At 40.9% G+C, this 121,896-nt stretch overlaps 12 protein-coding genes and 1 long non-coding RNA gene across 17 annotated transcripts in view; 9 read left to right on the top strand and 4 right to left on the bottom strand.

The window, feature by feature from the left end:
• Positions 1–651: 651 nt before the first annotated feature.
• On the top strand, positions 652–4,125 carry LOC148426129 (mpv17-like protein). Its single transcript, XM_088411154.1, has 6 exons — positions 652–950; positions 2,094–2,267; positions 2,336–2,666; positions 3,461–3,531; positions 3,609–3,638; positions 3,723–4,125. Exons 3-6 carry the CDS (start codon positions 2,345–2,347, stop codon positions 3,840–3,842), a joined length of 543 nt encoding a protein of 180 aa, XP_088267280.1. The 5' UTR covers positions 652–950; positions 2,094–2,267; positions 2,336–2,344; the 3' UTR covers positions 3,843–4,125.
• Positions 4,126–4,713: 588 nt separating this feature from the next.
• rpl18 (ribosomal protein L18) lies at positions 4,714–9,220 on the top strand. The gene is made up of 7 exons (XM_088411941.1): positions 4,714–4,791; positions 5,349–5,435; positions 5,690–5,797; positions 7,067–7,165; positions 7,483–7,606; positions 8,298–8,367; positions 9,083–9,220. Exons 1-7 carry the CDS (start codon positions 4,789–4,791, stop codon positions 9,156–9,158), a joined length of 567 nt encoding a protein of 188 aa, XP_088268067.1. The 5' UTR covers positions 4,714–4,788; the 3' UTR covers positions 9,159–9,220.
• A 227-nt stretch (positions 9,221–9,447) lies between these two features.
• On the top strand, positions 9,448–23,387 carry sphk2 (sphingosine kinase 2). 2 transcript variants are annotated; one of them, XM_088409588.1, is made up of 8 exons: positions 9,448–9,594; positions 12,890–14,397; positions 16,897–17,046; positions 17,130–17,224; positions 17,294–17,409; positions 17,907–18,116; positions 18,934–20,452; positions 21,085–23,387. In XM_088409588.1, exons 2-8 carry the CDS (start codon positions 13,917–13,919, stop codon positions 21,145–21,147), a joined length of 2,634 nt encoding a protein of 877 aa, XP_088265714.1. In that variant the 5' UTR covers positions 9,448–9,594; positions 12,890–13,916; the 3' UTR covers positions 21,148–23,387. The 2 variants fall into 2 exon arrangements, with proteins under 2 accessions (XP_088265714.1, XP_088265715.1); XM_088409589.1 differs by lacking the exon at positions 9,448–9,594 and adding an exon at positions 10,552–10,642.
• Positions 23,388–23,948: 561 nt separating this feature from the next.
• Positions 23,949–32,036, top strand: cyth2 (cytohesin 2). The gene is made up of 12 exons (XM_088409590.1): positions 23,949–24,131; positions 25,121–25,271; positions 25,859–25,925; positions 26,017–26,135; positions 26,213–26,293; positions 26,505–26,617; positions 27,156–27,304; positions 27,387–27,498; positions 27,897–27,973; positions 28,684–28,755; positions 29,191–29,345; positions 29,504–32,036. The coding sequence occupies exons 1-12, from the start codon at positions 24,065–24,067 to the stop codon at positions 29,589–29,591; spliced, it is 1,251 nt and encodes a 416-aa protein (XP_088265716.1). The 5' UTR covers positions 23,949–24,064; the 3' UTR covers positions 29,592–32,036.
• Positions 24,615–26,480, bottom strand: LOC148426126 (uncharacterized). Its single transcript, XR_015864994.1, has 3 exons — positions 26,151–26,480; positions 25,795–25,917; positions 24,615–25,248 (listed from the first exon to the last, which is right to left on the bottom strand). It is a non-coding gene; the product is annotated as an uncharacterized LOC148426126 (long non-coding RNA).
• Positions 32,037–32,283: 247 nt separating the features above from the next.
• Positions 32,284–33,878, top strand: cox6b2 (cytochrome c oxidase subunit 6B2). Its single transcript, XM_088410599.1, has 4 exons — positions 32,284–32,383; positions 32,830–32,944; positions 33,065–33,165; positions 33,561–33,878. Exons 2-4 carry the CDS (start codon positions 32,839–32,841, stop codon positions 33,612–33,614), a joined length of 261 nt encoding a protein of 86 aa, XP_088266725.1. The 5' UTR covers positions 32,284–32,383; positions 32,830–32,838; the 3' UTR covers positions 33,615–33,878.
• Positions 33,879–36,565: 2,687 nt separating this feature from the next.
• slc2a3b (solute carrier family 2 member 3b) lies at positions 36,566–47,067 on the top strand. Its single transcript, XM_088410148.1, has 11 exons — positions 36,566–36,655; positions 36,772–36,845; positions 39,557–39,664; positions 40,019–40,179; positions 40,245–40,485; positions 40,870–41,032; positions 41,120–41,307; positions 42,561–42,665; positions 42,740–42,841; positions 43,117–43,320; positions 43,963–47,067. The coding sequence occupies exons 2-11, from the start codon at positions 36,822–36,824 to the stop codon at positions 44,221–44,223; spliced, it is 1,557 nt and encodes a 518-aa protein (XP_088266274.1). The 5' UTR covers positions 36,566–36,655; positions 36,772–36,821; the 3' UTR covers positions 44,224–47,067.
• Positions 47,068–48,584: 1,517 nt separating this feature from the next.
• On the top strand, positions 48,585–85,170 carry ephb6 (eph receptor B6). 2 transcript variants are annotated; one of them, XM_088409958.1, is made up of 19 exons: positions 48,585–48,681; positions 58,649–58,713; positions 64,728–64,994; positions 66,782–66,951; positions 67,660–67,955; positions 76,529–76,684; positions 77,848–78,119; positions 79,050–79,131; positions 79,483–79,607; positions 80,391–80,553; positions 80,763–80,877; positions 80,965–81,020; positions 81,217–81,333; positions 81,416–81,663; positions 82,670–82,888; positions 82,962–83,111; positions 83,181–83,365; positions 83,466–83,624; positions 84,326–85,170. In XM_088409958.1, the coding sequence occupies exons 1-19, from the start codon at positions 48,624–48,626 to the stop codon at positions 84,429–84,431; spliced, it is 3,009 nt and encodes a 1,002-aa protein (XP_088266084.1). In that variant the 5' UTR covers positions 48,585–48,623; the 3' UTR covers positions 84,432–85,170. The 2 variants fall into 2 exon arrangements, with proteins under 2 accessions (XP_088266084.1, XP_088266083.1); XM_088409957.1 differs by having other exon boundaries at positions 48,593–48,681; positions 82,962–83,365.
• Positions 85,171–88,275: 3,105 nt separating this feature from the next.
• On the top strand, positions 88,276–95,311 carry trpv6 (transient receptor potential cation channel, subfamily V, member 6). Its single transcript, XM_088410252.1, has 16 exons — positions 88,276–88,452; positions 89,448–89,545; positions 89,629–89,751; positions 90,553–90,693; positions 90,831–90,929; positions 91,019–91,194; positions 91,641–91,787; positions 91,897–91,976; positions 92,063–92,198; positions 92,294–92,380; positions 92,550–92,626; positions 92,691–92,856; positions 93,496–93,562; positions 93,727–93,995; positions 94,097–94,203; positions 94,921–95,311. Exons 1-16 carry the CDS (start codon positions 88,322–88,324, stop codon positions 95,153–95,155), a joined length of 2,139 nt encoding a protein of 712 aa, XP_088266378.1. The 5' UTR covers positions 88,276–88,321; the 3' UTR covers positions 95,156–95,311.
• Positions 95,275–100,428, bottom strand: LOC148426120 (uncharacterized). The gene is made up of 7 exons (XM_088410253.1): positions 100,104–100,428; positions 99,849–99,941; positions 97,707–97,811; positions 97,181–97,285; positions 96,959–97,110; positions 96,784–96,884; positions 95,275–95,806 (listed from the first exon to the last, which is right to left on the bottom strand). The coding sequence occupies exons 1-7, from the start codon at positions 100,426–100,428 to the stop codon at positions 95,683–95,685; spliced, it is 1,005 nt and encodes a 334-aa protein (XP_088266379.1). The 3' UTR covers positions 95,275–95,682.
• A 283-nt stretch (positions 100,429–100,711) lies between these two features.
• LOC148426119 (gamma-aminobutyric acid receptor-associated protein-like 1) lies at positions 100,712–104,077 on the bottom strand. Of its 2 annotated transcripts, none has more exons than XM_088410256.1 (5): positions 103,879–104,077; positions 102,358–102,463; positions 102,200–102,278; positions 101,317–101,435; positions 100,712–100,859 (listed from the first exon to the last, which is right to left on the bottom strand). In XM_088410256.1, exons 2-5 carry the CDS (start codon positions 102,445–102,447, stop codon positions 100,794–100,796), a joined length of 354 nt encoding a protein of 117 aa, XP_088266382.1. In that variant the 5' UTR covers positions 102,448–102,463; positions 103,879–104,077; the 3' UTR covers positions 100,712–100,793. The 2 variants fall into 2 exon arrangements, with proteins under 2 accessions (XP_088266382.1, XP_088266380.1); XM_088410254.1 differs by having other exon boundaries at positions 102,358–102,447.
• A 356-nt stretch (positions 104,078–104,433) lies between these two features.
• On the bottom strand, positions 104,434–119,397 carry arhgef5 (Rho guanine nucleotide exchange factor 5). Of its 2 annotated transcripts, none has more exons than XM_088411776.1 (15): positions 118,916–119,397; positions 115,151–118,492; positions 113,951–113,993; positions 113,813–113,862; positions 111,061–111,431; positions 109,221–109,381; positions 108,393–108,545; positions 108,183–108,312; positions 107,840–107,914; positions 106,790–106,879; positions 106,561–106,703; positions 106,178–106,321; positions 106,027–106,097; positions 105,049–105,153; positions 104,434–104,972 (listed from the first exon to the last, which is right to left on the bottom strand). In XM_088411776.1, the coding sequence occupies exons 2-15, from the start codon at positions 118,470–118,472 to the stop codon at positions 104,830–104,832; spliced, it is 5,001 nt and encodes a 1,666-aa protein (XP_088267902.1). In that variant the 5' UTR covers positions 118,473–118,492; positions 118,916–119,397; the 3' UTR covers positions 104,434–104,829. The 2 variants fall into 2 exon arrangements, with proteins under 2 accessions (XP_088267902.1, XP_088267903.1); XM_088411777.1 differs by having other exon boundaries at positions 115,835–118,492.
• A 1,846-nt stretch (positions 119,398–121,243) lies between these two features.
• The window catches only part of m6pr (mannose-6-phosphate receptor (cation dependent)), a 5,011-nt gene continuing 4,358 nt past the window's right edge, over positions 121,244–121,896 (top strand). Inside the window, exon 1 of the mRNA XM_088409418.1 lies at positions 121,244–121,533. Coding sequence (XP_088265544.1) covers positions 121,528–121,533 — 6 coding nt within the window. The 5' untranslated portion in view covers positions 121,244–121,527. The remainder of the gene's footprint in view (positions 121,534–121,896) is intronic.

Below are 121,896 nucleotides of genomic sequence, written 5' to 3'. Positions count from 1 at the left end.
GTGGTTGACCTGCCGCTTGGAGGGCCGGTTCTTGCGGGGCTTCTGGAGGGTCCTCATCATGTGACCGGCCGCCGAGGTCACAAACGTGTACAGGTCACGACCCCAGGGAGCCCCTCGCTCCGGCCCGGGTTCCAGCGGCGCCAACGCCGACTCTTGCATATCTTGGACATCATTTACAAGAAAACGCTTATGCTCGGCTTAAATGATGTGTTTATTTCCGTAAATATTTTTAAATGGGGTCTTTGGAGAATTTCCTTTCTAAAAGGGGTTCCTGAACCCCTGATATAACGTATCTTCTTTTATATAGTACTTTCATAACAAAAAATACTGAAAAATACAGATCAAGCTCATCCAGTGCATGAAGCAAAAGCAGCCCCAGAATATTACTGAGCATGTTGTTGCCTTGCTAAATTTCCAGTTCTGAAAATTCCCAAATGAACAATAAGTTAAAAAACGCATACCTGTGCCCTTGTTATGTCTTCTTCCTCCAAACTAGACGGATTTTCCCAACGAACAACGTTGTGCGCCTTTACTCGCCCCGAATCAAGTGACATCAGCGCAAATGCCCCAATTTCCTTTTTCTTCTCCTCGTTAGCCCCGCCCCCCCAGGAAGCTGAATGGAATCCCACCGGCTAAGCGTCATACGTCGAGACGGGCAATTATCCGAGGTGTCAAACCGTGGACACGCGTCCGCCTTTGTGTAACGCACAAAAGGCCGCTTGCCTGGAAAACTGCTGCGCGGTTTTTAATTGAGCCGCTTAAAGCGTTGACCCTCATTAGCACATTCTCACAGGGAAGAGTCTGCCATGTTGCTAGTGCTTTTAATTGCCCTGTATCGTGATGACTCAAACATATCTATGGCAGCGGCGGCGGCAGGTGGAAGCGCGGGACAAAATGGAGGACAATAATGGGCAATTACTTGATTGGAAGAAAACTGACTTGAGTGGAAGGTAAAGTACAACAGATTTTTCTATAAAAGAGACTTTGACCTTTGGGACTGTTTTTGTTTAGATTAAACCGAGGTCCCAGTCAAAAAGGAACACCCATTTGAAGCAATTTATGTGGGGAAAAGACACGCGTTTTGTAAAAGTTTTTCTAAAAGAAAGCGTGATTTTTTTAAGATAAATCCAAAATCTGTTTTTTAAATCAACAAAACAATATATTTGAAAGTTTTTGGTTGCAATTTGATTGAGAAATGACATTTCACGGTGAATCAAAATGATATTCCTTTGAACTCTTGATTAGTCTTGGCATCGATATAAACAGGCTTTTAACGTAATCAAGAGGTATTTTACTTCCGTTTTTCAGATATTACTTTCCACAAATCATATTTCTTCTTCATTTCTGATTCGCTGTTAATAAAGTTTAATAATAATAAGTTAATAATAAGTTAATAAAGTTAATTAAGTGACTGGTCTGATTGTTTTGTTGACGTTCCCTTTAGCACAGCTCCATCTAGTGGATGCATAACGCAACCCCAGCCGCTACTGTAGCTTCTATTCTATGTACCTTATAGTACAGAAAATACAATAGCAACGATAAAAGGCCTACGAATAATAAATATAAATACATTTGATTGACTACGAGAATATTTGAATTTTATTTGGCATAATTAGACACACTTAAAATGGTGACAGATATGTGCAAATTTTTGTGTGATATGTGAAAAAATAGTTAATCTACTTAAAAACTATCATAAAATTACACTATTAATTCGTAGAGACTACATCACATTAATAGTAGGGACATTTTCTCTTCTCTTTTTTTAATCAACACATGAATGTTCTTGCTATTTTGAGTTAGATGGGTCAGCGAGATTTTAATTTTTGGCAAGTCGATTTTATGAACGGTATTGGATTAATTCTATCCCAAATTAAATCTCCTCTGGTATGTATAACTTTTTACTGCTTGGTGGTCTATTTTTAGCATCGCACATGAGCTTTTGAGATGTGAGACAGCTACAGTTCTGTCTCAGCGGGACAAGAATTCTCTTCTGGAAAAGAAATACCAAAATTTCACGTATGAAGTGCAGAAAGTGTGTTTTAAATGACAAAAATGTTCGGCGGGTTGTGTGTTTTTTTCTCTTTCTGTAGCAGGCTGACAACATCTTATCACCGGGGGTTTTTACCAGGGAGAATTTGAACTTTGACCCAGTGAGAAGGGCCTCAAAGATTGATTTCAGCTCCTCCTCGTCCAACGGAGCCAACCAGGAAGAAGAGCCGGCGTCTTTCTTGGCCGAGGAAGTCGGAAGACGGGTCACGTCGGAGGTAAGCTAGCAAGGATTGTGTCATTTTCCGTCTGAGGTTTCACACAACACTTTATCTATATTTGTAAGGTTTCTATCATGAACAGGGCCTGGGCTGCGTTCAGGGCCCATCCGTACGTTAGCAACGTGGTCGGCTACACGGCGCTGTTCGCCTCCGCCGATGTTTTCCAGCAGCGCGTTTTGGCACGGAGGGACGCGTCCAAGGTCTCGGCCGGCGTGGACTGGCGCCAGACGGCCCGAGTGGCCGCCGTGGGCTTTTGTTTCCACGCCAACTTCAACTACCAATGGCTGCGCTGGCTTGAGAGGATGCTTCCGGGGGGCGGGGTCAAGGCTGTGACGGGGAAGGTGCTGGTAGATCAGATGGTGGCCGCGCCGCTCACGATCAGCGCTTTTTATATTGGTGAGTTGTTGACGGAAACGGTCAAAAAAGCGGGATACATCCTGAACTGGTTTCAGCCAATCACAAGGCACACAAAGACAAACAACCAATCAAATGCAATCACACCTAAGGACAATGTAGAGTGTCCAATGCACCATCCATGTTTTTGGAAATGTTAGAGGAAACCAGAGTGCCCCCCCCAAAAAAAAAAAAAAAACAGGCATGGGGAGAGCATGCAAACGCCACAGATTTTATATACACATTACTTGGCACAAAAATCGAAATTTCCCATTGTGAAAATTCGACATTTAAAAACCACACACACATGTAGCGACATCAAAACAAGCACATTTTGGTAGATCAGGAATTATTGTTAAGTTAAATGGAAAAAGTTTTGTGGTTGAGGCCCAGGAAAGGATTTTTCACTTTTTTTTTTTTTTAATTCAGTGGACATTGTACTGCTCCGACTGATGTTCATGCTTTGGCCACCAGGTGGAAGTATAGGTTAGCTTAGCTTATCTTTTGCTTTTTATTCATAGGCCAATGGGGTAATTTTCATTACACAGTGAATTCTACCTAGCAACAAGCTAAACGATGACGAGGAATCAGACTGAGAAATGATGCTTGTTTACACACCCACCATTTTTTTTTTTTTTAAGTTTCGTACACTGAAGAAAATAGCTAAATTAACTCAATTTTATTTTATCGAGTGGTTCCAGAAAATAAAATCATGCATTGTTAATAGATGTAAAGTCAACATAAAAAATGTCAGTTTTCAATCCTAACAATTTATCACTCATGTATCGATTTTATAGGTTTGAGTTTACTAGAAAACAAAGATGATATTCTTCAAGACTGGAGAGAAAAATTCTGGACATCTTACAAGGTAACTGTCAAATTTTGTGTTTTTTTTTTTTTGGTATGGCATTCTAAAATGAAGGTGTTATAATCATGTTTTTTCAGACTGGTGTGGTGTTTTGGTCAACAATGCAGGTGAGATCGCTTTGATTTTTCACTTCCTGTAAAAATGACAAAATTCAAGTTTCAATTTTTTTTTTTTGATCCTCATTATCCCAGGCTGTGAACTTTTCCCTGGTGCCCCCCGTGGCTCGAACCGTGTTCCTCGGAGGCGTGGCCCTCGTTTTCACCATTTTCCTGTGTCATCTGCGACAGCAGAAGGGCCACAAAATTGAATGAATTTCACACCATTTTTGTTATTGATGACCAACTACTGTACAGTATTATCATTTTGCTAACAATTTCATGTCTAGTTCAATTTACTCAGGATCATTTTTTGTCTTAAATACGAGTCCATATGCCAATGAACGTTTAATTGTTATATTACAATGGTAATGTTAATATGATTATAAATATAACTAACATATGAATCAATAGTGCAGCTCCTGGTCAGCTCTTGTTATAAATTACTGCTGTATAAATAAAATTGACATGACTTAATCTTAGAGGGTGAAAATTAAGCAGTTGATGTAAAACAGTGTTTCATGTCTTTAATGGCATTTAAATAAAGAAAACATGGGAAAACCACAGAATAAAAAAGACATCTTTATTGTTCTGTCATTGCAATATAAGTGATTTTCAGTTTAAAAAGATGTTACATTATTATTAACGGATTTTTATGCCGGAAACTCAAATTCTCAAGTCAGTGTTTACTCGTTTATTGCGGGTTTGCATGCCCAAAATAGCCAGAGTAACTGAAATATGCAAAGGTTGAACTTTTTTCAGTTTTTTGTTTGTTTCTTTTGTTGAAAAGAAAATCATGAAAAATACTATTGTTCTGTGTGGTTTGACATAAAAAGTGAAAAAATAACAAGAAAAATAACTACAAAAAGTTTACATTTTGTGATCCTGTTTTTTTTTTTAATTTTGTTCTTTTATTGAAAAAATAAACAAAAATCAATTTTGTGATTTTTTAATTATTTTTTTTTTGACTGATCTGACTTTATAAAGGAGAGGAAAATAGCAAGCAAAGGACGCTTACATGCGCCATTCAAAATTCCACCCGGTTTATCCCAACGGAGACCTACCGGAAGTGTGACTTCTCTTTAACCAATCACAAACGCGAGATTGCAGTGTATGGTTTATCGCGAGATTTACGCTCTTCCTTTTTCCCTTCGATTCCAAGATGGTAGGTAGCACCAGTTTAACATTCATGATATCCCGATTTGACTATCCACGGTCATCCTCTGAATTGCCACCGCGGATCATCTTGATTGTGACGCTGATTTGTTGTGGAGATAGTTTAGGTCGCAATAAAACAACGATTTTGTGGTATATGTGTCTGCCAAGCATATTAGCTTCGGCTCGAAGTGCCGACAGCTAGCCAACTAGCGTAAAACCATGACGTTGCGCACAAGACTCATTCAAAAATGTCTCCCGGTCTAAAATAGGGACCAGTATAATGAAATATAATTGCTTGAATGTCAGCTAGTTTTTCATATCTTAGCGTCGTCGATAAACAAACCATGTTGGTGCTTTCGTGCTAATAGCCGCTAGCTTTTGAGAAGTCAACGTGTTTACCCACCTCTTTAAATGTCATTGGTTCAACTTCAATTTTGCGATAGAAAAGTAAACGTAACTGCATGCTAAATAACCGATCCAAGTTTGTACCTGCACTATAGTTTGGGACTATGAAATGAATGAGTGCCATGTTATTGATGCAATTGTGTTTGATTGCTCCAAAAGGGAGTTGACATCAGACATAACAAGGACCGTAAGGTGCACAGGAAGGAGCCAAAGAGCGAGGATATTTACCTGAGGCTCCTGGTCAAGGTAAGTGCATCACATTTTGCTGGGGGGGGGGGGGGGGAATCTTCTGCAGAAACCAAATGGAATAAAGTTAAGTTTCTCAATGTTGCTCTACCCCTTTCAGATGCTTTTGACACATCACAGGATGTAAATAATCTATACTGTCTCCCACAGTTGAAGTTTATCGTAAAACTACACATAAAACGAGACACATGAAATTTGAGATGGAAATTTTGGCTTGGTTTGTTAATATGTACTAAAGGTGTTTTGCCTTGTAGCTTTACAGGTTCTTGGCTCGCCGCTCCAATGCATCCTTCAACAGGGTTATTCTGAAGAGGCTCTTCATGAGCAGGAGCAACAGACCTCCCATCTCCCTTTCCCGCCTGGTCAGTCTTACCCGTCTCACATCTTGCTAGTTTTTGACAGTTTATGGCTTCAATAAAAACAAATGTGAAGATAGTTGTACCGTAATTCCCCAAATGCACCCTCAATTTTGGGGTCATATTTAGTATTTTCTATGTTACCATATATAAGATGCACCAACACTTTGGCAACAAAGTCAAAACTATAGTAAAAACAAAATAAGTCATCTTTTCTAAACTCTTGATATTTTCTTGTTTACTTAAGATGTATTTTTGTTGCGAGTTACGTGTATCAGCGCAAGTGACATTCATTTTTACACATTTTACCATACATAATGTTATGCAATTTGATCCAGTAACGTTTTTACATAGACATAATGCAGTGTTGTATGTTTTTTTTTTTTTTAATCACTAAGTTAGCAGTTATTCCTCCTAATATGATTGATTTCCTTCCAGAGTGTCCGCCGCGTAAAAGTGCTCTGATTTGTATTGGTATTTTGACATTATGGAATGGTATTGGTATTATGCTTTTGAGAGGCATTTTTTATACATTCTACTTGTGTGGTTGTAAAAATAATTAGGCCTTAAGAAAATAAACAGTATATGTCCACATATTCTTAACTGGCTCTTGACAAGTTGATGGACCCATATGTTTTTACTTTAAGTTCAAATTCCAATGCTTGACTTAGTTGTAATGTTTTTAAGCATATCTTTGCAGAACTACCTTTCAGAAATGCATTATTTATTCATTTTTAAGACAATTTACATGAAGCATAAAAGCATGTACTGTTCAGCTAATATCACATTGGAGCAGTATCTCTATGAGACAGCATTCTGTTCTTTAATGTCAGAATTGTATGTGGAAAAGTTGTATTTGGACATCCTTAATACCTGTTGCAAAAAATCTAAATTTCAGGGTGCTTCTATTGTCATCAGTAGGTTTTGGTAAGTTAATTAAAAGTAAGTAAGTAAAAGTAAATAACTTAAAATAAACGTAATACATGAAGTTCTCCAAAGTGTCACAACAAAAATGGGGAAATACCAATTATCTTTGTTTTAAGTACAAACAACAAAGAATGGTAGTGTTGCCAGGGTTACTGAAATATAAAGTTGGCTGAAATTTAAATAAAGATTTCACTGACGTTAATGTGATTATAGAATGATTTTATATTGGAAGTCACATTTGTTATTAAAAGGTCTCCCCTATCAGTGAGACTTGAGTTAACCCTACGGATTGTCAGATTTCAAAAAAGCTGTCAATTTCTCCGCCGCTGAATTTGTCTCTCATTCCAGATCCGTAAGATGAAGATGCCCGGCCGCGATGACAAAATCGCCGTGGTCGTGGGAAGCATCACTGACGATGTCAGACTCGTGAAAATGCCCAAGCTCAAGGTTAGCACGCTTTTTGCCATTACACTACTTTTTGTGAACGCCCCCCTTTCTGTGACCTTCCGATGTCTGCTACAACCACACGCTTACGTGCAAGGCTTCACACTAGCTGTCCTGAGGGGAAAATGATTGTTAAGCTTCCAGTTTCATCAGCAGGTGGCAGCAGACAGACTGGAAGAAAAACAAAAATATGCATAAGTGGGCACTCTTGAAACTTTTTGTGGCTAAAATACCCAAACACAGAATAGAGATGATGTGTTGGGTGTATTGAATTTTTTTGTTGTTTTTTTTTTGTGCTAACTGACTGGCGTTCCCTCAAGGTGTGCGCCCTGAGGGTGACTGACGGCGCTCGCCGCAGGATTCTGAAGGCCGGAGGTCAAATCATGACCTTTGACCAGCTGGCATTGGCAACACCCAAAGGAAAAGGCACAGTGCTGCTGTCTGGTATGTACCACAGCACACAGCTTTAATACTTCATCCACACCCACTGAAAATGTCATGTTTGCTCATAGCTGCACTTGCTTGACCGTCCCTCCTGCCACGATTTCCTCACGTTGTGTAAATTGTCAGTGCGCAGATGTCAACTGAGTCATGCGGAAATCGTGTACGCGCGCCCCCTTTGTGTTGACCAGACGTAAGCCGCTATCGTTGAATATCCAGATATGGATGTTCTTTTCCATTGCATGACTGATGAAACATTAACCTGCAGCAATTTGGTCGTCATTGTCGGTAGTGAGTCAAGGTTTACTTAAAATTGATTGAACACTTTTGTCAGAAGTCGAGCTATTTTTTTCGTAGCCTTGAATCACAAAGAGCTTCACAAGCCTGCGGTAAACTAAAATCAGGACCATCCCGTTTATTTTTTTCTTGCTGGTCTGATGGAAATTTGTGCACCTGTAAAAATACTTCACAAATTAAAGGCATGCAGGTTGACTCCACCACCGGAGAAGGGGAGCTTTCTCCATAGCCATGATCTTTATCAATGACTGCAATATCAAGTTTTGAATCTACTATCATATCCCTTCACTTGACTACACTAGTCTTCTAGTTGTGCAGTAGTCATAAATAAAAATGAGATTACAAAATGCCTGGTGAGTGATTCAGAGAGAATAACCTCCCTAAATTTGTTTTTCAGGTCCTCGCAAGTCCAGAGAGGTGTACAGGCATTTTGGAAAAGCTCCTGGAACTCCTCACAGCCACACCAAGTATGTGCACACTTGTACATTTATTCTGCTGGACTTCAATAAGAAGTTCATACTGAAGTTGTCGGAAGGAAAATTAGTGTTTATTCCCAAAACATGCTTATGTTAATTGAAGACTAAATTGTGTGTGTGAACAGTTGGTGGTCTTCATGACCTCTGATTAACAACAAGCTGTCAAGCGTTATCAATAGAAAATAAAGACAAAAAACTAGTCAAAATAATCTTTTGCAAAAGAGAAAGATGGGTTCATCTTTGTTTTATATTGCTAGGAAGGCGGTTACAATGTTCACAGTAATACCATTTAATGATTGTTTATATTTGGCTGAAATTCTGAGGATTGGGAGAACTATTAGGCGAATAATCATTGCACCTTTAGTAACAACCAATCACGGCTCACCTGTTTCTATGTTTCGTCATGTGGTTTGAAAGATGAGATTTTTGGCACCGTTGTATGCTTAATTTAGATTCCAAAGAAAAATATTAATCAGAATATAGTATTCACAGTAGTGGGGTTGCATAAAACATATTATTGTAAGGAAAGTTTCATACTTGAGTTCCTTTTTAAATACTGCAGAACTGTCCTTAGGGGAGGAATTTTTCACATTCCACGCATGGTGGCCGTAGCACACATAGAGAATCACTCATTTGAATTATTTTAAGACAAACCTCATTTTAGTTGTTAAATGCGGCTTGTGCTAACCTCTTTTGTCTTTTCCAGGCCCTACATTCGTTCCAAGGGCAGGAAGTTCGAGAAAGCTCGCGGTCGCAGAGCCAGCCGCGGCTACAAGAACTAAAGTCTCTCTTTTGTTTACCATGCAAACCCATTCAAATAAAAGACTGGCTGTACGAAACGTCACTTCCTGTTTTGTTTTCAATACTCTCCCATATATGGTGCCGCCTAACCTATTGTGTGCGAATTCTTGGACCTTCCAAGTATGATGCATTCCTTTGACTGCTTTTTGCCATGAAAGCGTGAGGGCAAGTGAAGTCATCCAGGGGTTGTGTGTGCGAAACGATTGGCTGGCCGCTCAGGCATTCGGGCCCAAACAGGAAGTGAGTGATGGTCTGTCAATGATTGGAGAATGTCGGTGGGTGTTGCGTTGTTTTCCTTCTCGCCATTGGGTTTCCTTTGCGCCGCTCAAAGCAGCAAAAGCAGCAGCGGTGCGCGCACTTCCTGCAGCGCAACGCTTGTCACCAGAAACAACCGCTGTCCAACGCGGACAAGATGAGGTACGGCGCTCTCCTTTTATTTCTACTTTTAAAATCCATTTCCGTTCAATTATAGCGGCCTGTTTGATCGCGTCGAAAAGCTGTCCTCGGTTCTTCTACCCCCGCTTGGAATTGTACACTCACCTCGGCTAGCTGACGTTTTAGCCAACTTCCATGCGACCAACATCAAGCTAGACGCGATTCCGCCCCAAAATGAGCGTTTATTGCACTTTGAATTTTATTACCCGTTCATAATCAATTTTGCACTCAACCGGTTTCGGTTTCCAAGACCGTAAGCGGCCAGCAAGCTTCCAATTGGCTCTTCGTTACTTTAGCAACCTTAGCTAACATCACAACAAAGTCGCCAATAATTTCAATGTACATGGACAAAATTACAACGCTTCCGAGTTATTTACTACGTGGTGTCGCTAGGATTTTTGTAATTAATCTTTATCCTCTTATCGAGAATCTGCTTGGCTATCTTACTCATTTATGGTCAAAGTTCAACGAGCTTTTTAAATTGTATGCTAAATTAAATTATGTGTACATTTGTACTGAATGTTACATCACATATAAAAAGAGCTTGACCAAAGTCATACATGTTTATTCACAGATTCTTATTTATTACTCAAAAAATAAGATTTGAAATTCTGTCCTGGCTGTCAATCAATTAATCAATGAAAACGTTTCTTCTAATTTCATCTGGCCAAGAAGTCTGTGCTGAATTTACGACTAAAAACCGTGGCCATTATAATGCAACAACCATAAACGTTCATCAAAGCATTAAAGAACATAGCGATTTTTTTTTAATCTGGTCACCAAACGGACATTAAAACATAATAAACATAAAAGTTGAATAAAGCATAAAAGCACAGCATATCATAGCTGTTTTTCTTTTAATCTGGTCAACAAACGTGCACATTAAAACATAACAAACATAAAAGTTGAATAAAGCATTAAAGCACAGCATTTCAAAAAGCAAACTTTCGATACTGCATCTACTCTGAACGAAGAGCAGAGAAGAAAACTTGGTTTGCAGACAAAGCACATTGGAGAACTTTGACCCGAGGTATGTGCTTCCAAGCCGAAAATTAAGTGTCACGATTTGTATATTGCAGCCTAGATTTACTGTCTGATACCAATACAGATAAAATATCAACAGGAATGATAAATACTTTAATTTTTTAAGTACGAATTGTTAGAAGAGCCTTGACGTGATACTAATTATTCAAAAAAAGAACAGTCAGCGACAGTTATACAGAATAAAGTTAGGTATCAAATCGGTGTCAATGTCAAAATACATTTCAACGTATTGAAAGTCGCCGCTTTATGGTCGTACGATAGAAATGAAGAGACAGTAATTTCCTACAGATTTAGGGAAAATTGCTATACCCTAAACATTTGTGTCCACAGTAGTGAAATTTTGTCTTTGGTCTATATCTTAACCTTTCTAAGATCCTTTCTACTGAGCACGCTAGACTTGTTTTTCCCCTTCAAGAGGAAGCATTTATTTTCACATCTACATTTCTGTGGAATTTGAAGACAATCCTTAGGGGGCACATTTTACTTCAGTACGTTTGTTCAGCCTCCTCGTTGGGATCTTGAGGTGAAAACCGGAATCCCTAGCCTAACGGAGATCGACAGCTTAATGTTACCATTGAGCGTCTGTGATGCATTCAAGGGTTAAAGGCAGGAGCTTGCCCACACATGCCCAAAATACCCCCACAAGTCAGTCAACAGCAGCTTCATTGTGCAAGAGCCCAAATTAGGCCGCCGCTTGTATTATGATTTTCCGTGCGCACACGCCCTGTTTCAAGGACCAAAGGTGCAACAATGGCCGCGGGGGCCGCTCCAATTGGAACGTCGCGCTTATCAAAACAGGACATCGGCCAGGCATTGATTCTGTCTGCGCCGTCGCTTGCGTAAGGTTTTCCTGACTGTCGTAAAAGTTGAAAGCGAGAGATGACCAACTCGTGAGGTTGGAGTATTTGAACAAAGAGAGGCTATTGAGCTCAATATCTTTACGCTTGTGCGTTTTTTTGAACGCCAATCCCTTACGTCAGACGTTTCGCATCATTTGGAAGGCATCGAAAGGGAGCTGAAAATTTTCCCGGGTGGTGACAACATGGGAAATATCAACGCTTAGCATGCTACGAAGATTGTGCGCTTATCCCTTGGCTAAAATAATTTGAAGAAAATAATTCAAAAATGGTCAAAATACTGCACAAGGGTTAGCAAAACGTACAAGATTCAGAGAAATTTATGACAGGTTTCTGACTACCGGTGACTGTCAGCATTCTTTGACATTTTCTGTGGCCCAAGTGTAAGAAATCGCAGGAAGATGACGTGTTTGTCTTGAAATCCTTTGACCGCGGCGGTTGTTCGGCGTCAGCAAGCTGCCGATGTGACTTTGACTCACAGTGCGTCTCAGCAAAAACTAAATGAGCGAGTCACGCACCCCAGACATCCACATCATTTTCTTCTCACCGGGGTATCAAGTAAGAATTACCGGTGTTATAACCGTACAATTGAGGATACTTTTATTTTTCACTCACCGCTGAAAAAAATAGATTATTGATTCGCAATGGCAACCCCTGAAGTGATCAAGTGAAAGGATATGATGATTTCTGTCATTTGCAGTTAATGAGCTAACTTATTTACGGCTAGCTCAGTTAAAATGGATATTTGACGTTTATTTCCGTCAATGGCAGTGAATGAATCTTTCGAGCGTCTGAAATTCTCAGCGTTTGGACAAATTTAGGTCTTTAAATGATTGACCCATTATCACTAAAATATTGTAAATATGTTGCTAATTCATTGATTAATCGTTGGCCTTCTAGTATACAAATCAAACCTTTGAATGATTGTTTTGGGTTTTGATTAAAATTGTAACTGGGTTACGATTTTAATAAAAAAAATTTTAATGGTTACAGTTAATGAGCTAACTTATTTACGGCTAGCTCAGTTAAAATGGATATTTGACGTTTATTTACGTCAATGGCAGTGAATGAATCTGTCGAGCGTCTGAAATTCTCAGCGTTTGGACAATTTTAGGTTTTTAAATGATTTATCAGTAAAATATTGTAAATATGTTGTCAATTCATTGATTAATCATTGGCCTTCTGTATGCAAATCAAACGTTTGAATGATTGTTTTGGATTTTGATTAAAATCGTAACTGTCCAGAATGACAGGGAAAAAACCAAACTAAACGTGTCAACTTCAAAGACGCATAAATACGTCATTGGTATTGAAAAAAAAGAAGCTAAAATGACATGAACAAATCGCAGCTAACTTGAGTTGTGGTCTCCATGCAGGAGCCGAGATCTCCGTGAGGGAACGTGACGCTTGGAATTTTGACCATGACATGATCAAAGGAGCCACCTGGAGCCGTCGTCTTGTTTTTCTTTTGTCTTTTTTTTGTGCATGTCCGTTGTATTTGTTTATGTCTCCTGTCCACCTGTCCCTCTGCTGTTGCAATTGGAGGACAGTTTAAAAAAAAACAAAATCAGGCACTCCGTGTACCTTATATTCTTTTGTTAAAATCTAGAACAATCCTGCACTTTTTGTTTTTTGTTTAGCACGTAACGGGAATCGTGTTTTATTTAATGACGTTGTTTTGAAGTCTTACGCATTTGATCGGTATTCTCAGTGAAACTTGATGTCTGTTTAATTATTTAAAATGTTATTTAGTTGTAGCTGCTAAGTTGCCTTAATTTGTGATTTTTTTTTTTTTTAAATCTCGCAAATAGGAAATAAGTTATTGACTATTTACAATTGGAGCTGACTAGACGTAAACTGCACTGTAAAAAAAAAAAAAAAGTTGAGCAATACAACAAAATAAGTTTTGCGAACGTGAAAATTGACTTTCCGCACAAAAAAATTGAAAGCTTACAGAAGTAATTCTTACATTGTCAAACTATAAGCTAGCTTAGCAAACAACGTGCTAACTCACATTGTTGCAGTAAATGTCAAGTTATATCTCCATGTTGTTCCAACTTAATTATTTTAGCTAAAAGGAAACCCCAAGTTGTTTTTTTGTTTGTTTTAATGATTATTTTAGCTGAAAGGAAACCCCAAGTTGTTTTTTTTTTGTTGTTTTTTTTTTTTACTTCTTACGACAGTAGCTGTGACACTGGAAATTTCCGTTTGACACTATGGACTGGAAACTGTTAAGCTTTCTGCCCCGATGAAGACCCTGAGAACGACATATAGGAACAAGAACTTTTTTCTTGCGTCTTCAAGAACCGAAGGAGCTTTAATAACGCCGTCTCGCAACGATTCCCACGCGTCCTTTTCTATCTAGCCGCTTGGCTAAAGCTCGTCGGCTTTTTGCAAGCCAAGATGCGCTCCCCAGAACCGTCCTCCTTCCCCCCTTCGGAAGCCCTCCTTCACGGCCAGTTTGCCAGCTGGGAGTCCGGCAACAATCACGGCAGCGGCGGCAGCAGCAACAACAACAGCTGCCCCAATAGCCCCGGCGGGCCGGGCGGACTCTCTCCGGCCGCCTCGCCCACTCCGGCGCAGGCCTCCAACTACGCCTTGACCCTCACCCACGTGCATATCCACATCCAGCGCCTGTCGCCGCGTCCGGGCAAGGAGGCCCGTCTGCTGCTGCCCCTGGTGGAACTGGTGGGATGCAGCTGCCCCCGAGCCCCGGCGCCCCCCCTTCTGGTGCTCTACTGGTACCCGCCGGGTAAACGGCGCAAGGGGGTGTCGCGCCGCCGCCAAGTGAGGGCCTACCTGGCCGAGAGCAGGGGCGAGGCGGAGCGATGGTCCGCCGCCGTGCAGTGTTTACTCCGAGGGGTGCCGGTCACTTCTGAAACTGGTGAGTAGTGATTTTTTTCATAAATTTAAATGTAAATGACACCACATGACCAGATCCATTTTGTAGTCATATGCAACAAAATACTTTTTTTTTTAGGGCGGTGGGGGGGGGGGGTATTTATCTATTGATAGCCTTTATTATCATTACACCTGCACAAGTACAAGGTAGAATATTTACACTAAAACTAAACCAGGGATGTCCGAACTGGAAATACTATGAAAAAACTATGGAAATATTAAGACATTAGGGCCACGTAACTTTTAAAAAAATTATTAAACACCTTAAAGATCATTCTCAAACACAGTAAAAATCAAGCAGTTGCATGTTTTCTGTATGTAGCTATTAAACTACTCAAACGCTTTAAGTTAAGAGTTATAAGGTAAATTAGAATTCCGTTTTTTTTTTTCCCACTTTTAATTTCTACCATCAAACTTTTTACTTTTTGAAATACAATTGCAGGCCATGTCAAAATGTATTTTTAGTAAATGCCGCGGACAGCAAAAATGTGAATAATCTCTCAATGGTTTTTAAAATGTTTTTTGGGGGGGGGGTATGTGGTATCGGTACTTGGTATCTGTAAACACTCAAGTGTTGAGTACTCACTGGTATTGAAAAAGAGTTACATCCAATATCCCTACAAATGATAGTAGCTCCAAATTGGAGACGTTTTGATTAAATACAATCTTTTTAATAAACATGTTGATATTCCTACCACGAAAGTATTTTTACACGACAATAATTCAAATCCGTGGCACTGAGATTTACGAGCGCTTCAAAAACTTCGGTTGACTCCCCAATGACTTTCTCCTCCTCCCTTTTTGATTCCTGCGTATTTTGTAAACGTTTGCTAAATATAACTTCGTGTCACAGTGACCAAGACATACAAAAATTTTTTTTGCGGCTCTCACATTAGAGAAAAACAAGAAACGGGTCCTGTGTAGTTTCGTGTCAACTGTACTGATAACCGGTAGATGTTCATAATATTTAGTTTTCACTGTACTTATTTGTGAGCGGCCTCTGCACTTTAGCAGCGTCTGACCTCCTTTCCTGTCTCCTTCCTCCCTCCTTTGCCTCTTTAAAGTCTAATCTCCCTCTCTCCTTTTGTTTCCTGACCTGAACTAAAACCTCATCATCCCCAGGCTGTGTTTACTGTAGCAGTAAACATGGCTGTCCTCACTTTAACCCAACCGCTCATTTCATCCGTCACGTCTGATCCTTTGTTTGCTCAGTTCGTTGTTCCTCTGGGCCGTGATATGTCCGAGTTTTCAGCAGCTGCGGCTATATTGGTTTTCCGTTGATTTGTGTCGCCGAGTGCCAGTGGATTGCTGTTATATAATCTGAGATTAATCCGAGCGCGTGGTCGCGTCATCTGCGCCGGCACGCAATAAACGGAAAGGCGCGTAATCGAAGCGTTTTGGGATTTTGCAGGTGATTAACTCAACTACCTCGGCGGCGTGCTTTCATGAGCTACATTTACAGGCGGACTGATGGCGAACAACGTGTTGCCACGGCAACTGTGTTGCGTAATATTTCATGGAAAATACCCTCTTAGATTACTTTCTTTAAATACTTTTTACGGGATAATCTGATCTTTTTTTTAATGTTTATTCAGCGGAAAATGTCATAAAAAAAACATTTTTTTTTGTGATTACAGAGCTTCTCAACAGGTCAACTTGACCCTGGAGTATTTGATTTGATTTGGGGGCAGTGGGCATATACTACACATATAGGTTGTCTTTAATTTGAAATCCCCAAATAAATGCCCTGTTTGTCCTTCTAAATGACAAATCTGCCCCACATTTGTAAGTTTCTGTATTTGATTGACTAAATTTCGGTGCCTATATTTGAGATTTTTACAAATGTCATTATTGGCCTTCTTAAAGAAAAATCTGATATTGAATCAATTTAAAACTGTATTAACCTAAGAAAACGTCAGTCATTTTTATAACGAGATTCTTCTGACATTAGGAACAATTTGCAACTTCGTTTTTTGTTTGAAATTAAAACGCTTTAACATGTGAGCTTTATTTGATTGTTTTTGACTATTTGTTTTTAAACATTCTAATGTCCTGGAAGCTCTTTTTTATTATAATTTCAAAGCAAATTGGATATTGTGAAACAAAAAAAAACTATGGTTCATTGATTATTTTTAGACATATTCCTTCCCATTTAGATGCCAATATCTATCTGATCCAAATATCTGCCTTCTTTACGACTAATAATCGACATTGGCCCTGAAAAAACATAACCATCTTTTACTAGTTCCGCGTGGTTTTAATGTTCCCACCATGCTTATATGGACTTTCTCTCAAGTTTCCCAGACTCCGCACATAACCAAACTATGTATTTTATGCTCCTTAAAGACTCTTAGCACACTAGAAAATGCATAAGCAGCGGTAATGAGCAGATGGGCGGGCCTTAAATAATTATTCGATTGTCCAGGAGTGATCATTGTCACGCACTAATGAATACTCTTCCCCTTGTTTTTTTTCTTGTCAGAATTTTCCAGAAGCCTTCTACCTCGCCCCAGGCGACTTCTGCTACTGGCCAATCCCTTCAGCGGGAGAGGCCAAGCCATGCAGTGGTGTCAGACGCACATCTTGCCGATGATCAGAGAGGCTAACATCAGCTACAACCTGATCCAGACAGGTAGCGCCGCTTGGCTAATGTACCCACAGGAGACCGCCGCTAGTCATTTATGTTGAGCGAGTTGTCCCCTCAATCCGCCTCAGAGCGTCAGAACCACGCCAGAGAGCTTATCAGGGAGATATCGCTCCCGGAGTGGGACGGCGTCATCATCGTTTCTGGAGACGGCCTCCTGCACGAGGTGCGAACGGATGGTGAACGGCGTTATCTGCGGCGATACCGATACGATGTGCTCTCACCGTCCCGACAGGTGATTAACGGCCTAATGGAGCGTCCGGATTGGGAGCAAGCGATAAAAACGCCTGTGGGCATTCTGCCCTGCGGCTCTGGCAACGCGCTGGCTGGGTCCATCAACCATCATGCAGGGTTGGTAACGGTTTCTTGCAAAAATATGGTGACGGGGTAAAAAATAACTACCATTATTCCTCAAATATAAGATGCTTTTTTTTCACAAAATATGAAGGACAAAATGTATAGTTGCGTTTTCTTAATGACTAGAATTTTTTTTTTTTATTCCATTCAATGAAGATTGATTTGACGCACAGATGTGTATTTTTATATCCACCATATTCTTACTGAAAATAATTACCATAATGGACGTCATAGTGGACGTCAGTTGGCTTTTTTTTTTTTTGCCTACCTTATTATTTGCTCGATTATGGAATGTAGTGTGCTCGGGGAAGTGAACAAGAATAAGAATTTCATTGTGTGGTATTACTATGCATAGGACAAAATAAACTCTTGAATTTTCTATAAAAGAAGCGAGCAGACTGAACCAACGTCCGTGTCCGAGGAATATTACTAAAACAGAGGATCAATTTCTTTGGATGCGCATTGTAAGTCACTTTTCAAAATATTTGTAGATATGATATGTGCCTTCGGGAGCCCCTCCTGCTGAACTGCTGTTTCCTGCTATGTCGCGGCGGCGTGCGGCCCATGGACCTGGTCTCCGTGACGACCAGCCCACCCGCCAGCGGTAATAGCCGAGCTGCTGCCGCAGTGCCCAGGAGGCTCTTTTCTTTCCTGTCCGTCGCCTGGGGATTCGTGTCGGATGTGGACATCGAAAGTGAGAGGTGAGCTGTTATTGATAATCAATTGTTAATTTCTGGAATTTTATGACTTAAACAGTCAATACTCTCAGATACTTTTCTCGTCTATGGCAGCAGTACATATCAGCAAATCTAAAGCTTTTTAATGTTATGACAGAAAGATATTTTTCTTTTTCAATCGCGTTTAATGGAACATGAAGCAACCTGTATTGCTAAACCGTGTTATGAAAAGCCAGAATTAAAACCAATGTTTACATAATCCATTTTCTAGAGTTGCTTGAACAAAATACACCCAGAGACACAGGTGTAGTTCCAAAATGTAAAAAGTCAGACAGACAAGTGTCCTCCAAAATTATTTTGAGCTGGTTATGGGCTTTGGAAAAAGAGAACCAATATTTTTGCCCATTTGCCTTTGCCAAATTCTAATGAATAAATCTATTAGTGTGTTTTTCTTGGCGGTCAATTTGTATAAAAAAAAAAAAAAAAAAGCGATAAAATTTAAAACTTGTCTTTTAAATTTTAGATTGGCAGATGAATCGGCAAAATAATCACCAGATTATTCTATTACCAAAATAATTGTTAATTGCAGCCCCGATTGAGGCAAAATAGTCAATAGCTTCCCACATGTTTTATTACTACCCTCTGCTGGCGGTTTAGCTCATTACAACTCAAATTGCTTGCAATTTAAATTGTATCAATCCTTGGCATATAATGGGTTTAAGCTTAAGTACAATAAAATGAATTTTGCCATCTTTGTGCTTATCCGACCTGATAGTGTGTATTGGTTTAATAATGTGGGGTTTTATTTTTTATCCCTATGTCTTGTTTCATATGACCACAGGTATCGAGGCCTGGGCTCGGCACGTTTCACTCTCGGGACACTGGTGCGCATCGCTTCCCTCCGCTCGTACAAGGGCCGTCTGTCCTACCTCCCTCCCTCCACCGTGAGCTCATCGCCCGACGCCACGCCGCCCCCACCCAGGAGACCCCTCTCCCGCAGCATCACGGAGGGCCTGGAGGGCTTCTGCAAACCCCCCATCCATCGCACCTCCTCCGACATGGGCATCAGCGAACAACGGAGTCTGCGCCGTGGCGAGGGTGAGCGGGAGAAGGAGGAGCGGCAACGTGAGCGAGAGAGGAGACGGGAGCGAGCCCGGGGGGGAGGAACGGGGGTGGTGAGGGCCAGCAGCCTCATGGAGGACAGGGAGAAGGAGAATGAAGGTGAGGCGGAAATGGAAGAGGCGAGGCTGAAGAGGGAACGGGGCGACATGGGAGGGGACGGCGGACTGGCGCAGATTCAAGACGAACACGAGGATGAGGGAAGGACAGAGGAGGACTCGAGCGAGATGGAGGAGGAGGAGCATCAGGCGGGCGATGGGGTCAACCGCGTCGAGGTAGATAGGATGGGGCAGGCTGGAGAGCCCGGGGAGGACTTGACAGATGAAGGATGCTACACCTACCAAGATGGAATCCAGGAAGCCAGGCAGAGCCTCAGGAAAAACTCGGCTCCTTCCAGCCAGATCGCCAACGCTCTTTTCGGTCAGGCCGACGTCAACTCGAGTCCCTCTTACGGGGTGGACGACGTGGACCTGAACGGAAGCTACTACCAGAAAGAGGTGTACCCCCTGGATGTCGCCCGGGAACGGGCCCTCACCATCTCCTCCCCCTTTCGCCACTCCCCCTTCTCTCACAAGCATAGAACTGTTGACCAGAACCAGAACTCCTCGCGCCCGAGGCCACTCTCGCTCCTCCAGCACTCGCACTCCAACTCCCTGCCTCCGAAGCTTCCGTCCCTGTCCCTCTCGCTGTCCCCCACGCCTCCGTCCTCGCCTTCGTGTGCCTCCCCGCACTCCTCGTCCTACCTGGCCCCGCGGCCCAACACGCCCGGATCCGCCTCGCCCTCCATCCGCACGACTCCCTCGTCGTTCAGCTTTGATATCGCCGAGCCAGCCGGACCTCTGAAAAACCGTCCTTACGTCACGCTGCCTTTAAACGTCCCGAGGGACGACCTGTTGCCCCCCTTGGACCAGCCCCTCCCCACGCGAGACTGGGTCACCATAGAGGGGGATTTTGTCTTGGTGTTGGCCCTTTATCAGAGCCACCTGGGAGCCGACCTTCATGCGGCGCCGCAGGCCCGGTTCGACGACGGGCTCATCCACCTGACCTTCGTGCGGGCCGGCATCTCCAGAGCCACGTTGCTGCGACTGTTCTTCGCCATGGAGAGAGGAACCCACCACTCTGTCAGCTCGCCGTACGTCAGCCACGTTTCCTGTCGCGCCTTCCGGCTGCAGCCTCTGTCCGCACGCGGGACCCTCACTGTGGACGGCGAGCTGGTGCCGTACGGTCCTTTGCAAGCGCAGGTTGGTTCTTGTGTTTTATACCAGTGGGTTTCAAATTTGGGTACGTGAGAATAATTGTTTCTGCAGGTATCGGCAAATCTATTTAATTCTGTGACAGGAACAGCACATGTCTTTTTCAAACTAAGAGCAAATTAATTGGAACATTAGGAAACTCCATTTTTGTAACCTGACTTTTTTGCAAAACGTTTTTTGCCTTTATTTAGAAAATGTCTCGTGATCTATCTTGAGTTGCTGAATAAAATAAGCCTAAAATCAAATATTTCACAGGAGGTACGTCATTGAAAAAACGTTGCGAACCGCTCAAATGTGAAAACGAGTACACATGGGGTTGTGTAAAGGAATTTAGTTTCAATAGAGATTTTAACAAGGTTTCAGCAGATCAAAATTCAATGCTTTTTAATGCCATGACAGGAAATGGTTTCTTTTCAAATAAAAAAAAAAGCTAAATTCTTTGCTTGTTCTGTAGCAGTACATCAAATTAAAGTGGCATCCTTGCATCCTTCCAATTTGGTATATTCGTCTCCCAATTAGTTTTGGACATCCGTGTTCTAAAATTAAAAATATCTTGCAGACTTAAATATGACATTGTGACAATTGCCTTTGAATTTTGACCCATTTTCCTTGCATTGCAGGTTCATCCCTCCATGGCGCGCCTCATTGTGGGCGACGCGGGAGTGCAGGTCACCAGGTTCTAAATCAGGGATCGGTGGAAGCTCATGAAAAGCACTCACTTCTTCTGGATGATGGAAAATCCGATTCCGCGGCTGCTCTGAGAGACTGAAATAACCTGGGTCGCACAAAGAGTTTTGACTAAAAAGGGATAACCTTTACCGAGCCATGCATCGTTCGAGCAGGAATGCAGGGATTAACAGTGATGTTTTTTTTTCCTTTTTTTAAAAAGAAAATAGATGAAAAATGCACCGCATTGCACAGCTGCGGGAATACGCTAAGCGATCCCGCCCACGCATGAAAACTGCACAGTCTGGAATAACGAGGGAAGAACAATCGAATGTTAACTAAATTTTTTGTTTGTTTTTGCGCAGAAAGTGCATGATTTGGGTGTATGTATACATAAATGGTATGCATGTGCAGAAGCACTACCAGTAGTTTGCCTTACGGGGAGACGAAGCGTCAATTGACTTTACAAACGACACTCTACAACGATGCAGTTTTATCGCTTCAGTGGTTCATCACGTTCATTTCACTTACGTTACCCTCAACAGTATTTGATGTCCACGTTGCGCTCGGTAATGACGTGCAATTTAACCTTATATGCACACGATAGCCTCTTTCACACAGCCATGACAAGCGAGTTAAAAGTTGAGTTTTTAGCTTTGTTCTTTTAGGGACTGTTTACAAATATTCCATATTCACCAAAACGCAAAAGCACATTGTCTCACTTTCTGCTGGAGCAAACATGCTAAAAGTGCTCAAATTATCTTTGTATCTTCTATTCTATTGGAGGGACTACATTTTAATGACAAAAATACTCACCAAAACGCAATTTAAAACACTTTAGGGCACAGGTGTCAAATGCCAGATCCGGCCCGCTACCTCATTTTATGTGGCTCGTCAAATGCTAATTAGGACTTCCCAGTTTCTGGCTAAAATACCAAATTTGCAAGCTGTCTTCAACTTTTACAAATTCTTCGGATATTTGGCGCCAATCCATCTTGCAATTTTTCAAATTTTTCGGCCACAAGACCATTCACAGATTCAGACTCTTGTCACAAAATTCATCAAACATGCCAGTGAGCATTGTTTACATGTATTGCTGCACCGTTTGTGTTCAATTGCTTTGAAAGAACCTTTAATATCCATGAAATTTTTTTTAGCATTAAGCTTGCGGGCATTTAAAGTGATGTGAATTTTATAAAATAACACCCCTTGTTGGCATTAGCATTGTGTGTTGGTATCACCCCACGTTTGGTCTGTTAGAGAAATTCAAAATGATGGGGGTGATTTTATTTTTTTAAACGCACCCCTCTTTGGCATTTAGCATTGTTTGTTAGCATTAAGCGAAAAGTGATGCAGTTGTTTTAAAATACGATGGTATGTATCTAAAAAATCTCATGAGGAGGAAATGAAACCCGCACAATTTGAACTGAGGAAAAAAAAATGCCACGTGTTAGAGGCTGTGTGAAAGGGGCTTGAAATAACACTAGAATGCACACTTTACAGTGCAGGAAATTTGCAGTTGCGGGAAAGGAAGCACTAGTAAAAAGTACCTTACGAACAAATGCTACGAATTGTAAAGGAAATGACGTTTTGTCATATGAAATAGATTTGACTGAGCGCTGCCAACCGTAATCATGTCAAAATGTTTAGCTTTGCCTTAAATGACCACAGATATTTTTAAATGGAATCAACAGGGATTGACAAACGATGACCTGCTTTGTGTAAATGTCATTTTGAGACCTGCTGATGAAACCGGTCAAATCAATAGCATGTGCACTGTATCAATCAGTCAAGATGGTGCGTGAACTGTTTGGGTCTTGGGCATGCCTGGAAATAAACCAATGCCTTTCTATCATAATCCTGTTGAAAATCTTGTTTGAGAAAACGTGGACGACTACTTTTTACTGCTCACCAGGCTGCTATTTTGCTTGTTGTATTTTTTTTTTCCTCCACACAATACAACTAGTCAATCACAATGGCGTATTAGTCTAGGCTTGTAACAACAAGTAGAACACAATTTACACTTGTTTTTTCCAAAATGAACACTAGACGTCAAGATTTCCATGATATGGATGTTGGAACTGAACAAATAAGTTTGATGCTTAAATGTCCAGGCCTCTTGATAATGCAATGCGCTCATCTGTAATGGCCCTGCTTGGAAGGAAATTGCATTTAATACTAAAATGATGGAAGAAAATATATGATCAAAGTGTACAGTTCATAGTTGTATATGTTTGGAATAAATGTAACTTAAAACAGTTTTGACTGAATTGTTTTTTCTTCTGTGACTGAGTCAACAGATGCCATGACACAGCACAACTAAAATTATGACTTCTGTGATTGAGAAATAGTCAACAGATGTTGAGAAATAGTCAACAGATGTCATGACACAGCAGAACTAAAATGACAATAACATTTTAGTCGTTTACAACCCAAGTAAAGATGTGGAATTTGTTCTCATTTTGGAGATTGTTCGTTAGTTAAGCACGTATTTCTTTTAACACCCCTTCAATTTGCATGTATCAAATACATGAAACAAACACAAACAATACATTGCGTTTTATACTAAACGCAAATGTATAAACGACTGCAATCAACGAAAATGAACCAAAACCAAAACGTTTAATAAATGAAACCAGTCCTGTATTCTTGGTGCAAAGCAAATTAGTAGTAAAGAACTGGAATGTCTAGCCGCGTTTTAAATCATATTTGTGTACATTTTTTTTTAAACAGCAAAATTGATTTTGTATAAAAAAAAAAAAATGCGCTGACCGGAAACACTCCTCGTTCGCTAGTCATCATTTCCGGTGTGGGCACTTTCTTTGTCTCCGGCCCGACGTATCGAAACCATTCGTCGTCGTGGTTTTACTTTTTGTCTTTCTTTTCAGTTTTGAGGATATATTTGCATATATATCCACATTTTTCTGCTATTGAATGACAGTCGACTCGGAAATATTTATGCCTAAAAGTAAAGCGCCGAAAATGGATGACTTGGACTACAGTAAGTTGCTAAGCAAGAAGCTAGTTTTTTGGAGACGTTATCATCAAGCTAGCGACGGCTAGCTTGACTCGCTTTTCGCTTTTTGTTTTTCAATTTGTCGTGACAAATAGGATATTCAATACACAGCTAAATGCATATGAGCAGAAAATGCTTTTGGATGGTTGTTAATATTCCGAAGCGGACTCTCGCTGTGGCATGGTTTGACTGACGCAGGCGTTATCTTAATATTGATCGGTTCGGCTAGTGTTTCAGGTAAGATCAGCCGGCCGGTGGATCTTTAACAGCGCTACTGGGCTTCACGTTACACCGTGTCTTAATCTTGAAAATGCTTCCTAATCCTGGCTTGTTTAAAGCCGATTGTTTTTGTTTTGGAAACGGGCGGTGGGCGTGGTTGTTGGCGTGTAGGGAGGGGGCATTTATCTATTGGATTCATGATGGTGTTACTTGAAGCATGTGGGCTTTCAAATTATACTAAAGAACAAGTTAAGGTCTTTAATAGCATTTTATTGCTGCAGTAAGTCATTGACAACACATACAAGCATGGACTTGAACCTTGTGCACCAAAACTGTTGGGCAGATAAGCCCACCACTAGGCCACCAGGCTACCTTACTTTAAGCCATGTAGTCAAAAATAGTTAATAATGTAACCCTGACTTGACAATTGCTTTTGAATACCTGGTGGTTTATTATTCCTAAGAGGATAAGAAACAAAAAAAAAATCTTAAAATGGATGACTTGTCCACACCATTGTATATCAAAATAAATTCTGCCCCCCTAGGCCATGCAGTTTGTTTCCCTTTATTTTGTACTTCCTGATAACAATGGCAGTAATCTGTCATTCCCAATGCGACTAACAATGCTGTTGGCGATTTATTTTAAGATAATAAAGAGACACCCCTGGTTATTTTGTCAGAGCGCAAACAGTGTTTCTCATATCTGGAGCAGCACAGCTAACGGGTTCATTCTTCTCGGTTTCCCCCCCCTCGCAGTCCCAGTAGACCTGAGCCCAGAGGAGCGCTCGGAGCTGGAGGACATCCGTAGGAGGAAGGGGGTCTTGCTGCAGGAGATCCAGAGGCTCCGTGAGGAGCTCAGGGAGGCCATTTTGGAAGTGGAGGGCCTGGAAGCCAGCACAGAGGGCAGGTGGGCAGAGGTCACAGTGGCACATTTATTACTGCGCATTATGAAACAATGGTTCAAGGAACTTTAGCAATGTCTCATATCCTCCTGAGACCCAGCCTGTTCATTTGTGCCCACTGTAATGGCCATTTATTTTTGGCTTGTATCTTTTGGCCCATTGGAGCTACCCCACTGCATTTAGTACAGGACATCCTGGCCTTTCCAATAATGCCTCACGTGTTTGGGCGCGATGCATTTATCTTCATCTTGCAGAGACAAATTGTACAAAAAAAAAAAATGGACACAAATCAATTGGCTAGCTCTAGGGACGATATGCTTATATGAAATTACAATCATGCTTTAAACCAAACAACCTGTTGTCAACATCATTCTTAATTCAAATGATTGAACACAATCCATGTAAGGACAGTAGCTAACTTCTAATGTATTCACCTAATCACATATCATTAATAAAATGGTTATTGAAAATGAGAGGTTTCACGCAAGTATAAAATTTGTACACAAAATTTAGTAACTAGCAGTTAACCTGCAATAATATAACTTCTTGAAGCCTCTGTAGTAGTAATCCCACTTCATGTTGTCCACTGCAGTAAAACTCTTCAAAAGAATCGTCATGTTGCAATGGGAAGGAAGAAGTTCAACATGGACCCTAAAAAGGTAGCAAAGTTGACATATTGCTTGCACGGAGTTTTAAAAGGAATTCAGTGGGGAGTATAGATGGCGACGGCGTGTGCGTTTGTCTTTGCAGGGCATCGTTTTCCTTGTGGAGAATGAGTTGCTCAGACACACTCCAGAGGACATCGCTCAGTTCCTCTACAAAGGAGAAGGCCTCAACAAGACGGCCATCGGCGATTACCTCGGGGAAAGGTGGCACAATTTTACCTCTTGTCCGTCTTTATCGCATTCTGCCCCTCATTCATGGCTCGCTCACGGCTCCGCCGCAGGGACGACTTCAACATCAAAGTCCTCCAGGCTTTCGTTGACCTGCACGAGTTCACGGATCTTAACCTCGTCCAGGCACTCAGGTGAGAAAAAAGAAGCTCATCAAATGTCTTATTTGGAATCCGACACCTCGGATGACAAACATACAGCAGAATGGAAAGTACCAAGCTGAAGCATGCAGACTCCATTTTGCAATCAACAGGATTTACTGCTCAACTGATTACAAGCTTCCATTCAGTTTACAAAGCCCAAAAGCTGGGTCAAATATTTGTTGTGTAACTGACATGTTTGCAGACAATTTTTGTGGAGTTTCCGTCTGCCTGGTGAAGCTCAGAAGATTGACAGAATGATGGAGGCTTTTGCTCAGAGATATTGTCGCTGTAACCCCGGTGTCTTCCAGAGCACTGGTATAAACACACACACAACCCCACAATACTCTTATCGCAATGCATTTCTATATATATTTTTTTTTAGCCATCGTTTACCTTAAAAAGGTCGGAATCCTCTGATTTAAGCCTCTCAACAGTAATTTGTCATTGAGTTCTGTAGTCCTTCTGAAAGCAATATGGACCTATTTGTCTTTACTGACCATACTGTGCTGTTCAAAGGTTTAGGAACACCTTCAAATCAAAAGAGTTTGAAACATGAAGAGGTCAAAAAGTAATATTACCTCTTGATAAGCCACAGTTTTGAGTTCAAAAGTAACTCCACTGTCATAAAGATGACTCGGAAAATAAGATGAGCACAGCTGTTACCTTGTCAAAAGTTGACTTCCTTTACGGACGACTACATTCTTAACGTATTGTCTGCCACGTAGCATAGTTTCTTCTCAGCGCTTTTTGAGAAGAAAAATAACTTTTTAGAACGCACTGACTCATCCCGTCTATAAATATTGTCGCCACTTCAGATAGCTTGACTTTGGCCGCATCCCTTTCATGTTTCTAGATACGTGTTACGTGCTGTCATTCGCCATCATCATGCTCAACACCAGCCTCCACAATCCCAACGTGAGAGACAAACCGGGCGTGGACCGCTTCATCTCCATGAACCGAGGCATCAACGACGGAGGGGACCTGCCCGAGGAGCTCCTGCGAGTACGCCAATCTGCGTGCCGTCTGCCACCCGAGCTTCCAACCGGAGCACTGAAATGATTCTTCTCTTGTCTTCTTATGTAAGAACTTGTACGAAAGTATTAAAAACGAGCCCTTCAAGATCCCCGAGGACGACGGCAACGACCTCACGCACACTTTCTTCAATCCCGACAGAGAGGGATGGCTACTCAAGCTCGGTGAGAGAACCAACACGACTGAAAAATCCAAATGAAGTTTGCTGTTCTCTTATGTGGCTCTTTTTCATGCGGTGGGCGGGTCCGCCATCAAAATGGCGCCCGGGCGACTGGCTGCGGAGCTGTTGTTGCATGGCATGGCGGGGCTTGCGATGCGTATCACTAATGTGTCATGTCCTTCTCTTCCTCGCTCGTCCTCCCTCTAAATAAATCCGCTGGTCCCTTTTCATCTTCCGCTTCCTCTCCTGCGATTTCCGCCTTCCGCTGCCGCTGCTTGTTTTCTCAGGAGGTATGTACTCACCATCTTGCCGCAGCGTTCATGTGACTAGAGAGGTAGCTCGCTGCTAGAAAGTCATGACTTGGGCGTTAGATTCGGTCTGACCGCGATCTCTTGCTTTCAGGGGGACGGGTGAAAACCTGGAAAAGGCGATGGTTCATCCTCACCGACAACTGCCTCTACTACTTCGAATACACAACAGTAAGTCGACAAAAAAGTACATCACAAATGACAATGTGCATCTGTATAAAATCTAACAAAATAATGGGCATGCAGAGTTTGGCAAAGGAAGTCACTATAAGGCAGTTTTGTAATAAGTTGCTTCATGTTTCATTTAATTTGCGCCTTTTTTGAAAAGAAGACAATGCAATGTTACATTTTCACATACCTCCTGAAGTGCCTTCACTTATCCCCAGGAGTATGCATATCATTTGAGAACCACTGGTATATAGAATTTAAATTAAACATTTTAATGTTAAAAGTTCTTCATTTGATAAGTTTTTGAAATCAAAACTGTAAATCATTACAAATTGTTATGGTATAGTTTGTGTTGATGTCAAACAGCTCTGCATCACACCAAGAGCTGTTTTTAGAAAATATTTCGTAGTGCTTCCTCATTCTATTGTGTTGGTGTCACTAATGAAATGACCAGCCAATATACAATTGCATCTCAGTAATTGAGAATATACTGTAAACCGATGGGTTTGTTCTTCTAAATATTTTGAACGCATGGGAAGTACTGTAGAACTGGTTTGGTGGCTTATGTGTTGCTTGAAAAGAATATGAAAAGCTCAAACGTGGCCATGCCTACGCAATAGTTCTGTGTGAGTTTATGTTTTGCTCCTGAAACACACTGCTGTTCCTACTGTGCTTTCAAAGTGGGCCCATTCTTGTGTGTGTTCCACTAACAGGACAAAGAACCTCGAGGTATCATCCCCCTGGAAAACCTCAGCATCCGTGAAGTGGAGGACCCACGCAAACCTGTAAGATCACATTTGTTTGTTGACAATTGTTTGTAGCGCCCTGGCTGGATTTAGCAAGCATGCGTGGCAAAATTCCATTTTTTGGGGGGTGGGGGGTCAAACAACACAATTGGGATCACATTAGAACAAGAAAAAAAACAAATGGAACCAGGCCTGTTACATACTGTATTTTACTATATTATACTACTACTATACAGTACTTTAATGATTCCTCATTTCAAAATTATTTATACACCAGTAGGTTGTGTCTATTGAAAAAAACATTTCCATTATTACCTTGAAGGTGAATTGTGGTAGGTAAATATGGAAATTAAATATGATGTGATGTAAGCATGAAATCAGATTCGAGCTGTTGGTCTTGTCATGTAAATCAATCCTTAAAGTGTTTTTTCAGAAGTCACGTCCTAAACAACCGCTCTCATTTGGTCCCAACAGAACTGCTTCGAGTTGTACATTCCCAACAACCGAGGTCAGCTGATCAAGGCGTGCAAGACGGAAGCCGACGGCCGCGTGGTGGAGGGAAACCACATGGTGTACCGCATCTCCGCCCCTACGCCCGAGGAGAAGGATGAGTGGATCCACAGCATTAAGTATGTCCAAAAATGCTCATGAATGCCGTGGGAATTAATCATCAAGAAATACTTTGTGGCATTTAATAATTTATTCTAGAGTGTCTCTTCGGCTAGGTACATTGTAAGATGCGCGGCAGTCCAAGTTTGACTTAAGTTGTATGTGTGCGTCATGGCAGATCCGCGGTCAGCGTGGACCCCTTCTACGAAATGCTGGCCGCCAGGAAGAAGCGCATATCGCTCAAGAAGAAAGAGGAGCAGCCTTAAGAGTATTACCTCCGTCCTCCTTTTATCCTCATCTTCCACTCTCCAAACATTTTCTTGTCCTTGCGGCCGCCCACTTGAATACACTTGACATCGTCCACGCGGTTCATGACACCAGGCGCGGGGAATGCCGTCTTCCATGCCGTCCTCAGAGGAACTCTTCAAAAATGCTCATAGTATACAGTGTTCCCCCAGATACAATCAATTTGGCGGGTGGGTTGTTGCTGTTTTGGTGCGCTTTCTGAAACGCCCGAACCTGCCACAAGAGGGCGACAAAGCATGGTCATTTAAAAATAGTGTCAGTTTGTGGCGTCTTTGTGTCAAGTGTCAAAAAAGGGACCACCACTATAACCACCTCAAATCACATCAAGATCAGACTCAAGGATTCAGTAGACAAGTCACTATTAGGCAGGACATTGGCCTTGTCTCATAGAAGCTCCTCCCCTCACTTTAACATAGTTCAGTGGTGTCAAACTCAATGTAGCCACAAAGTCAAATAAATAAATTTTAAGTATGTTTGTTACACACCTAGTTTTCAAATCAGAGGCGAAAAAAATGTTCAAATGAGAGATTTGGAAATTTAAAAAAAAGTTTGTTATTTTCACACCAAATTTTAAAAGTTGAAGACAACTTGCAAGTTGGCATTTTGGCCAGAAACTTGAAGTCAAACGCGTATTCCGCGTGCCACATAAAATGACATGGCAGGCCGGATCTGGCTCCCGGGCCTTGAGTTTGACACCAATGTCATAGTTCCTTACCAGCAAAATGGCATAAGATGGTGCCAAAGCACTACTTTTGTTTTAGTGCATTAGTGCCCCCTCTGACATCTTAGGCATAAAATTAACTGTATTTTTGCTGGTTATTGGAAAATGAAGCCCCGTCAAAACTTCATTTTTTTCTTCACCTGTAAGATGGTGCTCTTAATTTAAAAAAAAAAGGTTAGTGCAATGGGAATGTATTTAATCTCTACTGCCATCTAGATGAGCTAAAAAAAAAAAGTGGCTGAAGAAGGTTCATTTTCCCATCACTGCTTTTCCCAATCAGCTATGGCTTTGTGCTACTTTGTGGCTTCTTATGACGTATAGGAGAGCGTACCAAGAAATGTGAATAACAGAATAAGTTTAAAAAAAAAAACAAAAAACATTAATTAACAAGATTCATATCTCCACAAGTCGGGGACACTGTATGATAAGCAATTGTTGGAGAGCCCCCCACCACCACCCCCTTTCCCAGATTGCATCTTAGCACCAGCCTCCAATATTGACAAGTAGATGAAGACATGATACTTTGACCTCCCCCTCAACTGGCCTCTTGTCAAAGGCAGCTCATTATGAATGACCCCCCCGTCCCCCTTTGTAAATAGATGTTAGCATATTTGTTTACAGCACACTTGTAGAGACCATTTAATTTATTGTTTGTGTTTTGTACAAGCTACTGTCAGGAGCGCATGTCGGCAGGCGTCATGCCGCCAGGAAGTCTTTAGCGTGTGCCTCGTTGCCTAGAAGAAGAGCCGCCGGGAGATTTGCGATTTTGCCTGGTGAGCGTCCATGCAAATGATGATTTGACACTTTTCCTTGCGTCCCTTCATTCCTTTTGCTTCCCTGTGTCCAGGGAACACAGAATTTCCGCCGATCCAAATGAAGCTCGTTCCGCGACCTTGTTTCAGATGAATCCATTATAAGATTTTTTTTTTTTTTTGTAGACGGTACCTAAACTTAGGCTATGTTATTTCTTTTACTGCACTTTATGAATTGTCGCCACAGGCGGTCAACCGGCTCACCGATGAGTGTTGAGAGCAGGGCAGGGGAACCATATGCAGCTCAAACTCAGACAAAAAAAAAAAAGACATGCATTAAAACATTTGTGTCATGTTTTGATGGCCCTTGTAGGACTTTAAAAATGTGGTTACCCGCTGCGCATTAAGATAGAAAACCTGCTCAGTTTAAGCTTCAGCAGTTTGCAACATTCATGCTGTTATAGGTCTTTCCCTGAATAGTTTAGTTTTTGTAAAATCGAAGTTGCATGAAGCTGAATGATGACACGGATCATATTTGGACCTCTAAACTTTGTAAGTTGCCTTTACGTTAGTCTTTTGTCTCTTTCCCAAAGCTTACCGAGGCCCGGCCTTCAGCCGGTCCCGTTCGTGCGTCTGCGTATTCGCCTTCTTTGACTTTCTGGAAGTTCTTGAAGTGCAAAGTTGCCAAAAAATAAACAGGAAGTCACAACAGTAAAACGTTACAAACAGTGCACACCGAAACGCTTGTTTCTGAGCCACCTCTTTCTGAAAATGTCTTTATTTTCTATTTATTTATTTACTTTTATGGCGAGGTGAAGATGGAGCTAGCTCTGATGTAAATGTAGCAAATGGTGCAAACCACACACATGGACACACACATTGGTGCCAGTAAACTACTGTATAACAATAAAAAAAGGTGATGATTGACTGTTGATTGGTGCGCGTTTATATTTTTGAGCAGCCCAAACATTAAGAAAAACACGTTTTTGATGTTGTACTTTAAGAACAGTTACACAATTTGATGCCTCTTGTATATGCTTTACTCTGTATAAATATTTTTTTCTAATTAATTCAACACCACACTCGGGTACCCTTATGTTTTACTTCTTTACGTGCGGTTAAAAAGAAAAAAAAAAAGTCACGTCCGTAGAGTGTTGATAGTATTACTTCCGGCCTGACTCACCCGCCCCTACCCGATTCTTTTTCACCCCCGTCATGCTTTGCGCGTACAACCGGAAAGACGTTTTTACAGAGAGGACGCAGCTAAAAAGCACTCAAGGTTAGCTCGTTTTCGCATTCCAAAATGACTTTCACATTCATTTGCTCTTTGGTGGACGTTATAACGAGTCACTGAATATTGTAGAGATAATGAACATTTACCAATAGCTGTCATTTCCGCTAAAAATTGCGCAAAGAGCCAAAGCGTATGTATTAGCTATGCATTATCTATGTATTAGCTTGCTTCCTAGCTAACGATGCTAACTCTCAGCGCAGTTTTAATTTAATAGCGATTTGCGTTTTCTACTTTATCAACCATTTCGTTGCGTCTTATGTTGTTTGCATCCGTAAACTAATCCCAGATAACGACTTTATTTAATCGCTGTTTGTTGTTTGGGTGTATATTTTAGCTAGTTTATCCGAGGTCACGTCGAATCGCTCATAGCCTTGGCTCCAAGTTAATAAATTTCTGTACGTTGAATTAACTTGTCCACCTCATATCCGAAGCTCGCAAACATGTCTGACACAATTGATGACAAGATCAAGAACTACAGGACTGCTCCCTTCGACGCTCGCTTCCCCAACACCAACCAGACCCGAAACTGTTTCCAGAACTACCTGGGTAAGCCGATGCACTAATAGCCCACGTATATTTATGCAGTGCTACTATTGTATCTGAGGCAAAATTGAAAAGAGGAAATGTTGCATGTTCAATTAAATTTATTTTCCGTTTCCTGCACAGACTTCCACAGGTGCAACAAGGCCCTGTCAGCCAAAGACCAGGATGTGGCTCCCTGCGTGTGGTACCAGAGGGTCTACAAAAGCCTTTGTCCCATGAGCTGGGTAAGTTGGACACTTTAAATGACAGTATTCTGAATTTAATACTGTGATATGAAACAGTCACGATAGTCATCTTTTACCCTTAATATCAGTTGAGATTGCCCACTAAATTTGCACTTGCGTAAGTGAAATCGAAAAAGTTCTTGCAAGTTGGAAGTATTTCCTTTACAATATCAAAGGGAAAAATTTAATATTGTTTGGGTTTCCCCTCGTTAAAAATTGTGTATAATTGTAAGAACATTTATATGTTTGAATGTCAAAATCCCCAGTCAATTATTATTATGCTTGTGATGTGTTTACTCTTTTAAATTGATGGAACACTTTTGTATTAGACATTAAATACAAAAGTTGGATGTGACCTGTAAGTTTGAATCGTTTGTTGTCATGTCTTCTTGCAGGTTGCAAAATGGGACGAGCAGATAGAGAATGGAAGTTTTCCCGGAAAGATCTAAAATATGATATGAGTGCTGTAATCAGTCGATTCTTTCGCAGGCCATTTTTTTTGTTACAGTTTCCTCTGTAGTATTGTGAAGAAAGTCTTGCAACAGCCCACCACACCATCATCATCATCTTGAGAGGGAGTTTTTGATGTTAACTTAAGCTTCTAACGCACAACTTAAAGTGCACGTCAAGTTCGAAGGTGCGTTTATCCCAGTATGTCTAGTCGCCTGCTCTCTGGCATCGTTTATTCAATAAATAGTGCACATTTCATCTGATCTTTGGTAATGAGTTTATTTTGTCCTCAAATTTTGTCCTTTTCATCATAATGATGCATTTGTTGCTATGTTTATTTGAAGAAAAACAACCGAGTATTCATTCGTTCGATTATAATCTTTCAGTGTTTTCAATCTGAATTGTATTTGGTCATGTAATTACACTTCAGGGCCACTTGGTGGGACTGTTGGATGTTTTTTTTTTTTTCATCTGAAACCATCTCATTTTACCTCTATCGTAAGTGGTAAATTAAGATTTTTACGATTTCCTTTTTAATAATCTACTTAATCTAAAGCATTACTGATGAAGCTATCAAAACCCACTTTTGTACCGCTTCTTTTTCAAGCCACTTTTAATGTGCATTTTTATATAAAAAAAAACATGTATGTGCGTACACAAAAACGCATACGCTTGCAAAACAATGAAAATTGAATTCATACAAAATCGAAAGACACCTACAATACCCTGATTGTCGTTTCTTTTCATTTGCATATATATATATAAAAAAAAAAAAACGTCTTTGTGTTGACTTCCCCTTTGAGGAGTTTTAAACAGGCCGGTTGGCTAACAGTCGCGGCCGCATTACATAACAAACTGGCGTCACTTCTCAATGAGTACATTCTCCAAACTATGCTTGTCAGGTCCTGACAAGTCTTTTATGTGTTTATATTGTACGTGCAATCCACTAGATTTGCTCTCTCCTACATTGCCCCCTCTTGGCCATTGTGAGTAAATGCAGCTTTAGGAACCGCTTCTTTATTCGCACGTTTTCAAATGGGGAAGTCGGGCTTCAAATGAGGGTTTCACACACACTAAATATCAATTTTGAAAAAATGCTTTTTTTAGACTGGAAATCGGAAATGGACGCAAGTCGTCGGCGTGTGTGCTAGCGAGATTGGGAGTTGGCTCTGCCCTCGCTTCCTGCCTGCACTCTTTCACTGTATACAATTTGTTTCTTGATTCGCCTTTAATTTCATTGTGGTCATGTCGCCGGAGGATAGGTTGCCTTGGCAACAGACTACAGCATGGGATGTTGGGACAGGGCAGGAAGGTCTGAGGAGCAACTGCAAATGGTGTGTAACAGCTGCAGGTGTGATGTCAAACATTTCAAAAGAGAAGTGCTATGTCGCAATCATCGAGTCTTCTGACGCATCAGTCTTTGGAAACACCCATGTGTGACGTTTTTCAAATTAAGTCCTCCCTTAAAAAAAAAAAACCTCAAATACTTGTCAGATTTTTAATGTTGTAATGTTGTGTTTTTTCACATTGGATCATTAATCACATTTTTTTGCAACAACAAAAAAAAATGTGTATATATATATATATATATATATGGAGCCTTCAGGGCTAAAATTGGCTGAGCAAGTGCAAGCAAAGTAAACCTTTGTTTTTCTCACTCCACTATTTGTAAACAACAAGTGTTGTACTTTGACTCTCTGATGAGATCATGAAGATTAATAAGCAAATCTTACCGAATCGAGGCTGTAAGTTTGGCATTTTAGCGGAGGGAGGCCTTGAAATTCCTGCCGCAGATTTGGCCGGGCTATAAGATTAGAAATGAAGAATGATTGTTTGCCACCCACTGAGCCGGCCGGTCTCATGCGCTCCTCATGACCGACCGGGCTTTGTGCATCTCACGCACGTGCACGTTGGCCTTTGTTGCCGGCGTCCTGGTGGGCAGCCGCCACAGAACCTCTTTCTCTCCTTCTTCCTTTTTTTTTTTCTGTTTTTCTCCTCTCTGGACTCTTATTCTTATTCTCATATTTCTAACGGTCAGGAAGTGCTTTGTTTGTTTCAAATGTGACGCCATTGGCTTGAAAAAGTCTTGTAGGAAAAAAAACGTAAACACCTATTTTGCCTTTTCCTCAAAATGAATAAAACTATGCGTCGATCTCCACTTTTGACTGTGAAAAATGGATAAAAAAAAGGTAATAGGAAAAAATTAACCGCTTTTTCCCCCCTTTTACCGAAAATCCATATTGACTCCTATTACCGGTAATTGGGTTGTTTGGCTCCTAATAATCAAGTAAATATCACATGTGTCTATCTCTAATTTTTACTCCTGAAAACGTCGAAATAAGTAAAATATGATTTTAAGTATCTGGGCCTAGTATTGGCCGTCTCCAGATTACCCGATACCCTAAAACTATTGACCCTCATTTTGCCGTCTCTTAAATTTGGTATGACCCCTGTAGGAAAATGTTCCCTAATAAAATGTAATAAAAATAAAAATGAATATCGGCTCCTATTATCGTTTTGGATTTTTGGGTCCTAATAATCAATATGCAAAAACCTGTATCCCTCCTCTACTATTTTACTCCTGAAAATATATCAATAGGTGAAATACTATTTTAGGTAATGGTGCCTTGTATCTGCATACCCAACACCTTAAAATAATCCACCCACATTTTGTCTTCTCAAAACTACTAATAATTGGAATGGAGAAGAATATGAGCCACTGCTAAAATTGGCTGAATATTCAAAAAATCCCCATAAGTATCAGCGGCTGGTATCGAGCGCTTTTGTGAAATCCGATACTTTGAAATACTCGTCCTTCCTTTTGCCTCATAAATTGAAATAAAGTTACTTGGCTAACGCCTTGAAGAAATATTATTGAAGGAGACTGTTGCAGCACTCCTCTGGAGGCAAATGTGCGTCGAGAAGTTGAGGGAGGAGGAAGAGGAGGAGGAGTTTCTCGTCCGCTGCTGTTGAAGCCAGAGCAGACCATCTCTATTCTTCTGCACCGCAAAAAGAGTCCGCACCATCCCAAATCCATCAGGTATGGCAATCTTCAATCCACCGGACTTGCATATGCTGATGTTTCTTTTTTCTTCTTCTTTTTTTTTTTCTACCGGATGACATCATTCTGCTGCTTGTTTATAAATTTGCTTTTAGGACCAAGAGCTGTTTGCACAGAGAGGTGTGTTTCCCCCTGAAGTGTCAAGATGGAACGCATGGAAGATGACAAGGTAGACATTCATTTCCCAAAAACATTGAAGTCAACATTTTTCACGTAAAGCTTCCCGAAGCGTGTTTCTCCAAATACCTGTAAACTTTTAGTCCCGATTCCCACTGGTTTGTTAGGAATGCATTGCGCAGCTCACATTTGAATCAAAAAGCTGCAATTGATTAAGTCACAGGCTGGCAATTCTGTAATTTTCCTTTCTGGCACGGGGAGGATGAGAACGTAGCGTTTTGGGGACGTGACTAAGAGAGAGAGAAGCGAAGGCAAGTTGCAACCTGAGTGTGATGCCTGCGTGCGTAAATACGCGAGATGACGACGACCCGTAGACGCAAAGTCAGGTACGCGTCCGACGCTAGAGCCGGTCTCGCAGGAGTCTCGCGACCATCCCGAAAATACGCGTCGGCGTATCGATTTCAAACTGTTACAAATCGTCCTCGCCGGTGGTTTGTCTTTCGTAACCTGTTGCGCACTGTTAGGTCATCGCCAAGCTTACTTCACTTTTAGACATTGCTTGCGGGCATACACAGAAGTCAGAAGTGATGCATGGAATTGTAGAAAAAAAAATGGGCCCAGTGACATGCTCAGTTTTATGAAATTCCCAGCTAAGGCACCTTAGATGTTTGACGGTAAAATAAAGTAGCTAAAGTAATAGAAATCAGTTCATTTAATACATGAATCCATTTCATGTAAACTTAGTCATCATTCATAAAGTATTTTCTCAGCCTTTAACATAGCACTTAAGAAATATACATATACATATAACTTATATATATAATATATATAACTGTCATAATTCACTCAGTATTTCCTCAGACAATAACATAACACTTAAAACTATACACAATAAATTATACATATATATGTATATATTAAATAAACGGAATTGTATGAAATTGAATTTTTTTAATTACATTTGTGTGTGTGTATATATATATATATATATATATATATATATATATTTTTTATTTTTTTTTTTCAAGGGGCGGCCATTTTGCCCCTTGCTTGTCGACAGAAAATGACATCACAGTTGATCAGGTAACAACCAATCGCAAGCTTACCTGCGATTCGTTACCTGAGCAACTGTGATGTCATTTTAAGTCGACAGATAGTGGCAAAATAGCTGCCCCTAGAAATGACATTATTGGATTAATTTGAATATTTTTTTAGACTGCATAGAACAGAGTATTGTAAAAAAAAAAAAAAAAAAGGGCGTTGACCTTCCCTTTATCAAATGGGAGTGAAATAGTTTTTATTATTATTGGTAAATGCATTACAATTCAAGCATCTGTTTTCTGTTACATCAAACTCCTTTTGCATTTGACGTTTGATTCTTGGTCTGGTAAAAGGTCCCGACCACTCCCCGGATTTCAAAGGCTTCACAGGCATCGTTTTCACCTCACGTCGCTTGGCAGTTGGGCAACAAAAAGCGTGTCGCTGCAAGTGCACGCGTGCTATCTCTGACTCCCTCTTGCAATAAAAAAAAAAAATGAAAAACAACTAAAAATCAAGGGGGGCAAACTCCTGCGCATAAGTCACATTTATTTTTTAGGACGGAAAGGTGGGCCAGGACATATATTTTTAAGTAGTAAACATGACTAAATAAAATTATTTAATTTTATTATTTAATATTTAATCATTAATGGATAAAATGATTGAATAAACGGCAATTAAATGCATGCGTTACGGTCAAACTCTTTAGTTCTGATTTCACAAATTCAAAAATACATATCACGTTTTTTTGCTTGCCCGGGCAAAATGGATCTTTGACGTCTAAGGCCGTCAATGGCACTGAATGAGATGTATTTTGCTGACTTTACGTAATTTTTTAAAAGATAAATATAAATGGATCGTTTATCAATAGCCACCAATGGCACTGAATGAAATGTATTATAATGACTCTATTTTAGGAATATTTTTAATGAATGAAAAATAAATCTTTGACGTCTATAGTCGTCAATGGCAGCGATTGAGGTATATTGTAATCACTATTTTAGGATTTTAGTATATAATCAATTACCTTAAGTGTACCTTTAGTAATACTTGATTACCCAAACTAATCAATTACTTTAATTTGTGATCAATTACTCTACATTAGTATTCGACTACCCAAGTAATTACTTGCCAAAGTAATCAATTACTTTAGGTAACTGATTACTTTAGAACATAATTCATTTAACCTCATATAACCAAACACGTGAAAATAAATGTAAACTATATGAATAAATACCTGTGATTGAATGTCTTAAATCATGAATAAATAAACGTAAAAATACGTCTTTGGGATTGAATGAGTGATTTTTTTTACCTATTTTTTCCAAACCAGTGTAGACTTGTCATAATGATCCTTTGGGCGCATTTTTTTTGCACGCGCAGCAAATTTCTGCAGCGTTAGCCGCTTATTATGCAGTAATCCCGCTTTACTTCAGAGGCCGGCGGGATAAAAAACAAGAGAATTCCGTCCCCGGTCCCTGCAGGTGTTTCTGACTCGAGCACGGTAACACAGCGAGCACTGTGGCCCCGGCGAGAGCAGATATGTGGAAAAGGCTCATTGTGCGTGCGTGACGGCGAGTGTATCCATAAACAACAAGAGCTTTGTCAAACTGGTGAAACGCTCCACGTTCGCTCTTCAAACACAGGCGGTTCTGTGAGAAAAGCCAGCAGCGCAGTTTTATCGTCGCATCATTTTGTTTGTTTGTTTTTTTTTCCATGAAACAGCCCAAGCAGAAGAAAGTCACCTTCTACCTGCTCTACTGCGTTTCCACGGCCGTCATCGGCTCGCTGCAGTTTGGGTACAACACCGGCGTCATCAATGCGCCTGAGCAGGTGTGTGTCAAGTTGTTTTTTTTTTTTTCATTCTATGTATGCGTAATTAAATGAGGTCTAATATGCAAGGGGTGGAGCTACATGGTGGCTCCTCCCCTTATAAATTTAGAAATTAATATTAAAAATAATGGTTATAGTAAATATTATTTTTATATTTATTTTACTTATTTTTATAATTTACAAATTTTATTTACTCATTTTTACGTTTGCTGAATATGAAAATCATTATAATAATTGTTTGACTGGGCACAGCAAGCGTTATGCTGCCCCCACGTGGATGGATTAACACAATGCTAGTAAATGTGGAATGATAATCCCTAAATGTGTTTATTTATTTTGCCGTGACTTCAACAGAAACTGCGCAGATTCTTCCAAAACGTGTCCCTGGAGCGCTTCGGCGAGCCCTTCAGTCCGAGCGCCACCACCATGGTGTGGAGTTTTGCCGTGGCCATTTTTAGTGTGGGGGGCATGCTGGGCTCTTTCAGCGTGGGAGCCATGGTCAACAAATTTGGCAGGTTAGAAAAGTCAACAGTATGCGAAAGAATCCGCAAAGTTCCTCACCGATCATCTTCCCTCTCAGGAGGAAATCCATGCTCCTGGCCAACGTTCTGGCCCTGCTGGGCGGGGGCCTAATGGGGCTGTCCACCTTGAGCCGCTCTTTCGAGATGATCATCGTCGGACGCCTGATCATCGGCGTCTTCTGCGGTCTGTGCACGGGACTGACGCCCATGTACGTGGGCGAGATCGCCCCGACCGCCCTCCGGGGGGCTTTCGGCACGCTGCACCAGCTGGGCGTGGTTATTGGCATCCTGGTGGCGCAGGTAGGAAAGGGGGACCCCTCTTGCACTCTTTTTTTTTTTTTTTATCTAAGCTAGGTTAGGCTGCATCCCGACAAGGCTTACTGTTATTAATTCCCCTGTTATAGTTTTTGTGTGTCTCCTGGACAATTCCAGGCTTTTTAACTAATTATCGTTGCCATTTACTTGTGCAAGTGTAATGACATTAATAGCTATCCTATCCTAAGACATATACATCAACTGCAATCAATAATGCCAGCGCTGTCATGCAAACTAATTTCAAAGTCATTTAGCTCAAATACAAGGAAAACAGCAGGGGCCCCAAGATCGCGCCCTGCGGAACACCATATCAACGTAAAAGTTTTGTTTTGTTTCTTTCTTTGTTTTTATGTTTGTTTCGGGGTTTAGATCTTTGGTCTGGAGGTTCTTCTGGGCTCTGATACTCTGTGGCCCATCCTCCTTGCTCTGACCGCCCTGCCTGCAATCCTCCAAAGCATCATGCTACCCTTCTGTCCCGAGAGTCCTCGATACCTCCTCATTGTCCTCAAACAGGAAGATGAAGCCAGGAAAGGTCCTAACCTACCACACAAATGACTTTTCATTCACATATTTTCTTTTCCCTCACTCATAGTGCCACTTCTGCTGTTCTCCTTTGCAGCACTGGAGCGTCTGCGTGGCTCCGAGGATGTGAGTGAAGACATGGATGAGATGAAGGAGGAAGGCATGAGGATGGCCATGGAGAAGAAAGTCACCATCCTGGAGCTCTTCCGCTCGCACAACTACCGCCAGCCCATCATCATCGCCATCGTCCTGCAGCTGTCGCAGCAGCTGTCGGGCATCAACGCCGTGAGTACGAATTTCTGAGGAATTTCCAGGAGAAGTTAAGAAGAAGAATTTTGGACGTTTTCAAATTGGAAAATTCAGGCAATCAGCGGTCATTTAATTGGGAGGTCTAATATTTAAGCATCAAAATAACGCACAAGAAAGAAAGTAAGAAAATCAACAAAGCAACTACTCATAACGTGAAAATTTTAAAAGGTTGGGCACTCTTAAGTCAAATCGTCAGTGTATACTGTAATGCAGCAGTTCTCAAGCGTGGATATGTGAAGGTACTTTGGGGGTTAAGTGAGATTTGAACTGGGTTTCTGCAGGAATCATCAAATCTAGTGCTTTTCAGTATCCTGAACAGGATACTTTTCTCTTCAAATTAAAAGGAAATTGATTGGAACTTGTCGCAACTTATTGCTAAATTGTGTTATGGTGAATACATTTTGTAGGAAAAAGTAATTTATTGCTTTTAAGGCCACGAAAAGACCAGGAATTAATTTCGAATTAAGAGCAAATTGATTGGAACATAAAGTGAGTTATTCCTTAATTGTGTTATAGTGACTCTTTTGCAAAATATTGTACCCTTAGGTGTACGTGAAGGAACTTCAGGGGTACGTAACGTTTTAACATTTTTTTGTTTTTTTTTTGCAGGTATCAGTGAATCTAAATTATTTGGATATTTATCATTTCTTGACAGTAACAGTATATGATCATTTTGATCTAATGACTGGAACATCACATATTTCTTTTCAAATGAATGGCAAATCAACTGGACCAAGACGCAACGTATTGTTCAATTGTCTAGTAGTTTGCAAAACATTCTCCGCCTTTATTATTTTTTTTGTTTTATACATATACTTGGCTATATTTCATAAGGAGTACTTAATTGAAAAAAGGTTGCAAGCCACTGGCGTAGTCAGCCAAATTCCACAAATAAGGTTCCCCTCTCAAAAGCTTTATAAATTCCCTATAGAAACCACAAGAGGGCGCCAAATCGCCTGTTGTGTCTAAACGAAGCACATGACGGGATTGTCTTTGTCCTTGGGGCTGTTTTGGATCGAGCGGAATAATTGCAGCCTTTCGAGGGGTCAGAGGAGATGATCGCAACGTCGTTTGTTACAGTTGTGCTAATAAGGTCACGTAAGCGGGCTGACTGGATGTGTTAATGGCTGCTGACAATCACGCCGCCGCCCGCGGCGACCTTTGTGGCCTAATCTCATTGCTGTCATTCTTTCAGAGCTGGGATTCAAACTTACAACTTTTTTTTTAAGGTCTTCTACTACTCAACGAGTATCTTTGCCACCGCTGGTGTAACGCAACCCATCTACGCCACCATCGGCGCTGGAGTGGTCAACACGGTGTTCACCGTCGTTTCCGTGAGTGCCACACGTGATTTTTTATTTTCTTTTTTTGGGTGTAGATTATTTATTCCATCTTCTGATTGGTCCAGCTCTTCCTGGTGGAAAAGGCGGGCCGAAGGACCTTGCACTTGATAGGACTTGGAGGGATGGCGATTTCAGCCCTGGTCATGACCATCTCTCTTTCTCTTGTGGTGAGTGACACATGGGAAAAGTAGTCATCAGTTTTTGAAAAAAAATGAATAATTTTTCTTGGTCTCATTTTTTGATATTGAAAACTTTGCATTTGAATGAGGGGGTGTGTAGACTTTTTTTTTTTTAATCCAATGTATACTTTAGCTCCAACTATGGCAGTGGTTCTCAAACTTTTTTTCAGTGATGTAACACCCCTTAACCAGTGCAAAGCATTTTGGGGTAAAAGAAAATAAAACAAAAATTGACCTGATTTTTTTGTTTTTGGCCCGAGCAGAAGACAAACGCGTCTCTGAGCTACTTGGCCATCGTGGCCGTGTTCGCCTTCGTGGCCAGTTTTGAGATGGGCCCCGGTCCCATCCCCTGGTTCATCGTGGCCGAGCTCTTCTCCCAGGGCCCTCGACCCGCCGCCATGGCCGTCTCCGGTTTCTCCAACTGGACCGCCAACTTCCTGGTGGGTCTCGGTTTCCCCAAACTGGAGGTGCGTATCCACTCGGTGAAATTTTAAAAAATACCCGCCAGCCTGTTGTTTGTTTTTGTCCATTTGTGTTTGGACTTATTGGAAGAAAAAAAGAAAAAGACTAAAAAGCAAAGTGTGGGGAGCCTCTGTCAATATGCTGAAAAATGAAGCCTCATGAGCCCCCCCCCTCCTTTTTTTTTTTGCTTCTCTAGATGGCGCTCTTGGTATAAGGATGCAATGGAAATATAGTACTTTTCCCTTACATTAGCCTTTATCGATGAACCAAAAGCACCATCTAGAGGAGTAAATAAAAATTGCACAAATGAGGCTTCATGAGGCTTCATATTCCCATCACTACTAAAAAGTCAGATGACAGACAAGTTATTATTTAGACAAGAAATATAGCATGCCTTGTAAAACTGAGTTTATATATATATATATATATATATATATATATATATATATATATATTTTATAAGAACTTTAGACTAAGACTAGACTAGATTAAGACTTTATAAGAAACAAAGCATGTCCAGCAAAAGAAGAATACAAAAAACCCCACAAGTGCTTCATGAGGCTTCATTCTCATGATATTTTTCCCCTCGCACACCACAAGAGGGCGCCCGTGTAGCCCAACTGATCCCAGCTCCGTTTTCCCCTCAGGAACTGTGCGGTCCGTACGTGTTCATCATCTTCACGATTTTACTCATCCTCTTCTTCATCTTCACCTTCCTGCGGGTGCCCGAGACCAGAGGCCGGACCTTCGACGACATCGCCCAAGGCTTCGCCGCCAGCGCCGCCAAATCCTCCGCCCCCCCGGCTCCCGAAGCCGTAGTCGCGGGCCTCCCCGGGAGCAAGGAACCCCCTCCCACGTCCCCCTCGGAAAAGGTCCCCATGGTGTCCCTCCCCGCCGAAAATCCCTAAGGGGGAGCCGACGTGACGAGAGAGAAGGTTTAGAAAAGGTCAGTGTCATAAAAACGTCTTTATGACTTTTCATAGTTGAAAACAAATCACATGAAACAGGGTCTTTTTTTGTGTGTGTGTGTGTGTGAGGAAATACCAAAATAATGAACCCGGGTCCTCGTAAAACCTGCTTAAACGGAATCGCTGGCCTTTTAATCATTTGTTGGCATTCCTCTCATACTGCCTCCTTTTTAAGAGGATCAAGGTTTTCAGTGTTAAGAGCCGCGTTAGAAGGCTGGCGGATTTCAGCTTTTCCGCATTGAGGTCAAGCCCGGAAAAAGCCGGGCTGACCCCCAAAACACTCGCGGCTTGGAGTCCTGCCCCGAAAAACCAAACAAACAAACAAAAAAAACCTTCCGAGACCCCTGCAGAGGAATATTTCTTCTCGTGTATGTGTGTAAATGTTGTGTAAGTGTTGGAATCTGCTGCTAAAGAAGAAACAGGTTGTGTGAACGTCTACTGCCGAGAAACTTGATTTTGCAGTGTTGCTTTGGCGCCATCCGCTGGCCTCTTGGTCACGAAATGAGTTGAGGAGCTTCGTTTAAACAAACAAACAAAAAAAAAATCAAAATTAACTCATTAACTGCCAGTGACGGATATAGACGTCAAAGGTCTATGTTTTTCGTGAGCTGTCATCAAATGAGTTATTTCGTCAAGCTCGGCTACGAAGAACCACCGCTTAATCGCACTTTGGCTTTCGCGGTGTTGCTTTGGCGCCATCTGCTGGTGGCTTGGTCATGAAATGAGTTGAGGAGTTTCATTTAAACAAAAAAGTAACAATTAACTCATTCACTGCCGTTGACGGACATAGACGTCAAAAGTCGATTTTTTTCTGGGCTGACAGCAAGTGAATTGATAAAGGGAATGTCAACCCAGAATATTTGATTTTACAATAATATGGCTAAAGCATATATATATATATATATATATATATATATATATATATATATATATATATATATATGAATCTGGGGTTGACTTCCCCTTTAATGAGGGCTGTTACAGACGTTCATTTTGACTTCATTTAAGTTTAGAAATTAATTTGTTTGGTTTAGAACAGGCTTATTAGTTTTTACTTGTTATTTATTATTATGAAAAAGAATCATTTTTGTCCTGTTTTTTCAAAAATTGTTTTCATATCTGAGGAGTAGCATATTTTTTAGACTATAATGGACACTTTAAATCCATTATTTTTTTTCCAAATTGTCTTTGCATTATTTTGGAATTTTCCCCAAATTGACCTTTTTTTTAGATCACACCTTATAAAATTATGTTAAATAAAATAAGGAATAAATATTTGTAGAGTGCATGCTAAAAAAACAAAAAAAAATCATAGTAAATTTTGTGTAAGAAATTAAAGTACAGTACAATTCACAAGCACCTTTTGGACCGGCTTTTCTTTACAGGCAAACAGTAAGACAATAAACATAATAAAAATAAAATATATCAACATGATAAAATAAAAATCGCTAGTTTTCTTTTTTTTGCCAATTTTTTAAAAAATATTTTATTATTAATCCCCGAGAGCAAGCCTACAGTCGTGTCCACTGTATTGGACATTTCTTTTTATCTTTATGACTCATCAAGATTTATGACTCATTCAAGACAAGGTAAGTCCTACTGTCCTCAGAAGAGGACATTCTGGCTAATCATGTCTCATGGAGACAAAATGGACAGAACAGTGGACACAAATAAGCTAGCTCTCAGGATGTTAACAAAAAGATCGTTATTTTGTGAGTTTTTGCTAAATATCCCATAATAAGCTGATGCATCGCCGTCATTTTGTGACATCTGCACAAAATGAAAATATATACTTTTCTGAATGCCAACAATGCCACAAGTAATTTGTAATTTTTTAATTTTTACGATTAGACGTGGCTACAATCAACTAAATGAATCTCCTTCTTTGACTTCAACATAGCTCCTCGATGCCACAGGAGGGCGCCAAAATCGCACTTTTACGTTGGGCAGGGCCGCGAGAACTAAAACATCAACTGCATATTTGAGGAAAAAAAAAAGACAAATCACTCCGTACAATGACGTCACCGCTCAGCCAATCCATCCAATCAAAACACTAGCGGCTTGTATTTATTTCAATGGCGCGCAAAAAGAGCATTTGTTTGATTTGGAATGCCAACAGCGGAATGCGACGTCATATTTGCACTTCATATTAATCCACTGGATGCATTCTATCGATTTATGCGCTATGTCAAGAAGAAGACGCCAGTCAATGTTTACGTTTACTTCAACTGGCCATTCAATTTGACCGAGGGGTACCTAACATATCGGTAAGGATGTACACTCCTTAAATGCTCTGATTATTTTTTTTTTCCATGCACTTCCGTCTACTTTACCGCTCCCGTTACGTACCGAAGGGAAAACGAAGCCTCGCGAAGCCTTCGTCCTCTAGATGGCGCTCGTGCTTTAAAGATATCGTCGTCGAACCAAGAGTGCCATCTAGAGGAGCAAAAAAGAATATCAAGTGTTTCACGAGGCTTCGTTTACCCATCGCTATTGTTGCGCCACTATATACTGTATACACCCGCCTTTAATATGTATATTTTTGTTTGCATTTTTATATGGGTTAATTGAAATGGAAATAAAGTTGTGCATGTGTGAAAATTTTTTTTATGGATGTGTCCTGACTAAATGCGGTTGAAAGTGCGTGACCGGTCCGTTTCGGCCCCTATGTGTGTGTGACAGCGCCGCCTGCTCACTGGAGCGACCCAAAAGGCGAGAAAAAACAAAAAAAACAAAACTAAGCAAAAAGTAGGCCCGGGCGGCGGAATAAAATATGCAACAAGATCAAGAGTTCACATTTTTTGCCTTGCTTGATGTTTAATCTTTGACTTTTTCTTTTTTTACCCTTGTGCACACGCTTATACACATTGCATTCTTTCCCTAATTTTGTCAATGCTTTTAAAGGCGTCATAAAGTTATTCATGATTTGTTTTTCATTCAACCAAAGTTATGTGGCTGTTTAAAATACGGAATGTGCAATTATTTGTTGAAGGTTTAGTTTAAGAGTAAACTTACAGTCGGACTGGAATTAAATAGCCTGAAGTCTCTTTACTTTTTAACACTTTCAAAACTGCTTCTTGTAATGTTCAGTTCCTTAGCACCATTTTTCAGCACCCTAACAAAACATTTTTGTCATTTGTCTTGTAAACGTTGGAACTGCATTTTTAGCGGTACTGTATATCTAGGCATATTTTATCCAACAGTTGCAGAAGATAAATTGTGTAACATCTGTTTTATTTCTGGCTTGTCTTCCATGAAACTTGTACAGCAATACTTATAACAACAATAATTTGCTATATTATGATCATCATCCACCCATGTTCCAATTAATTTGCTCTTGGTTTGAAAATAAAATGTACTTTCAATTTCAAGGTACTAAATTAAACCTCAAGTACCCCATGAAATATTTCAAATACCCCCTTGCACACTTAAAAAAAAATAATCTCGCCAAAAATCAAAAAAAAAATCATTTTATCTAGGGCTAAACGATCTTGAGAAATAATCAAACCGCACATTTGTCGCCCCTCAGTCTTGAAATTGCGATTGAATCCAACAAAAGTCACTGCCACCCTTAAAAAACAGTCAAGCAATTTATTTCCTAATGATCCATTTTAGACATAAATCCCCATATTTAGGAGCCCTGGGGCCCCGCCCCCCAGCCAGCTGGGAATGGGGCCATCTAAGTGTGTCGAGCCGGCGGGCTTGAGAAGTCCTCTCAAGTCTTCCTCATTGCCGCGAACTGGGGCGTGAAAAGCGGCCCGTCAACAAGCTGCGTTGCTGGCGGCTGACCAGCGGGTGGCGAGCGTGAGCCAGGCCGAGACCTTAACCCCGAGTTAACTTTTAGAGCCAGGCTGATTCGTGTCCACTCCTGTGTCCTCAGAAAGCCATCAAAGTCACTTCCACCCCACCAAAACACATATCGATAAAAACATTGGGATGTCCTCGTATGGGGACACCGGGACTTAGTCGAGGCGCTCCAACGAGTCAAAGCATACAGACTAAAAACAAATGCGCGTCATATAGACATGTGAGCAAGGCCACAAGATGCCAGCCACTTTTCACACCTTTTTCAACGAACTCCCTCGTCTCCATGGCGACAACATTTTGTTTACATAGGCCAAGTTGTTTTTTTTTTTCTTTTGCTCTGTAAATATGACTGTCCCTCCTCCCCCACTCTCATCCATTCATCCTGCTCCTGATAGTGGGAACAAACAGACTCCTCCTCTCCCTCCCTCTACACACACACACACACACACACACACGTAACACACACACACATCTCTCACTGTTTGACGCTCTCTCCCTCCCCGGCCCGCTGTCAGTGTCACTCTGTAGTGGAGATGTGGAGCGTCTTTCTGTCCCTCTGTCTCTTTCTCCGGCCCAATTCAGCTGAGGAAGGTAAGAAGTAACTTTTTTTTCTTCATATTGATTTGTGTCCATTCTAGTGGACATTGGTTTTTGGTTAATATGTTTGGACTCGTTGGAGCTACCTTGTGAAGTCCAAGTGTGCTCAGTGCAGGACATCCTGGCCTTTGCAGTGGCGTCTTGCGTGTCTTTGTAAGACAATGTGGACACAACAGTGGACGCACGGATAGGCTGCAGGACGTTTCATTTTTCGGAACGCGTGCGTCGTATTGGGAGGTGGGAACTCTTTGACAATGTATGGAATTCAAGGAGGAGCACCCGCTCACCTTGTTTCGGTGTGTGTGTGTGTGTGTGGGGGGGGGGGGGGGGGGGGGCAGGTGCGCGTTCGGACCTATCGTGTGGCAGCAAACAAAAGAATATGGAAATAGATTGAAAAAAAATCGTAAAAGTAAAACAATAAGTTGCGAAAGCTACTTTGTCCTCCTAAAGTGGGGGACCCCCCCCCCAAGGTGGCCTTTAACCCCCCCCCCCCCACCCCCCCCTGCCCCCTTTTTGCGTTCTTCATCTGAAAATGCTTTCGGTGAGACTTTTTCCTGGGCAGATGAGTGAGTAGAAGGCTCCCACTAATAGTCTAATGACTCAGATATGGGTGATGGGGTGGGGGGGTGGTGGTGGGTGGGGGGGGGGGGGTCGCCTGTTGGTGTGTGTTGTGTCCTTGAATGCGGTCTAGAAAAAAAAAAGCATTGCGAAACACCTGTTCACTTAATTTGAATGTCAATCGTGTCTTTGTAGTGATGATGACACGTTAGATATAGCCATTAACTGCTCTCATTTTATATGGTTTATTTTTATTTATTTATTAGTATGATTATTACTATGATGATGATGATCTATTAATAATATTTATTATTAATATTTATTAATATTATTTAGTATTATTATTTTATTGTATGTATTTTTTAAGCATAATTAGACAGAATTCTATTTTCTACTTTTTTCTAAGACTTTTACTTTGCGGCTGTTTTTTTTATTTTTATTTATCTTTTCCAATGTTTTTTTTTGTTTTTTTCAGATTTTTTTAAGTTGTTTTTTTTTTCCATTTTCTGAATTTTTCTGTTCTTTGGAATAATATATATATATATATATATTTTTTGTTAATGTTATTATTCATTTTTATGCTTTTTTTGGCAGAGAAAAAAAATACCCCCAAAAGACACAAATATTGCAATACAAAAGCAAAAGAAAATATTTGTACAACAGGAAAAATTCAATTATTATTTTATGTCCTTTATGGATTTTTTTTTAAATGTGTATGTCATTGTGTACATTATACTTTACCCGTGTCTTGATTTTACCTTACATTACATTTACATTACATTAATTTATTTGTACTTATATTGACCTTTCTCCATCTTTCCACCTGAACTTTTCAAATATATTCCCTTTCCAAAAAGTTATTGCGCTATTTAATGGAGCGTCGACAATCCAAATAAGCAAACATCTACGGTGTTCCACAGGGATCATTGTTAGAACCGCTGATATTGTTCCGTAAATAAAATATGTATCCATCAAACCCTGAGCTTGTTATTAGCAATTTCGTTTTAAAAACTGCTCTTAGAAGTTCTTTTTAAAAAAACAAAAATCTCAATGACTGACTTGTGTCGGTCAGCAACGGCGCAAAAAGAGCGGTCGCTAACTTGGGCGTCAGCGTGTGGGCCGCCCATCGATCAGCGCCCGCAGCAGATGGCCTGGAAGAGGATGAAAGCGTGGCAGCGAGGCCGCCGCGCACTTCTGACTGCCTGTCATTGAAATCAAGCTCAACGTAATACACCACTGACCCAATAGCGGGGGGGGGGCATCCGTATAAATCGGTCCGTTTCCGGCACGTCGGGGCTGTCTGGTCAGGTTCTGCGTAGCAGGTCATTTCTTGAGCTCTTTTTTGGCTTTCGTGCGCGCAAATATGACAACAGTTGACTGCGCGAGCTAGCCGGCCATTTTCTATAGCGCTTGTCCTCATTAGGGTCACGGGTGGGCTGGAGCCTATCATGGCAGGCTTCGGGTGAGAGAGGAGGGGTGCACCAAAAAAAACATCCTATAAAATGTAACTATTCATCACCATTCGAGTAAGATTGATCCGTCAGCCACTTAAGGCGAGTTTTGAGGCACAGATGCACATTTTTTATCTTCAGTTGGAGCTAATAGCAGCTTGTGTTAGGTGAGGTTGTTACGCCATTAATTTCAATGAAAGAAGCGAGCAGACTGAACCAACGTCCGAGTCCATCCTTGTTCACACACAGGAATATTACTAAAACGGGGAGGATCGTGTACAGGTTATGAGCTCTCCAGCTGATCCAATTAAAAGCGCTCCGGTTAGAGCAGTTCTCAAACTTTATGGAGTCAGGGACCCCTTTTAGCAAAGCAAATTTTCCAAGGACCCCCATTGCAAATATTCACGGAAATAAACAAACATTCAAGTTATTTTGGTCGTCCATTGCTGTTTTCAAAAATCCAAACAAAAGAAAAATATCTGCAAACAAAAAACACACTACAAAAGACGAAACGCAACATCACATAATGAACACTAAAGAAAATTAACTGTAAAAAAAATACACACTATAAAAAGACAAAATACATCGCGAATCAGGAATCGTAAACAAATGAGCAAAAAAATACATTACAAAATGCAAGAACATACAAAAATAGCGCAAATAAAAGACAAACAAAAAGAATACAAAAAAAAAATCGCAACCAAAAACTCAATACAAAACAAGCAATGCAGCATGTCATCAAAAATCTAAAATAAAAAAGCTAAAGAAAAATAGCTAAAAAAGAAAAAACTTTACAAAAGATCAAACACAACTGCAAATCAGGATTCGCTAGCAAAAAACAAACAAAAAAAAAACCACATTACAAATTACATTTTTTTTCCTGCATGGCATCCAGCTTTAATGGTCGCGTTGACATTCTCACTTCAAAGTCATGTGTGCCAACTTTCCCGCAGGGGATTTGCTCTTTAAACGCGTCTTAATTAGGCCCATGGCCACCCTTTCATCAAGCGCGATAAGCCGTCTTTTCATTTTGCCGGCGCTTCTCCAATGGAGCTATGTGAAACTTCAACAGCAGGTGTCAGCAAATCCAATTCAATGACTTTTTCATGCCCTGACAAAAGCAGTGTCTGCATCTTTTCAAATTAAGAACAAATGAACTGGAACATAAAGCAACTTGAGAAAATATTGAGTTCTAGTGACTCCTATGCAAATCCTTGTCTGCAGTTTGTTAAATTTTATGCAAATGAACATTTGTGGCGCAATTTTCAGGCGGATGAGCCGAAAATAAAACAGATGATGTTACACGATTTGCCGTAAAATACTAAAAAAGTGAAAAAATTATGACCTCGCGGGAAAAACAGCATGCTGCGTCGTCATGTTTAGCTTACTTGTTTTTGTCATTTTCCAGCATTTAAACGATTTAATATGCAAGTGAAGTGGCGCGCCTTGCATTTGCTATCAAAGCTTACTTATTAACTATTAATTCCTCCACGACTGCATTATAATGTTAAAAGGATCCGTTCAAAATACCTGAACTCAAAACACTAACATGTAGACAGGAAATGGAACAAAACTCACAGGCGTACCTTCTTTATCCTCCGCCAAGAACCATTTACAGATTTAAGAGACATTTACAGTCATTTTCTGACAAACTGGCTGAGTTATATCACTCTGTTTTGATGGGGGGATTCTGGTTCATTGGAAAAGAGGAGTGTGCTTGTTACCATGGCAACCAGGGGCGGAGCCAAGACTCAACAAAGCCAGTGAATCTTTCTGTAGCCACTGTTTCTTCATATTTAAGGATTCTTCGGACCTCTCTGATGACAATTTTTACCCCTCTTGCTGTTTTTCAAATCCACAAAAGTTTATTTATTCCTGAGAAGTTTTTTTTTACGCCAGACTGCAACTAGATGGCGCTTGTGCAAAGCCACCACTGACTAATTTATCTCTGTCGTAAGCTAAAAAAAAAAATGCATCGTGTTGCAGCAAGCGGGATAAACCGCGGGAGAATTTTTGGATGACCCCCTCCGTGCTTATTTTGGGAAAAAGGTTCACGTGCCCTTCTTTGCTGCTGTCTCTGTCTTGGCGCATACTTGGCCGCCTGTGGTCTCGCGTAATGATGGTCTGGTGCAGGCTTAGTTCTGTGGGCGGAGCATCTGGAGCCCATCAGGGGCCAAGTGCCGCCATTTAAGGAGAAAATCTTAGCATGCAGGTATATATATATATATATATATTAGTGCAAGGACATTATTTCTGTTTCTTGCAAGCAAATATTACACGAGGGTTAAGTCGCATTAAAACCTGGTGTATTTTTTTTTAATAATAAACGAAAAGTCGTTGCGGAATGGCGTAAGGTGTTAAAGTAACATGTGGCGTGAAAGCGGGCGCGGCGCCGACAACAAACACAACACTTCCAGGCGCGAGAGCGTGGCGCCAAATGCGGAAAATGGATTTGGAGTCGGCGAGTTGGGGGTGCGCTCAGCTGTGAGCGAGGCGGAGGAGGTCGCCCGTGAACTAACGCGGGTCACCGCTGCACTGCGGACGAGAGCGTTCGCACCCACGCTTTAGCCTCGGCGAGAGACAAACACAATGGCGCTCTTCTCGCCGCCGTTGCCGCGCTTTGCCCTCAGCTTTTAACGGACGCCAAGGCTGAGCCTGCTGTCACTTTTACAGATAAATAATACACATGGGAGGCACAGGCATTCCATATCAAAGGGAAAATATTAAAAGAAAACAGTGGGGAGCTGAAATTTCACCCAGGTGGTGACGTGTCAAAGTCAACTACTTAAGTTAGCAAACTAGCAGGAGCTTGCTATCCCTTGGCTAAAACACAGCCAGAATGATGTGGAAGAAAATGACCCAAAAACGGTCAAAATACCATACGAGAGTTAAAAAAACGTAGAGTACTCTACAGTCTCTATTTTCCGTCTCGCCAGATTATAAGTCACACCTTCAACGAATGGCCTATTTCATAATTTTTTCATATATGAGGCGCACCGCGTTATAAGGCACATAGAATAGAAGCTACAGTAGTGGTGGGCTTGTTTTGTAAATCTTGCGCGTTTGCATGTAGCGTTACAGTTCACCCTGTTGGCCTAGCGTGCACACTAGAAAGCGCAGCGCAATGGCCGCCGAAGCCTGAAAACATCAATCCAATCACGCATATTGTATTGAATATTGTTATTACCGCATATTCAACCATGAACAAGCCCATTTCGAGGGAGAACTCTGAGGTTTGCAAATCAATGAATATTCGGACGTATTCCCACCGGGATGGAGGACGGGGGGGGACACGATGGACGCGTGGGTAAAAAAAGAATCCGGTCAAGCCCCGTCCTTTAAACGCAACAGCACTCAGGTCCAGATTGCAGACTCAGCACTTGTCGGAGCCGTCAGGAACAAAAGCTGAGTGTTTCTGCCGTCAGATGGGCCAATAACAAAGTGTGTGTGTGTGTGTGTGTGTGTGTGAGAGTTAAATAAAGAGGCTTTTACAGCCAAGTGGCCCTGCGAGCAAATGTCCCCCCATTTTTTTTTTTTTCTTTCGTCCATGTCGCCAGGTCTTAATTCCCTGAAAGGTGTGCACTCAACGCTTTAGCTCCGGATGTCGCCGTGAATTATTCAGCATGTAAATGTCACGGCATGAGACATGCATGAGACTCCCCGGCGACGACCTGTTCACGTACGCGACGTTTGTCCCGCAATAGTTTGTGCCCTCACCACCTTCTCATGACAGGGAACTAGATAGACATGAATATTCATTTTTGAAGCGTTATACGTGTTATTACTCGTGCTTGGCTGAATTAATACCCCGGAGCAGAAGTTAATTCAATTTGGAGAGACACGAGCAGCATCTGTTAAAAAGAATAGCGCTTGATGACTAAATGTGTGTGTGTGTGTGTGTGTGTGTGTGTGTGTGTGTGTGTGTGTGTGTGTGTGTGTGAGGGGGGTCATGCATGACATATTGTATGCTGCATTTTGTTAAGAGCTGTTGATGACTTAAAAAGGTTTTTAACAGTAAATTGATTTGTCCTTCGGAGAAATGGTACGGTTTCCCTTCGGGGTATGTTGAGGAATTTCACCGGGTACGTGAAATTTTAAGGTGGTTTTTGTCAGCAAATCTTGTGTAAAGTATTTTAATGTATAACATAAACGGTATGTCTTTTTTTTCAAACTAAGAACAAATGAATTGGAATTTTTTCATGGTTACCCCTTTGCAAAACATTGTATGCATTCATTTGTCAGCCCTCAATGGGTATAATTTAATTTTCAAATTAAGAGCAAATGAATTCAAACATGAAGACACCTATTGCTAAATTATGTTGTGGTGACATTTGCAAAATGTTGTACCCAGAGGGGTATGTGAAGGCATTTCAGCAGGTACATGAGATTTTAAAGGTTTCTGCAAATCTAATTTAATGCTTGTAATGCTGTAACAGGAACAGCTCAGTTTATTTTCAAATTGAGAGCAAATTCATTGGCGCATGAAGCAATCAATTGCAAAATTTTGTTGTAGTGACACTTTTGCACCGTGCTGTGCCCCAATGAGTATGTGAAGGCACTTCAGAGGTTATGTGCAATTTTAACAGTCCTTGCAGGTAAGTAAAATAGACTACAGTTATATTTTCAAATTGAGAGCAAATTCATTGAAACATGAAACTTTTTTTTTTTTTGCTAAATTGTGTTATGATGACTTCTGCAAAACATTGTGCCCTTAGGGACACATGACAGCACTTCGGTGGGTATAGGTCTGTGCATAACGCAACCCCAGCCACGACTGTAGCTTCTATTCTATGTGCCTTATAATGTGGTGTGCCCTATATATGAAAAGATTTAAAATAGGCCATTGATTGAAGGTTCACCTTATAATCTTGTGAGCCTCATTGTATGGAAAATACAATAATCCTTCAAAAAAAAATCTCTCAAGAGCTTAGTCAGAGCATCAGGAGAAAATGGGGAGGCGGGGTTAGAGATATCACTAATAATATCACGTCGTTGTTATTATTCTGCCCTCGCTGACGTTTCAGCTAGCTAGGCAGATAGTCAACTCCTCCAAAAAAAGACACCTGTTGGTGATTCTTCCCCTTTTTAATCACTTTAGATGCTTTAAGTAGGTGTAAAACTGAAACAAGAAAAACATAAAAACTATTTACATGCTGTGGCAAATAAAATACAACAAAGTAACCAGCCCACTTGAATGCCGCATGACATAGCACGAGGTTAGACAAGCATGCTAACAGTCGCGAGCTAATGTGCTATCCGCTAGCTCGATGCTAATCGCTAACTCGATGCTAATCCACATAAGCGAACTGATTTCCCCCGTCTTTATGATACAAACATTCAAACAATAACCCCAACAAACGTATACAACTCTAAACATAACAAACATATATACATACAGGCTGTGCTTGGCTCAAGACTTGAGGACTAGTGAGTTGTCGCCATTCAAGCATTCCCTTCTTGCTCGATGGGAAAACAGGAAGTGCACAATGCAACAGGATCCGGTTGTCCTTTCACATTCACGCAAACTTTTAAATGAATGAAACGAACAGTTTTGTAACAACAGAAATGGTACAATGGCTCATAAGGAGCCAGAACAGTTATTATTTGTCGTTTTTACGTTTTTTTCTGTGCCTGAGGCAAACCCGCGCGCTACGAAAGCAGCGAGCGGCCGACCGAAAGATCTCGGAGAAATTCCTCTCCGGTGAACAATCGTGCGCCATGAAATATGAGTAGGAAGGGATCAAAATTGTATGACCGCCGTAAGAATTATTTATCCATAAACACGCGGGGCCTCCCTATGCGTGTTTTACGCTGACTGCGGCCCGGCGGGCGATGAGCATCTCTCTCCACGCAAGAAACAAAAAAAAAAACCCGACGGGAAGTCTTTGTCGAGTCGCCGCGCAGGGGAAACTTGGGTTAGGCGAGTCCGCGCCACGGAGGCGAGGATGAAGCGGACGGCGGCCAGCGGGATTTTTGGAAGCCAGCTGGAAAAATTCCTGTGGCTAGATCCTAAGTGTAGACCCCATCCCAAGAAAATGTGTGTACTAACACAATGGTGACAAAGCAATCTTTTCCAGTCTGGGATTTGGGAAGGAAAACATTGCTTTCATTTTATTTATAAACCACCGAAAGAGATGCGTTCAAAGCCGAGGCAAATTTAGCTAACATTTGGATGACATTCGGCGTTTCTTTTATTTGCTTTATCCATCCCAAGCAAGAGTTATCTATGTGTTGTTGGTTTTTTTTCATTCTTTATTTCCTTGTTTTTGTCTTTTTACTGCCTGTATTGCATTTAAAATCTTTTAAAGCGATATATCAAATCTTTTATGTGGTTGTTGGTCCGGAAAAGTCACAGTTAGTTCCTCTTTTGCTGCGGTGTTCCACAAGGGTCGATCTTAGGGCCCTTTCTATTTTGGGCATTACATGACTTGTTTTTTTTTCTCGAAAATTTCATCAGCAAATTTCAACATTATGAGCTACCTTCAAATTTTCAAAAGCAAAATAGGGTCGCTCTTGATGTTTTTGAGAAGATAGCAGCATGGAGTTGTAAACTGCATACCCCACTATCACAAACAGATTGTCAGATGTCTCTAACTTTTTTTAGGGCAGCAATGGCTTTTATACCTCAGATGAATAAATAAGGCGTGGAAAAGATAACCAGACAGGAAAGAGCTCTGAGAAAGACAGGTTTCTGCCTGCTCTCCTCGCGAGAAAAAGAACCTAGTTGTCTTCCTTCCTGTTTATTGTTGTTTATTAAATGCTTTACTATCGCTCGCTACACAGAATACTACAAGTTTTATTTTTTAATTCAAGGGGGTGGAGATTTTCGACACAACATGTGCCAAAAAAACAAGGACACCAATGCCTTGGCACACTTTTATTTTGACGTAAATCCTGGCTGTATGTCACAACACAACAGCAAACTTGACTCATCATCAACAACAGTACTTTCACCTGAAATCAAGTTGCTAATTATGCTAATTAACAATGCTTTGTAAAATACTTCATTATGTTGGCCTTTTATTTTTATTAATGTGTATTACATGGAAACTGTTGGTAGCCATTAGCAGCGTCTCCGAAATTTGTGGCTATCAACGCTAGCTGCGGCAAACAGCAGTAAATGCTAACTGCATCAGCGACTCGTAGCACTCCATAAAAACTAGCGTGAGTCTTTGGATGACTTTTCAAACGTTGTTTATTAGATGTACTTAACACAACTGACACAGTTGCCGTTCCTACTGATCACTTTTCAACAAAATAGGCTTACTCAAGTGTGCTGTTTTAGCTAGCTAAAATGGCTACTAATATTTTGCTGCTACAGACAGTTTATTTGCCATGTAATGTTCTGTAATTGTACTTCTACATGAGGTAGCTGCATATTCTCCACTGCTGAAATTTCCAGCTGGCGCATTAAAAAATGTGTTTTAGCTCACATCAACATCCTTTTAATACCTTGGCCCGCTACTTCATTTTTGTGTGGGAGGCCGTCAAGTGTCGGCATGCAGCGCTCTGCGTCGAAGTGCGTATTGCTTTTATCAAGCGCTCCAAAAGCGACGCGTGGAAACGTACTTCAATCAAACGCTCAGTTCCCCCAAATTTCCAATCAGCTGTCTGAAAATGAGACGAGCGCTTTTCCGCTATGTTCGGCTCGCCATGGTTTGACCTTTATATGGAGGTTGACCTTTTCGGGTCACTCGTTTTATTTTCCGAAGGCATCCTCTCTCGGTTTGCCGGATTTGGCAGACGCACGTTGTGGGAGAGCGCCGGGATTACGCGGCGTGAGGGGAGGGAATCAAAGGCCACCAGATTTGGATTTCTTCCATGGACCAATAATCTGCTGATTTTTATTTGGCAAAGAGATGAGGAAATGAATTATTTTTAGCATCATTCTTGTCATTGTTTTGATGTGTTAACCGATGTCGTCTTTTTTTTTTTTTTTTTCTCTGTGACAGTGATGCTGCTGGACACGACAGAGTCGACCTCAGAACTGGGCTGGACCACCTACCCGGATACGGGGGTAATGGAACGCTATTTTTGGCAGACATCAAGACAAAATCATTTCTGAATGATTTATTGAAATAACCCACTGGTAGAAGTGGATCAATGAGAGAAAACGTATCTCTCATTCAAACAAAACTCTCACATTCTTCAGAATTCCAAACTCACACACAAAGCATCTCTCAGTCTATTACACACACACCAAAACACGTAACACAATTAAAAACATCTCACTCAAAGGTTGCTCTCACATTAATCCTCTCTCTACCACCAGAAAACCTCCCACTCACAAAATTCCAAAGTAACTCACATAAAAAAAACTTTTACATACCATTAAAGTTCTTCCTCACACAGAAGGTCCTCTTACTCGCAAAAAACCCTCACTTGTGAAAAGCCAACAGAAAAATGTCACCAAAATACCTCTCACACATTAAAAATTCTCACACAAAATGTTTCTCGCGCTAACTCATCGCACAAAAAATCTCTCACTTGCTAAACATTCAAAGCCACGATAAAACCTCTCTCTCTCACAATGCCACCAAAATACTGTACCTCTGACACAATTTCTGATGCTCTCACACATTCGAAAATTCAACAAAAATCCCTTCTCTCAAACCGTCTTCCCAGACCCAAAGCCACCAGAAAACCTTTCACTCACACAATGTCACCCAAATACTGTACATGTAACACATTTTCACCCCCTCTCACACATCAAAAAATTCAATCACACCAAAAATCCTCTCATTCAAAAACCCCCTCACTTGCAAAAATTACTCAAAACCACAAGAAAACCTCTCACTCACCAAAAAATTCATGCATACCAGAAACCACTCTCTCACATTGGCAATAAAACCTCTCACACCAACAAGTCTTTTCAGTTCCACGAAACAATGTCTCATGTATTTCAAAAGTCCCTCATTAGCTCAAAATATTCTCTCACTCTAAAAACATTCTCTCACGGAACCACAAAAAACTCTCATTTTTACCAAAATTTTCACACTCACACACATTACCAAACTTCTCACAATTAATTTTCTTGTCTTGTGTAATACTACACAATGAAATTCTTATTCCGTTCACTTCCCCGAGCAGACTACATTCCATAATCGAGCAAATAATAAGGTAGGCACTGATGAAAAAAAAAATACCAGGAACCCCTCTCAAAAATTCTCCCACACTTTTCAAAGGCCTCTCATCCAAACACACTCCTGTAGCTCTCATGTTACCCCAAAAACATTCTCTAAAATCCCTCCTACTAAATCAAAGCTTCACAGTTGAAAAAAAAACAAAAACAAAACCGTAGTTGTTTTTTGTTGCCGCGCGCCCTGCGATTGTCAGGCGACCAGTCGAGGGCCTCGGTCGGCTCCGATTACTTTCGGGTTGGGCTCGGCGTCGGAAAAAGGACGCGCGGCGGGATTAGCGGCGCAGATGCGCTCGTACCGTCTCCCCCGCATGATTACAAGCCACCTCCGAGTGGAATCATCTTTTACTGGGAAAAAAAAAAAAGTGAAATTATACAGATGGCGAGGGGCTTTCCTCTCCACGAATTCAAACTCGGCGGGATGATGACAGCCCTGCAAAAAAATCCAAGCCAGCACTTATTTGTCTTTCCCTGCCCACTGGGTAATTTCCAGGTGTGCCGCTGACCACCAAAAAAGATTATGCCCCCAAGCCCACCAGCGGGGGCTGAAATTCCCCCCGCATGTTCTTTGTCATGTGATTTCATCCATGATGAGATTGCGGTGATTATTTGCCTTTTTTTTTTTTCTTCTTCTTCTTTACACGCGTGTGTGCGTGTGCATGGCTGGTTGCGTGACTGCGCCAGGGTCAAGTCTTGGGTCAGTAAAGTTCATTCATCTGTGAGTGATTGTGGCGCGCTGCTAATATGTCTCCTAATTACATGCACACACACACACACACACACACATTCACCTTATATCCATTGTCATCAGTGAATAAAAAGTGAACAATAGTCCAGAGTGATGAGGAAAATTGAATAATGAATAGGAAAATATGCGCTTGGGTTATTATCTTTAAGTACAGATTAAAGTTTTATTTATTTATATTCAGCTGTAGAAATGTAATTTTGAGCTTTATTTCTTTTGACTCATCAAAGCGACCAAGTCAGTCCTAGCGTCCACAGTCGAGGACATCCCCACAGTCGAGGATATCCCGGTCTTCCGTTAATGTCTCGTCTTCGGATGGGAGACAATGAAGTTTGCTGAGACAAAATAGACCCAACAATGGACAAAAATGGATGGCGGAAAGACTTGTTTTATGTTACGGATATTAATAACCAGGAAGTGAAACGTCTCGTTTACCGAAGCCGCACCTCTTACCGTTTGATAGCCTCACCCCCTTCATGACATCATTTAATGCCGGCCGGCCACAAAACATCAATCAGTCCATCATCTTCAGCACTTATCTTCACGAGCGTCGCATCAGGGACTCTCGAATAAACTAAAAAAAAAACTAAAAATCTCTAAAACTAAAAGCCAAATGTACTGTGAAATGCTCTACCTGTAATCCATAATTAACATATATATATATATATATATATATATATATATATATATATATATATATATATATATATATATATATATATATATATATATATATATATATATATATATATTTTTTTTTTTTATACCTGAAATGTGCAAGTATTTTTTTCTGTTTTAGACTAAGCTGTAACCCATATCAACGCTGTAAAAAATAATGAACAGCTGTTGAAAGTTGATTTATTTTGCTTTTTTCCTTTGTTAATGTTAAAAAGGATTCAGGTTTAGGTATACTTGTATAAATAACTATAAATAATCTTATTTATAGTCAGTGCGCCAAGTGAGGGGGGGGGGGGGCGCAAAAAGTTTTCTCTTCTATGGGGGGCTTTGCATACTAAAATTGAGTAGCAGAGGTTTGTATTATATTGTTTTATCATTAATATTCTTAACATATATAATGATACATATACAATATTATATATTTAGATATTATATGATCATGGAACAAGACCAGTTTCGTTCCATGAGTCGTCCTTATGGAATTTGTCCACGATGGAAGTCCCTCCCCGCGTGTGTGCGCAGGCGTGTGTGCAAGCACGTTGGTGCCTGCGCGCATGATGGAAAGTGCATGCCACATGAAGATTTTACTTGTATGACCTGAGGCAACAAGTAAAGAAACAGATCAAGGGGGGGCAGGAAGGGGAGGGGGGGGGCTGTGTAGCTGTGATTGCTTGTATATGTTTGAGTGTGTGTGTGTGTGTGTGTGTGTGTGTTCTTTTTTTTTTAACTCTTTCTATACTTTTCTCTCCGCATGCCATCTTTAGCAAGGCTTCGGGGCACATGGAGATCCTGCGTCCCTCGCTGCGAGTCCATGCTCTTAACGACAGTGCCCCCCCCCCCCCCCCCCCCCTCCCGTTCTCCTCTGAATCTTACCTCCTTTCGCATGCAAACGAATGCTCTTTAGCTCTCTCGGGGTCAAAGTCAGCGCACCCAACCGCGCCCCGTGACTTCATCTCTCACAGCATCTTGCATTCTTCTGACGCCTTTCTCCTTCCACAAGGGGCTACTTTGGCTCCATCGCGCGCTTGAATGTGTGTGTAAGTGTGCGTACGTGCGTCCTCATTCGGGGTCCGAGCCGCCACCCCTCCCTGTCCTCTGTCACCGGAGGGATTACCAGGCTCGCCGGCATTTCAGCTCCAATCAAATCAGAAACATGAAATGTTCCGATTTTTTTTAGTTTCTAACGAATCGGCTGCCGCGGGAGCCTTGGGGTCAGGAAACAACCAAACCGGCCCATTCGCAGTGTTTGGAATCATTTACTTGTTATGATCCTGTGAACAGTTTAAATTTCTGGGCTGGACAGATATTTGTTTGTTGGTTGGTATGCCTCGCTGCCCAATGGACATTTGTGCTACTGTCCCTTTAAGAAAGAGGTGCATGATACCGTCCCTTTAAGAGCCTTGGGGCCTACAACACGGGTGGCAGTTGGGGCTCATTTCTTTGGCGGAGTGTTTGCCATTTCTTTTCAATAATCTTGTATGAAGAGCAGTCTGTGGAAATAAATATATCACTTCATTGCATGGAAGCCAGGCCTGTAGAAAATTGATTTTTATTTATTTTTATGTTGGGCAAGAATACCAGTAAGCCAAGGATATATATATATATATATATATATATATATATATATATATATATATATATATATATATATATATATATATATATATATATATATATATATATATATATATATATATATATATATATATATATATATATATATATATATATATTAGGGCTGGGCAATAATAATACATATATATATAATATTGATCGCATTTTCCAAAATATCGTGTATTGGTTTTGTAACGCCTAATTACCGTAATATTTCTGTTTTTATTTCAATCTTCTCCGGAGTGACTTATGCATCATAATTTTTGTCATATTATGGATCGTGTTTTACATATAAATCATTCCAATCGGGGGCCTGCGCAGTCAGGGTTTCATGTAATACATTGTTTTATGATATGATTTGAACATAAATATTCAGTTAATATAAAAAAAACAAAAAACGCCGTTATCAACGGTTCGACGAAAACTGCATGCATGTAAATACTGCAGAAAATTTACATGCATGAAATTTTCCTCCTAGCTGTGGATTTGTCCAGATCAGTTGTTAATGTAATATCACGGCTCGTCTTGGTGTACCTAATGTTGCGACCGGTGTGTTTTTGCATGTTGCCTTCCTTTCAGTTCCATCTTCGACTCAAATAACATCCACTCCTTTTATTGTGACAGCACGGCCGAGTCTTCATATCTGCATCCCATCATTATTATAATTGGACCAAATGTTCTGCGATGATGCAGATTTTTGTCACAGTCACACAAAGACCAACAAGTTCCTGGCTCTGTTCGAACCTTTTGTCCACGTCCTCGATTGTTGCATGAAGAATGGGTACAATGGTGATGCCTAATTCATAATTCCTCAATGTCACCACCATAAAAGGATTTGGGGCTACACAAGCCTTTTTCACACCGTCGCTGGATAATGGGTCAAACTAAACCGCAGGGACTAAATTTACATTTTGACTCATCGTCCTTAGAGGAGGGCAGCTTTGGCGCCGCCGGGTTTTCCCCGTGAATGAAGTGCTCAAAAGCCGTGATGGTATTGACCACATTAGAAAAAATGACACTTGGGTTGAGTTTACGATAGTCACGCAATTATCCAAATGCAATTCTATGCAAATGTTGTAGCACGAGAATTTGCCCACAAGACCAAATTTAAAATGTGAACGGAAAATACGCAATTATGTTGTTGTGTTTTTAGCTCAGTCCAAACGGAAATCCTCAGAGGCAACGCAAGATGGCCGCCTTCTAATTTAATTTGAGTCCAGGTTTTATTTTTTTATTTTTTTTTTTTTAAGCCACAGAAGGTTTTACTGAGAAGGACTGCATCTATTGAAATAATAATCCATAATCAGAACAAAAATTTGGACAATAGAAACAGACAAGAAAAAAGCAAAGTCTGCTAGCTTGTTGCTAAAGCTAACATCTCATGGAAAATGCATCACACCTCACCTATTTCCTGGTTTTGGTCATGTGACATTCCCCAGCTGAGTCATGATTGGTCATCACATGAACCGTGAACGATTGCGATGTCATTTTCAGTCAACAGGAAGTGGCAACATGGCCGCCTTCTCACAAAGGAGAAAAATAGTTGGATTTTGCTTTTTAACTTCATATTTTGGGCGGCTCAGTAGCGCAGTTCATGGACCTGAGTTCAAATCCACCTCGCTCTGGCTTTCTTGTGTGGAGTTTGCATGTTCTCCCCGAGCCCATGTGGGTTCTCTCCGTGCACACCGGACATTTAAAAGGTCGTAAGCGGGGCATTATATAATTCTTTTTTAGAATTGGCTTCCTTTGTTTTGCAAAATTCCTACATTTTCTCTCGTCTTGAATGCAGCATGTTGTCCTTTTGCTAACGGACATTTTAAATGTCGTAATGTTGTCTGTGTTGTGTCCATTACAGTGGGACGAAGTGAGTGTCCTGGATGACCGCGGGAGGCTCATCCGGACGTTCGAAGTGTGTAACGTCAATTCCCGCACAAAAGACAACTGGTTGGCCACGCCCTTCCTGTACCGACACGCCGCCCCGCGGGTCTTTGTCACCCTGCGCTTCTCGGTACGGGACTGCGCCAGTCTTCGCAACCCGTCGCCCACTTGCCGGGAGACGCTCACCTTGTTCTACAAGCAGGCCGACAGCCAGCGAGAACTGGAGAAGACATGGGCGCCTGAGGTGAGGCTGTTGTCATGGCGACCATATGAGTGGTTCCCCACAGAGGAATTTTTTTTTAAAGCAAACACCTAAATACTCACACAGAAGCTGTTGTTGACCACAGCTCACGCCAGGACACTCGCACACAGCATCATGCTTCATCACACCATGCCCCGCCTCTTAAAGGCACATGTACATACAGTAGACACTACGGTACATTATACTTGCTCTACGCTCGTGATTTATTGTTTCTACCTTTTTAGTTCAGTGCACTTGAGCCACAAAAGTCAGAGTTCAAGTCAGATCTGAGTCCACAGAGAACTTAATATCCGAGTCCAAGCCGAGTCAGATTCCACAAGATCTCAGTCCAACTCACGTCAGAGTCCAAATTAAGTCGGACTCCAGAAGATTTGAGTCCATGTCGAGTCAGCGTCCACATGGTTCCAGTCCAAGTTATTTTAGAGTCTATAAAACCAAGATTCTCAATGTTTAATAAACACAAATTTTAAAATCCCCGCTGCTGGCAGACGACATGACTTGAAAGAAAAAGACGGTCAGGTTAACCAATCACATAGCTATTTTGATTAAAAAAAAAAAATCCAGTTTCTTTTGGGAATAAAAACATAACAGAACACAGTCGAGTCTATAAAAATATTTTGGGAGTCCAGGGGCTGAGTCCGAGACAAGTCGGAGTCAAAATCATACGAGTCTGAGTCAACGCCGAGTCTGTACTCCAGTCCAAATCCTGACCAAGTACCGCAGCCCTACATAGACTTCAAAGCTGCTCATTTCCGTTTTAAGCAACACATATCTGATTTTTTTCCTCCATAATAATAAGGTATTACTAAAACAAACAAAATCAGAACTAATAACTGTTAGCACGCTAACGTCGCCCTTGTTGTACAAGCCATTAATTGCCAAATCATACTAATTATTTGCTCTTACCCAGAGGGGACGACGGGTTACATCACGCCGATGTGAAGCTAATAAGCTCCGATTCACAGGATCCGGAATATGTCGCTGTCATTTATCCAAACATCAACGCAGGCCGTCTAATTGCCTCTAAGTGGTTGCGGTTGTCTTTGTAAAGATGTTTTATTTAGTTTTCTAAGATGTTTTCTTTGCTTTTTTTCCGCCCCTTGCGGGACCCCACGTCGAAGCGGTTCGACCGAGCCACGTCTTGAAATATTTGCAAAAATGAGTGTTTTGCTCCTCGGGGAGTTGAGATGCTTTTTTTTTCTTTTTTTAACATGCAAATCAAAGTCTGACGAGGAAGCGGAGGAGCAGGAAATTGACGAGAGGCCCCCAACACAAATTCCCGCTCTGACCTGCTTTTATCCCCATCAACATTTACACTTTCTCTTGATTTTAAATTTAGTCAGATTGATTTCATTGCGTATTTCATACCAAGATCTTGAGGGTACTTTAATTTACGAGACAAATAAACTCTATTTGGAAGCATTTAAGAATGAATGCATGGTGCTGTTTTGACAATTTATAGTCGTATTTATCCTTCTAGAACTTTTTTTCATGTTTTGTGAGATGCGTCAAGTTCAATGGCACAAATCGCGTCAAAATTTACACCAACGGGTTAAAAATGTGTGTAGTATGCATGCCAGGCCACTAGGGGGCAATGTGAATCCGGACGCCAGTATGTTACTGAATCCCTGTCATTTCACAGGGTGAATTTTCCTGGTTTAACTCGGAATATCTTTCAAATATATATATAGATTTCGTGAACGATGATTCACTCAGGAAATTCTTCACATGCTTTTTTTTTTGTTTTGTTTTTTTGTCGATGTGCGCAGCCTTCCAGCGGCGAGAAGGAGAGCAGGGAGGGCTGGGTGAAAATCGATACCATTGCGGCAGACAAGAGTTTTTCCAAGGTGGAACCCAGTTCGCCACATCAGTACCAACCCAACAGATACAGCCGCATCAACATCAAGACACGGAGTTTTGCCCCGCTCACGCGCAACGGGTAAGTCAAGACGCACATACACACGCGTGTGTGCATTGGCGGGAATATATACATAAATAAATTGTGCCTGAAATGTCCCAGGGCATTTGAATGCACCTTATGTCTCGTGGAAATCGCAAGATGTCAACACTCCCGCTAGCCGCCAACGCCACTATTTTCATCTATTTTACCATTTTGCTGCTCACTAATGACATTTTATTCTATTCTATTCTATGCTATTCTATTCTATATTACCCTAATAGTCTTAACATAGCATTCTTCTTAATTATTCATTTGCGGAATATAAATCTAGCAGCGAAATCCATCGCAGGAGGCGGCCATTTTGCCGCTTGCTGTCGATGAAGAATGACATCACAGTTGTCAGCGCTAATATAACACAGCTCAGCTTGTAAATGCCTCTTGACCGCATCAGAAAACATTTCTGCGATGATTGGTTGTTATCTCAGCTCTGGCAACTGTGATGTCATTTTTAGTCAATAGATATTGGCAAAATGGCCGCCTCCTTAGCTTGATTTTGCCACTAATTCATATTCATTAATAAAAGTGCTGTGTTTCACCCATTGGAGTCATATGAATAGAATAGAATAGAATAGAATAGAATAGAATAGAATGCCTTTATTGTCATTTTTGGGTGGGCTTCTCGAAATATGTTAGCCAAACGAGTACCACACAAGTTTGTTTTTCTTCTCCTCCGACCTTGCGCGGCAGATTCGTGCTGGCCATCGTGGACAGCGGCGCCTGCGTCTCCCTCATGGGCGTGACTGTCTTCTACCGCCGCTGCCCGGCCACCAGCCTCTACTTGGCGTCCTACCCGGCCACCCCCTCCGGCGCCGAGCCCACGGCCCTGGTGCCGGTGGGCGGCGCCTGCGTCCCCCACAGCAAGGCCCAAGGGGGCAGCGGGCCTCGCATGCACTGCAACGCCGAGGGCGAGTGGATGGTGCCCGTCGGAGGCTGCGTCTGCGATGAGGGCTTTGAACCCAACACCAATGGATCTGCCTGCTTGGGTGAGCGCCGCGTAATCGCTTTGTCATGTGGAATGATTAGCGGCGCAGAAGGGTGGAGAAGCCTTGATGACGGCTTCATTGGTTAGTGGAGGACTTAGAACAACGGCGGCAATGAGTTGGCTGACAAAAAAGGAGAAAAAAGGACTAACGTGTTGTTGTTTGTGTTGCCATAAAGATTTATCATTTAAGGCTGGGGGAAAAAAAAGTCGACCAAGTCAGGTGTGTTGACCTTAAAAATAGGCATCCGCTGGAACCATATTTTAGTCACCGTTTTCTAATCTAAGTGAACCTTTCTTGCAAACCTACACAGTTTTGCAATGGCAGCATGGGAGGTAGACTCCTTCAAAACAAAAATAAAAGACAAAATTCAGGATTATTTCAAAATAAAAAAAAGGTTGAGAAAAACTATTTTGTGACCAAAAAAAAAAAAAATGCAAAGTGGAGGAGACATACCACAGCAGGACTTCAGGGTAAAAAAAAAAAAAAACATCTGCAAAGACTGTCTTGACATATGTCTGATGGCTGATACATTTTGTGTGGTTAACCCTGCGTTTCATCACCTTAATTGTGGACAACACAGGCTATTTTCCGGCACATTTAACCACCAACAAATTTACATGTGAAAAACGTTAATACAATTTTAATTTTTTTTAACGCAGCCGTCGCTTCCCATTTTTTTTAATTCTATTTAATAGTTATACCGTAATTTGACACCTTGAACAGCACATTTGCTTTAGCAGTAGATTTACCCCCCCCCCCCGGTGGCTCCTAAAATAAATAAATAACAAAAACTGCAGATAAGCCGCACTGGACTATAAGCCACTGGGCTCAACTAATGAGAAAACAGTTTTGGTTTGTAGTCCAAAATTTACAGTGATTAATTAAAGGTCAATCTGTATTTTTTCCAGCCAAAAATCTAAATCGGCCTAAAAATAAAATCCATTTCGACGAGGCCCGAGTGACAAATATATTTCCTTGGTGTGCATAGGCATAGTGCTGCAAAGCGCGCAAGCTGTGCGCACTCATTTGTGCACGTCCAATGCCCACGCCAGCATATTGAGCCCACGCTTTTGAATCCATCATGATCTATTTAAAACATTGCGCTCATCCAGCGACGGCGTCCATATGGCCCGGCTCGTTTGTCTGGAGGCCCGCTGACGCTCGGCCGCTCGAGCGACCGGCAGGATGTTTTTGATAATGACGCCGGCACGGTCGGTTCAGGGCTTGCTCCTCCGTCGTTTTTGTTTAGGGACAATTAAGAGATGTGCATACAGTGGGGAGATATAAGGAAGGGGGGAGGGAAAGCGAGTCGTCATGTGAGAGGGATGTGACACATTTAGGTCACGGGGATGGAATGGCCACTCGTCTGTGAGCAAATGATGGAAACGGGGGGGGGGGGGGGGCAATGGGTGGTAGCTGACGTTGGTTGGACAGTATAGGATGCAACTTAAACAAACTGTTGAATGGGCAATATATATATATATATATATATATATATATATATATATATATATATATATATATATATATATATATATATAGAGAGAGAGAGAGAGAGAGAGAAATTCGACGGTTTTATTAACTGTCTAAATTTAATGAGGCACATACACTACAAGTAAAATAAAGTATTGCTGAGGTTGAAATGCCTAAAAAAAAAAAAAAAAACTTTAGAGAATTTGAAAAACTTCTATCTTGCATTTCCTAGCCAAGAGCTAAGTAGAGAAAAAAATGCAAATTGGGTGACAGACGGACACCCGAACTGAATTAGTTGAGTTACAAAGAAGGAGATACACGTCAAAAATGTGTGATCACCAAAAAAGTAGGAACGCGTAGAGTCACTTTAAGCGACAAATTTTTGTATTTTCTATTCCTGTTTGTCATCGCGGGCCCATTATGTAGAACAGAAAGTCTGAACATGGGAATAAAAAGTTTCCCATGAATTTTGTTGCCAAAACCCCGATGGCCCATGACAATGAACGGTTGGGTCCTGCCAAGTCAGCTGTGAAATATGTCAAGGCTCTTTCTCTTCTCCCGACTTGATTGAAAGGCTCCCGCCAACGATCTAACACTTCGCTACCCACGATTCCAACTGTCTTCGGACCGTGTTTTTTTTTTTGATGCGTTCACTGAGCGCTGACGGCATTGTTGAGGGGAGACAAATGGCGATGAAGTCATCGGCGGTAATTAAACACAGTCAGATGACGGGCGGGACGGCGAGGACGTGCGACTTTTTGTTCCCCGACACTTTTTTTGAAATGTCATCGGCCGCCAGAAATGACGAGTAGTACATTTCGCGCAATGTTGATTGTTAGCCGGCGGCGCTTTAAACGCCTCGCTTGAAAAAAAGAACATGCGCTTCTCTCACCGTTAAGTGCGTCTGCTGATTTGCATCTCGGTTAAGTACTTGTTCAACAAGTAGGAGGCACTTTGCAATCGCCTGCTTGGCCTTTCGCAGTTCCTGACAATTTTTGTATGGATGTCGTGTTTCACTAAAGACGGTTGCAAAATAGCAAGAAAATTAAAAGAACTCCCAAAAAAATGATTTATTGCGATCATTTATTGTACACGATTGGAAGAGGATCTGTGGAAACATTACGCTCCTCTTGCTTTTTTTTTAACTTATGTTATTCTATATATTTGTATATATCACTGGTGTTAGGCCAAAACAGTATAAATAAGCTTTTGGTGAATTTCATATCTTTTCAAAAATCCATCTATTATCAGTGAATGCATGTGTGGCTGTTATTTTTTTTCTTACAAATTATTGACCAATTTAAATTGTTCATTAACCTTTGTGGCATTATGTTACAAATTATGGAAATTCATTTGACTTTTTTATGATATGAAAGAATCAGTGGAGAAAAAAAAAACATGAGCTGAAATTCAAAAACATGTAAAATTTCAAAATGCAACAAATGTGACATTTCTATGTGATTGCAGCTGGACGTGTGAGATTTTGTGTACAAAAATCATTATTGTCCAAATTTTGGACCATATTAAACGATTTTAATCACAATTTTTTAGATGCATTTTAATAGGATTTATGAGATTGATTTTCCTGCGATGTTTGCAAGATTCCAATGAGCGGCGGTCAAACTATGTCAGCAATTCTTCGTTGACTTGTGTTTTACCTCGAGGCAGTAGGTGGCGATAGAGAGCAGTTAATGGTTATGTCTTAAAGCATCATCATCACTTCACAGTCTACAAAGCCAGACAAAGCCATTTTTCAATTTTTTTCGGGGTGTTATTAAATGCGTACCATGCATGCTAGCCAACGTGCTAATGTAGCCACCAGCTATGTCAACCTATGGAAATGTTTTCATTATAAATTTAAAATAAGTTACTTTAACCAGCAGCAGCAGCATACAGGACTTTTTTTTTCTTCATTTTTATTAAACTTTTAAATACATCCATGTTTCTCTTCTTTTGCTAGCTAGCTAACGTTTCAGCAAAATACTGTTTCAGTCTGTGTTGGTTTAGTTTTGGGTCAGAATATGGGATGATCGCTCTTAGAATTAAAGAATTTGGTTAATATTGATTGTTTTTTTTTCTTATTTGGAAAAGTTTGAACACTGTTGCAGTAGGGTTTTCGATTTTGTTTTGTACTTCAGCCCTTGCGCAACCCTTGAAACTTCAAGAGATGACAATGCGTCTCCAAGGCAAAGCTTCGCCATTTTCCGACATGAAGCGCGCACAAAAAACACAGCTGACATTTTGGCAAAAAAAAAAAATGGTCAAAAACTCGAGCTTTAATTATTCATCAAAGAGTTTGTCACAAGCAAGTAGAGCGGAACATCCGCCCCCCCGCCCGCTATAGCGTCACGTTGACATTCGGAAGCGGGCTTTCGTGCTCCATCTCCTCTCGTCACTCTTGAAAGCGCACACGTGCGCGCTTGGCTGCCGGATGTTGTTTGCTTTCCCCATGATTTTCTTCTTGACATTTGGGAGTCCTTGTGTGGGAGAAGATACTCACAGGAGCACACATGCGCAAAAATATGGCCGAGCTGGAGAAATATTTGCGCCTGTTCGGCCAGATGTGAAAAAGTCTTGCTTGAATTGGCAAAGCAGGTGTGTGAAAACTCCAAACGAGCTCCCGCAAAACATCTATGACACATCGGAGCTTCAAAAAGTCAACTATGATATCCTTATAGGACCCAGCCTATTTATTTAGCTGCTAAAATGACATGTGGCGTCCCTCAAGGGTCAATCCCCAGTCCCATTTTGATCAATCTGTATGTGACCTTTGAATCAAATACTTGGGAATTCCAATGTCGGTTATCGAGGCAAAACAGATGATACGTCGTCCTGAGGCCCAGCTCATTCATTTGTGTCCACTGTTGTGTCCATTTTGTCAGAAAAGTGAATTGCTCCAAAACAAATACATGAGACATCATTGGAAAGGCCGTGATGTCCTCAATAAAGTACACTAGGACTTTAAAGTGTAGCTTTAAGTCAAAAGTGAGAGAGCAAAACCAAATCGTCTCCAACGTTGGACACAAATGAATAGGGCGGGTCTCAGAAGGATATTTAACAATGTCCTCAAATTCCAACGATTGCATTTTGCTGAATGGAGGCAGTGTGGGGACGTTTTACTTTTGTTTTACTGTGAACAATGATGTAACGCCAAATATTGGAAGATCTTTCACTAAGTAGTCCTCCAGGAAGGAAAAGTTGCAGAAAATATAGCGGCTGTAACTAGTCTACTCGGAAAATTTCGGAGCGTGTCTGCTGGAAACATTTGCGAGGTCCAAGGTCACACTTGGCTGGCTACCGTGACTCAATCTCGGTTGTGTAACAGCACGGCACTCTTTGTGAGATTTCTATTATCGTTTTGTACACAACAGAATCCCAAAACAAAAGCAAGGCTGTGATTCGTCAAGGCGAGTGTACGATAGAGCGGATGCTAGGAACTAGCAAGGCGAATGGCGGCGCATCCTTTCTTTTGTCTGCTCGCATCTGCGCCTGTGTGTGCGTGTGACAGATTATGCTCCGAGTCAAAAGAGCGAATCAAAAACGAGAGAGAGGGAGGAAAAGAAAAAAAGTGGGTCACTGATCCAGGCAGAAGCAAAGAATTATGTTGACACGAAATTACACATGGAGCTGCCCTCCTCTTTTCCTGTGGACATCTTTCTTCCAAGTGCACCTTGGCCTTTTCATCCAAAAATACACATATCAATCAATAATAAAACAAAAGGTTGAGAAATTAAATTGGAAATTTTGCATCATTCGGTTCGTCTGTCCACAGGAGCGATTTTTGTTGCCGTCAAACAGAGAGCTGTGTCATCCATTTTTTTGTAGTATCTTGGTATATTTTATTCTGGACCTCCAAAAAATGAATCCTGGGTTTTATTTCAGTCGTTATAGCACGACAAAGTAATCATTTGCGTCATTTTCCAATTAATTTTCTCTCAATTCGAAAAGGGGTGGAAAATGTACTTTTTCTGTCATAGCATGGAATTAGTTTTCAAATGCAAGCAGAAACACTTCAAATCTGTGCTCATACCCCCATTTGAGACCCACCACTCTAAACAACATCCTGACTTTTTTTCTTCGGGTAATTTTGTACTCAAAATCTACCGAGACCAAGACATAAGTGAAACGAGGGGGTATCAAGACTGAGACAAGACTTTTGGACATTGAGACTGAGTCATCATCAAGATTTTTGGGAGTGCTGACCAAGGCAAGACTGTATATATCAAATATCATATATCATCATCTGTTTTACTGCTGGCTTGTTTGCCGTAAAATTTTGCCAATAATGACAACGCCCATCCGTACGAACGTAACAAAAATAAAGGCTTACAAAGTTAAAGCAGAGTTATGGCAGAGTTATTTTAACACAAGCGTGCAATAAGTTGCCTCATGTTCCAATTAATTTGCTCTTAATTTGAAAAGAAAAATGTACTGTTCCTGTCACAGCATGAAATTGGGAAAAGGCTTGCTTTTTGCCATGTTAAGTGTAATTGCAATAAAATAAGGATGTTAATAAGGACAGTTGTTAATCGATTTATATTTTTCTTTCTTTTGCGAACGTTAAAAAGGATACAGTTTAGGTTTATTATACAATTTCACGCAGATAATTATCTTATTTCTCGTCGGCACGGAGAGTGGGCTTCGCACCCATTTAAGAACCGCTGGTATAGATTAAAAAAAATAATAATAAAATAAGCTTTCTTGTTTGATGGATTGGTTTTAGTTGTTTAGTTAAAACATGTCAGCGACCGTTGCGTTCTTCCATTTTTCTGTATGCGGCCCTCGGAGGAAAACATTCGGGCACAACTGCCCTAAAGGAAAAAAAAACAAACCTCATTATTGCAACGGTGAACAAAAGGAGCTCTCATCGCAGGAACTGGCAAATCGCAGCATACGCCGTGTCCCTGGTGTGCATAATGCGCCTCCATAATGGCCATGAACTGGATTTTATTGATGAACAATATGGAATTAAAAACGCATCCAACTGATGGTGAAGAGTGGACAATATGGCTGCTCTAATCAGTATGTGTGTAGTGGGGGGGGGGGTGTCATGGGATAGTGCTTTTTAGCCAATTCATGTTCCATGTCAAATGTGTAAGCCAACACGCCGGCTGAAGTGCACACGGAGCATTAAAGATAGAGCAAAGCTAGAGTTAACATCCTCTTGCTTACTTCCCCAGCATCCAAGTCAAGAACCGACACGGCCGCTCATGGTCGGACCCGTTGTTCCTTCTCTTTCCCTTCTTCGCACCTGTATAAAAGCCGCGTGGACTCCGGGAGACAAGCGAGAACAGCAAAATGCTTTTATCAGTTTTTTTTTTCTCCCTCTACGTATTCTTCCACTTCCTGCTCCTCCTTTCTTCACTTCCTCGCCCTCTACGGCGCAGCCTTGCACCTGTACGCACGCACGCGTGTCCAAATGTCAGCTTTAAGACGTGTTCGAGACAAGATTGTGTAAATAAGGTCAGGTGTGGCATAGAAGAGACACAGATGCACGCTCTGGCTTGACACTGAACGCATCATTTCAAAATGGTAGGAGTTTACAATGCGTTTAGATTTGCATTGTTTTAGACTAGAGGTTCTCAAATTGGGGTAAGTGAACCCAAATCAGGCGGTATTTGGATTCTGCACGTATCAGTAAATCTGATTTAATGCCATAACACAAACAGTTCATTATTATTTTCAATTTAAGAGCAAATTCATTTGAACCTCTTTTTCAATGTCACTCCTCTTGAGTGCTGACATTTCCTGCTGCGACCTAGCCTATTTATTTAACCACCAAAATGACATGTGGCATCCCTCAAGGGTCAATCCCTGGACCCCTTTAGATCAATCTGTATGTTACCTTTGGGTCAAACACTTGAGAATTCCAATATTGGTTGGTTGAGCTTTTACATAACTCACCGATGTACACGCATCCCCATTTGAGTACCGCTGTTATGGATTGTTTAGCCCTAAAATCAATAGTTAAATATTTGCACTACTCTTTTTTTTTTTTTTTTTAGGGTGCTTGAGCACCTGCCTCGAAAGTGTCTTACTAATGGGACCTCTTTCTGAATGTGACTCCTGTTGAGTACTGACATATCCTCCTGAGACCTAGCTTTAGCTGCCAAAATGACATGTGGCGTCCCTCAAGGGTCAATCCCTGGACCCCTTTTGATCAATTGATGAACATTTTTAATGTTGTTTATCAAGGCTAAACAGATGATACACAACTACATCCTCCTGAGGCCCAGACCATTTATTTGTGTCCACTATTATGTCCATTTTGTTCTTTCAAGACAGCAAAGTGCATCTCACCTAAAGACAAGCGACATTATTGGAAAGGCCAGGATTTTTTTCTACAGAGGACACCAGGACCTAGTAGGGAAGCTCAGGTGGATAGAAACACGGTGTTTGCTAAAATAGAGTCACATCATCGCCCAGGACAAACAAGGCCGCGGGCTCGTCGGCTAGCACGTTTAGCCTCGACCTCGGAGTTCAACTGACATTAACATTCAACGCACGGTCCACATTTTAAGCGGGCAAAGATAGTGCTCCACTGCAGCTGGCAAACGCTTGAAGTTGATTCATGCTTTTCCCTTTCCAGAGCATCCAAATTAGAGCAACCGCTAAGAAGGATTAGAGATATTCGTCCACATTCAAATAGGTCACCTCTGGCCTCAGAAAAACAAGATGGCGGCAACCAAAAACACCATGTGGCACGCTGGTGTGTGCAGTCCACGGCCGCCAGTGGCTTGGCAGCGACCTCGTGGACCGTTTTAGCCTTTCGACGCCACTTTGCTGCTTGGAGCCAACTACTAATAACAGGCCTCACTTCCTCAAATAATTATCGCCGTGGTTGCATTTGGATGCATTTGCATTTGGATGAAATATAGCAAACAGCACGCGGGTTTTCCCCAGGCGGACACAATCAGAACGGGGGAAAAAATAAATCAAAAATTCTCATACACAGTAGTGTTGGGCGATTATGACTGGAAAAAAGGATCTGATTTTTTTTAAACATCAATTTGTGATATGACAACTAAAAACATGACTCACCACCTTTGCAAGTGATGTTCAGAAACGGACTTAGCATTTTTCATGTGTCTTTCTGGCAGCCTGCCCTGTGAGCTACTTCAAGCCCGCTTCGGGTTCCGTCCCCTGCCAAGTGTGCCCCCCCAACAGTCGCACCAGCCGCGAGGGTTCCAGCATGTGCGAATGCCGCAGCAGCTTCTACCGGGCGGCCGGCGATGCCAACTCGTCCGCCTGCACAAGTGAGCTTTTTCGGAAGTTTTTGTTGAGCACGCTCCGAGGGAGGCCGCCGCTCATTAATCTTGCTTGAAGTCACATCCATCATCTGCTGTCTCTTATAGATCTTTAGCTAGCTTAATGTTTGTCAGCATGCACAAGGATCAGTCATCCATAAATCTTTTTTTTTTTTTTTTTTGCCACTTAAAAATCATGTGGTGTCACGGCAAAACTAAAAGGCAAAATTTCAGGATTTCATTATACTGTTGAACTAAACTGGCTAGTAGAAAACTATCAGAAAATTTCTACAAAATTCTTATTGTGTTGTATTTAACGTTACGAATGATCTAATGTGCACAGGCTAAACAGTAATCGACATTTTGTGTCCTGAATATCTCAGCCATGAAGTGTATTATTCTTCCCATGCTATGTACCTACAGTAGCTAACCCCTGCCGATGATTGTTCCACTTTTATTCACGGTAGCTGACTAAGTGGCATAAAACTGTAACTAAAAATATAAAAACACTTGAAATGCTATTGTGAAATTAAAACACAACAAAAGGCCGTGTCCCTCTTTGGTGGACTAGACTGGCATGCTAAAGTTCGCGAGCTAACGCGCTAATCGCTAGCTTAAATACTAATCGTTAACACAATACTAACTGCTTGTTATCTTAAATGCTAACCGTAGATAAAGATGGTTCTAAAATTAACAAACCCCATAAATATATAGTGACTACATTGACAATATAATGCTGACGCTAAACGGGAAGTGTGTAACGCGACAGCATCCGGTTTGCTTTTCATAATAAAGTGTAAATTTACGCTTCAAAATAAAACAGCTTTGTAACCATAGAATCGCAAACTAAACAAAATAGCACTGACACTACACAGGAAGTTCCTAAACGTGATACGCATCCAGTTTGCTTTCCATAATAAAACAGAACACAATTACAAAATAAAGAAGCTATGTAACTATGGTAACACAATCTAAACAATATAAAGAAGCGAGAATATGTACATTTATGTTTTTTAAGAAAATATTACTAAGGGAAAAGTACTACTACACTGTACTGTCAGCAAGTTTTTAGGTGGCGGTGCTGCATTTATTTTCATTTCTGTTACTCAAATTTATAAATAAATCAAATGTTCTTATTTCCATTCATTCAATCTTTTTATTTTTCTCCACAGCTCCTCCCTCCGCTCCAGTGTCGTTGTCCTGGGAGTACGAAAGCGGCGACGGCGGCGTGTCCTTAAGGTGGCGCCCCCCGGTGGATATGGGAGGCCGCAGTGAAGTCTGGTACGGGGTGGTGTGTCGCATCTGCCCCTCGCCCACCATCACCAACCCGGCGTCGTGCTCCTGGTGCGGAGAGGGCGTCACCTTCAATCCCGTCCAGACCAACCTCAAGCAAACCAGCGTGACCCTCAACAACTTGCTCACCAGAGTCACTTATCTCATACAGGTGCGTTGGATTGTCGGGGTTAAAGGTCATGGAACAAAGAGTTCATAGGGTCTGTTAAAATACATATTTTCATTGTTTGAATTTGTTCTTAGGTTTGAATGACACATTCCAAGTTTTTCAGAAGTATGACGTATTGCAGGTGTAGTTTCTCCATCCACCGCTAGGGCTACCGGAGATGACGTTATAATAGTTAGAAAGCAGATTACACAATGTTTGTGTTTCAGAAAGATTTATGTAAGGGATTCAAATTAGAGTTCTGTGATAGGGTTAAGGTTTCAAATTAGGGTTTTAAATTAAGGATTTAAGATAAGGTTAGGGTTTCCAGTTAAGTTTTAAAGCCTGTTTTGTGTTTTCTGTTCAAATTAGGAAATCAAACCAAGATCAGGGTTTTTAAGTTAATTATGACTCCTTGGATAGGCTTTTTTTAATTAGGGTTTCAAATGAGTGTGTTGGTCAAGGTTAGGGTTTCAAGACTGGTGTTGCAGTGTGATTTCAGCTTTTTAATTCGTTTTTCAAATTTGCTTTTATAGTCCACGCTTGAGTTTCGGACAATGGTTTCATGTTAGGAATGCAAACTATAGTTTTAAGCCTAGGTTGGGATTTCATGTTAAAATTTTGGTGTCAATTTTGACTCGATTTGGGTCAGTGATCTAAATACAAATAAAAGCATTAAAAACACTAGGAAGGAATTTTCAAATTAGCATTTACACCCTGGGTTCAGGTTTCAAACTATAGAAATTGTGAAAACAAGTTTTGGATTTCAGATTTAGGGTTAAGGTTAGGGTTAGGGTTAGATGGTCAGGGTTTATATGTTAATTTGTGTGTAAAATTATCCCACTTTTGTTCGTTAGAATGTCCAAAGTGCATGAGTGGAAGTACAAAGAAAAATAAAGGAAATTAATGCCATCTGTTTTGTTGTTTGTGTGCCAGGTGCAAGCCATGAACGAGGTGTCGGCGCTGAGCCCTTTCCCAGCTCGTTACACAAGCATCAATTTTACCACAAGCCAGTCAGGTGAGTATGAACAAAAAGGATGAAAAAAACAGGAGATGAAAGCGAAGCCCGGTTTTCATGCTAATGTTTTTGTGTTTGGCCCCGGCATGAAGCACACGCCCCTCGGCCCCTCCTCCTTCTCTTGCCTGCTGTCCAGGCAGGAAGGTTGCTGGAGGTTAGAATATCCCGTCAGATCCCATTATAGCCTCTGTGGGATGACAAAAAGGAGAGAAATGAATGAGGAAAGGAGATTATGTTGTATGTTGTCACGTGAATTGAAAAGAAAGCCGTGCTGAATTCTCCAATGCTGCCCTCTTGTGGTCATTGCTACTTGAAACGCTCCAATATCAGCTAAGAAATGTTCTCCCACAGTTCCCAGTGCAGTACCTATGATGCACCAGTTGAGCCGCGCGCCGGACTCCATCACCCTGTCGTGGCCGCAGCCTGACAGACCAAACGGGGATATCTTGGAGTACCAGCTCAGATACTTTGACAAGGTATGCACACTGGGAAAGGGAGGGCACTTGACTTGACTCGACCTGCATGTCTTGACTCAAGTCGTAAAACTTGACTTGACTCGTATCACAAGACTTGACCCAAATCTCACGTCTTGACTCGAGTCACAAAATTTCATTTGTCAAACGTTTCGAATCAAGTTTCTAGACTTGACTGGACTCGCATGTTTTGACTCGTATCACAAAACCTAACTTATCGCACGTCTTGACTCGAGTAAAATGTTGTGACTCGAGTCAAGTCACAAAACTTGACTTATTGCATGTCTTGACTCAAGTCACAAGAATTAATTTGTTGCATGGCTTGACTCAAGTCACAAGATTTGACTCAAATCGCATGTCTTGATTCGAGTCACGAGTCTTGACTCGACTTCCATGTCTTGACTCGAATCACAAGATTTTATTCGCTACAAAACTTGAATCATAGCGTCTCTTGACTCGACTTGCGTCTAGACTCAAGTTACAAGACTTGTCGTGTCTTGACTCGAGTCACAAGATTTGACTCGAGTCGCATGTCTTGACTCAACACATGGCTTCCATGTGTTGATGTGAATCACAAAACTGACAGTCAAGGTCAACAACAGAAAATCAGTCCTTGAAAAATTTGCTAGAGTCTCTGGCAAAGACTGAGTCATACTTATAGCCTTAACTTGCTAGATTCTTTCTGAGTAGCACATCAAGCTACATGCTACGTGGCTTGGGTTAAACTTGAAGGTTCAGACTTAAAAACGTTCTTATTGCTCATTATTGTCTCTGTGGTTCTGACAGGGCTCAGACGTGGACAGTGCGGTCAGCGTGTACAGCGAGACCAACACGCTGACCGTTAACTCTCTCATCGCCGGGTCCATCTACGCCTTCCAGATCCGAGCTCGCAACGAGCGAGGCTTCGGCCCCTACAGCAACACCGTCTACTTCACCACTCTGCCTCTTGGTAAGGTCCCAGACATGGACCAGACATTGGCGTTTTCTTGTATTTGACATCTCCAGATTGATCAAAAGGGGTCCAGGAATTGACCCTTGTGGGACGCCACATGTCATTTAGCTGAAAGGCTGTTTTGTGTTTGAGTATGAATTCCATTGTAAAGGGAGAATATTTGATTGGGAGGTGCTAAGTCTAATTTTGTATCTTCTCTTCCTCAGAAGAACATTCCCAGCAGGTCCAAAATCAGCTTCCCTTGCTGGTTGGCTCAGTGATGGGAGGGGCAGCATTTCTGCTGGTGGTGGCGGCCATTGTGGTCATCGTGGTATTTCGCAGGTAATATGGTCTACCAATGGAAGCAGAATGAAAAAAATATGGTTGGCACAGTCTTGTAATTCATTTTTTTTTTTTTCTGTGCTTCAGTAAAAGAAGAGCGAGTCCGTACAGTGACAGACTCCAGAGATACATCAGTAACAGAGGTGGGATTTTTTTGACATATTTTGTAGTAGACCTAAATATTCATCGAAAACGAGCTAGGGTTTTTAAACCTAAAAGATAACAGAAAAAAACTGACAAACATTTTGGATTTTGAAATGAATATTTGCATGTGATTCGGTGTGTGTGGACTCCCTCTAGTGGTGGCTTAATATATTTCGATTTGTTTCTCCAATCAAGGTGGCATTAAATATTACGTGGACCCCTCCACTTACGAGGACCCCAGCGAGGCCGTCAAAGAATTTGCCCGGGAGATTGAGTCGACTCACCTGAAGATCGAGGAGGTGATCGGTGCAGGTCCGTCTCCTTCTGGGATAAGTTAACGACAAACGTTAGACAAAATGTGACGAATTTGGTGACGGGTTCTTGTCCTCTGCAGCTCAGTTTGGGGAGGTGTCCCGGGGCCGCTACCGTCCGCCGGGTCGCCGGGAGGTGCTGGTCGCCGTCAAGACTTTGCGCTGGGGGGCGTCCGACAGAGAGAAGGGCATGTTCTTGAGCGAGGCGGGGGTCTTGGGACAGTTTGACCACCCTAATGTGCTGAAGTTAGAGGGCGTCATTACCCGCGTCCCTCCGGCAAGGATCATCACCGAGTTTATGGAAAATGGGCCCCTGGATTCTTTCCTCAGGGTAAGTCAATCAAACACACGACAGGAGCTGCTGGCTTTTTTGTGGTTTTACTTTGTTTTAAAACTTTTGCCTGCCAAATGTTATTCTTGTTTTCATTCCTCACACTTGTTTTGGGCATGCTTCTCCTTCCACATATTTCATCTGATTCACATCATTTCAATTGCAAAATATTCCAAAAATTCCCTCTATGAAGGCCAGTATTTTTCTCATTCCAAATATTTACGTTTTTTCCCCCAAATTTGAATTTTTCGCTGAAAAATTCACCATTCATTCCCTATGAAGGAGCGTTTCCCCCAAAGGCTGTTCATCATTCATTCCAATGGCACATTTAACATTATATATTTAAATAGATCATTGCAAATTAAAATTCTGTATATATATATTATAATTTCCATACTCGGATTCAATTGACCTTGAATCATTTTCAAACGCAGCAGTTTCACCTTTTCGATACGCCACAAAAATGACCTTTTTTCTCGTAATGGCATTTTCAACAAAACCTTTAACATTGCAAAATTTTTGTTTCACACAAAAAAAACTAGTCATTTATTTTCAATGACACACTGAATAAAACATTAATTACATAGATTCAGTTTATTAAAAAACAGTTGGTTTATAACTAATACAATTATGTGTCAAAAAGGGATTAGAAAGTTGGGTCAAATTGACAGAAATATTGGGCCAGTCATTTTTTGACCGATAATTTGGTTATTTATAATCATTTTTTTACTTGTTTTCAATGTTTAAAATCATTCTATATCCTTTAATTTATTTGATATTTTATCATTCCACAATCAAAATCAATTCATGTTTTCATTTTTTTCTCTTCAGGCTTTACACAAAATGTCCCCAGAAATTGTGTCTTATATTATTGTATTTAAAATTGTTTTTTAAACTCAACTATTTTCATTTTAATTTAACGAATCGTGATTTGAATTTTTTCATAATTCCCCAGCCTGAAATGTTTTCTTGCTGGTTATTCGCGTGTCTCTGTCGCCCCCCTCAGGAGAACGAGGGTCAGTTCAGCGTCCTCCAACTGGTGGGGATGCTCCGAGGCGTGGGCGCCGGCATGCGTTACCTGTCGGAGAGGAACTTCGTCCACAGGGACCTGGCGGCCAGGAACGTGCTGGTCAACTCCAATTTGGTTTGCAAAGTGTCCGATTTCGGCTTGTCCCGACTCATGAGGGGCCTGGACCACAACGTGCCGACCTACACGGCCTCGCTGGTGCGGACGGGGAAGTTCTCAAATACAAGTCTCCCGTGAAAATTTTTCGAGCTGTTTTGTCGTCCCGCGTCAGGGGAGTAAGATTCCCGTGAGGTGGACGGCGCCGGAAGCCTTTCAGCATCGCAAGTTCAGCTCGGCCAGCGACGTGTGGAGCTTCGGTATCCTGATGTGGGAAGTCATGTCGTACGGAGAGCGCCCCTACTGGGACATGAGTAACCAGGAAGTGAGTAGGAAGCGGCTCCGTTTTGGCTTCCCTTGGCCGATTCTCCGCCGTCCGCCCGCCCGCCCGCAGGTGATGAAGGCGGTGGCGGAGCAGTTCCGGCTCCCCGCCCCCGCCGGCTGCCCCTCGGCGCTCCACTCGCTCATGCTTCAGTGCTGGCAGGCCGAGCGGGCGGACCGGCCCGCTTTTGAGTCCATCCTGTCCTCCATGGACCGCCTCATCAGGCATCCCGTGTCCCTCAAGACGGATATCGCGCGGTACGACCTCGCGATGGGAAAACGAAGCTTCATGAAGCGCCTGCGGTATTTGTTTTTACTCCTCTGGATCAGGGCCTTCTCAATTTTCTTGGCTTTGTAGAAGCTGCTCACAGCCGCTGCTAAGCCCCACCCCCACGGACTTCTCATCCGTGGCCACGGTCAGCGATTGGCTACGGGCGCTGAGGATGGAGCGATACCAGGATGAGTTTGATCGGGCGCATTTGGACACCTTGGACAGAGTCAGCCGCCTCACCGTGGAGTGAGTGCAACTTGCTCCCCAATGTTATGTAACCGCCAAGGTTATTGACCAAAAACCTTTTTTTGAAAAAATAAAAAATAAAAAAACACGCACGCCTTACCCCCAAAAATGTTTTACAATAAACCTGCCCACAATCTTTTATTTATCTATTTAATTATTTATGTATTCATTTGTTTGTTTGCTATTTATTTATTTATTTATTTATTTATTTATTTATTTATTTATTTATTTATTTATTTGTTTATTTATTATTCATTCATTTTCTTTAAAAATTGCCTTGCTATGCATGGTTTTTAAAATAACAAAAAACACATTTTTTTCCTACTCTATGGTCTTTTTTTTTTAAATGTATTATATAGTATTTTATATTGAAGCTTTATTGTGGGGAATGTGCATAGAAAGCTTGGTGACCCCCCCCCCCCTGAAAAAAAAATTACTGCACACCCCTCCCCCAAAAAATACTGTAATACACCTTATTTTTTCCAAGAAAAAACACTTCCTTTAATATGCATGGTTTAATTATTCAAACAAAAAATTCTATCTTTTCATCACCTCGTAATTATATATATTTAAAAACTACAACAAATACTACATCAAAAATAAATGTAAGTATTATCAAAAAAAAAATCTGCTCAAATCACAATTGAAAAATAGTAAATAAAATTGCGATGGCAAACTCTTCTATGCGCTGTGTCCATCAGAGATATCCAGAACCTCGGCGTGAACCTTTTGGGCCACCAGAGGAAGATCTTCAACGCCGCCCAGCAGCTGAAGGCCCACCTGACTCAGGGCCAGGTGGAGGTGTGACCGACCGCCAGAAAATGAACTTCTAACTCACATTCCAAGACATGGTGCACTATGGGAAATGAAGTCCCACCAGGACGAGGAAGAACATGGGAACCGGTTCCACAAAAAACAACAACAACAAAAATTGTCTTCCTCCATTTTTGTCGTTTTCACTCCCCCGTCCAAAACCACATGATCCCTATTTTTTTTTATTTTATTTTGATAAGATTCCACCGGATGTTGCTCCCGCCAAAAATTGTGCAAGATAATGACTTTTTTTTGTGTATCGGTATTTCGATTACGTCACCAAGTGTTGCTGCCTTCAAGGTCTCGTGCGGAGTTGCTTCGAACTGGACGTGGGAGAAAAAAAAAACAACAAAAAAATGCGTGTTGTTCCCAAGACATATCCGTGGCCACGTTTGTGACACTTTGACTCACTTTCAGCGACAAAACGGATTTTTGGGGTGTCACCCCTGCGTCCACTTGCCATGAGATGCTTTTTTACTCTTTTCCGGTCACACACTTCACTTTGCTTGCGTTTTGAATGCAGGTGTTAAAAAAAAAAAAAAAAACACTCGGGGAACGTGTGACGCTATCGGATCGGACTAACACTTGAAGGGAATGCGTGTGTGTGTGTGTGCGTGTGTGTGTGTGTGTCAGCTTACACATAATTAGCTGTGTTTACATGTATATGAGGGTTCACCACTATTCCGTAATTAAGAAACATTTGTAAAATAAAATGAAGACTTTATTTAACAAATATTACTGGCATTCTTTTAACACAAACATCTTAGCGTGGATATTTTTTTCAAACAAAATTATTATGTTCACTTATTGATATGCTCTGCTAAAATTTTCACTTTCTTTTTTGCTTGCTCTGAAATCAACTCCACAAGATGGCGGCAAATCACTAATAGAAAAGTAGTACTGTACTTTTAAATGTATATTATGTTATGCTTATATTATAAGCATTTTATGCTTATATTATATTCACTTATTGATATGCTCTCCTAAAATTTTCACTTTCTTTTTGTTTTCTCTGAAATCAACTCCACAAGATGGCGCCAAATCACTAATAGAAAAAAAGTACTGTACTTTTAACTGTAAATTAATTTATGCTTATAATATAAGCATATGCTTATATTATAAGCATAAAATACGCCTAAAGAAATCGTCAGTCAGATGCGATTATGTCTGATAAAAGATATAATAATTACTTTGATTAATATACAATATACGTATTTTACTGTATGTAATAGGGACGTTTGATAACATTTTTTCAGACCGATATCAGTTCAAGTACTCAACTCTTGAGTAATCAACGATCCCAAGTACTGATACCACCGTTACTTTTGCTACACAAAATTTCCACCCCCCCCAAAACAAAATACATGGATATATGTATGTACTGTATAAGAACATATATATATATATATATATATATATATATATATATATATATATATATATATACAAGGAAAAATATTGTAGGCATTATTTTATGAAGCGGATGCTTTATGATCTGGAATGATTCTTTAAATGTGTCGGCATCTTGGGGACATGTGAAAAATAAGGATACGTGTTTCCAAACTTTTGACTGGTCCTGTCCGTATACGTGTAAAATGTGAGCTGCAGGCTTTAACGTTTCCACAGCGGATGACCTTGACCCTGGAGCGGGCGATCTTTGAGGAGGTCAGCATTTTCGGAGCGCCATCGCAGCGGGAGATCTGCTGACCTCGGACGAGAACCGGGGCCATGGCGGTCCCGCCTCAAGCGATCCGCACCGATAGCCAGAACGCTTACGTAAACGCGCCAAGAGGACAGGGCGGAACGGGGCGTGGCCTCCGCGCCGCTTATGTCGAGACGATTCGGAAATCCGGTCCGATCAAAACATCCGAATAAAGTGCGATTGCTTTCAAATGTTTTATTTCAATTTAATGAAAATGAAGCAAATGCCGGGCGTGAAATAAATTAGTTGTGTTTTTTCAAGCCCTGGATAAAGCCCAGTCAGAATATTAACTCACTGAATCCCAAAGACGAATTTTGACGTTTTTTTTTTAAGAGTTCAAACATTTAATCCTATTTACGTTGAATATTTTCTTGATTTTTTTTTCAAGTGTTTTAATAAAGGAGTGTCTAAAATGTCTGGCATTGAATGAGTTAAGAACTAAAATTAAACATTGCTAAATCTGCTCTTTTTGTAAAAACAAGCTTACTCTAATATAAAAAAATATTTAAATAAAATATCTTTGCTCTGACAGAAAAAGCTTACTATACATGGTCATATTTTAAGAAAAAAAAACCACTATAATCGGAGTTTTACCATGATAAATATTTTTTTAAAAAGCTTACTATACATGGTCATATTTTAATAAAAAAAAAAAACTACTATAATCGGAGTTTTACCATGATAAATATTTTTTAAAAAACCTGAGCTTGAAAGAAATCTTAAGTACTTACATGTTTTTTTAAAGGGTTATTATTTGGACTATATTTAAAAAAAAAAAAAAACACCATGTTGATTTTTCTTATGAAAAAGCTTTTTTTTTGCAAAAAAAAAAAAACACATATACATGTTCATTAAAAAACGACTTACCACACACAATTTTTTTTTTTATTTTAAATCCAGCTTACTAGTTCCCATTTTTTTTAATGGTAAGTTAAACGGTAAGTTTGAAAAACAACTTCAAAGTCTTTGTTTTCAAAAATAAAAAAAAATACTTATTATTAATGACCATAATTCAACTTAAAAAAAACAAACCTTTACTATACATGGTCGTTAAAAAAAAAACTTATTAAGCATAGTCCTTATAAAAAAAAATTACTACTGGTACATACTTGTGGTACATACGTTTTTAATTAATATAAGCTCGTATTTCACAAAAAAAAGACTTTTTTTTACATGGTGGTTTTAAAAAAACAAACACTTCCCTACGCATGGTCAGCTAAAAAAAATGTCTTATGCAACATAAAATATATACTTAAAACTATAATCTGAGTTTTACCATGATAAATATTTTTTAAAAAAGCTTACTATACGTGGTCATATTTTAAGGAAAAAAACTACTATAATCGGAGTTTTAGCATGATAAATATTTTAAAAAAAACCTAAGTATACATGGTCGTTTAAAAAAAACAACTTATTAAGCATAGTCCTTATAAAAAAATAATACTACTGGTACATACTTGTGGTACATACGTTTTTAATTAATATAAGCTCGTATTTCACGAAAAAATGACTTTTTGTATACATGGTGGTTTTAAAAAAACAAACACTTCCCTAAGCATGGTCAGCTAAAAAAAAATGTCATATTTTAAGAAAAAAAACGTACTATAATCGGCGTTTTAGCATGATAAATATTTTTTTTAAAAACTTACTATACATGGTCGTAAAAAAAAAACAACTTACTAAGCATAGTCCTTATAAAAAAATAATACTACTGGTACATACTTGTGGTACATACGTTTTTAATTAATATAAGCTCGTATTTCACGAAAAAAATGACTTTTTGTATACATGGTGGTTTTAAAAAAACCTACGCATGGTCAGCTAAAAAAATGTCTTATGCAACAAAAAATTGGTTGTGTATTTCGGCGTAGGGTGGTAAATGAAGTTCAAGAATTTAACATAACATTAAGGTGAACTATCAAAGGATTTTCAAGTACGGTTAGGATTTGTGTGGTACTTTGTTATATTCCTCCTTACAAAACATCCGCGAAAAAGCGTGGCGCGGCGCCTGCAGCCTCCAACTGGCTTGGTATCTGATTGAAAGGTTTGCAAATTCCAAACCGGTTCTTCCTCAAAAAGTCATCCCGATGCGACGTCCGCTGCATGCAGGTGCGCTATAAAACGAAGCCGGCCTCCGCCGGCCTCCCTCCGCGCAACTTTTGCCACCCGAGTTGGGAGAAAGATGTCCCCCGCGCTGGCCAGGTCGGCTCCCAGCGAGCTCAACCACTGGTGGAGTCGGATCAAGTTTCGCCTCCACAACAAGAAAGGATGGAACGAGATGCTGGATGAGACTTTTCTCTCGCACGACAAGTGGTAAGACGTCAGTTGCCGCCTTTAAAATAAACAAACAAACTTACGGTTCGTTTCAAAAGTCTGCACACCCCTCCTGAAATGTAGCTCCAAACAGGAGCAAAGAAAAGGGATTATATCATATGTCATTACAATATTAGAAGTAATGTATTTAGAATATAGGAAATATTGTATACTTTATGTAAGGGTTATAATATTATATCATAACTTTAAAAGTGCTCAAGTGAACAAATAAAATGGATTCAACGTAAAAAGACTCCTGCAAAATAAATGTTCAACATGTAATATATATATATATATATATATATATATATATATATATATATATATATATATATATATATATATATATATACATATTACATGTTGAACATGTTGAATAATAAAATAATAACATTATATACTGTATCTATACATCTATATGTTATTATATAAATAAATAAATATATATTATATATATATATATATATATATATAATAACGTATAGATGTATAGATACAGTATATAATGTTATTATTTTATTATTGTTTGTTTATTATTACTATTATTAAAGTAAGAACATCTTTTGTTTATTTTTGTTAATTCATTTCAGCCATGTACTTTCGGTTGATTTTAAATATTTAATTTGATTTTGTTGTACAGCCTTACAAAAAACAAACAAACAAACAAAAAAAATATGGTCAGATGGACTTATTGACTTTATCCGACTGGTGGTTCTTAAATGAGTTGACGTTTTCCTGCTGGTGTCATCAAATCTAATTTAATGCTTTCAAATGCCATAACAGGCACGGTATAGTTTTCTTTTCAATTTGAGAGCAAACTAATTGGAACATGGAGCAACTTAGTGCTCGATTGTTTTAGGGCTTTATTTAAAATAACAAAAATAAAAACTATTTATCATGCAAAATCCCCAAACTATTACTTGCATCTGTTTGACGAGTATAGCCGTCAATGGCAGCGAACGCCCAGGCCGTGATGTGAACGCCTTCTCTTGCAGCATCAACGACATTCCTCTTTTCTACGCCGCAAAGAAGAACAGTACCGGCTGCATCAAGAAACTACTGGGCTGTTCTTCCACCAACATCTTTGAGAGAGGTACGACCACCCGTCCTTCCTTGCGTCCGCCCGTTTGACGTCGCCGTCCGATCTGAGCGCGAGGGTGCCCCGTTGTGCTCCAGGCGCTCTCGGGGAGACGGCGCTCCACGTGGCCGCCATGAACGACAACCTGGACGCGGCCGTGGCCCTGATGGACGGCGCCCCCGATCTCATCAACGAACCCATGACCTCTGACCTCTTCCAAGGTTAAGACACTTTCAGAAATTATATTACACATTTTGCTTTTTTTGTATTTATTTATTTTATTACATAAATAATAATGATGCTTTAGACAGAAGTCTTACCAAGCTTGCTTTTTGTCTTCTAATTGTGTGATAACTTGCTTAATGTTCCAATTCATTTGTTCTTAATTTGAAAGGAAAACTGTACATTTCCTGCCAATGCATTGCAGGCATTTAAATCAGATTTTTTGATACATGACAGAACCCCACTTGTGCCCCCAGAAGTACCCTGACCCCCATTTGAGAACCACTGCCCTGAAATATTGTTCTAATCATATGAATCATAGAGTAAAAATAGCTAAATGCCTGGCAGGAGAAAAAAAAACATAACATCAACTCCATATAGCCGATTAGTTATCAAATTTCAAATTAAACAGAATATTTTACTGTGCATTTTATTTGTGAGAATTTGTAGAATACGTCGTCATCTAGTGGTGAAATAAAAGAATGCAATTGTTTTTTTAAGCACACGCACGAAAAATGGCGGCTAAACATGTCAGTTTCCTGTTAGGCAGCCATGTTGTATAATTATCAATGACTAGATCTACGATTATATATAAAAAAAATATGCTAATGTGCTAGAACAAATGGTTTTTTTTTGGTATAGTTTTGAACCCCCAAGTGGGGCTTAAAATGTTTTTTTTTGTTCGCCACTAGATGTCGCTAAATCTTGTGATTCTTCAGCAAGGGTCCATTTGGAACATCTAAACATGTTAAGTCACGTTTTTCTGATTGTGTTTCAAGTTTTTGTCTGACCTGACTCAGGTGTCACGCCTCTCCACATTGCTGTGGTCAATCAAAACTTCTACCTGGTCCATCAGCTGCTTAGTCGAGGGGCGGACGTGGCCACGCCCCGAGTTACAGGCCTGTACTTCAGGAAGCGGATCGGAGGACTTATATACTGTGGTGAGGAACATAAAGACATATATATATATATATATATATATATATATATATATATATATATATATATATATATATATATATATTAGTAATCAGACAACTGCGACGAGGATCATTTCTAATTTACATTTGAACCTCAGGGGAACACATTCTTTCTTTTGCCGCCTGTGCCGGAAATGAAGACATCATCTCCATGATCATCGACGCAGGGGCCAGCACCAGGGCCCAAGACTATCGTGGTATGCGAGCTTCTGTAACTTGATTATGTCATCAACACCGTCATTACTTCGCCCCGTCAAGTAGATCTTGTGTCTTTTTCCCTTCAAAGGGAACACCGTGCTTCACATTTTAGTCCTGCAGCCCAACAAGACAACTGCCTGCCAGGCTATTGACCTAATAATGGCCCGCGATGCGGAGCTGGACCAGCCGATACCGCTTGACATGGTGCCCAACTCCAGAGGCCTTACACCCTTTAAACTGGCGGCCAAAGAAGGAAATACTGTGGTGAGTCTAGATAGGGCTAGATAGAGAGCTAGCAAGCTATCTAGCTAGCTAGCTAGCAAGCTAGCTATGTTAGCAAACTAGCAACCTATCTACCTATACCTATCTACCTATCTATCTATCTACGTAGTTAGCTAGCTAGCAAGCTAGCTATGTTAGCAAGCTAGCTAGCTAGCGACCTATCCATCTATCTATCTATCTACCTAGTAAACTTGCTGTCTAGCTAGCAATCATTCTATTGACATAACATCATGTGTCATATGGTGTTCCACAGGGTTCAAGTTCGGGGCTCCTGTTGGTTTCAGTGTAAATAAGTCATCTGGTTTGGTGCTCGCGGCCGCCTTCTTTAAAGTCTCGGACTTGGATTGTATATTAAACCGTGATAGGTAAATCCGGGTTTTTTTCTATTTTAGGAAGCTGATAAAATTCTCCTCGTTGTCTTCATTCAGGCCTTTCAGCATCTGGTGAACAAGAGGCGATTGATGCAATGGAGTCTGGGACCTTTGACCTCACACCTCTACGATCTGACCGAGATCGACTCTTGGGCCGATAACATGTCGGTGCTGGAGCTCATTGTGGGAAGTCCACAGAAAGAGGTCTGCTTTTTAAATTTGAGCTCAAGATGATTAAATTAATCGAACTCAAATAAGCAGCTAGCATAAAAACGGTAGAATGGATAATTTAATCCAATATTTTGGTCTCCAGGCCAGGCGGATACTGGAGCTGACCCCTGTGAGGCAGCTGGTCAGCCTCAAATGGAACTTATACGGAAAGCATTACTTTAGGTACACTTTCATATCTCATTTGAAGAATTTCAAGTGTATAGTATCTCTTCACAATATTTTTTTTTTCTAAATGATCATCTTTCCAGACTCCTGATGGTCTTCTATTTGCTCTACATTGGAATGTTCACATTGTGCTGCACATATCGCCCTCTAAAGGACGCTCCGGAGAATTACACAACATCGGATCTGGACAAAACCATCCGAGTCCAGAAGACACTCCGAGTATGTCGCAAGCTTAAATTTGCCTCCATAAACATCAGCGTATTTATTTTTTCGAGTGCTTGTCGTCATTAGACTCAATTCTTTAATTTCCCCAGGAGAGTTATGTATCGTATGCGGACAACTTGCGTCTCGTAGGAGAAATCATCAGTGTCCTGGGAGCTTTGGTCATTCTATTGCTGGAGGTACGTCCATCACATTTCCAGTGGATATTAAAAGTTTGCAGACATTTTTGGAATTATGAAAAAAACTATGAGAGCAAATTGATAACTTCAGTACCTTCGTAGCTATAGTAACTAATCACTGAGCTTAAGTAACTCATACACTCTGGCTACTGTGCATTCGTCTTATCAGATCCCGGACATTTTGAGAGTGGGAGCGAAGCGCTACTTTGGCCAGACGGCGCTTGGCGGCCCTTTCCACGTCATCCTGTACGTTGGCAAATCGCTCACGAAAAACGTACGGATTTTAAGAATGGATCGAATGTTGTCGCAGCGTCAGCTACGCGTGCCTGGTGGTGCTGCTGTGCGTGTTCCGAGCGTGCGGCGTGCGGGGAGAGGCCGAGGTCATGGCCGTGTGTTTGGTGCTGGGATGGACCAACGTCATGTTCTTCGCCCGCGGCTTTGAAATGCTCGGCCCGTACGTCATTATGATCCAGAAGGTACGGACATTTTCACTCCAACGGGACCTTTTTCTGGAACACTTCCGAGCAAGGATAGTGTTTTGGCTGGTGATGGTTAAATGAAGCCTCGTGAAACGCTTTTGATAGATTTTAGGTCCTCTAGATGGCGCAACACTAATACTAGTTTCAAAGATCTTTAAAAAAATAAATAAAAATACAATTCCATTTTTTACAGAATCCACTGGCCCTACATTTATTCAATTTTCATTTTTCGTTTAAATTATTAAAATATTTTATTTATGTAGTTAGTGACCAATAAAATCACAGTATATAGTTATATAACTGTAAAACACCACCTTCAAATATATAATTATTTTTTTTAATGCTGTCCAAAACAGTACATTATAAATCATAAAGCATTAACATTGAAAAAGCTCATTTTTGTGCTGGCCCGATTAAACCGGTTTGCGGCCAGATCCGGGCCGTGGGCCATATGTTTGACACCCCTGATCTAGAGGAATGAAAAAAAATCACGAGTGCTTTTTCTAAGATTTTTTTTCAATACAATTCAAGTTTTACTTTCCATTTAATTAAAATAAATTCAACATTTTATATAGTTACTTTTATCTGGTAAAAGTGACCTTGGTTTTCACGATCCTTTGCCTGGTTTCCTCCTAGATTATATTCGGAGACCTGACCAAGTTTATGTGGCTGAGTGTCATTGTACTACTTGGTTTTTCGACTTGTGAGTATATCGTTCCATATCCACATTTACTTTTTCACAAGATTTGTCTCAATCCCTAACAAAACTCAATTAACCGGAAAGGGATTTTGACGGTAAAAGACGTCACTGGCAGCGAATGAGTTAAAGGTGGATAAAAATGCCTGGACCTCTTTCTGATTGGTCAGCTTTGTGGATGGTGTACATGACTCAGGATCCCGAGTCGCTTCCGGCGTACCGCTCCTTCCCCATCACGCTCTTCTCGCAGTTCGAGCTGAGCGTGGGCCTGATCGACCTGCCGGTGGACCACACTTTTCACACGCCCCCTATCGTCCACGTGCTGCACTGCGCCTTCTCCGTGGTGTCCTACATCCTGCTGCTCAACCTGCTCATCGCCATGATGAGCGACACCCACTGGCGGGTGGCGCAGGAGCGGGACGAGCTCTGGAGGACTCAGGTGAGAGGCGGCGTCGTCACTGGAGTTTCGAACGAAATTAGGACGTATATAGTCGTCAATGGTAGCGAGTGAGTGAAGTTGACACGGTGATGGTCGTGCAGGTGGTGGCCACCACGCTGATGCTGGAGAGGAGGCTGCCCCGCTGTCTCTGGCCTAGACTCGGAGTGTGCGGGCTGAGCTACGGCCTCACCGAACGCTGGTACCTCCGGTAAGACGTTTGCCGACGGCGTCACCAAGAGTCATCTGTTCTTTTGTTTGAATTCATGTTAATGTTATTTATTAATATTTTTTTTCCTTCAACCACTCAAATTGTAGTGGCATCAGTTCTCTCAATATATATGAAGGTTAAATTTATTAACACCCACATGCCTTTGTAGCCTGTAAAGTGATGATGACAATTTAACTGGTCTCTACCGCCACCTACTGTCTTGAGGTGAAACACAAGTCAACAAAGAATTTTGTTTGCTGACAGTTTGACCGCCGCTTGACGGATTGTTGCAAAAATCACAGGAAAATCAATGTAATGAATCCTATTATAATGCATTTCAAAAATTGTAATCATAATGGTTTTCTATGGTCCAAAATTTGGACATTTGATGATTTTTGTACACAAAATCTGGCACGTCCAGCTGCAATCACATAGAAATGTCATTATCGTTGCATTTTGAAATGTTGCATGTTCTATTCATCTGCAGGAAATTTCAGCTCCCTAGTGTTTTTTTTCCCCATTGATTCTTTTATATCATTGAAAAAAAATACGTTGGAACGTACTTGCAAATACACGGGTTTTTAGATGCATATTTGTTACGAAGGTGTCAATCAAAAGTGACTTATCAATTTTATTTAATTGCATCGGATCTCCGCTTCTGCTAGCGTCCCTAGCGGCTTTTTCGTATCTGTGATGAATCCCCGACTGGCTTTGCAGAGTGGAGGACAGGAACGACCCCTTGCTGCAGAAGATGCGCAAATACATGAAAGCGTTCACCCGCGAGGACGAAAAGGAGGAGAAGGAAGGACCGGAAAAGGTGGACGCGAGCCTGAAGGTCAAACCGAGAAATAGCAGATCCATGTCGGGCTGGCAGATGATTCGGCAAAGCGCTTTGGGCGCCGAAGTGGAGCAGGAGCAGCCCGAGGACGAGCGAGACATTCAGTTCGTCTAGACAGAACCGGCGGATGACTTCGTATTCCATCTCTTAGCATTTAGAATAAAATAGTGCCATTTTTTCATGCAGTATTACGCTGTCTATTTTATCGCAACAGAAAATAACATGCCGCACAATTATAATATATGACAATAAAAGTTTAATGAAGCAAAATCCAAGACTGAGTCTTACATAATATTAAGCCATTGAATTATTCTAAGACCTGGAAATGTGCATTTAAAATTCATACGGTAGTATCTTTTCCACTTAACGGTCATTATAAACTTGTTTCAGCCAAGGCATACATTTTACATAAGAAAAATCTCAAGGCACATGACGCGGTGAATACACTATTATGCAAAAACGCTTTAACCAAAGTGATGTCTTTAAATCATTCACTCCATTATACATACATCATTTAAGCATGTGATATAAAATAAATGTTGCAACAAATTACTATGGATAATATTCATGCTACATACCTCAAACTGCAGATCATTTATTATTTGGAAGGCTTCAGAGGCATGCGCTTGACTAACTGCTGTTTAGAGGCTTCGCTGACAGATGTAGTAGCTGTAAGAGTCACAGGGTGACTTCATCCAGTTGTTTTTGTCAAGACCGCTGTTTAGTATCCCACAATCTCCTATTGTCTGCCTGGCTCCCCAGAAACTACAAAGCAAAACCAAAATCATCCATTGTTGCGTTGCCTATCCATCTAACTATCCGTCTAATCTAGCTAGCTAGCGAGCGAGCTATTTAGATAACTATACAGTTATCTATCTAGCTATATTGATAAACATGAAGCTATACTGTATCTAGCTAATCCGCTAGCAACCTATATAACTAGCTACATAGATAGCTGGACATCTATTTAGCATTCATTCGTCCACTTGTTCATCAATCTGGCTAACTAGCAATATTGCTATATAGATAAATATAAAGCTGTACAGATAAGATAGATTATCTGTATGGCTAGCTTTAGTGATATCTATCTATTTTTATCTTTCTACTTATACAGCTAGATTAATAGATTAGATTGCTATCTAGCAAGCTAGCAATATAGCTAGCTGATGGCTACCTATATTGGTAACTTTAAAGCTATCTATCTGGCTATATAGATAAATAAAAAGATATACAGATAACTAAAAAGGTATCTGTAATCTTAACACTAGCTAATTAGCTAGCAAGCCAAATAACTAGCAATATTGCTAGCAAGCTACATAGATAATTATAAAGCTATACAGATAACTATAAAGTTATTGAGTTAAGTTAGTGATATCCATCTATCTATAAAACTAAATATATACGTAGATAGCTAGACATCTATTGTGGATGTATTGTCATACATCAATCCATCCAGCTGGCTAACTAAGACTATCGCTAGCAAGCTATGTAGATATCTATAAAGCTATACAGATAACTATAAAGTTAGCTAGCCATATAGTTAGCATATAACTAAAGCTGACTATATGGCTATCTATTTATATAGCTAGTAGACTATATGGCTATCTATTTATATAGCTAGTAAACAATCTACATCGCTAGTTATTATAGAGTGTTAGCTAGCGACAAATGGTGGATTTTCTGCTTAATTAACTTCCCACAAAAACAATATTAATCCGAACGAATGAACGACTTGGGTTCACCTGTGTTGGAGGGTGGTGTTGTCCACCCAGCTCCACAAATTCTCCTTGCGTCGCAGACCGATCCAGTACATCAACGTGTTCCCATTTTGAGCCAGAAAGTCCTGGAATAGAAGAGCAAACATCAACATCAAACGACAACGTTGATTGCAGGGTCATTGACGGGCGTGAGAAGCACCTGGACTTTCTGGCTGCTGACCACAGCCAGAGATCCTCCTTCCCCGGTACAGTTCTTCTGGCTCTCGTCCCAGCTCAACCTGAATGTGGACAAGAAGAAACAAGTCTGGTCCAACCTCACCCATCCGAGGGGGCACTGGTGGCAGCAGTAACCTAAAGTGGGTTACACACATTATAGTTCACTGCTATTGAACTTCCGAGTCTAGCTCCACATCATACTCACATCGGTTTCGATCTTCAGAAGTGAAAGCCCTGCACTGCTCCACGTTGCATGTCGTCGAAAACCAGCTCCCAGAGTTCTCCGGGCAGGCGCTGGATCCAGTTTTTACTTGAAATTGTCAAACATCGAGAGAGACGTGTTAGCATCGCGGCTACAATAGCATAGCGCGCAAACGTCTCCTGATAAAGTACGTATATTGGTACGGGCTAATAGAATGGGACCACAGTGAAATTTTTCCAGATAGTTTAGTATTTAATACTTATTTAATAAGTCAATATTTAAGTATCTGCGCATGAAAATGTGGACTCTTTAAAAACGTGAAAATACGTCCCTGGCATTGAACGGGTTAACTACCTAAAGTAATAGATTACCCCAGTACTACTCATTACTCATGTGTTATCCTTTAGCCAAATACTTGGGGGGGGGGGGGGGGGGGGGGGTGTTAAATAAGGACATGGGATTAAAAAACAAAACAAAAAAACGTAAATATACGTCTTTGGGATTGAATGAGTTACTTGGTTTAACTGACTTTTCGCCAGCAGGATGATGACGGCTATCAACAGCACCAAGCAGAACACAATCAGGATGGAACAGGCAACTCGGAAACGCCTTAAAGCATCTTGGGCCTGTTTGACTGACGGGACACAGAAAAAATAAAAGTTTAATAGTTTCATAATAGATTTCGGCTGCAAATTCAGGGCAGGAAAAAATCTTTTCAGACCGACACTTCCTCTTCTGATGGACTATGAGAGTTTGCGGTGTCTGCAGCATTGTCCCTTTGAATTTTCACACACAAAAAAGTCTACTTCTACTTTTCGATTCTGGGAATAACGTCACAATTTTCATTTCGGAGTCAGAATTGGGAAAGTTCACAGAATAGTCCGATTTCCGAGAAAAAAAAAAGTCAGAATTCTGATATCAAAGCCAATTTGACATTACAGTGAGAATAAAGTCATAAATATGAGAAAAAAAAGTGAGAGTTGTGATTTTAATATGAGTCTCAAAATTTTTTTATTATAATAGTTTTCTATAGTCCAAAATTTGGAAAATTTTGCTTTTTGGACACAAAAACCCGCACGTCCAGCTGCAATCACATAGAAATGTCAGAATGTTTGCATTTTGAAGTTATACATGACAATCCATGCAATATTTGAGCCTCCTAATGTTTTTTCGTAGGCTTTTGCTTTAATATCACACATCAAAAAGCCCAAATTGGGTCAAAATTTCCCCCAGGGGTTAAAGTCATAATTTTCAGAATAAAATCCGAAATGTGAGATAACAACTAATTCTGACAAAGATGTTTTTTATGGTTTCACCACCAACTTCAAATAAGGAGTTCAAATAAATGCGAATACTCAACGATATGTATTTTTAGATGTATTTTAAATTTTGTCCGCTTACTGAAATGCCGTAGAGAAGTTTTAAATCAGATGAATGTTAAAAAAAAATTCATGAAAATAAAGTGAATCATTAAAACGAAGTTGACAATCTGCCATAATTTTTGGCAAAATCCCACAACTTCTGCTTTTGATCTTCTTATCTTAAATGCCAGCAGCCTTTTTTTTTTTTTTGAGAAATCATTTGTCACCTTCTCATTAATCTATTTTTTCACCCGCAAAAACACATTGAGAGGGGAACTCGCCCTTTATTTTTCATTTTTGCGGTGTTATAAAAAAGAACCCTTAGTAAACATCGGTCTTTTTTTTTTGGGGGGGGGGGGTTACTACAGTATATGATCGCCCCCTTCATGACCATTAAAAAAAATGACACAGGCTTTTTTTAAATAGTCTTACTATATATGGTCACTTAAAAAAAACTTTAATGTACACAAAATAAACTCATTTTTTTAAGCCTTACTATGCTTGTTTTTTTTTTGTGATTTTACTTACTGTATAGAACATGGTTGCTGTTTTTTGAAGCCCTACTATTTTTTTTTTTTTTTTACCTAAACATGGTCTTTTATTTTGCAAGAACCATTTATTATACCTATCTTTTTTTAATTAAAAAAAATGCTGTACTATAAAAAGTTGTTTTTTTTTGGGGGGGTCCATATTTATACATATACATGGTTGCTTAAAAATTTAAAAACTTAATATACTTTTTTTAGTCTTATGTTTTGACTACACAGTCTTTCTTTGCGTTATTTAAAAAATAAATAAATACATTCTTTGCTTTATTTTACATTTTATAAAAATTTGAAATAAATAACAAATAGTTATTTGGGGCAAAATACTTCACTACACATGGTCATTTCGGGGGTTAAAAAGTCTCACAATAGATGTTCGTTTTTGTCGTTGTTTTCCGGGAAAAGAAACCTTTACTACACTGAAAAAAAATATGCTTATTATACATGAAAAAAATCTAACGGCAGTTGTTTTAGGGGTAAAAAAAAACTTTACAAGGTCATTGTGGGGGAAAAATTCTCTGTACAGTTGTTTTGTTTTGTTTTTTTTCAGAAAAAAAACTTTACTACACATGGTTGTTTTTGAAGGGGGAATAAAAAGCTTTACATGGCCATATTTTCAGAAATTATTTTTATTATTATTATACATGGCGTTTTTAAAAAAATCTTAGGTTTTTTTTCCCTTTAAAACCAAATGACGTGCTTTGATGTGAATGTTTTGATCTTGTTCGTTTTTGGGTAAACTTTACCAGCACAAGTGAAGTATACCTGATTGTTTGGTCGGCTCCACAATATTTGAGTAGATATCCTCCGATGTTTTATTCAGTCCCGTGTATTCGCCTGGTTCTGCTTCCTGCGCGGCTAAACCAAAATAACAAGGACACATTTGAACGCAAATTATACGTTCTTTGCGAAACAAAACTTGTGATCCAACTTCCATTTCTTAAAAAAAAGGACAGCAGTGTGTCTAGTTTTGATTTAAGTTCATGTTAAAGTTACGAAAAAGAAAACAAATGCACTTACAAGTTGAGGCGTTGGCAAGCATATAGAGGTTGCCTTCACCTTTGACCTCCAGCGAGGGTTCCTTTCCTGCCTTCTTGTCAAGTTGGATTTTCTTGGCGTCCACCTCCTGCATCTCCATGATTGCTTCCTTCTCTCTGGTTAACTTTCGCTTTGCTAGGAAAACAGTCACCTTGAAAATGTGCAAGCGGGGGAGGGAAAAGCGTCCGGTGTTCGCCGCTTTGTTATCCAAGACTGAATGCTTCCCCCTTGTGAAGACTCTTTTGAATCTTTGCCCTTCCTCAATCTTGTGAGTGTCAAAACTAATCGAGGGCAAAGGAAGAAGCATTGCGCAAAACGACAAATAAAAATAAACTAAACGCCGGTTAACATGTTTTTTTTTTGGTCATCTTTATTTGCCACAGAAAAAAAATCCAAGATTGCGCCATTTATAAAAACAAAACTATGTTCATTAAATACACTTGAGAAATTTGAGGGGAGCTCCAGATCAAAGAAAGGACATCCTTTTTCCGTCACTTTGCTTCCTTTTTTCGTTTGCGATCCCGAGAGCAAGTAAACATTTCATCGTAAACGAAACTGCATCCGTAAGCTCTTTTTCTTCTCATTGCGTGATTACTCATTCGATAATACAGAAATATTAATAATGGCGTCTCCCGTCTCCCCTCTTTCTCGTTGTCGGCGTCCAGGCCGACGTCAGGCGCCGTAAACGCTCTCGTTGCTGTAGGTCAGGTAGAGAAACAGGTCTTCTTCGTGGTGCTCCTAAAAAAAAAAAAAAAAAAAAAAATTACGCATTTGGTCAAAATGTTTTTTCTCATTGAACCCTTCACACACATGCAAGTACCTGGGATAAAATGTCTAGACTCTTAAAAAAAAAAAAAAAAAAAATATATATATATATATATATATATATATATATATATATATATATATATAAACAAACTATCACACTTTAACACTTTTGTCATATATAAAACACACAGAACTTAAGGGACAACGTATAAGATTTACACCGTTTTTCATCAAAAGGAATAAATTAATTGATTATAAATTTCAAAAACTTGCAAATAAATGTGCTCTTAACGACCAACGGTATGTTTTAAATATAATTGTAGGTCTAGTTATGATGAAATGATATTATTTGCGGGGGGTGGCACCCCTCCGGAGGCCGCCATGTCTATTATAGTTACGGACAATGGTAAATCAATGGCGATCCTACCTCATAAACTGCAGACAAGGGGGAACTGGAAGGGGGCATGGAGTTGTGGACGAAGAAGAAGAGCGCCTCCTCTGGTCTCAATGACACCCGCTGGCGGATGAGGAAACACAACTGGCCCACTGGGAGGGAAGGAAAATCATCAGTGGGGGCCATTTTATTTGGTGAAATTAGCAAGGATATAAGCATGGTGGAGAACAAACACGGGCGGGATTTTTTTTCAAGCACAAATAGATTTGTCGATTATGCAAACAAAATAAATAATGGATGTAAAACAGGTCAAATTATGTACTGAGGCTTATGGAGTCGTTTGTTTTTAAAACTATTGTTATACTGCCCTCTGGTGGTCAAAGTGCGCATACCAGAGGGAGCCAACGTGACATGATTGGACATAATTGTTAGAAATGATTGATTCATGAATTCATCAATAATTTGATGATTCATGAAGAAGAAAATATAAATTATTAACATTAATTATAGGAATGATTGATAATTGCTGGTGAAAATGTTTATGAATGCCAAATTGCTGAACGAAAAATAATGGGCCGCATGAAGAATTATGGTGAATGATACAGTGATAACAAGTGATTTTAAATTATATGAAACGAGAATGATATTTTTTGTGGGGCATGGAAATTTTTCTCATGTTGAAAATTCTAACTATATGATGTGAATTTCAAATGGGAGTGCTGATGTGTGTCTTTTTGTACTAAGTTGAAATTGGATCGATGCAAATCGGCTGAATTCTGCGGCAGATGATCCACATCAAAATAATGGCCGAAAGAAAAACGGGTATAATATTGCGATGCTAATTTCTTTAAATTCTCTGGAATTATGTTATGTTACAGTACATTTTTGCAAACAGTCAAGTCCATGTTATATGTACCAGTTAAGTCTGAGGGTACCAAGTACTTCTTCTTGTCCAGTTCTGGAGCTCGGGACCTCTGGGCCCTTTCAACGATAATCTGTTGAGGAAAAAAAAAAAGCAATCAATTTAATGGCTTTGTGTCATCTCCAAAATGAAATATTTGCAGTTATGCTGACCGGAATCTTGTCAGGATGTTTGGCCCGGACGCGTTCTCCTTCCGCTCTCCTGACCTCCAACGGTACCGTGCGCTGGTACTGACTCGCCATCTGGACGCAAAAGGATCTTTAGGGTCACAGACAAGCGCTTTATTTATTGGGTGAACAAATGATGACATCACCAAGAAGACCATTCATTCATCAAGTGATCACATGACAACAAGTCATTTGTGAGACATTTTTGTCTTGTCAGTCAGCTACTTGACAAGATGTAGTTTGATAAAAAGGCAGATGATATTTGAGGCCAAACTGTTTTTTGAATAAATATTTATTCCAATTAGTCTTAAAAAAAAGCGCACTTTAATTAGATTTTTTTCTCGTTTTCCAGAATTTTCACCTTTTGCAAACTTACTGTTTCAAAGATTTATTTTCCTGTCACGGTATATTCAGCCAACCATATACATTCTAATAAATGGTGAAAAGATACTGTAAATTGATAAACTACAATGAAAGCCACCAAGAAAAAACACTTATGATCAAGAAAAAAGCATTCATATTAAATAAAAATGAATTGATATGAAGTAAATGTACAGTATAATATACTAGAAATGTGTACAGTAAATGGAACAACTTACAGTATAATGAAAAATGAAAATATAATTTTTAATAAAACCAGATTGGAAGTTAAAATATATGGAATAAACAACCATAATAACAACCATATTATAGTAAATGATGAAAATATACCGCAAATGCATAAAATATCATGAAACCCCCAAGGAAAAAACGTATGATGAACAAAAAAACGTTTATAATAAAAATTACATGTATATATAGTTCGACAAAAATGCTTTGCGGTTTTCACTTGTTATGGATATTTTTCGGAACGTAATTCCTGCGATAAACGAGCGAACAGTGCATACCATATTTGTGTAGCTTTACATTTTTGAGTGTGTTGTGCTTTCAAATATCTTAACGAGTTTAAATTTCATTTTGATTTATTTAAACGTGTTTTAAGCAAGTATTGAAAGTATTTTTAACACGATCTCTACATCGCGGATGTTCATCTGTTACAGGTGAGTTTGGATGGTACTACAACGCTAAAGGTTTTCGTTTACAGGCGTGGGCGGGGCAAAATTCAGTAAACAATAACAACTGGAGTCCTAATCTGTTTTTTTCTCTCTCTCTCTCTCTCTCCATGCCCGGGTTAACTACCTATCGTTTTTTTTTTCATTGTTTTTTTTTTTTTTTTTTTTGGGGGGGGGGGCCATGTTTGGTCACGTGGTGCGGCGAAACTGAGTCAGAAAAACAATCGCGATTGAGCAACAACGCCACGTTCATTGCACGTCACAACAGCTGTGCGTGTCAATTTACAGCTGCTTCGACAAACGGTTTATAATATTAAAAAAAACAACGAGAGTCTGGCTAAATGATATATTTAGTGCGATTTGTGTACTTTGCGCGACAACGTGTAAAATCAAACAGCTGCTAACGCTGCTTTAGCATGTAGCAATACCGAGTCGTCGTCTGTGGTTTACGTACCTTCAAGACAGCCAAAACACGGTTGGACGTAATTTCAGAGCAAGTCCAAAATCCTCACTTTGTTTGTCGTCTCGCTGTTAACTGCTGCGAGGAAGCAAATATCGCCGATAGGAGCGTTTTCGAGAACATAGAAGTCCAAACGTACGCAAAGATGTCGACTGCAGTCTTCCGCTCGACGAAAACAACAAATAACTCAAGGTCGGCCCACTGTATTTTCGACCAATCACAGATGACCGTCTTTATTGAGTTACAATTGACCAATTGAAATACAGCATACGATACTTTGCTGTGATTTCATTCGTGAACGTTTTATGCGACGGTCGTCTAACCAATCGGCTTTTCTGAACAATTTGAAGAAACGCCCCCAGCGTCTACGTGCCCTACGTGCATTCCTTGTTCTCGACGTGAAGCAACATGCACTGACGGAATTCAGAGAAGTAAATAGTATAAATTTAAAGATAATTCACATTAACACACCAATTGCATTACGAGGATTATGTTTTCGCTTGCTCGATTGACCTTCACAAATCCCAGTACAAAACTCACCAGTAAATCTTGTTTGATTTTTACAACGTGATTGAAATCTAAATTTATTGAAACATTCACTGTGTATAGCTAAAATGTTCTGTACATTTAAGAAGTTGCACATTTTTACATGAGTCCAAAGGACTCGCACTGCAGAAATACATGCGTCATTAGTTCATCTTTTCCACTCTAGTAGATATACAAATGTAATATTCTTAAAACATCTACTGGAAAAATAGGTTTGCTTTTCAAAATACATTATAGCCACGAGCGTTTTATGATGAGGATATTTTTCATAACAGTCAACAGTGTCCAGGTCTAGTTTACTGTGGTCCTTGCTTTGTACCAAAGAGGCAAAGTGTCCTTTTGATGAAAAGGCAGTAATCCACTTTCAAAGACACAGATGTCTCAAGTTTTTAGTCCCTCTCATACAGCAGCTGTGGCCGTGGTGAGTTTGAGGGCATCCGACAGATTGCGCTGCCGGACCCTGGTGTTGCCGATCAATTCCAAATGCGAATCCGGTACCCATCCGCGATGCCGGTCGGACAGTCTGGTACCCTCGACCCAATCTGGGAAAACCCAAAGAAACCAATGAGGAAAAAAAACTGACCACTTCAAATGAGTTATAAATGTAAATGTTCTTACGGTCGCTGCTTTGTTGGTGTACCAGTATGATATCAGCTTTTTCTAATGACAACTCATCCGGCTGCTGGGCCACAAAAGCTCTGATGCATTGCATCTGTGGGAAATCTAAAACGCAAAGGAAAAAGGGCTGACCTATAAAAAGCATGATATGATTCATTTTTTTCCAATTACAAGCTACGCTAAGATTTTGCTAAACCTTTAAGACACATTGGTGCGGAATTTAAGTGAAAAAATAGCTGTCAGCAAATCGAAATTAATTCTTTTTAATGCCATGACAGGAACAGTATAAATTCTTTTCAAATCAAGCGCAAATGAATACAAACATCTGGCAACTTAATGCTAACTTGTATTAGAATGACTCCTTAGCAAAACATTGTAGGTCTTTATTTTGTTAAGTTTTATACAGGATGCACTTTGCAATTAGTAATGCAATTATCTGTCGGACGAGCGAGAAGAAAATCCTCCTTTTTTTCAAATTAAGAGCAAATTAATTGGAACATGGAGGGTATTAGTGAGTTATTTGCACAACATTTCATGCCTTTATTTTGTTAGGTGTTATGTGGAATGCGCTTTGTCGTTAGTGACACAATTTTCTTGCAGATTAGCCAGAAAAAAAAACTTTCTTTTCAAATAAAGAGCAGATTAATCAGAACGCTAAGCAACACATTGCTAAATTGTATTACAGCGACTCTCGTAAAATATTCTATGCCTTTATTTCAATGAGTTTTATATGAATGTGATTGTCATTAGAGACAATTTTCTGGAAGACAAGTTAGGAAAGAAACTTTTATTTTCAACTTAAAAGCAAATTAATTGGAACATGGACATTATTTCAAAATTTGCAAACTTGTAATTTGATACATTTTATATGGATCCGGGTTAGGAGGTACTGGTCTAAATCATATTCACAATTGATTTTTTTATGATCGAATGAATGACGAAGGAAGCGGCGGCGCTAGCACGTCAGGAAACCCTCACCTTGCGCGGAAGAAAAATCGACATCAGGGTGAGGGCGCGAAAGGGCGGAAATCCAACGTAGCTTATCACTCCTAAAGGAAACAAACGCAAAAAAAAAAAATGAGTGCTTATCTCCTTAGCCTCTTGTGACGTCACAGCATGTGCCTCTTACTGGGTGTCGGTCCTGAGCAGCAGCGACTTGTGTGCCGTGTGCAGCCTGAACAGATTCTTCTGCAGGGAATGAAGTTTGACCCGGCAGTTTTCCGCCCGCAGCTCCTTCACGGGGGCGTGGTCGATCACCGTGAATTTGCCCCCTCTGGAAGAAAACATGGCAAACTCGTTGAAGCTTGCGGGCCATTTTTTTTTTTGCAGAGAAACATTTCTTATGCTTTTCAGCATTCACGCAAATCAGATGATAAAAAGGAAGAACTCTCTGATAAGACTGACAAGATAAGGCAGGTGCAAGTCGAACAGGATGTTGTAAATGATCATAAAAAATAAAAAAACGGACCGGAGCATGAATCAGTCATCCAGTAAAAGCAAATTCTGACTCACTCTTTTTGTTGCGAAAGCAGCAGGTAGTCGTTGAATAAGTGCATGTAAATGTTCCTCTCCGTATCCTTGAGGGAGAAATCCATCAGTTCGGTGACTGGACCTTCTCGGACCAACCTCCGAGATTGACTGATGAGAGGGAGGGTCTGCAGCAAGCGACATCATATCAGCATTGATCACCACCGTGATTTTTGTTTTTGTTTTTTACGAAAATTCCAAAGGTTTGACGTACCCTGCACTCAAAGTCCACCTTGGCACTGAGGGACACCAACGACTCGATGCTTTTCATTTGGGAGATGCTGTCATTGCTTTCTTGGATCAGCTAGGGAACAAAAGTAACGGTTAACTCAGTTTTGCACGTTTTGGATCAAGTAGAATGACATTTCTTCTAGACAGTTACAACCAAATGGCCACTAGAGGGAGACAAAACGGAAGCTTCGGAAACTCGTTATTCAGTTGGGGGACTAGCTGTACTGTTTGACAAAAGAGGTCGAAATGAGCATTTTGACGTTGATTCTGGGTGATCACAGGTTCGTAGAGCCACGGAAACCAGTGTGATAAGGGGGCCTGGAAATGGAGGCCCCCACGTTGGCTCTTGAATGTGTAGGACATCGGGTTCAAACTCCACATAGAAATGACTGGATGCAGTACCACATATCCCCAGCAGAGGGCACAGCCCTTGAATGCTTAATGTTCGTTCAAAAAAATGTTCAAAATAAGCGTGGCGTCACACGATTTGTGAAGCTCAATAACTTGTTTGAAAAATAATATGCGTGACGTCACAGAACGTGTATCATTACACAACGGTTAACGGTTAATAAAAACAGGTACTTGGCCTGCCACTGATTTACTCCAGGGGTTCTCAAAGTTGGTTACCAGAATCCCCGGGGTACGTGAAGGCACTCCAGGAGGTCATCAAAGTTGTTTAAAATATTTTTAAAAAGCACCATCCATGAAAAAATATCTTGAAAAATACAAACAATCAAGTAAATACTTCCGAAAAAAATTAAGTCTCCCCCATATCAGAATGCTCAAGCTGTCCTATACCAAAATACAATTATTTTAAAACTACTTAAAGTTTGTTTTTTAGATCTTCACCGTCATCCAAAAGGATACTTTTTGTTGATAATAGTTTTTAAGTGTACAAATTCTTATTTAATTTATAATTTAATTATTATTATTTGCTTGTGCCAATGGAGTTCCAAAGTTTCATAAGTTATACAAAGTAATTGGCTGAAAATAAATAAATAAATAAATAAAAGTAGGTAGACAAGGAATTTACCTTCTCCAAAAGTCTCAAGGCTTTAATGGCCTGCGCGGCTTCGGGGGTGCCCGCAGTGGTTCTCTTCACGATGTTCTGAAATTAAACCAAATTTGCTAACGTGAAGCCTAAAAACTGGCAGAATTTTGAGCAGTTGAAGATTCAAATAAAATCCGGGGTGAAAAGATCCCTTCAAAATCACACAATTTAGATCAGTGGTCCCCAACTCGCGGTCCGCGGACCGGTACCGGTCCGTGGACCGGGGGTTGGGGACCACTGGTCTAGATGATGATGCCACAAAAAAAAAGTAAAAATCCAAAAACGTGAGAAAAACAAATCGTTCTACTATTTTGTTAGGCATCACCTGGACCAGCAGCTTGATTCGTGTAATTCTTTGGAATGGAAGGACGAGGAAGGAACGAAGGGGAAGCCTCTGACAAACCGGGCTCCTCTCCAACTTCTCTACGATGCGTTTGAAACCCGGATTCTCATTCCTTAAGAATCAAACAAACAAAAAACACCAAATTAAAACTGATCTCAATCATGTGCAGCGAGGACATGAAAAGAGTCTCACATGAGTCTCTGGTAGGTGGCGTCCTGATAGGACTGGTTGGTGAGGTAGGGTACGTAAACCATCTTGAAGCGCTGGCAGTGGCGAGCGATGATGTCACACACGGTAAAGTGCATGATGTCCGACTCCAGGCGCTCCTCGAGCTTCGATAAGAAACTAAGAAATAAAACACCAAACGCGGTTATTTGGGTCATTTTTTGTTGTCTATTTTGGGGTGAGCGAAGCTTGTTTGCTCAAGGGTCACAGTGAATTTTGCGAAGACAGATAGCACAGGTCAAGCTTAATTTTTTTTTAAATTTTAAATTGCGTTTACAAAAAAAAAAAACATGGAAAAAGGCTTTGTTGAAATTTTTCATCAATTTTTTTGATAGTTTCAGGCACTTTGAAGCACTTGGTTATTTTTTTCAGTTTTAGACTAAGCTATAATCTATATAAACGCTGTAAAAAATAATTGACAGCTGTTGACAGTTGTGTGTATTGCTTTTTTTTTTGTTTTGTTAACGTTAAAAAGGATCGAGGGTTATGTATACTTTGTCAAGTGGGGGGGCGTGAAAAGTTTTCTTTTCCCCTGGGGGGGCATGGCAAAATATAATTGAGACGCACTGGGTTAACACAATTATGGGATGAAAGATAATAAAAATAAGAATGACCTTTCTGGGTCGTTTTGTACAAAACAACCCTAAAAATTGGGCCATTTTGTAAAAGACGGCCAGGAAAATTGGGTCCATGCGACCCAAACATCGGGTGGACTCATTTTTACGTCATTTTAGAGCGGGCATCACGGAACGGGCCCCGCGCGCCCCACTTGGGCCACCCCAGCTGGAGCCTGACCTGTGGCTGATGGCTCGGACGTCGGGCAGCCGGGAAAAGAGCCAGTTGCGATCCTGCGTGGTCAGCAGCGCCCCCAGCTGTTTGGACTTGACGAAATGCTCCACCACGATGTCCAGACTGCGGCAGTAGGACGCCTCGGAGGTCACCACTTCAAATCGCACCTTGAAACGCAAGAAGAGGAACATGGAAGTCAGGACAGGAACACGGGCCGCGATGACTGATGCCCACTTTGCCGTCCGTGACGTCATTTTGACTTTGACTGGAAAAGCAAAGTGGAAGTGAGCCAGTCGATTTGTTGAAAAGTTAACTGGCAAAGGCATGCTTTACTATTTCAAATAAACGCTTACGCAATCGCTTCCCCTGCTGGAAGAAGCGTGGGGAAAGTCCGGGATTTCTGTCACATTTTTGAGCAGTCTGAATTGTGAGGTAATAGAGGGCGACTGATTCATTTGGTTACGCCCCGTTTAAAGCGAAACAGTAGTGGCTGAAGATATTCAATGACACCCAAAAACAGCCTTGTCACGAGGATCCGTTACCGCTCCTTTTTTTTTTGCCGTTTGTTATCAGATGATTTACCGATGCCCTCGAGGAAGATTGTCTTTATGTTCTGTGGGGAGTTTTTGGAGTTGGGAGGCCTGCAGCCAGGGAGGAATCAACGCACATGTGGAAAAACAAGGGCCTCGCTTAGTGGATATCGCAAGCTGCCCGAATGCTCACAAAAGCGTGTTGCGTTCACTTGCGGGGAGAAAAAATCGTTTTGCGGTGAATTTTTCTTAAACTAATTCCATCACAACTTTGTATTATTATGTACCTTCCAATGGTCATGGTCATTCAATTGCAGGTACTATTTATTCATTTATTTATACGGAAAACCTTTGTGACCTTCTTTTACTTTGATAATTGAAAGAAAATCTTCTATAAAACCAGCGATTGACTGACTGGATTCTGTAAGGATGTATAAATACATCTTTGTGACTGAAGGTGTCTATATACAGTATATTAATAAATATACATATATTAGTATTATTTTTTTGTAGAATTGTATTTCTTTTTTGACCTTTTGTCCACAGAAAAAAAACTATTCTGAAAAACTTTAAAAAATCGTGTTTAAAATGAAAAAATGGGAAAAAAACAAGAAATTATTTTATAAAACAGTTACAAGAAAAAAAAGAAAAAATGTCTGAAAACCCCACCGTCAGCTTGTTTTTTTTTTTGTTTGTTTTTTTAACCTTAACCTCTAGATGCAGACTCAGTAATGACGGACTATTTATTGCAATCATCCAATTTGTTTAACTCATGAATAATATAGTTATACATAACAAATGAATAATAGTTATACACATTTTTTTTAACTTTATATTAGTATACAGTCCCTTGGAGTTCAGAGAAAAGTTGTTCCAAAAAACAAAAAGTGATGCTTATTTATTTATTTATTTTTAGGTGGGGGAGCGGTTGATTTATTACTCAATTTTTTCTGAATATATCTGCCTCATTCTTTTTTCAAACAGTTTTTGTTTTATGAATTTTTTTCACAAAAAAACGGAAAAATAGAGAAACATATTGACAAATTAAAAAAAAAACTTAAAAAAAAGTATGAAAAGTATGTATGAAAGTATGAAAAAAATGCCCCCCCAAAAATCTAGAAAAAATGGATGATTGTTTTCAAGTGATTGCAACGCACGTTGGTATATTTGTGCTCAGCCTGGACAAACTATAAATTTCAAGTTCAAGAAACAAATACGCAGTATTTAGCTTGCAGATACAGGTCAGAGGTGAAGCCAACATTGAATTCTCTTCCTACCAGCTGCCCATTAAAAACAGCGTTTCTGTGCGTCTTTACCTCCTGAAGGCGCCTCTTATCCTCCGTGAGGTCCTCCAGCTCGTTGCTACTCCTGACCCCCGGCAGCTCCCGCCACAGCGTGGCCGATTGCGTGAGCGAGATGGAGAGGCGCGGGGACGCGGGCCTGCCCTCGCTCCTCGGACGCTCGGGCAGAGGCAAGCTTCTCACGCTCGTAATGGAGCCTGTGTGGGACAGCGAGTGGGGGTGCGGGACGGGGGGCAGCGGCGGGAGAGGTCGGCGGGCCGGAGGCGGCGACGGGGCGGGAGACGCCGAACTGTCCTCGCCGACGGAGAGGACGTCGGAGCGAGACTGGCGCAGGATCTCAAAGTTCTGGGCCGCCTCGCTGTACTGCTGGTAGAGTTGGGCGCGATCTGTTGTGGCGATGAGATAATGAGGGCGAGAAGAGGATGTAAGAGGAAAAAAAAGAGGTACAGGAAATTGAAGACAAGAAGCAAGAAAAAAAAAGCTGTTCAGATGTGGTAGTGGCATTTTAACGTCTTCATTAGTTTAATATCTTATTTCACAGTTGAATGTGAAATTAAACTATTAAACGTTATACTAATCAACAGATTTTCAAACGCTGCATATATTTGATTTACAATATTATAAATCAAGGTTACTCTATTGTGAATCACTGTAAGTAATAATGTACTTTCCACGTGGATATAAAAGTGCTTTTGTATTCAGAATCAAGTTTTGTTCAGTTGTTAGTTTTCATTTTTTTAAATTCCTCTTCAATAAAGCGCTTCTCTGTACTTCATAGGTTTTTGTTTGTAATTTGCTTGCACTATGTTTTAGCAATGTGTACCTGCCATAAAAATATAATTTGTAATATAATAAGTACCTGCAGTATCTGTTTGTCTGTCTGTATAACCACCCAGCTATTTAGCTACCTACCTACATGGGTCGCTAACTAGCTTTGCTACCTATAAGACAGCAAACTGTCTACCTACCCATCTTGCTATCTAGCAAACAAATTCACCAGCTAGCCAGCTAGCAAACATAGCTACCGACCAAGCTTGTGTACCGATTAAGCTAGCTATCTACTCATCCGACTATCTACCAATACACGTCAAGTTAGCTAGCTACCTACATACAATGCTAGCTGCTTAGCTTACCTATGTGCTAGGCCTTAATAGGTTATAGCTGGCAATGTACATAATAATTATGCTACTATCTACCTACCCATCTTGCTATCTACCAAACAAATTCACCAGCTAGCCAACTAGTAAACTAGCTGGTGAATTTGTTTGGCTGGTCTTCGGCATAGTTACCGACCAAGCTTATGTACCGATTAAGCTAGCTATCCACTTATCCACCTATCTACCAATACATGTCAAGTTAGCGAGCTACCTACATACAATGCTAGCTGCTTAGCTTACATATGTGCTAGGCCTTAATAGGTTATAGCTAGCAATGTAAATTATGCTTCTATCTATCTATCTATCTATCTATCTATCTATCTATCTATCTATCTATCTATCTATCTATCTATCTATCTATCTATCTATCTATCTATCTATCTATCTATCTATCTATCTATCTATCTATCTATCTATCTATCTATCTATCTAATTTAAACCAAATTTTTGGAATGCAAAGTCAGAGCTGCAGCTGTTTTTCCCGCAAGTTCGTCGTTATGAGTGCTTGCGCAAACCTGCCTGTAGCTCGCGGACACACGTATACAATGTTTCAATACACACACATGCACACACTCCACTTTTGACAACATCTGTGTGAGTCAAGCGCACCCAGGCTTGTTTGGCTTGTCAAAAAACATTTTTGCTTTCCATTTAGATCATTTTGGTCTAAACTGTGTGTGGGGTAAAAGGCGGGGGGGGGGGTTGCGAGCTCGTTTTTCTGCCCCGGTGAATCACACACGCTGAAGGGAAATGAGCCAATGCGTCACGCTTTTCCCGTCTGCGCGCAAGTCTGCAGATACACATCTGAAGACACGTTGCCCTGCCACCCACCAAACTAATACGCCCGATTAAGATTTATTAGGAAATTACACCAAAAACAGGCGTGGAATGTTTTCTCACTGTGGAATTCTATTTATTCATCCTTGCGCTGAGGCCAGTACATTTTCACTAAGGTCATTATGCACTGCACAGATTTCCAAAGTATGGCCCAAGGGCCATTTGTGGCCCTTTCAACTCATTCAATCCTAAAGACTAATTTTCCCTATTTTTTTCAACCCTATTCATTTTCAAGTGTTAAGAGGGTGTAAAAATGCTGGCTGTAAAATGATTTAGGCACTAAGGTAAGTAAATGCTTGATTAATTTAAAGTAATGTAATTAATCATTTAGGTAATGAAGTACTAAATTAATTACTTTAAGTAATTTGTTAGTGAATTAATCAATTACTTTTAGTCCTCAAGAACGAATTGCTTACTTCAGGCACTGAAGTACTTATGGCACTAAAGTAATCAATTACTTTAGGTAAATAAATACAAAAGTAATTGATTCTTTTAGGTGAATGTGTGCTAAAGTAATTGCTTATTTTAAGCACCAAAGTACCTCATTTATTTAACAGCAGCCACTTTGAAACACTCTTTTAGTTAAACACATGAAACAAATTGAAAAAATAAAAATAAATACCTGGTATTGAATGTCTAGACTCTTTAAAATGTTAATAGTTAAACTAATCAAGTAAGCATCAGAAGATTACAGACGGGGAGTAGGGTCAGAAAAAACAAAATGATACAAGAAAAAAAATGGAACGAAATAAGAAAAGAAGGGAGGTACTCACTAAAAAACTTGGAGTTCCTTTTTCGTCTTCCGATTGTGTCCAAAACGTTCCTGGAAAAAAAAAAAACACCAGAAATTTGTAACAATTACAAAACAAAACAAAAACAAAAACACCCTCTATGATACTTTTGGGACTCACCTAAGCTCCACCTCTCCCCAGCTTTTACTGCGATCATCCTCATCTGGAAGAACAAAGTGTCCCGTTGTCAAAACATTATACAACAGCATTCTCATCAAAGCACCGGAGTGCCAAGCCGGTAAAATTTGTAAGCGGGACTTTGGTGACAGCGACTGAGCCAAGCAACTCGACGAGTACTATCCAATCTCTTCTATTTGTCTCCGCCCACCGGCCAACCACAGCGTTACCTGTGATGCATGCGCCACGCGGTGGAGTGAGTGACAGGAAAGAGGAGAGTTTTGACGTTCGAATTGTAAGAGTCCATCATCTGATATGGATTTTGTGGGCGTGCTGATAGGGCGACAAATTATGCAAGATTCTGGAAAGTTGAGGCTTACGGACGTCGATTGATTGAAATGAGATCACCACCAAGTATACAAGGTGCCCCTCAAAAAACTCATATGCCTGCGAGGCAAACTAAATTAGCTCAACACTTCAATAGCGGGAAGAGGACATGTTGATTTTTCAGGGATCTCTAACTTGCATGACCGGGCCGCAAAGGGCTCTAAAATTGAAAAAAAGGTCTGGACCAGGTGCAGACGGATGGAGTGTTTTGATAATCCATTGATTTCGCTAGAAAATTGACAAAAGCATTACAACAGTTCTATGAAATTCCCATTCTGATTGATATTTTCTTCAATTTCGACGGGCCGGATTAAAAAACTCAATGGGCCCCCGGGTCACAGTTTGCACAAACCTGATCTTACATGACATATTTTCTACTCCTTGCCAAATAAACTCATATTTTTATTTTCATCTTAACCCAAAGTGCTTGACTGACATCTTATAATCTTATAAGGTGCAAAAACACAGACAAGGAAGAAAATTGAACCAATGCGCGACAGCAACGATGGAAACAACAAGGTTGTCCGAACCCGGTTCTCAAGGGCCGCTATCATGCATTTTTTTCATGTGTTGGAGAAAGGAACCTTCAAAAACATGCAGGTAGCATCCCTCAAGAACTGCAATAGAATAAGAGTAAACTAAGCCCTCTAATTCTAACCCTCATGGAAGCAAGAATTGGCTAAATTAGACGACGAAGTTGAGTACGTTTTTGGGGACACCTTCTATATCGCAACGCTTAAAAAAAACCCGTGCGGTGCTGATTGGCGAGTTGAGAATCAAGTCATTACAATCAGGGCCCGCCTCCTCTTTTGTTACCTGTTGTAGTGAATATTCGAGTTCTGCGATCCCTTGCAACGCCTTCCTCCTCTTCCACCTCTACAAGCACCTCGTTTCTTCTTTCGGCGGTTTTACGGATGCCCCGTCGCCTCAAACGAGCCTCGGAACCCAAATCCCGGAAACTGTTGGTGCTCGTCAGAGCGGCGCCTCCCGCTTTCCTCTTTTCCGGGTCTGCTCCGTCTGTGCTACACTCACGAGTTTCGGATTCTACGCCCGGTGAGCCCCGACCCTCTGGAAAACCGGCCTCCTCATCCTCTCTTTCTTCTTCCGCCTCATACAGCGCTTCATCATCTTCCTCATCATCATCACCCTCTGTGGAGGGTGCAAGGTGATCTGATTGGGAGTGATAATTGAGAATGGGGCAGCTGCTAGGCTTATACAGTGTGTTGCTCACGGACAAATACATCTCCATTTCTTTCTGTCTGCTCGCCTCTTTCTCGGTCTCTGATTTCTTTACCTCTCCGTCTCCCTCCTCTGCAATTTTCACGTCTACGGCTACCCTCTCTGACCGGAGATCAAGCTGAGACTCTTGATCCACTGCCGGGTTTTGATCATCCTTCCCTTCCGTGTCTAAGAATGTGTCAGCGTGAGTGTATGCGGATGTGTCAGCATGCATGGCTGAGAGCTGGTCAGCATGCATGTCTCGCTGGCCCTGCCCCATACCTCTCAGTCCCTCCACCTCCAAAGACTCTTCCTCCTCCAGGTCCGGTTCGGGTTCAGAGTGCAGCTCGTCCCCACTCAAGCTATGCATCTCCGCCGCCCCCTGGGCAACCTCGTCCGCTTGGCTCGCCTCTGTCCGAGTGAGTCCTTGTTCTCCTGAGCCGGGGTCCTCCGCCACCTCCTCCCCCGAGTGTCCCAGGATCTCTCGTACCACGCTTTTGGCCCACTTAAGGTGAGGGGCTTGCGAATGCCGCTTCGGCTCCTCGGACATGCTCCACGCGCCGCTCATTCGGATCCGAATGGCTTCTTTCTCTTCCGGGCTCATGGCTTCAACGTTGAGCCCTTCTAAAGCGGGAAGAATTTGCTCAAAAGTCACCTGAGAGTAGACATCGGCGTAAGGATTCGCCGGGAGACGAGCGAGTCCTTCCCTCTCGGCAATTTCTTTATTCCTTTCCCTCCACTTCATGAGGAGTCGTTCGGTCTGCGAGTCTCTTTTCAAGGGTCCAATCTCAGCATACGGGTGCTCCGCTTTCCTCGCTTTCATTTTCAGATTGTCTTGTGGAGAAAATGTTTGTCGGTTGTCCTCAGTACACCTGTCGCTGTCCTCGTCAGCCTCCTGGTGGCTGTTCATCACATGCTCATCATTACTCCTCAGTGACGGACGCAGGTCAACTGGAGGCTGCCAACTGACATCATCGCTGATATGATGAAGACTTTCTGAAAGGAGGTTGTGTCTTTCGTCTCCTTCCTCCCGCTCAGCAAGTGACGGCGACATCCCGTCGTGCTTTGGTCGCGGTAGCGTTTGACCGATCACGCAAAAGACGTACTTGGGCTTCTTCCCCCTCCCGGCTTCTTCCTCCTCATTAGCGTCGTCCTCCCTCGTTGGTTGATCGTTGCCAGAAGATGAGGCGGTGCCGCTTGCGTCCCCGCCCCCCCAAAAGTCATGACAGTCCAGAAACTCCTCTCGCTCGTCCTCGTCATCACCGCCGCTGGAAACGGTCACAAAGCCGTCCTCTCCGGAGAGCATTCGGTCTCTATCTGGCCTCCACCCAATCTCACTTCCCCTTTCGCTCTCTTCGCTGTTGCTCTCTCCCTCTGCATCCCTCTGCCAGCTTCCCCCCGTTCCTCCATCGCCGCCAGACAGATGATCCAACTCCCCCCGGACCTCTTCTCCTCCGTCTCCTTTGACCCGCTCCCTCTGCTCCCTGTAGTCTTTTTTTTCTGCCGTTCCCTCTTTCCACTTGACGGGCCTCTCTCTGTCTGCAAAGTCATCCTCCAGAGACGAGTCTTTACTATTCCTGCCCCTCTGTGGTTCTAACCACATCCGCCTTTGCTCCGGCACATTGGCTGCCATTTCATTGCTGTCTATCTCACTTCTTCTTTGCTCCTCTCTCTTTGCTTTCTGCGCACTCCTCCTGTCATCTCGTTGACTTTCCTTCCCCAACTCCCTCTCTTCGTAGCAGTCTCTGGCTCGCCTGCGTCGCGTGTCATTGTCCATATCGCTGCTCCATTCGCCACTACTCTGAGATCTCGGCGGCGCCCGAGAGGCCGCCTCCTTGGGGGTTGTGTCATCCCACCTTGGGTCAGCCTCTCTTTCCTGTCTTTGCCTTTCCTTCCTCGGCCCGTGTGTTCTGCAGTGCTCCTTCTCTCTCCTGTCGCCGAACCGGCTTCCCTCCTCCCACGCTACTCTCCCATCCACCTCCCGGCGTCGCCCCCGGTTCCTCTCCTCCCCCCTCCCGACACGGTCTGCGTCCCCGTCTCCGTGCCGGTCCCTTGCCGAGCCGCCCTTGCTGTCTCCCTCGCTTCTGCTGTGTTGATATGTCAACTCCTCGCGCTCTCTGCTGTCCCTCACTTTTTCCCGCCTTGTTTCTCGTTCATCGCTGTCTCCCTCGCTCCTCGTGCCCCTCCCTCCGGCTCTCCGGTAGGTCCCCTCCTGCTCGCGACTGTTTGAATGCATCCCCCTGACTCGTCGACTGTGCGGTGAAGGAATCCTGGCTTCCCTCCTTTCAAAGTTTTCCCTTCTTCTTGCTTGATCCCTCGCGTCCCTTGAGCCCCCTGACTCCAGGTCTCTTCTTTTCTCTCGAGGTGCAGGGTTGGACTCTTGATACCTTTGCCTGGATTTTTCACAATCTCTCCATTGGCCTCTTTCCCACTCCCTCTGCCGAACCCGCTCTCTTTCACGCTCCCGAGCGTCCGTCTCAGTTCTTCTCGGCCTGTCTCTCGGACGCCTCTGCTCGCGTCCTTCATCCCGTTCACGACTTCTTCTCATCCTGGGAAATGTGTCACCTTTCTTCATGCCCCATTCCATCTCACTCTCAAAGTCCCTCTCTACATTTGACAGCGGCCTCCCATTTTTCCTTTCGTCCTCTTGTCTCTTTTCTTGTCCGGCCTCCCTCTGCCTGGTCTTTAGGCCTCGATCTTGATCAGAGTATCTCTCGCGAGGATCGGTCTCTCTGTACCTTGACTTTTCTTTCATTTTCTCCACTTCCCGATCCTTTCGTCCCTCTTCCTTTCGGCTGCTTTCCCACTGGGCAGTCGTGGCTGGCCTTGGACTGGGATCCCTGGAGAGTCTACCGCCTGGCTGAAGCATTAGATTTGATGAAGTGTCAAAGAGGGTGCAATTTGGCCTTTTGGTCCCCATGGTACCATAATTTGGAGAACCTTAAAGACATTTCACACAGTCCGGTTACAAAATAATTCATATCAAAGGACAAGTTGAAGTAGCAGATTACGTAATGAAGTACAAACAAAAACTTAACAAGATTTAGCCAGTTCTATGCCTCATTGTTGCAAAGCTGAAAGATACATGGTAGCTTCATGCAGTTTTCCTCCAGTTTACAGAGCAAAAATGAGGCCCGAAAGAGAAGAAAAGGTGACACCCTTTTACAGTTTGCAAAGAATGCAGCACAAACCTGCAAAGCGCAGCATACCAAAAGAGGCCTTGGAGTAAGCGAGGGCCTGTTACACATAGGCACGGCATTTAACATGTAAGTCATGACAGGATAAGATCTGCATTGCACCGGGCTAGAAAAACACTCACTGTGGTGTTTATGTGCAAATCGCAAGAAGAGAGAAGCCACTCACCTGAATGTGAAGTCTTGGGGAGAGCTGGTCTCCCCCCGGTCCTGCTTAGCTCTCAGGCGTGGGCATTGCACAACAAACGAGTATGCATTCTCTGCTTTCACATTGTCCTAGGTGACTTATTAAACATATTTCCAAATGAAGCTACTTATCCAGCACTGGCAAAAAAAAAAAAAAAAAAAGCTTAATGTTTACGCCTGAACTCTCCTCCACTTTCTCTCTGCCTTCTCTGGCTCTCCCCACCTCCTTCCTTCTTCAAATTCCCAAACAAGTCTCAACAGATTGACACTTATCTTCTCCCCTCCTCCTTCAACCCCCTTGTGCCTTGTTGTCCTCTATAAGCCGCTCTCACTGACCTGCTCTCTCATAAATCCCACCGAAAATTTTGCAGGCTCTTGTCCACTTCTTTTGCTTCTCTTCCCTCCCCTTAGCCGCAGCATGAAATCCCCAGGAACAAAAGTACACACGTCGCTAGCTGTGCTGTCCTGCCCCATTCTTCTTTTACCAAACACAGGAAGTACACCTCCTTGGTGTTTCTGGCTCTGCCAGCTGATTGGTGGAGTCCGGGTAGCCGGGTGTGGCTGCACAATGCGCACACACACTTGCAGGCAGGTAAGGTGATAATGGAGTGGGGGAGGGGAGGAGAAGAGTAAAGTCAGGCCTTGGAAAATAACTTGCATTCCGCGGAATGGTATTTGGGAGCAGAATTAGAAAATACAATGCATATTTAGAAAAGAATGAAAAATACATTGGGCAATCACAAAAGGGGGCGGGGTTCAAATGTGTTAACCTCATTATCTTTACTGCAGTTGTTTGTGATTAAAAATGACTCGTTGTGATTTGTGACCATTGTATTCATTGTGTTCATTTTGGTTTCATTGATATGGATAAAAATGCCAGGCACACAGACCATGAAACACACAAACATGCATTTGGGTTTTCTATTGTTATTATCTTTGTCATGTTTTAAAAGTGTCTGTTTCGAATTTCATTATTTGACTTCTTACAAAGGAAAATTCCATGTTAATGTTGCACACATTCTTGGCATGAATCATGACTGTGATAGATTTGTGCAACCAGAATTGATATATTGTTTTTGGAAGGCTGGAGCAAGAATACGAGGCTATATTTATTTAATTCTTCGGGATCATAAATTGTACAACTGTGGCCCTGCGCGCTGCATTTAGAAGCAGACATTTTTTTTAAGTTTTCTTCCCCTAAGGAAATGCATTCAGTTGCCGTTGAAGCAAATGGGCTTACATGGTAATTTTTTGGGGGGGAGACGCAACTGTTATGCAAACTACCTTCTTTGTTTTTGATTGGTCCTCAGCATGATCAGGATGTTTGTCTCATTCACATTGAATGGTGATGAAAGAAATGACTTTCAAGATAGATTCAAAACAACGCAATCACAAATGGGCAACCGGGTATCAGTTTTATCAGCTGATCTTGTCATTTCAAGACTTTTTTTTTTCTTTGCCTGCTGTGTGACTCGATTAAAGGTGAAGGAAAATTGCATACATTCTAATACAATAATTGGTCTGATCAAAGGGTATGAATATCCATCTAAAGGAAAACAATCTGCAACAACAATGTGGTTCAAACTACAAACTCCATTAGGTAAGCAGAGCTGCAGTGTTGGAGCAGATCGATGTTAGCTAGCAATGTTACCAATGTTAGCTTCTGATTATATAACGCAAATATTACTCCGGCCCTGTGTGAGGGGCTTATGGGTAAAATAACTAGTCACAGGCTCACAGATTAGCGTTAACATGAACTTGTGAAATGCAGCACTTGATTGCTCTATGAGATTGTGGAGGCAGGGTGGTGTTTGTGTGTTCACCAAACTTAACTGCTAATAACCCAGCAGTACGTGGATGACTACACGACATAAAAAAAACAACAAGAGGAACGGAGAGCTGTTCATTCAATCCAAACACAATTTGAGATTTTGTTTTGCAAGATTATAAGGAAAATAAAACTATTTAGTGTACAGAAGTTTTTTCCCGTTGTACCAAGTCATCAAAACGGATATTGAGTAGGACTGACAGTATTTTTTTTTTAATTTGAAAACATTTCAGTTTGTATTTTTACTTGAATGGTTTCTCCTTTTCAGTCTTTTCTGACACATTTATCTTTATTTTTTTCCGTAACTGAAAATCATCGTGTAAGTATTTTTGGCCAATTCTTGAGAGACGCAGGCGAAAAATATTTAGTTTGTATGATTCACATTTCCGAGCATTGGACATTTCTCTTGCTTCAGCGACGCTTCCGGTCAGCTGACTTTAAGTGTAGAAAAATTTGGCGCACGTCATTGGCGTATACTGTCACGTGATCTTATGTTTGGTTTCACTTCCGCACTGTCTAAACTGTTTTGCGTTTATCACTTTATCTCCTCGGATGACGTTTAAAACATTTCTGTTTTAGAGATAATCAACCTACAATAGCAGTATAGACGCTTAACCTCGTCTGATTATGTCACAGTTTGACTTAAGGACAAATGTAAAGTAACGTGTTCGCTAAAGCGAACCAGGAAGTGGTGTTCACGCGGCATCGCTTGTACGCTTCGTTGAACTGGCTGCTTGGACGCGAAACTGCATTTAAAAGCAGAAATAATGCAGGTAAGTTAACTACATAATCAAAAATACATGCAAAAATACAAGCATTAGTTGGATCCTTAATTAGGACTGCAGATGGGATTATCCATAGAAACTATACGCATCATCAAAGCAACGGTTGCGACCCAGTACTTTAAATTGATATGGTGTTTTTGCAGTATTTAAAATGTAAATTTATATCGAGTCTATACTACAATCACTGTAGATCTATTAAGTGAATATTAGGGCGACTTTAAGTAAACCTTTTGTGATAAAAAGCTGACCCAATATCACCTACTGCTTATTGGACGAGTTAAATGTCCTAAATTTAATTTAAAATAGATTTAAGCTCACGCTGTGTAATATTAACAAAATACAAGTACTGTA

The sequence above is a fragment of the Hippichthys cyanospilos genome, chromosome 3 (assembly GCF_059441005.1).
Source record: "Hippichthys cyanospilos isolate Australia breed blue-spotted pipefish chromosome 3, RoL_Hcya_1.0, whole genome shotgun sequence".
NCBI classification, from domain to species: Eukaryota; Metazoa; Chordata; class Actinopteri; order Syngnathiformes; family Syngnathidae; genus Hippichthys; species Hippichthys cyanospilos.
Note: the sequence above shows the minus strand (reverse complement) of the source record. Positions and strands in the feature narration are given on the sequence as shown.

What these genes read in the sequence shown, in the direction of transcription:
- LOC148426129 (XM_088411154.1), top strand. Translation starts at nt 2,345, where the DNA reads ATGAACAGGGCCTGGGCTGCGTTCAGGGCCCATCCGTACGTTAGCAAC. An exon ending in GATCAGCGCTTTTTATATTG is followed by an intron (nt 2,667 to 3,460) that starts GTGAGTTGTTGA and finishes TCGATTTTATAG; the next exon opens with GTTTGAGTTTACTAGAAAAC. An exon ending in AATTCTGGACATCTTACAAG is followed by an intron (nt 3,532 to 3,608) that starts GTAACTGTCAAA and finishes ATGTTTTTTCAG; the next exon opens with ACTGGTGTGGTGTTTTGGTC.
- rpl18 (XM_088411941.1), top strand. An exon ending in TGAAAATGCCCAAGCTCAAG is followed by an intron (nt 7,166 to 7,482) that starts GTTAGCACGCTT and finishes CGTTCCCTCAAG; the next exon opens with GTGTGCGCCCTGAGGGTGAC. An exon ending in AGGCACAGTGCTGCTGTCTG is followed by an intron (nt 7,607 to 8,297) that starts GTATGTACCACA and finishes TTTGTTTTTCAG; the next exon opens with GTCCTCGCAAGTCCAGAGAG.
- sphk2 (XM_088409588.1), top strand. Translation starts at nt 13,917, where the DNA reads ATGCGCTCCCCAGAACCGTCCTCCTTCCCCCCTTCGGAAGCCCTCCTT. An exon ending in CTACAACCTGATCCAGACAG is followed by an intron (nt 17,047 to 17,129) that starts GTAGCGCCGCTT and finishes AATCCGCCTCAG; the next exon opens with AGCGTCAGAACCACGCCAGA. An exon ending in GAGACGGCCTCCTGCACGAG is followed by an intron (nt 17,225 to 17,293) that starts GTGCGAACGGAT and finishes CCGTCCCGACAG; the next exon opens with GTGATTAACGGCCTAATGGA.
- cyth2 (XM_088409590.1), top strand. Translation starts at nt 24,065, where the DNA reads ATGACAGTCGACTCGGAAATATTTATGCCTAAAAGTAAAGCGCCGAAA. An exon ending in AACCTCGTCCAGGCACTCAG is followed by an intron (nt 26,294 to 26,504) that starts GTGAGAAAAAAG and finishes ACATGTTTGCAG; the next exon opens with ACAATTTTTGTGGAGTTTCC. An exon ending in GGGATGGCTACTCAAGCTCG is followed by an intron (nt 27,499 to 27,896) that starts GTGAGAGAACCA and finishes TCTTGCTTTCAG; the next exon opens with GGGGACGGGTGAAAACCTGG.
- cox6b2 (XM_088410599.1), top strand. Translation starts at nt 32,839, where the DNA reads ATGTCTGACACAATTGATGACAAGATCAAGAACTACAGGACTGCTCCC. An exon ending in CTGTTTCCAGAACTACCTGG is followed by an intron (nt 32,945 to 33,064) that starts GTAAGCCGATGC and finishes TTTCCTGCACAG; the next exon opens with ACTTCCACAGGTGCAACAAG. An exon ending in GCCTTTGTCCCATGAGCTGG is followed by an intron (nt 33,166 to 33,560) that starts GTAAGTTGGACA and finishes GTCTTCTTGCAG; the next exon opens with GTTGCAAAATGGGACGAGCA.
- slc2a3b (XM_088410148.1), top strand. Translation starts at nt 36,822, where the DNA reads ATGGAACGCATGGAAGATGACAAG. An exon ending in TTGGCATCCTGGTGGCGCAG is followed by an intron (nt 40,486 to 40,869) that starts GTAGGAAAGGGG and finishes TTCGGGGTTTAG; the next exon opens with ATCTTTGGTCTGGAGGTTCT. An exon ending in CCATCTCTCTTTCTCTTGTG is followed by an intron (nt 42,842 to 43,116) that starts GTGAGTGACACA and finishes TGGCCCGAGCAG; the next exon opens with AAGACAAACGCGTCTCTGAG.
- ephb6 (XM_088409957.1), top strand. Translation starts at nt 48,624, where the DNA reads ATGTGGAGCGTCTTTCTGTCCCTCTGTCTCTTTCTCCGGCCCAATTCA. An exon ending in CAATGGATCTGCCTGCTTGG is followed by an intron (nt 67,956 to 76,528) that starts GTGAGCGCCGCG and finishes TCTTTCTGGCAG; the next exon opens with CCTGCCCTGTGAGCTACTTC. An exon ending in TTTTACCACAAGCCAGTCAG is followed by an intron (nt 79,132 to 79,482) that starts GTGAGTATGAAC and finishes GTTCTCCCACAG; the next exon opens with TTCCCAGTGCAGTACCTATG.
- trpv6 (XM_088410252.1), top strand. Translation starts at nt 88,322, where the DNA reads ATGTCCCCCGCGCTGGCCAGGTCGGCTCCCAGCGAGCTCAACCACTGG. An exon ending in GACCTCTGACCTCTTCCAAG is followed by an intron (nt 89,752 to 90,552) that starts GTTAAGACACTT and finishes GACCTGACTCAG; the next exon opens with GTGTCACGCCTCTCCACATT. An exon ending in CAGGGCCCAAGACTATCGTG is followed by an intron (nt 90,930 to 91,018) that starts GTATGCGAGCTT and finishes TTCCCTTCAAAG; the next exon opens with GGAACACCGTGCTTCACATT.
- LOC148426120 (XM_088410253.1), bottom strand. Translation starts at nt 100,428, where the DNA reads ATGCTTCTTCCTTTGCCCTCGATTAGTTTTGACACTCACAAGATTGAG. An exon ending in GGAGCCGACCAAACAATCAG is followed by an intron (nt 97,812 to 99,848) that starts GTATACTTCACT and finishes GTGTCCCGTCAG; the next exon opens with TCAAACAGGCCCAAGATGCT. An exon ending in CATCATCCTGCTGGCGAAAA is followed by an intron (nt 97,286 to 97,706) that starts GTCAGTTAAACC and finishes GACAATTTCAAG; the next exon opens with TAAAAACTGGATCCAGCGCC.
- LOC148426119 (XM_088410256.1), bottom strand. Translation starts at nt 102,447, where the DNA reads ATGGCGAGTCAGTACCAGCGCACGGTACCGTTGGAGGTCAGGAGAGCG. An exon ending in AACATCCTGACAAGATTCCG is followed by an intron (nt 102,279 to 102,357) that starts GTCAGCATAACT and finishes TTTCCTCAACAG; the next exon opens with ATTATCGTTGAAAGGGCCCA. An exon ending in GGTACCCTCAGACTTAACTG is followed by an intron (nt 101,436 to 102,199) that starts GTACATATAACA and finishes CTTCCCTCCCAG; the next exon opens with TGGGCCAGTTGTGTTTCCTC.
- arhgef5 (XM_088411776.1), bottom strand. Translation starts at nt 118,472, where the DNA reads ATGGGGACCAAAAGGCCAAATTGCACCCTCTTTGACACTTCATCAAAT. An exon ending in CCTTGAGACTTTTGGAGAAG is followed by an intron (nt 106,880 to 107,839) that starts GTAAATTCCTTG and finishes TTTGTTCCCTAG; the next exon opens with CTGATCCAAGAAAGCAATGA. An exon ending in AGGTGGACTTTGAGTGCAGG is followed by an intron (nt 106,704 to 106,789) that starts GTACGTCAAACC and finishes CGCTTGCTGCAG; the next exon opens with ACCCTCCCTCTCATCAGTCA.